Here is a 144,179-nt window from a genome sequence, read left to right as displayed (position 1 = left end):
ACCAAGAACATTCCTCTCCGCTCCGTATCTAATAAACTTGCTCCCAAATTTATCGGCCCGTTCACTGTCACCAAGATCATTAGTCCGGTGACAGTCCGCCTCAAACTCCCTCCGGCGTACAGGAGGATTCATCCCGCCTTCCATGTATCCAAAATCAAACCTGTTTTTCACTCCCACCTTAATCCGCCAGTCCCGGTTCCCCCACCGCCGCGACTCGTAGATGGGGAACCAACTTATTCGGTTAATCGCATTCTGGATTCTAGACGGAGGGGACGCGGTTTCCAGTACTTGGTGGACTGGGAAGGTTACGGTCCGGAGGAGAGAAGTTGGGTTCCTGCTAGGGACATTCTGGATCACTCCCTTATTGATGATTACAATCAACAGGTAAGGTCGGCTGGGAGCGTCAGGGGACGCTCCTAGGGGGAGGGGTACTGTCACGGTTCATGGATTCCCTGTCTCACTCTTGGGTGCGTGTTGAATGTAGGTGAGGGCGGAGCCTGGGATTGGCTCATCACGCACCTGTGGCTGATCACCTGCACCAGCTGCAACTCATCACCTTCACACTATTTAGTCTCTCTGTTTCTCTCTTGTCTTTGTCAGAGCGTTGTTGGATGTTTCCCCTTGTGTCTCCGTGTTGGTTGTCGTTTCCCCCTTCCGTGAAACGCTGGATCCCTTCCCGGAATACCTGTACCGACCTCCCGAGTCACAGCTGCTCACAGCCTGCCCGTGTCGCCAAACAGAGCCTCTCTCACTGCTCCGTCTTATCCGGACTTCTTCAGTGTTCTGAGTTTTGACTTCTGTGACACTATTCTGTCAATAAACTGAGTTACTTGCAATTGAATCCTGCCTCTGTGAATCCGTTACAATAAGCAAATGATCGGATTTGGACTGACCATATAGTCAGTAGAATGTCTTGTCAGGGGCATCAAAATAAACTACACTGCAACAAATGTTCTTACTTAGTATTTTTGTCTTGTTTCTATTCCAAACATCTGAAAAAAGACTTAAAGCAATAAGTATTTACTAGGCAAGCAAAAGTAGTTGTCTTGTTTTGGGAAGAAAAAAAAAGTTTTTGCTTAAAATAAGATAAATAATCTGCCAATGGGGTGAGAGAAATAATCTTAACTCAAACAGAAAACAAGATTATTTTTCTCACCCCATTGGCAGATTATTTTCTTATGTTAAGCAAAAACTCTCTTCATTTAAATTTTTTCAAAAACAAGACAATAGTTTTTACTTGTCTAGTACATGTTTCTTAAAGGTCCTGTTCTTCGCGTGTTTTCGAAGCTTTGATTATGTTTACAGTGTGCAATATAACATGAGTTCATGTTTCGCGTGTAAAAAAACTGTATTTTTGACACAATTGCCTTATCTGTACAGCGCGGTTTCCTCTGTCCTAAAAACGGCCTGATGATTTCCTTGTTCTATGAAGTCCCTCCTTCAGAAACACGTAACGAGTTCTGATTGGGCCAGGGCTTCCCGTGTTGTGATTGGACAGCAGCTTAGCGCACTTTGCACGGAAAGGTCCCGCCTCTTACCATAACGGGGAGATGCAAGCGCTGAATGCGCGCTCTTCTCCAAGTGGGAGAGCAGCGAGACCACGCCCCCTATTTTGCGTGTTCTTGTGGGCGGAGCTTTAGTCAACAAACGGTTCTAGTGACGTCATTACAGCAGGAAGTGCAGGGCTGTAGTCCAAACCGGCCGTTCGCTGTAGGCTTTGAAAGGGAACTTCTGTTAAAAAAAATATCTCGCTTGGCATTGAACTTTGAGCTTTATAATTTTACAGGTATTATTTATGCTCTAACAGCAACATTACACACTAACTAAAGTTTGAAAGATGGAATCGCGAAGAACGGGACCTTTAATGTAAGATATTTTAAATATTTTGACTAGAAGACAAAAATACTAAGAAATGCATTTTTGCAGTGTATTAGCCAATATCAAGCAGACAGTCTACAATCATATTTTTTTTTAATTAAAAAGTGTGAAAGTGAATAACCACCCCCATTCAAAAAGGGTTTTGACTAATAGTGATTAATGATTTGCCCTATTTTGTCATAAAAATACTGATTGAATGCCCCGATATGTTCACATACAGCATATGCAGCATGATGAGAAAAACTGAAATCTGATTGAACAGATTTTACATCTTAAAGTCCCCGGTTTGCTCCTCCTGCAGCCGGTGTGGTAGAGTTTCAGCGATGGGACAGAAGAGCGTCCTGCTGGAATGCTGCTCTTTGATCACAGGATCACGGTTTCATCATGACGGCCGGGACGATCCGCTCGGCCTCTCAGATCATCTCCTCTCGGGCTCATCGCAATCTCACAGGATGTCCTGATCATATCGCTGTCTGTGTTGAGATGTTGGCCAGGCTTTAAACAAACGCGCTCGTGTAACATTACACCTGGTCTAAAGGAATGGCATTAACTGGCTTCCTGGGAGGCCTCTGGAAATCAACAACATGAAAAGTTTATGGGCCACTCGAAGAGAAAGAGAAACTACTTTTCCATGCGGGGGCATTTTATTAAAGGACAAAAACAGTAAACATGTAATCAAATGTGAAGTGAGGCTTCAAAAACAGAGTATACATTTACCAAATCAATTCCTATATGTGACCTGGAGCTCAACACCAGTCCGGCGTCTCTCGGGTATATCAGAGGCAATAGCCAACAATACACTGTGTGGGTCAAAATTATACATTTGTCTTTTATGCCAAATATCATTAGGATATTAAGATCATGTTCCACGAGGATATTCTCTATATTTCCTACCGTAATGCTAAGAAACTAGTTGTGCTAAAAAACTAGTTCCTCTTAGCATTGTTTTGACAAAAATGTCCCCATTGAAACCCATTAAAACTGCAATTTTTAATCCCAGGGCCATTTACCTATAAAATGATGCAAGCTTTGTTAATAGATTCATTCTGTTGGCAAGGCTTCAATATTTTAATCTGTAATTGTTGTAATTTTATAAAGCAAATACTCACTTCATTACTCTTTTCTGTTTATGCATATTATTAAGCCAATTAAGCCAATAAATGATGCATCTATAACTGTGTGAGCGTGTTGGTGTGGTGGTCAAAGCTGTGTAATACAAAAATGCTGTGTGTGCTTCATTCCCGTTTTGGCCGGGAAAGTCCTGTATTTTACCCTTCTTTCCCGCCGTCCCCCCGTATTAGTATTTTCCTGTAAGGCCTTGTCCACACGAACACGGGTATTTTTATAACTGTGACTTTTTTTACACGTTCCGGCCGTTCGTCCACACGGAAACGCAGTATCAGGTCACTGAAACCGAACATTTTTGAAAACCCCTGTCAGGGTGAGGATTTTCAGAAACGCCGGTTGCAGCATTGTCGTGTGGACAGTAAAACCGATGTCAGAGTGTGCGCCGTTATCCGCTGTGTTTGATGTCAGATTGTTTGCCGCTGACTGCTTTGTTGACGACCCTATGGTTGACGATTCTGTGCAATGGCGGACGTAGCCCACATATTGCTGATAGTAACTGTGCTAACAGGGCTGCTTGTAACATGTGCAGAGATATATGCTCAGGTATATTATTACATTGCGGAACAGAGGCGTCAGAATGAAATTCTAGGCTCCTGATTGGCTAACATGACGATTCGGGTGATATCGCCACCTGCTGGTGTGGCATGCTCTTTACAGCGCTTGATAGCGGGTTTTTGCGTTTTCATGTAGACGAAGATTTCTTTAAAACTGAGCATGTTTGGACAGGATTTTTTCACTGAGGAGGAAAAACTGTGGTTATAAAAATACCCGTGTCCGTGTGGACTAGGCCTGAATATCCCGTATTTTAACCTGCGTTATTAAAAAAATAATACTACCGGAGTAAAAAAACCAAAAACATTTCCAATCTGAGCTCTGTAACTAGCCTCGCGATAACTGCCATCTGCAGTAGACTACAGTACTGTCGCAAGGTTAGTGTGTGAGGTCAGATGACGAGTGACATCGCAGGGAAAAAACAAAAAAACAAAACCGAGACGGATGATGGACATAACAATAGAGACGGAAGACACTCTTGGTCAAAAAAAAAAAAAACCCTCGTATAAATACCGCAATCAATGGGACAGCGAATGTAATTTTCTGAAGAGGAGCAGGTGGGGGACAGTCACGCGTTTGGTAAGTTTTGTAACTGCGACTTCAGCATCTCACATCCACATCATGTGTGACAGCGGAAGATTTTTTAAAGGGACAGTAACCACTTATAATGACAATGTAAAAAACAAAAGTAATTGGTCACTAAATATGCTCTGCTCTTGAATATATAACTTCTATATATAATTCATAACTTATGCAGTGTATATATTTATATACATATGTGTTTGTGTGTGTATATATATATCTTTAAAATTTGACCGAACATAAGTCTGAGCTCCCAATATCCAACATTTCGACATGAAAAATTTGTCCTCTATAGACCTCTGTATAACTTTTTTAATTAATGCACAGGGGTTAATATATCATGATGACTGACAAGTTGATTATTTGTGCTAAATCTGTGCAGATTTGGCTTACATGACCTTCCCCAGCAAAGTGAATAAACTAATAAATGACCCTGAATGGCTAGTGATTTGACAGCATTACCCGCCACAGTTGATTTGTACCCGCATTTGGTGGGTGTTCATTTCAAACCCTGGATATGATTATCAAAACTGTGGCGGGAGAATCCAGTCATGGGCCCAGACGTCATTCCAGACGGTATGAATAACAGCAGAACCTGTTTGTACAGTAGTAAACATTGACTTAGTGAGCGGCGGGTTTGACACGGGACTAATTAACCTGACCTCAATGAGACACACATGGCTCCATCAACGGCGGGCCGTCTGAAAAGAGCCCAAACCTCCCATTGGACCAGCTCATTTCCCCCTCAGACTGCGATTGGCTGAGGCAGATGACCTGTTGATCAACAGAAAGGAGCGATAACAGGCTTTATGAGCGGCGCGGTAACATGAAAATGACCTGTCGCAATAATAATCCAGACAGACTGATAATGGGAAACACAGATGCAGCGGACTTCATGAGCTTTTACACGGCTCACTCAGTTGGTGTTGTGTTGTTATGAGCATTTTTCTTTCAGGTTGGGCGGTTAGTTTAGAGGGCTGTACATGAAGTGTGTTTCAGGGCAAAAGCACACACACCGCTCTGCTCTTCACCGCACGTAATCACTCAGATATGGCCACATACCACACATTCCTTGGCAGGGAGAGCTGCGTATAATTATGCTGCCATTTATGTTATTAGATGCACCATCAAAGAGTAGATTAAGTAAAAACCTCAACGTTTTTGGATAATAAAACTGCAAGGGTCCAGGAAGATCATAGCCATCCATTAATGCCCTGAACAAAACCTCTCTCTGTTCAAGCTGATAACTTCATTACTTACAAAACGAAAAGAAAGTGAGCAAGAAAATGCTTGTCTTATTTTGTATTTTTGTCTTGCTTCCAGTCCAAATATCTACAAATTCTTAAATCAAGATGCATTTACTAGATAAAATGACAAGATATTTTGGAAAATCAAACCAAAATGAAGTGAGTTTTTGCTTAAAACAAGCAAAAGTGTCTGCCAATGGGATAAGGAAAATAATCTTCTGTTTGAAATCGTGTTTGTTGTTTCTGACAGAATCAAGATTATTTTTCAAGACCACATTGGCAGATATTTTCGCTATCAATAAAAGCATCTTGATTTAATAATGTTTAGATATTTGGACTGGAAACAAGACAAAGTATTTTTTTTTGCAGTGTGACGGTCAGATTACACGCGGGCGCCAACTTTGATTTTCTTTTGAAATGTTGATATTATCATACTTATTTCTGTTTCTGCCATTTCTTTGCATGACAAACCAGTTAATAGCCCAAAACATCGCATAACCCATCAAATATCACTTCTTTGAGAATGATGTCATTACTTTTGGATATTACATAAGACTAAAACGATGGGATGTGATCATTAGAAACACATGCAAAACCTGTAAAATAATGATTTATCATCATACCCCCCAGTCTTCAGTGTCACATGATCCTTCACAAATCATCCTCATATGAGGATTTGAGCTCAAGAAACATTTATAATTATTATCAGTGTTGAAAACAGCTCTTTATGTAACTGGTCAATTCTGTTGGGATAAGGTGATCACAGCCAACCATTGGCATATCTCAAACTTTACCCCCCAAAAAACACACACACTGCAAGTAACTTTAATGTTTCAAATACAGATTGAGATAGAGACAAGGTTTTTCTAGTGCACATTCTAGAATTAGCAAAATTGGAACAAATATATCAATCCAATTATTCACTCGGAGAAGGAGCTTTATGGCTGGGCCAAAGAGTCTGCAGCCAGAGCTTAAAGACTTAGACACAAAAATAAATGTGCTGGCCTGTACACTAACACTGGGACCAATAGAGAACTCTCTTTAGTAATATTTAGACGCACTCAAAATGGTCTAATTAAGCCCCAAACCACAGGAAAACGTCTAATCGAGCGGGTGGGAGTTTAGCCGTGTGGGTGAACTGTTGAGTCATTGTGTGCTGGTAATAAAAGTGATAAATGTGGGCCAGTTTTTGCACCGTAATTAGACGTAATTCTTCTGTTAATGATAAACTTTTATTGGAATGCTCTGCGTCTGCTTGAACACCATTATCATTCAACCGACGCTACATATCTTCATAACCTTCACGGACACACACCCAAACGCACTACCTTCAGCAAACCTCAAGGTGTAGATGAATTCATGGCTGAGACGGAGAACTCAGAGGCGTTGGCCGTGTTATTTGTGCTTCCTGTCAGATCACTGGAGAAATTCTTCCTCTCTGAGCCAAAACGGTTTGCGCTTTTCCTCTCCGCATAATTTAGGTGTCGCCAAGATGACCATCCCATTAATCACGGCCTTGAAAGAAGCCACTCGAGCAAACACTTCTCAATCACTATTTACTCTCTAATTTGTTGTTGTAAAATATTAATGTCATGGGTAGCAGTTTTTGGATGCTAAAACACCAACTTTTAAGAGTAACACTTGGTAGTATAATGGAGGCAGTGTGTAAGTTTGGATGGCTTCATTGGGTTTGAAGGCAACCAGGAAAGATAAATCTCAAGAGTACTAACTAGATTTTCTGAAGAAACTTTGTCATACTGTTATTCGGGCAAAATAGAGACTTAAAACCAAGCGGTCTCTCTTGAAGCCAACACTGAAGTGACTTAAACTGCAGTTCATCAACCGGCCTCTAGAGAGCGGCTCCAGAAGAGAGTCAGTCCCTTAGACCCCCATGTTCAAATGCCCAACTTTACAGCAGAAAACAACATGTGTACAGCCTGGGACAAAAAGTTTTTTTGATCTATACGTGTCGTTTTCGGTTATCCGCAAGTGAAGCGCTGCCACTTGTGCCTTCAAAAATGAAATGCTCTTCAGAAACTTGTGCAGACACTACGTCCAATGTTTCATACAGTCTACGCTTAAAGCACACAGAATACATGCTACACAAAATACATGCTAACATGCAATATTAATTTATAACACAAAATCATAAACCTAAAACATTTACATAGTCTAACAAAATGGAGATCATTATAAACAATGACAGTCCTTCTGTTTCAATCTCTGCAGTATTGCTGAAGTCAAAGAGTATCTTTTTAACCCTCGCCTGCCCTCAGACGGTAATTGCTCGGTTTTCACATCTCATGTGTTTTACATTTCCTCCATGGATTGGAGTGCAATGGAGCATTCTTCCACAATCCCTCAGTTTACCCAAGTGTGGTTTTCCAGGCCCAGGCTGTATTATCGGGGCTTGTGCCACGCTTGCGATTAGACGGTGGAAAATTCACGAGGAACTGAAGGCTCTTTTCATGATTGTGACGGTCGAGGCGGTCTCTGAAACATCACGCTGACAGTGGGTTGTACTTGCATGGTGCAGACAACCAAATCATAAGTGTTTGGCGTTTGTGTCAAATCCATTTAAGTGTAATTGAGAGGCTGGAGATGACAGAGCAAACGAAAGCCTCCCAGGACTCAAATATTGACTCATGACTCTGGACTGAATTGTTGGCTTTCTGTAAATGTGTATGAGCAAACTACAGAAATTAGCATATAATTCAAATGCCAGTTTTCATTATATGTCAAATGTAAAAAAAAAAAAAGGGTTTTAATGAAAATAAGAGTGGGAATTTGAAGTGTGTATCTGTTTATGCTAATGCAAACCCTTTACTCGCTGCAAAACATAGGACTTTTATTTTGAAGGTTTCTGGGTAGGATAACATTTGTTCAATGTTTGTTCACAAAGGCTTGTGGGTTATCTAGAGATTGAATCTGAAGGGTGTATTCGGAAAGTCTGATGTGCTTTCCTGAAATGAGTGTGGCTGACAAATATTGCATCCTCTGTAGGCTGTAGTGTGCCAAATGTCCTCAAAACTCAGTTAAACAAGAGGGGTTTTGCAGGACATGGGGTGTGAAAAGAAAACAAGAACACGGTACAGTTGATATGCCAACACGTTAACACGTGTGTCACAACGGTTTCTGCCATATTTTCTTTGTACTTTGTATTGGAAATTAACATTACTTACATTCAAACACCACAAGCCCTACCAATCTGAGCACATGATCTGAAGCTCATGGCGCGGGTGCTCTTAGGACGTGTCCGAATCCACTTTTGCTAGTTTAACGACGGATAAAACTGTCTGCGTGCCAGGTGTATGGTCCAAAAGGGTCGTCCCTCATCTCTTAATGAGTCATGGGTCTGTTTTAGGCATAACGAGCAATAAACCAATCAGTCTCATCTCCCTTTCCCTTTAAAAGCCATTTGTGCTCGCACCATGACGGATTCACTATTCACAAGAGGAAAGACTGAACGCTTCTCCAGAGAGGAATCCTTTTATATTTAATATTAAAATGTGTGTGTGTGCTGCTGCGCATCCCTGTGTGTGTAATAAGCACATTACACACATTCCAACAATGCTGAAACTAGCAGAACACACACTCGCTTAACACTGCACTGGTTGTATGATAGGACCCAGATCTCGTTTTCTAATAAATTTAAGGCTACACAAAGGATTGTGCGTTATCTGTACCAGTGAAGATACACCTTCTTCATCCACCAACATCAAATTATAAGGGTGTATTTGGTATTTTCTGAAATAAGGCAGGCTATATGATGCATGTGGCTGACAAATGTGCAGTGTTCATTTTGTTGACGCATAATTGTTTCAATTATTAGAGACGATAACTAAATAAAAATGACTAAAACTATGATGAAAATCTACAAGGAAAGGGAACAGATCCAGGTTATGTTTATAAACTAATGCTGAGGAAAAATGACAATGTTTACTTTACGATGTTTATGTATTAATATGTTTTAGACGGTTGTAACAATGCCTGTATTATCTCCCTCATCTGAACTTGAGCGAGCAAGCACATATATTTCAAAATAAGAGTCCCAGTGTATTTTGAGCTTGTTTATAATTAAAAGCCACACATTATATATAGGTACAACAGGGCAAAAGGCTCCACTGGATAAAAGGCTCCTTTGATTTTATTCTACTCTAAACCACTAGATGGCACAACTACTTGCCTCAGCACTTTCCAAAACAGCCGCTTTTCAAGATGCATGTGGAAATTTGGCTGATCTTTGTGGCGATTACAGGCAGCAGCGCAAAGTTTATTCTGTGCTCATTTGATCTAATATTTGATGTTTTAAAAAAAAAATGTTGTAAATTTAAGTAGCAAATAAGATTTGCTAAAATGACTGAATATATTTTTAAACAAAGGTCTTGATAATGTTTTTCAGTTATGTTAAAGGTAATTAAAGCAACAGTTTTGCAATAACGGAAGAATATGTAAAAGTAGGGAAAAAGATTTTGTTTATATATTTTTCAGATATAAAATATGTTGACATTTTAATTAACATAGACACGTTTTATTATCAAAATAAACAGAAAATAGTTCAAATGTTGCTAAAGAGATTGTTTTGAACAAGTATTAACTTAGACATTATTAAAAACATTATTTTAGCGAAAGTATTTGTATCAATACTGTGTGCCTTTTGCCTCATGTGCCCCATCGACACCCCATAAGATTTTTAAATAAAACAAGCCACATTTATGATTTATTTTCACACAAAATCACTTGCTCCATAAATGTTCAATGTCTGTATATCATACATTATAGGAGTAGTGAAAAGCACATTTTTCTTACGGTATGCCTTACCGAAAGAAAACGGTAAGGCATAGTCAGGAGAAAAGACTAAGAACGGTATTTGACATGTTATTCAATAAAATATCAAGGATATAATATTTCACTAAAACCATTTTAAAAAATCATTACTTATTACTTATACTTATTACTATTAAATATATGTTAAATGAATTAAAAATAAAAACGTATTTGAAGCTTTAGCTTAACCTGACATTCTAACCAAAACAGAAATACAACATTATAAAACTACATAGATCTTAAAAAAAGGAGTGATTTAAGCTCTTTCATGTATTTTTACTCTCGAACAGTCAAATAAAATTGTCAAATTGTCAGTTATGTAATGCTTAAATGCTGATTAGATGACAAATATGACTAAAACTAAATGGCATTTTAAGTCAAAAGTCAATCAAAATTCGCTGTCAAAATGAGTCTTCGAGACACATCGGAGGAGTTTGCAACAGATAAAAGCCCTTACAACAATCATACATTTCAAGGCAATGGATTTAGATGAAACTTAGAAGAAACTGATATTGATGAAGTAGCATTCACAAATCTGCATGCTTCACATTTTCTATAGCACGTCCCAAATCATGTTTGGACCCAAAAGTAGGATGTGAGCAATAGAGGTATGCAAACTGGAAATCAGGCAAGCTTTTTGTTAGATCAGTGGCACCACTGGAAATAGCTACAAATAATCAGCAGTGGAGCTCAGGGTGGGTCTGATGTGTGAAAGTTCATGGGAGTCGTGAGTTTTGGGGCTTCTGGAGTTCCGCTGCTTTGTTTGACACTCTTGGAGGTGTGACCCCGTTTGGCCCCAGCACATGCACTTCCTCCCCAGCCCTGACGCGCACACATAACCCACTCCATTTGACCTGTGACAGCGGAGGCCCCTCGCTATCGCTCAACTCTGAACTTCACTTTGCCTCCATCTAGACAACAATGAATGGGGTTTTGTCCCTCCTCAAGATAAATTACTCTCCCAACAATGTGAGCGCACTCTTACTTTCACTCCATTCATAAAATGGGACACTTATCTTGAGCTGTCCAAGAATCGTCGATTTCCCTTCGTAGCAAAAGGAAATGGAGGTCAACTGCTTTTCTCATGCAGAGCAGCCCAGCTGAGCAGTGCGAGTCACCTCAGGAAATTAAAAGCTTTTGCTCCTGTTCATATCCAACATCTAACACGTCCAGAATGAGACAAAGTGTCATTGTTTGCTTGGGAAAGTAAGTTCAAGGTCCTGCCTGGATACCAGCACCCTCTCAATGCTATTAACATGAACAGTGCAGGGCACATTGTGAAATTTTGCATCTTAATGATTGATTGCTTCCCGGTTAGTGACACTGTCAGTGATCACAAACAAAAAGCAGAGTTTCTTTATAATAAACATTCTCTGAAAGAATCAGTAGCCCATCAGTTTTATCAAAACACTCACCATCATTAGTACAAGAAAAAAACCTTTGCTTTCAGGAGTACACACATGCGCTAAAACAGGCAGGCCACGCTGATACTATTGGATGCTATGGAGACGGTAAGCACGAGGTGTATTCATTCAATGTTTACGGAATATTCTTACAAACACTGCGTAAAATAATGTATTTTGATTCGTTGCAACGTCCATCAATCAAATCTATGCTGGCCATGCATTGGCTAGGCATTGACTGGGTTTATCTAACGAAAACCATAGGCGCGTTTGACTGACAACTTTAGCAGCCAGTAACATGCTCCATTTATATCATGTGTCATCAGAGAGCTGGTGATTGAAGGAGAGAGACCTGGGAGGGTGTAATATGACAGGAACAGTCCACAGTACAGGGGAGATCGTCAGAATAATGATTATAATTGGTATTTCATTGAAAATGGACATGATTGATTTCTCTAACGCAAAACGCTCGTGCAAACAATGGAGGATATTTATTTTTTTCCCTTATTTTTGTTGTTGTTTTGGATTAAAAAGTGGGATGCATTTTGAAGAGTGGACTCTTACACAGACATGTATGGTGTTGTTTCCTTTCCTCTAACGTGTATTTATTGCAAAAAAATTAGTTCAGAACATGAATCTTGAGTGTTTTAGCTTTCAAGTGATGCATAGTTTGTGATATCTGATTGAATAGTTTGTATAAAACAAAAGTAATTATAAGTAGAGACATGCCCACTTGAGTCAACCTCCCTGCCCACAATCCGATGCGGATTACCAGGTTAAGTTCTTCAGATGTACTAGATACTTCTGGGCAAGTGTATTGGAGCTGGTTGAAGTTAAAATCTGCAGGACGTTGGCCCTTCAGGAGCAGGATTGAACTGGTTGGAGTTGTTCAAGCAGGATTGGACTGGTTGAACCTTTACTTTGCAGGACATTGGCCCTCCAGGACTGGTCGGGGACTGGTTGAAGCGGTAGGAGCGGGATTGGACTGGTTTGAGCTGTTGGAGCAGGATTGGATTAGTTGCAGCTATTGGAGCAGGATTGGACTGGTTGGAACTGTTAAAGCAGGATTGGATTGGTTGGAGCTGATGGAGCAGGATTGGACTGGTTAGAGCTGTTGGAGTAGGATTGGACAGGTTGGGGACTGGTTGGAACTATTGGAGCGGAATTGGACTATTGTGTCCAACAACCAGTCCAATTGTGCTCCAACAGCTCTAACTAGTCCAATCCTGCCCCAACAGGTTGGGGCAGGATTGGACAGGTTGGGGACTGGTTGGCGCTATTGGAGCAGAATTGGAGATGTTGAAGCAGGATTGGACTAGTTGGAGCTGTTGGAGCACAATTGGACTGGTTGGGGCTGTTGGAGCAGGATTGGACTGGTTGGAGCTGTTGGAGAAGGATTGGACTGGTTGAACCTTTAGTTTGCAGAACGTTTGCCCTCCAGGACTGGTCGGGGACTGGTTGAAGCGGTAGGAGCGGGATTGGACTGGTTTGAGCTGTTGGAGCAGGATTGGATTGGTTGCAGCTATTGGAGCACGATTGGACTGGTTGGAGCTGTTAAAGCAGGATTGGATTGGATTGGTTGGAGCTGATGGAGCAGGATTGGACTGGTTAGAGCTGTTGGAGTAGGATTGGACAGGTTGGGGACTGGTTCGCACTATTGGAGCGGAATTGGACTATTGTGTCCAACAACCAGTCCAATTGTGCTCCAACAGCTCCAACTAGTCCAATCCTGCCCCAACAGGTTGGGGCTGTTGGGGCAGGATTGGATGAGTTGGGGACTGGTTGGCGCTATTGCCGCAAAAATTAGACTGGTTGGGGCTGTTGGAGCAGGATTGGACAGGTTGGGGACTGATTGGAGCTATTGGAGCAGAATTGGAGATGTTGAAGCAGGATTGGACTAGTTCGAGCTGTTAGAGCACAATTGGGGCTGTTGGAACACAATTGGACTGGTTGGGGCTGTTGGAGCAGGATTGAACTGGTTGGAGCTGTTGGAGAAGGATTGGACTGGTTGGAGCTGTTGGCGCAGAATTGGACTGATTGAGGCAGGATTGGACAGGTTGGGGACTGGTTGGAGCTGTTGGAGCCGGATTGGACAGGTTGGGGACTGGTTTGAGCTATTGGAGCAGAACTGGACTAGTTGGAGCTGTTGGAGCAGGACTGGACAGGTTGGGGACTGGTTGTAGCTATTGGAGCAGAATTGGACTGGTTGGAGCAGAATTGGACTGGTTGGAGCTGTTGCAGAAGGATTGGACTGGTCAGAGCTGTTAGAGCAGGATTGGACTGGTTGGAGCAGTTGGTGCAGAATTGGACTGGTTGGAGCTGTTGGAGAAGGATTGGACTGGTTGGAGCTGTTGGAGAAGGATTGGACTGGTTGGAGCAGAAATGGACTGGTTGGAGCAGGATTGGACAGGTTGGAGCTGTTGGAGCAGAATGGGACTGGTTGGAGCTGTTGGAGCAGAATGGGACTGGTTGGAGCTGTTGGAGCAGAATTGGACTGGTTGGAGCTGTTGGAGCAGAATGGGACTGGTTGGAGCGGATGGAGAAGGATTGGACTGGTTGGAGCAAAAATTGACTGGTTGGAGCAGGATTGGACAGGTTGGAGCTGTTGGAGAAGGATTGGGCTGGTTGGAGCAGAAATTGACTGGTTGGAGCAGGATTGGACAGTTTGGAGCTGTTGGAACACAATTGGACTGGTTTGGGGCTGTTGGAGCAGGATTTGACTGGTTGGAGCTGTTGGCGCAGGATTGGACTGGTTGGAGAAGGATTGGACAGCTTGGGGACTGGTTGGAGCTGTTGGAGCAGAATTGGACTGGTTGAAGCTGTTGGAGCAGAATTAAACACCCTTGGTCCAGGGTGTTTCCCCATCTGTGGCCAGGAGCCTCTGCAATAGACTCTCCAGCATCATGACCCTCCAGTGACAAGCAGATTGGAAAATGGATGGAAAGTTGGATGAATGGAGTCTTATATGGAAAGGTTAACCCAAAAAATTCTGCCAGTATTTACTTAATTTCATGATGTTCCAAACCTGTATTCTCTCTTTAGCTTCTTCACACATCATGCAGATCATTAAGTGGCCATGTTTTCAAACTTTACGGACAGCATACACCATAAATGTATAACAGATGTAACCCTTTATTCACCATGCACCTTAAATCTGAACGTAATCACAAATGAGCTTTGGCGGAAGAGAATACTTTAGGTGAAAGGCTGGTTCACACCAAGGACGTGAATAAAGATAGTGACAAAGATATAGTTCCAAAAATCGTTCTCACTATTAGCACACCACAAAGAAGCATTATTGTTGTTGGTCTGTACGTGCCTTTACAATTTGCATACAACTTTGGACTTGTAATGCAGTCATATATGATGCTTTTTTTGCGTGGTTTAATTATTTATTTTAATTATTGTCTATTTTAATTGGCCACTATAAAGTGTTGTATGGAAATAAGCTATCCCAAGAAAAAATAATAACACGAGCTAGAGGGTGTATACAAAAAAAATCTGTTTGTGGGGTGGGGGCTTAATAATAATCATGTTTTTTTATGTTTTTTTTTTTTTTTTTTTTGCCAGTCAATGCCAGCATTTTTTATAATTTTCAAAAAAACTACAAAAAAACCTTTCACGGCCACCAGAATATTTTTTTGTGTGCAGTTATCTGAACGCACAACATTTCATTCTAACTTCATGCATTCTCTTTTTTACCTGGTGTATTACAATGAAATATGAATTGCCCAAAAATGTCATCTCTCTTCTGTAGGCCAGATCATTGCCAGGATGAATTCAACTCCCCGTGCCAGTATCATCTGAAAAACAGAACATATTCAGCACCTGTTGTGTCTCCCCATTCTCAGTTTCCACTATTGATTTCATTTTTTGTAACCGATGGCCTTGTGCAGCATGCCGTTGAAATAAAGTAACTTTTACTCAGTCAATGAATATAACTTGTATTTTTTCTTTTTTGCCACACTGATGTTGCTAAAACTTATGAAGCACAGCAACACCAAGGCCATGGGTTTGATTCCCACTGCAGAAAAAAACCAAAATCTGTTAAAATATAAACAACTCTCGACTGCAAATACATTTGTTTAAAGGCTTTATTAATTGCAAAAATGAGGTACAATGAGATGACATTATTCTCCCCTTTCACCACTGAACATCAAAATAAAACTTAACAGTGTGCAAGTACTCAATCTGTTTTAGCAGACCACGAATAACTCCACAATATCATTCATTAAATCAGGAGAACAGACCACAAGAGCACAGTCTGATGTGTTTTCATATTATTACAGCTGGTTCTTAAAAAGTCTTAAAGAGCCTTGTATTCAGTTTCATCAAATTTAAGGTCATAAAAGTCTTAAATGGTATAATACAAGTCTTAATTATTATTTCAAAAGGTCTTACATTTGGACACAATTTGGACAAACGAGAATTTTGACATGTCTTAATGTGATTGATCATTAAACCTCAGATGGGTGTGACTTGATGAATGTATTCGTAAATATTTTAAAGCTACACTGTGTGATATTTTCCCCCATCTAGTGGTGAAAAGATATATGACCATCCAGTGAATAATAGTTTCTGCTCCTCTCAATTTCGATTTCGTTTCAACTCCTACGGTGGCCGATTTAGTCATGGCTTCCAGTTCGACCTCTTCGGTGAGTGTTGCTTCAACTCAAGTGATGAGGTAATTTTTGAAAACTATTATAATTTGCAGTTATTTACTTTACCAAATGATCTATGATCAAATTAATCTATGTAAAATGAATAATAGTTTTACGTCTTCGTTATTTTTAACCAGTTCATTGCTAACAGCAGCTATCAGGTTCCCAGACGAATGCATCTTAGTAAAGTAACTTTTATCAGTGCTATCATTATTCTGTATATTGTACGACATCACTAGCGTAAGGCAAACAAATTATAATGCAATTCAAATATTAATCTCATGTTATCCGTCATAGAACACGGATTTATGTTATAAGGTAAACAATACTTTTTCATCATTGACGCGAGGAAAACTATCCTAGACGTCGTTCTAGTGTTATGCACAGCACACCATGATATAATTAGCCAAGCAACAATAAAACTTCCAATATACACAAATAGGCTGAATTAATATTACCTGTCGAGAAGAAAGCAGGCAACGTCGGCGTTCTTTTTAAAATCGTTGCTCCTCATGAGCTCTTTCCATCTTGGAAAGGCCACTCCAATATTTACTTTTGTCTTGTTGATTTGCCTGTCGCGTTGCCGTCTTAATTCTCTTTTCCGCTTCCTTGGCGACTCTCGATACATATCCCGCAATGTTAAGGTCCCCGACCCGGGTCGAATTCGGTAATCAATTTCGGGACGCGGCAATGTTCCGGGAATATTGCGGGTCGGACGTGCAGTGTGAAAGGGGCTTAAGAGTGATCCTCCATCGTCATATAGCAGCCTCAAGCAATCCTCCTCTTCACATTCGACACGGTGCCATCAAGTGTAAAAACGCGAAAAGCGAAGCTTGAATTTACGGGTATGTCCCTCTTTGGCTAATGTACTTTCAAGATGGAGAAGCAACATGGCGACCGCCATCCGAACCCTCAACTCGTATGTATTTTCAATGGTATATTATAAAATTACGAGAATGCATTATTACTTGAAAGAAGTAAATATACATTAATGAGCACATATATTTTTGAAAGAACTAAGTGATTTTAGCTAAGAATAAACTAAAAAAGTTACACAGTGTAGCTTTAAGAAACAAACCCTACTTATTCAATTAATGGTTGCTTTAAAGCACTTCATTAATGACATTTTCCCATGTTCTGTGAGCTAAACTGGTGAGAACTATTTAAGGTTAATAAGTTGTTAACAAAGCATAATGAACATTATATGAGCTATTGAACAATAATAAAGTGTTATTTAAAGTGACAATACATGAATAACTCACTAGTTTTAGACTGTTAATATATTAACAATGTAGATACTATAATATATTTGTCACAGTAATATTCAGTTTGTAACTATTAACTATGAATTAACTATAATATTATTGTATTGTATAATAGTAATGTATTACTGTAAACATGTGAACTCATCGCCTTTCAGATAAATGTGCTGTTCTAATAAGTGCAGCTGAATTTCATTCAGAGGTTACCAATTATATTTCTGCTGTTCCGTCAGAGGGTGAACCACATCATATATTTCAAATTGAATCACAAGAACATAAACATAATCATTTCAACTTTTACTCATAGTTAATAGTTTAAAGGTTCAAATGGGAGGCGTTCATTCTAGGTGTTCAAATATGTATCATTCTATACATATTTTTTAATGATTCGTTGTAATAGTATTATTTGAACTGTAAAGTTTAAATCATGGTTTATGATATTAAAAATTGCCCGACTTTCTGCAGGTCTCAAAAAGCTTTACATTTGTTTAAAAAAAAATTCCCTATTGGAAAAAAACAGCATATGCTGGTTAGGTATGTTTTGAAGCATGGCAGCTCGTTTAAGCTGGTCATGTGCTGGTCCTAAGAAACTAGCTCCAGCTCAGGACCAGGTTAAACTAGCTCAGGACCAGCTAAAGCCAGCTCAGGACTATCTTAAACCAGCTCAAGGCCAGTTTAAACCAGCTCAGGACCAGTTTAAACCAGCTCAGGACCAGTTTAAACCAGCATAGGACCAGTTTAAACCAGCTCAGGACCAGTTTAAACCAGCTCAGGACCAGTTTAAACCAGCATAGGACCAGTTTAAACCAGCTCAGGACCAGTTTAAACCAGCTCAGGACCAGTTTAAACCAGCATAGGACCAGTTTAAACCAGCTCAAGGCCAGTTTAAACCGGCTCAGGACCAGTTTAAACTAGTTTAGGACCAGGTTAAACTAGCTCAGGACCACCCAAAGCCAGCTCAGGACTATCTTAAACCAGCTCAGGGCCAGTTTAAACCAGCTCAGGGCCAGCTTAAACAAGCTGAGGACCGGTTTAAACCAGCTCAGGACCAGCTTAAACCAGCTCAGGACAAGTTTAAACCAGCTCAGGACCATCTTAAACCAGCTCAGGACCAACTAAAACAAGCTCAGGATAATCTTAAACCAGCTCGGGACCAGTTTAAACCAGCTCAGGGCCAGGTTAAACCAGCTCAGTATAAGTTTAAACTAGCTCTGGACCATCTTAAACCAGCTCAGGATCATCTTAAACCAGCTTAGGACCAGTTTAAACCAGCTCAGGACCAGTTTAAACCAGCTCAGGACCATCTTAAACCAGCCCAGGACCAGCCTAAAACAGCTCAGGACCAACTAAAACAAGCTCAGGATCATCTTAAACCAGCTCAGGACCAGTTTAAACCAGCTCAGGGCCAGGTTAAACCAGCTCAGTATAAGTTTAAACTAGCTCTGGACCATCTTAAACCAGCTCATGATCATCTTAAACCAGCTCAAGGCCAGTTTAAACCAGCTCAGGACCAGTTTAAACCAGCTCAAGGCCAGTTTAAACCAGCTCAGGACCAGTTTAAACCAGTTTAGGACCAGGTTAAACTAACTCAGGACCAGCCAAAGCCAGCTCAGGACTATCTTAAACCAGCTCAGGGCCAGTTTAAACCAGCTCAAGGCCAGCTTAAACAAGCTGAGGACCGGTTTAAACCAGCTCAGGACCAGTTTAAACCAGCTCAGGACAAGTTTAAACCAGCTCAGGACCATCTTAAACCAGCTCAGGACCAACTAAAACAAGCTCAGGATCATCTTAAACCAGCTCAGGACCAGTTTAAACCAGCTCAGGGCCAGGTTAAACCAGCTCAGTATAAGTTTAAACTAGCTCTGGACCATCTTAAACCAGCTCAGGATCATCTTAAACCAGCCTAGGACCAGTTTAAACCAGCTCAGGACCAGTTTAAACCAGCTCAGGACCATCTTAAACCAGCCCAGGACCAGCCTAAAACAGCTCAGGACCAACTAAAACAAGCTCAGGATCATCTTAAACCAGCTCAGGACCAGTTTAAACCAGCTCAGGGCCAGGTTAAACCAGCTCAGTATAAGTTTAAACAAGCTCTGGACCATCTTAAACCAGCTCAGGATCATCTTAAACCAGCTTAGGACCAGTTTAAACCAGCTCAGGACCAGTTTAAACCAGCTCAGGACCATCTTAAACCAGCCCAGGACCAGCCTAAAACAGCTCAGGACCAACTAAAACAAGCTCATGATCATCTTAAACCAGCTCAAGGCCAGTTTAAACTAGCTCAGGACCAGTTTAAACAAGCTTAAGGCCAGTTTAAACCAGCTCAGGACCAGTTTAAACCAGTTTAGGACCAGGTTAAACTAGCTAAGGACCAGCCAAAGCCAGCTCAGGACTATCTTAAACCAGCTCAGGGCCAGTTTAAACCAGCTCAAGGCCAGCTTAAACAAGCTGAGGACCGGTTTAAACCAGCTCAGGACCAGTTTAAACCAGCTCAGGACAAGTTTAAACCAGCTCAGGACCATCTTAAACCAGCTCAGGACCAACTAAAACAAGCTCAGGATCATCTTAAACCAGCTCAGGACCAGTTTAAACCAGCTCAGGGCCAGGTTAAACCAGCTCAGTATAAGTTTAAACTAGCTCTGGACCATCTTAAACCAGCTCAGGATCATCTTAAACCAGCTCAGGACCAGTTTAAACCAGCTCTGGACCAGTTTAAACCAGCTCAGGACCAGTTTAAACCAGCTCAGGACCAGCCTAAACCAGCTCAGGACCAACTAAAACAAGCTCAGGATCATCTTAAACCAGCTCAGGACCAGTTTAAACCACCTAAGGACCAGTTTAAACCAGCTCAGGACCAGTTTAAACCAGCTCAGTATAAGTTTAAACTAGCTCTGGACCATCTTAAACCAGCTCAGGATCATCTTAAACCAGCTTAGTACCAGTTTAAACCAGCTCAGGACCAGTTTAAACCAGCTCAGGACCATCTTAAACCAGCCCAGGACCAGCCTAAAACAGCTCAGGACCAACTAAAACAAGCTCAGGATCATCTTAAACCAGCTCAGGACCAGTTTAAACCAGCTCAGGGCCAGGTTAAACCAGCTCAGTATAAGTTTAAACAAGCTCTGGACCATCTTAAACCAGCTCAGGATCATCTTAAACCAGCTTAGGACCAGTTTAAACCAACTCAGGACCAGTTTAAACCAGCTCAGGACCATCTTAAACCAGCCCAGGACCAGCCTAAAACAGCTCAGGACCAACTAAAACAAGCTCATGATCATCTTAAACCAGCTCAAGGCCAGTTTAAACCAGCTCAGGACCAGTTTAAACCAACTCAAGGCCAGTTTAAACCAGCTCAGGACCAGTTTAAACCAGTTTAGGACCAGGTTAAACTAGCTCAGGACCAGCCAAAGCCAGCTCAGGACTATCTTAAACCAGCTCAGGGCCAGTTTAAACCAGCTCAAGGCCAGCTTAAACAAGCTGAGGACTGGTTTAAACCAGCTCAGGACCAGTTTAAACCAGCTCAGGACAAGTTTAAACCAGCTCAGGATCATCTTAAACCAGCTCAGGACTAGTTTAAACCAGCTCAGGGCCAGGTTAAACCAGCTCAGTATAAGTTTAAACTAGCTCTGGACCATCTTAAACCAGCTCAGGATCATCTTAAACCAGCTCAGGACCAGTTTAAACCAGCTAAGGACCAGTTTAAACCAGCTCAGGACCAGTTTAAACCAGGTCAGGACCATCTTAAACCAGCCCAGGACCAGCCTAAAACAGCTCAGGACCAACTAAAACAAGCTCATGATCATCTTAAACCAGCTCAAGGCCAGTTTAAACCAGCTCAGGACCAGTTTAAACCAGCTCAAGGCCAGTTTAAACCAGCTCAGGACCAGTTTAAACCAGTTTAGGACCAGGTTAAACTAGCTCAGGACCAGCCAAAGCCAGCTCAGGACTATCTTAAACCAGCTCAGGGCCAGTTTAAACCAGCTCAAGGCCAGCTTAAACAAGCTGAGGACTGGTTTAAACCAGCTCAGGACCAGTTTAAACCAGCTCAGGACAAGTTTAAACCAGCTCAGGATCATCTTAAACCAGCTCAGGACTAGTTTAAACCAGCTCAGGGCCAGGTTAAACCAGCTCAGTATAAGTTTAAACTAGCTCTGGACCATCTTAAACCAGCTCAGGATCATCTTAAACCAGCTCAGGACCAGTTTAAACCAGCTCAGGACCAGTTGAAACCAGCTAAGGACCAGTTTAAACCAGCTCAGGACCAGTTTAAACCAGCTGCCATGCTTCAAAACCCTGGCTAGCAGACTGAAAAGAGCTTGCGCCCCCGCATATATTCTTGTGATACCAATGACTCATTAAAATAGCATTAATTTCCTGACGGATAAAAATAGAGCATGCCGGAAATATTGAAGCTCAAACAGTCAAACTGAGCGATAAGGATTGTTTGTAGGACAGCCATATTATTTGAAATGATTTGGTCGAGTCGCTATGAGTGGCATTTCTCCAAACTGGAAGTGGCTCTTATATTGTGAAACGCACTGGGCCGTTCAGAAGGCGTGTCAGAGCCGTCACACATTCGGCTGGTGTGGCCATCTTACTTTCTGCCTGAGTCATCAAGTCACAGATAATCAATCACAGCGCAGGGGAAACATTTGAAAAGAAAACCACGCAATGATCCTGGCTTCAGGACAAGAGCAAATAAAGTGTACGTTTCACAAGATCAACAATACATCTTAGAGAATGCTGAAACCGACAGCCAAAGAAACGCTAGTGACGTGACGTCTTGCACATCAGTTCGGTTCACACTCTCAGAGCAGCGCTGCGGTCTGACACACACCGCTCCGTGTGTGTGTGTAATGGGCTGAAATCTAGCCGGAGCTCTGCATACATTGGCTGATTAGCGCTGCATGACGCAGGCCTACAGGAGTTAGAGGTGCCAGCTTTGATATGTTGGAGTTCACAAAGCTTATCCAGATGGACCGTAACATGTTGATTGCAGATGCCGACACAATCAGTCAAGACCAGGACGTGTGCTTTCATACGGAGTGTTGCGATCCATGCATTTTCACCAGCTTCAAACTGAACTTTTAAATTGTATGAATTGAATATACTGAATCAAGATTTGTCCAGTTTTCTGTCCACCAAACCAGCCTTCCTTCCTGCTGTGCCTTGTTCTTTGACTTACCGTCATCCTGTAAAATGAATATTCTCTATGAAAGTGTCTCCTGCTGAATGAAAGCCTTTTCCTCAATGATTTGTCTTTTCAATGCTCTATCCATGTTGCCCTCGATGTTTTGTTTTTTAAGTTCCACGCACAAGCTGTTTCCATCCAAAGTTGTGAGTTTAAAGGATTAGTTCACTTTAAAAATTAACCCATTTAAATAAAATTAACCCATTTAAAATTCACCCTCAAGTCATCTTAGGTGTGTATGATATTCTGCTTTCAGACGAACACCATCAGTGCTCTTCCAAGCTTTATAATGGCAGTGAATGGCAGCCCAGAAAAGTGCATCTATCCATCATAAAAGTACATCTGTCCATCATAATAGTGCATCTGTCCATCATAAAAGTGCATCTGTCCATCATAAAAGTGCATCTATCCATCATAAAAGTACATCTGTCCATCATAATAGTGCATCTGTCCATCATAAAAGTGCATCTGTCCATCATAAAAGTGCATCTATCCATCATAAAAGTGCATATATCCATCATAAAAGTGCATCTGTCCATCATAATAGTGCATCTGTCCATCATAAAAGTGCATCTGTCCATCATAATAGTGCATCTGTCCATCATAATAGTGCATCTGTCCATCATAAAAGTGCATCTGTCCATCATAAAAGTGCATCTGTCCATCATAAAAGTGCATCTATCCATCATAAAAGTGCATATATCCATCATAAAAGTGCATCTGTCCATCATAAAAGTGCATCTGTCCATCATAAAAGTGCATCTATCCATCATAAAAGTGCATCTATCCATCATAAAAGTGCATATATCCATCATAAAAGTGCATCTGTCCATCATAAAAGTGCATCTATCCATCATAATAGTGCATCTGTCCATCATAAAAGTGCATCTGTCCATCATAATAGTGCATCTATCCATCATAAAAGTGCATCTGTCCATCATAATAGTGCATCTATCCATCATAAAAGTGCATCTGTCCATCATAAAAGTGCATCTGTCCATCGTGCATCTGTCCATCATAAAAGTGCATCTATCCATCATAAAAGTGCATCTGTCCATCATAAAAGTGCATCTGTCCATCGTGCATCTGTCCATCATAATAGTGCATCTGTCCATCATAAAAGTGCATCTGTCCATCGTGCATCTGTCCATCATAAAAGTGCATCTGTCCATCATAAAAGTACATCTGTCCATCATAATAGTGCGTGCATCTGTCCATCATAAAAGTGCATCTGTCCATCATAAAAGTACATCTATCCATCATAAAAGTGCATCTGTCCATCATAAAAGTGCATCTGTCCATCATAAAAGTGCATCTGTCCATCATAAAAGTGCATCTATCCATCATAAAAGTGCATCTGTCATCATAAAAGTGCATCTGTCCATCATAAAAGTGCATCTGTCCATCATAAAAGTGCATCTATCCATCATAAAAGTGCATCTGTCCATCATAAAAGTGCATCTGTCCATCATAAAAGTGCATCTATCCATCATAAAAGTGCATCTGTCCATCATAAAAGTGCATCTATCCATCATAAAAGTGCATCTGTCCATCATAAAAGTGCATCTATCCATCATAAAAGTGCATCTGTCCATCATAAAAGTGCATCTGTCCATCATAAAAGTGCATCTGTCCATCATAAAAGTGCATCTGTCCATCATAAAAGTGCATCTATCCATCATAAAAGTGCATCTGTCCATCATAAAAGTGCATCTGTCCATCATAAAAGTGCATCTGTCCATCATAAAAGTGCATCTGTCCATCATAAAAGTGCATCTGTCCATCATAAAGGTGCATCTGTCCATCATAAAAGTGCATCTGTCCATCATAAAAGTGCATCTGTCCATCATAAAGGTGCATCTATTCATTATACACTGCTTGGGACAGAAACAAGAAACAAGATTCCAATCAGAAACATGATTTTTATGCCTTCCATGTTGCTGCTTTTTATTAAAAAAAAACTTTACGCTGTGTATATTTATTTATAGTATATACTACCTATACTATCATGCAGCAGTATTTCAGGAATCTTTATCAAGAGTAGCTCCCAGGAGTGAAGGATAAATGCATGGTGACATAGAGAGCACTTCTGTTATAGTTCTTCATTATTTGTATTTGCTCTGTGTAAACTCCAGACTCTATGAGCGTATCAGCTTTCAGCCGGCCTGCAATTTCGCCGTGCGACCTGCACGCTTGAGCTCCACTGCTCTAAACAAACGGTTTCTGGCCTTCATAAAACCATTCAGACCTCAATCTTTATTGAGTAGCCCATCTGAGTCGTTTCAGTTGAGACAGGGCCACAAAGTCTTGTGTGCTTACACAATTTATCTAAATTTCTAGCAGTTACCCAGATGAAACACAAATAAATCATGCATTTTAGTTATATTTTAGTAAAGCTAAAAATAAAATGTTTAATTGTGTACCTAAGCCCACTTTGTCTTCTGGGCTTTTAAAAGAAAAAAAGTGGATGTTACATATGTAAGTAAAAGGTACAAAATCAATTCAATGGAAAGTAATGACTTTGTATTTTGTGAAACACAATCCCTATGCACTCACCATGCAGCCTTCTCCTTCACTTAGAAGAGAAAAACATGGAGGTACATTTCAGCAGAACCCTCAAAACACACTTGAACTGAAAGCATATCCCAGCAATGACATCAGTAATTAGTCAGCCCATGTTTTTGTGCTATGCCCAATACGTTATGTCAAACGGCCTGAAACGGCCATGCGTAATGTATGAGGCACCACGAGGACTGGCCGCTGCTTCACTGTTAGGGGTCCTGTCCAGAAAACCTCCATTTACTAAACGCAAGGCATTAACATGATTTCCAAAAAATGTTACGGAAATATCAATAATGGCATAACGTGTTTCTCATAAAATGACTGGCATATATACGTCAGTGTTTAAAAAAAAAAGAAAATACTAGTCCTGATATCTGCCACTCAAACACGTTCCTCTTTTTATGTTACAAACTTGCATAATTAAAAAATAAAATAAAATAAAAATAGAAAACAAAGCTTGAAATCTAATGTTATCTTGCTTCTCTAGTAAATGTATTCACTATATTACCGAAAGTGTTGTGACGCCTGCCTTTACATGCACATGAGCTTTAATGCCGTCCCATTGTTAATCCGTAGGGTTTAATATGGAGTCGGCCCACCCTTTGCAGCTCTAACAGCTTCAGCTCTTCTGAAGGCTTTCCTCAAGGTTTAGGAGTGTGTTTATGGGATATTTTCTTCTAGAAGCGCATTCGGGAGGTCAGGCACTGATGTTGGGCGAGAAGGCCTGGCTCTCAGTCTCCGCTCGAATTCATCCCAAAGCTGATCTATCGGGTTGAGCTCAGGACTCTGTGCAGGCCAGTCAAGTTCCTCCACACTCATCCATGTCTTTATAGACTGACGCGTTGTGCTCTGGAGCGCATCATGATGGGACAGGAAGGGGCCCTCCCCAAACTGTTCTCACAAAGTTGATGGCATGAAATTGTCCAAAATGTCTTGGTATGCTGAAGCATTAAGATTTACTTTCACTGGAACTAAGAAGCCAAGCCCAACCTCTGAAAAACAACCCCATACCATAACCCCCCCTCCACCAAACTTTACACATGGCAAGCCCGTTCCCATGGCAACCGCCATATCCAGACAAATTGCCAGCCAGAGAAGTGTGAATTGGTCACTCAGAGAACACGTCTCACTGCTCTAGAGTCCAGTGGCGGCTGCCTTACTCCACTGCATCCCACGCTTTGCATTGCACTTGGTGATGTAAGGCTTGGATGAGCTGCTCGGCCATAGAAACCCATTCCATGAAGCTCTCTACACACTGATCTTGAGCTCATCTGAAGGACACATGAAGTTTGGAGGTCTGTAGATATTGACTCTACAGAAAGTTGGTGACTTCTGCGCACTGTGACCCTCAGCATGTGCTGACCCCGCTCTGTTTTTTTATGTGGCCCAGTTGCTGTTGTACCCAATTGCTTCCACTTTGTTATAATCCCACTAACAGTTGAGCATGGCATATTTAGTAGTGAGGAAATGTCAGGAATGGACCTATCATGACACCACGCTTGAGTTCACTGAGCTCCTGAGAGCGACCCATTCTTTCACTAATGTGTGTAGACGCGTCTGCAGGCCTAGAGCTTGATTTATACACCTGTGGCCATGAAGGGATTGAACACCTGCACTCAGGGATTTGGAGGGGTGTCCCAATACTTTTGGCAAATCGGTTATTGTGTGAATCTTTATTATTGATGTGAGCAGCCAGTTCATTTGTGATAATAATAGTGTAAAGAAAATACAGGATGGCTTGGGAAAATATTTGATTAAATGGGATCAGTCAAGTCAACAATTGAGCCTATAATGACTTTATAAAACACACGCCTGGTTTCACTATGCACAATTCATCAGCAGCACATTATAGCAAAAATAAAAAAATAAAGTCTTCTTAATCTTTCATCAAAATCAAATAACTCTGACATGACCTTTCGGCTGATGTCACCAAACCCTCTTGTTTTTTAACCGCCTGTCTTGTGGATATAATCAAGAACCTTTTTTTTTCTTGTTTAATGTCCTGCTCCACTCTGAAATACTTCAGGTTATGGAAGTAAAATGCTGTTTTATCTGGACTTTGAGTTGTTATTGTAAACGTGACTGTGCCATGTTTAAGCTGATATGGTATGATGGGGTGGTTTATAATCGTCACGCTAAATGAAGAGGGTGTGTGGGGTCTAAAACACTTGGAAACTACTGTATTATATAAAATACCACAGGTTAGATCTTACAGCGGTTCATCAAACCAGACGCATGATCTTTGCTCTACTGAATCTGTCGCATTAGGCTCTCGGTTAGACATGGCTCACTCTATAGACTGATTTCTCTGGTAAAGCAGAGTGGGTTTACTGGTGCTCATGGACACACTGCTGGTGGGGAACATAGATTCACCAAACATGTCTGAAGTGGAGTTATTACAGCCTGCTGAAACGCTGCTTTTGTATTCGCTCACTATCACTGTTCTGAAGAGACTGGAGGGCTTTCCCTCTTCAGCTCACAGTGAAACTGGAAAACACAGCCCCTGAAGAGTGCTCACGTTTCACCTATCAGAAACAAACTTCGATCCCACTCTCAGGACGATGTTTCTGTGTAAACGCAGCAGACGTCATGAACTACAGCTAGCGTTAGTAAGAGAGACGGCTGACCTCGAGGTGCAGCCGTGGAGATAAGTTGTTATTAAAACACCAGCCATGTTTGTGAAAGGCCGTCTGCGTTTCAGCCACCTGACTTTCAACACTGTTCTGCTGATCAAAAACAGCAACAGTCACTAATAACAATGAAACTCAAGGAGCTGAAGTTTCCAAAATGGTTTTGATAAAGTCCGTAAATACAGATGGTGAAATGTGTTTAAGATAATTTAAGCACTGTTGGAAATACACAGGACTGCTTCTGAAATGGTCAAAGTTAAGTCACCCTCATTCAAGATTGTTTCAAAGTAGCTTTACAGTGATAACAGGAAATTAGTAGAAGAGAGATTGTTTTGGCTAAATTTTGGCTATATTTATTAAAATTATTAAATGGATGGCCTTAATTGGACAATAAAAGCCCTCCCTACATCGACCCCTAACCCTACCCCATAAGTGAAGTTAATAAACATAATTTCGGGAGGAGTACGCCCATCTAATCTTTCAATTAATACCAAGGTATAAAACCAGCAGCTTACCTCTTCCCCTTTTTAGTTCCTGAAGCATCCCTCCTCCTCCCCTGCTCCTCCTTTTGTACACCACACTGGTGGTGGTTGAGGAGAGATCCCTGACACGAGTGTAAAGCGCTTTGGGTGTACAGTAGTATATGAAAGCGCTATTGTGGTGTGACAGGCAGCGGGGCGAGGGACCGCGAGAGCGGGCCGGTGATTAAGGTTCACGAGTGCCAGCTGCGTGGCACACCGGTCTCGTCTCGCGGCCATGTGACGGGAGCATATAAGGAGGAGCAAGGGCTGCGGAAGACGAGAGAGGACCAGGCCTGGAATTTATGTTTAGTTTTGTTTATGTGTTTGTGGGCAGTCGTCCGTGAGGGGCTGCCCACGTTTTATTTTGTGTGTTTGTGGGCAGTCGTCCGTGAGGGGCTGCCCACGTTTTATTTTGTGTGTTTGCGGGCAGTCGTCCGTGAGGGGCTGCCCGCGGTTTTACTTTCGTTTTGTTTATTTATTTTGAATTAATAAATGTTGTTGAACGTTCGCCGGTTCCCGCCTCCTTCCTTCCCATCTACGAACTTCATTACATTGGTGCCGAAGCCCGGGAGGAAGGAGGGACGCGCTGTCGAAGAGCCCTCGCTGCTGAGGGGGATCGCGGTGCTGAGGAGGTCGGGCAGCGCGGATGAATGAGGACCGCGAGGGCTGCCCGAGGCGATGGTGCTGGAGCGAGGAAGGTGGGACAGAGATCTCGCTGCTGAGGGGGATCGCGGTGCTGAGGAGTTCGGGCAGTGCGGATGATGAAAGACCGCGAGGGCTGCCCGAGGCGATGGTGCTGGAGCGAGGAAGGTGGGACAGAGCCCTCGCTGCTGAGGGGGATCGCGGTGCTGAGGAGTTCGGGCAGTGCGGATGATGAAAGACCGCGAGGGCTGCCCGAGGCGATGGTGCTGGAGCGAGGAAGGTGGGACAGAGACCTCGCTGCCGTGCCCCTGGGTCGAGGTGGGGTGGCTGCCGTCCGAGAGGGAGCGGAGGAGTCGCCGCGCTTGCCGTGAGCCGGAGCCTGCTGCAGTCCACCTGATAGGAGAGGAGCAGGGAGCGCGGGGCTCGCTGCCGGGTCCCTCAGAAGGAGGAGTCACCGCCGGCCGCCAGGGGGCGGAGGAGGCTCGAGCTGCCCACCAGGCGTCCAGTGCCATCGCACAGCATCGCGAGGAAGAGCCTCTCAGCGGGCTGAGGGCCGAACGGCAGTGTGTCTGGGAACCGGACCAGATATTTTTTTTTTCCTCTTTCTTTCTTTTCCCTCTCTCCCCTCTCTCGTCCGCGGGCTCCTCGTGCTCCCGTCTACATTTCTCTCGCCTCTCTGTCCTTACCCCTAGGTGCCGCAGCCGCCGGCCGGTGATTAATGTTCACGAGTGCCAGCTGCGTGGCACGAGACAGGTCTAACTGCAGAACCGCAGAACCCATATACGTCACTCACAACAGTCTGAGGGCGACAACAGCGCCACGCCAGTCTCATGCCGGAAGTGGGCGGAGCTGATTTATCTTCGCATACATTGCTCTATTTGGAGCGTTTCAAGCCCAAAGTTTAAACGATGTTAATAATGTCAAGTATTTAATTATTAAGTTCTAATTGAAGATAGATAGAGAGATGATAGATAGGCTAGATAGATATACTCACTCATAGTTAAATCATAAAAATATGTTTTAAAATAAACAATACTGGATATTAATACAAAATCAAATAATTTACGTTAAAAAATGTATTTATAAAAAAACATTAACGTTTTTAAAGTAAAAAGTTGCTATTATTTTTTATTTATTTATATTATGTCTTAAATATTATATTAGATAAACTGAACACAAATCTTAACACACAAAAAAATGAAAACAAAGATTGAGCATTTGAACATTTATTTTTATGACACAACATATTTGTTTTTTACTCAAGCATCTCAGAATAAACCTTTTTTTCATAGTACATAATATATATTACACAATTCTACACTGTTATGCATGATTCAGATCAATCAAACAAACCCCAAAACACACAGAAATTGTTTAATTTTATAAAATGTTCCTTAAAAATCCCCTTAAGTAGCAAAAGGCATCATATACTAGCTTGGGTTTGCTTTAAAAAAATACACAATCAGACCAAGGGGAATAAATTGAACTAAGTTGAAAGTTATTGCACAGCAGGTACATGACAAATTAAATCTAAAATAAATGTAACCTCTATAAACAACTGTCTCTTTGGCCAGTTGTCGGTCAACTATTCAGCCTGTGAAAGTTGAAGGGCTTTTTCCTAGTCTTCCACTTTCAAATTTCAGAAATCAGGGCTCTTCCACTAAACTGTTGAAAACGTTTGGTTGTTCCACAGTCTTTACACTGCAGTGCAGAGGTCTTCTGTGATCCGTGGCTCCTTCATGAGACAAGGGTACAAAAAAATAGGATGAAATGTTGGAAGTGTTTTAACAATATCGTGTGTTGAAGTTAGGATGTAGCATGTATAATAAAGTTGTGAAATTCAGTTTCTCATATCTAAATTTCTGACATAAATGATACCCTGTCACAATCAAATTAATTAACCATTTTCAGTTCAAAATGTATACAGAAATTAAAGGCAAGCACTTCATAGGGCTTCTCACACTGAGCTTATCGTCATTCTAAACACACTTTTAACCTCGGGTAAAGTAACATTTCACACTTTTATATTTACGTGCTTTGGACAGTCACTGAACCACTGTGCACTCTATATAAATAATAAAGTCAGCATTGAAGAGGAAAAACATCAAATGCAAACAGAAAACGCAATTGCAGCGAAGAAGAGACCATTTAAATTATTGTATAGTCTGAAATGTCCATTCAGGATAAACTTGTAATACAAGGACATGCAAAGCTTGAGCATTTATGAAAACATATTGTGTGCAGTGCAGTGTCTGTCAGTGACCCTGATACTGCACATATGTTATCCCATGGTTTATTAAAGTACAGTGTGGAACGGCAGTGTATGAATACCCAGGATTAATTGTTCATCTCAGGTAAATGATGATCAGTGTGAAACATAAAGCAAGATAACCCAAGATTCTGTATACCCGGAGTTTACTATTTCAAGTGTGAAAAGCCCTCATGTTTTTTATCCTAATGAAGGGAAGCTTGTATTTAATTTTTTTTTACCTTTTCCTTCTTTTTCTTACCATTAACATGAAGATACTGTCAATAGACAGTACATACTGTCAATAGAGCCATCCAACTGTTGTGGAACAGTCTAAAACAATTGAACATTATAGAATAGAAGAACATTCCTGGAAAATGTGACATATAACAACACACTATCTGTATAAGTAGCCTATGTCTTAATTAGAGCCTTTTAAAACTAACCTTGTTTTTGATCAGCTTCCATTATCCTGGGTGACATTCTGATTGTCAATTTACTGCAACAAAATCAAACAGATATATATAATGCTTGGTTGTGTACTTAATTTAATTTTAATGGGACACATTCAAACACATGAAATAGTGTTTGCATTTTGTTAGCTTAAGCACTATATATATATATATATATATATATATATATACACTTGAAACTTTATAACCAACTAATTCAAAAGGGACAACAAATAAATACTATTTCTTGCTACTGTGTATAAACAAATAACTCAAAACCTTCACACCTCCATGGACAGCTGCTTTTTGAAGTGAATTTGAAGGTGTATTGTGCCATCTGGTCAGTTTAAAACACTGGGCAGTAGAAACTGTTGCAGAATGTCTTGCATTGATGTCCATGAAGTAAAGCTGATCCTCTCCAAATCGTAATGCCTCAATAAATTAGTGGGAAAAACACATAAAACACTGGTCAGTATCAGATAAAAGCAAATAAAAAATATAGCTGCAAGCAGCCATTATCGGGGCCAAGCGCAAAGAAGAAGACAAGACATGCCAGCATGGCTGGAAGTCTCAAGCCAACTGCAACAATGAGCCATTAAGGACCTATTAAGTTGATTTTAGGCAAAATAGCAGTCAAATTTTAAATACAGTCAATAATAATGGTTTAATGGTTTATCACTTTCGACCAATAGGTGTCACTGTTACGAAACTGATGTGGTTTAGTCAGATTGAGATGACAATGACACATGCAAAGTTTGGTGTCAATATGTCAAAGCATTGCAGAGATACAGCCTCAAGAGTAATTTTTGCATCATGGCTCAACTCTGTTGCAGTGGTATATGAAAACTGTTTTGTCTATCAATCCGAAATCCATAAGTATTTGTCAGCATGGTCTGAAGACGATACGGATCAATTTTGGTGAAAATCGGACAAACGGTCTAGGATGAGTTTGAAAAAGTAGATTTTTAACAAATAACAAGATGGAGCACAGATATGTTTGCAAAATATGGCAAAATTGGTATCTATCTTCTCGGCATGAGCCAATGAATGTATTATGACCAGTCTCATTACAATAGGCTAATTTAATCAAAAGTTATTAGCATTTTTGTACATTTTATTACAACTTTTGACCACAAGGTGGCGCTGCCCCGAAACTTTTTGAATATCTTCGGGACATAGAGCGGAAGACACATACCGAGTTTTGTAACGATACACTAGTGCATTCTTAAATTATAGCATTAGCATTTTAAACCGTAATACTGCATTGAAGTCAATGGGAATTTCATGTTTTGTTTTATTATAGCGCCACCAAGAGGCACAATCCCACCAATTTTTTTATGTGTCCTCGTAGTGAGCCCATACATATGTGTGTCAAGTTTGGTGAAAATATTTCATTTTGTTTTGGAGTTATAGACATTTATATGAAAAAACACGTAAAAAATGACTGACACCTGACTTTGATTGGATTTTACTACCCCTTACTATCAATATTTTGAGATTTGGGCATTAGCGTATAGCTATCGACCTATGTTTCCGAACTTCTGAGGCTGGTTTCGTCTCGATCGGACTAGCGGTTTCGAAGATATCAGCAAATGTTTTTTAAGCACTAAATTACAACTCTGCGCAAACCATATGCCGAAACCTGGCAAGTCTGGTATCGTTGGAGTCGGCAAGGATTCAGGAGACCAAAAAACACACTCCCATCAAAATATGTCAACCACACCCAAAGTTATAAGCGTTTGAAAAAAAAATTTCTCCACTAGGTGGCGCTGTTTCGAAACTTCTCAGGCTACTTCAGGGCATCGTGGTGATGACCCATACCAAGTTTCATAACAATCTGTTCATGCGTTCATAAAATACAGCATTTTTGCACATAATTCAAAATGGCCGACATCCAAAATGGCCGACATGGTAAAATTGGATATCAGTCGACTCGGCATGACGCCCTGAATCTAATGAGACCAATTTTATGATTTTTGGATAAACGGTTCAGAAGTTATAAGCCAAAATAGGCATTTTTCGTATCTCCGGACAGGTAGGTGGCGCTGCGCCGAAACGCTGCATGTTGCTTCAAGTCATGCTTGTGATGACATGTACCAAGGTTGGTTTGAATACGATAAAGCGTTGCGGAGATATAGCCTTTAGTGTGTTTTTGCAACCTCCACGTAAAATTTGTTTGTGCGTTTATTGAAAACGATTGGACGAATCAACTTGAATTCCATAACTTTTTGTCAACATGCTCTGAAGATGATCTGTTTCAATTTTCGTGAAAATCGGAGCAACGGCCTAGGAGGAGTTCGAAAAAGTAGGTTTTTCAGAAAATTCAAAATGGCGGGAAAATTTGCATACCGGAAAATGACATCATAGGGTGAAATCGAATCGGCTTGAGCCAAGGAATCCGATGAAAAAAGAATTTTGTTTCTAGCCCTTAGGGGTCAAAAGTTATAAGCATAAATATGAGTGAAACTTTGGACAGGTGGTGGCGCTAGAGGGATTGAGTTAGAGGCACCAAATTTGCTATAGTGACAGCTCAGACTGGCCTCTATGAGTGTGCCAAATTTCACAACTTTTTACCATACGGTTCTATGGGCTGCCAGAGACTCCTATGGCGGAAGAAGAAGAAGAAGAAGAAGAAGAAGAAGAAGAAGAAGCAGAATAATAAATATAGCTGCAAGCAGCCATTATCGGGGCCAAGCGCAAAGAAGAAGACAAGACATGCCAGCATGGCTGGAAGTCTCAAGCCAACTGCAACAATGAGCCATTAAGGACCTATTAAGTTGATTTTAGGCAAAATAGCAGTCAAATTTTAAATACAGTCAATAATAATGGTTTAATGGTTTATCACTTTCGACCAATAGGTGTCACTGTTACGAAACTGATGTGGTTTAGTCAGATTGAGATGACAATGACACATGCAAAGTTTGGTGTCAATATGTCAAAGCATTGCAGAGATACAGCCTCAAGAGTAATTTTTGCATCATGGCTCAACTCTGTTGCAGTGGTATATGAAAACTGTTTTGTCTATCAATCCGAAATCCATAACTATTTGTCAGCATGGTCTGAAGACGATACGGATCAATTTTGGTGAAAATCGGACAAACGGTCTAGGATGAGTTTGAAAAAGTAGGTTTTTAACAAATAACAAGACGGAGGACAGATAGGTTTGCAAAATATGGCACAATTGGTATCCATGTTCTCGGCATGAGCCATTGACTGTATTATGACCAGTTTCATTACAATGGGTTAATTTAATCAAAAGTTATTCGCATTTCTGTACATTTTATTACAACTTTTGACCACAAGGTGGCGCTACCCCGAAACTTTTTGAGTATCTTCAGGACATGGAGCGGAAGACACATACCGAGTTTTGTAACGATACGCTAATGCATTCTTAAATTATAGCATTAGCATTTTAAACCATAATACTGCATTGAAGTCAATGGGAATTTCATGTTTTGTTTTATTATAGCGCCACCAAGAGCCACAATCCCACCAATTTTTTTATGTGTCCTCATAGTGAGCCCATACATATGTGTGTCAAGTTTGGTGAAAATATCTCATTTTGTTTTGGAGTTATAGACATTTATATGAAAAAACACGTAAAAAAGGACTGACACCTGACTTTGATTGGATTTTACTACCCCTTACTATCAATATTTTGAGATTTGGGCATTAGCGTATAGCTATCGACCTATGTTTCCGAACTTCTGAGGCTGGTTTCGTCTCGATCGGACTAGCGGTTTCGAAGATATCAGCAAATGTTTTTTAAGCACTAAATTACAACTCTGCGCAAACCATATGCCGAAACCTGGCAAGTCTGGTATCGTTGGAGTCGGCAAGGATTCAGGAGACCAAAAAACACACTCCCATCAAAATATGTCAACCACACCCAAAGTTATAAGCGTTTGAAAAAAAAAATTCTCCACTAGGTGGCGCTGTTTCGAAACTTCTCAGGCTACTTCAGGGCATCGTGGTGATGACCCATACCAAGTTTCATAACAATCTGTTCATGCGTTCATAAAATACAGCATTTTTGCACATAATTCAAAATGGCCGACATCCAAAATGGCCGACATGGTAAAATTGGATATCAGTCGACTCGGCATGACGCCCTGAATCTAATGAGACCAATTTTATGATTTTTGGATAAACGGTTCAGAAGTTATAAGCCAAAATAGGCATTTTTCGTATCTCCGGACAGGTAGGTGGCGCTGCGCCGAAACGCTGCATGTTGCTTCAAGTCATGCTTGTGATGACATGTACCAAGGTTGGTTTGAATACGATAAAGCGTTGCGGAGATATAGCCTTTAGTGTGTTTTTGCAACCTCCACGTAAAATTTGTTTGTGCGTTTATTGAAAACGATTGGACGAATCAACTTGAATTCCATAACTTTTTGTCAACATGCTCTGAAGATGATCTGTTTCAATTTTCGTGAAAATCGGAGCAACGGCCTAGGAGGAGTTCGAAAAAGTAGGTTTTTCAGAAAATTCAAAATGGCGGGAAAATTTGCATACCGGAAAATGACATCATAGGGTGAAATCGAATCGGCTTGAGCCAAGGAATCCGATGAAAAAAGAATTTTGTTTCTAGCCCTTAGGGGTCAAAAGTTATAAGCATAAATATGAGTGAAACTTTGGACAGGTGGTGGCGCTAGAGGGATTGAGTTAGAGGCACCAAATTTGCTATAGTGACAGCTCAGACTGGCCTCTATGAGTGTGCCAAATTTCACAACTTTTTACCATACGGTTCTATGGGCTGCCAGAGACTCCTATGGCGGAAGAAGAAGAAGAAGAAGAAGAAGAAGCAGAAATATAGCTGCAAGCAGCCATTATCGGGGCCAAGCGCAAAGAAGAAGACAAGACATGCCAGCATGGCTGGAAGTCTCAAGCCAACTGCAACAATGAGCCATTAAGGACCTATTAAGTTGATTTTAGGCAAAATAGCAGTCAAATTTTAAATACAGTCAATAATAATGGTTTAATGGTTTATCACTTTCGACCAATAGGTGTCACTGTTACGAAACTGATGTGGTTTAGTCAGATTGAGATGACAATGACACATGCAAAGTTTGGTGTCAATATGTCAAAGCATTGCAGAGATACAGCCTCAAGAGTAATTTTTGCATCATGGCTCAACTCTGTTGCAGTGGTATATGAAAACTGTTTTGTCTATCAATCCGAAATCCATAAGTATTTGTCAGCATGGTCTGAAGACGATACGGATCAATTTTGGTGAAAATCGGACAAACGGTCTAGGATGAGTTTGAAAAAGTAGATTTTTAACAAATAACAAGATGGAGCACAGATATGTTTGCAAAATATGGCAAAATTGGTATCTATCTTCTCGGCATGAGCCAATGAATGTATTATGACCAGTCTCATTACAATAGGCTAATTTAATCAAAAGTTATTAGCATTTTTGTACATTTTATTACAACTTTTGACCACAAGGTGGCGCTGCCCCGAAACTTTTTGAATATCTTCGGGACATAGAGCGGAAGACACATACCGAGTTTTGTAATGATACACTAGTGCATTCTTAAATTATAGCATTAGCATTTTAAACCGTAATACTGCATTGAAGTCAATGGGAATTTCATGTTTTGTTTTATTATAGCGCCACCAAGAGGCACAATCCCACCAATTTTTTTATGTGTCCTCGTAGTGAGCCCATACATATGTGTGTCAAGTTTGGTGAAAATATTTCATTTTGTTTTGGAGTTATAGACATTTATATGAAAAAACACGTAAAAAATGACTGACACCTGACTTTGATTGGATTTTACTACCCCTTACTATCAATATTTTGAGATTTGGGCATTAGCGTATAGCTATCGACCTATGTTTCCGAACTTCTGAGGCTGGTTTCGTCTCGATCGGACTAGCGGTTTCGAAGATATCAGCAAATGTTTTTTAAGCACTAAATTACAACTCTGCGCAAACCATATGCCGAAACCTGGCAAGTCTGGTATCGTTGGAGTCGGCAAGGATTCAGGAGACCAAAAAACACACTCCCATCAAAATATGTCAACCACACCCAAAGTTATAAGCGTTTGAAAAAAAAAATTCTCCACTAGGTGGCGCTGTTTCGAAACTTCTCAGGCTACTTCAGGGCATCGTGGTGATGACCCATACCAAGTTTCATAACAATCCGTTCATGCGTTCATAAAATACAGCATTTTTGCACATAATTCAAAATGGCCGACATCCAAAATGGCCGACATGGTAAAATTGGATATCAGTCGACTCGGCATGACGCCCTGAATCTAATGAGACCAATTTTATGATTTTTGGATAAACGGTTCAGAAGTTATAAGCCAAAATAGGCATTTTTCGTATCTCCGGACAGGTAGGTGGCGCTGCGCCGAAACGCTGCATGTTGCTTCAAGTCATGCTTGTGATGACATGTACCAAGGTTGGTTTGAATACGATAAAGCGTTGCGGAGATATAGCCTTTAGTGTGTTTTTGCAACCTCCACGTAAAATTTGTTTGTGCGTTTATTGAAAACGATTGGACGAATCAACTTGAATTCCATAACTTTTTGTCAACATGCTCTGAAGATGATCTGTTTCAATTTTCGTGAAAATCGGAGCAACGGCCTAGGAGGAGTTCGAAAAAGTAGGTTTTTCAGAAAATTCAAAATGGCGGGAAAATTTGCATACCGGAAAATGACATCATAGGGTGAAATCGAATCGGCTTGAGCCAAGGAATCCGATGAAAAAAGAATTTTGTTTCTAGCCCTTAGGGGTCAAAAGTTATAAGCATAAATATGAGTGAAACTTTGGACAGGTGGTGGCGCTAGAGGGATTGAGTTAGAGGCACCAAATTTGCTATAGTGACAGCTCAGACTGGCCTCTATGAGTGTGCCAAATTTCACAACTTTTTACCATACGGTTCTATGGGCTGCCAGAGACTCCTATGGCGGAAGAAAAAGAAAAAGAAGAAGAAGAAGAAGAAGAAGAAGAAGAAGAAGCAGAATAATAATAATAGGAACACTAACAATTTCAATAGGTGCCTCCGCACCTTCGGTGCTTGGCCCCTAATAATAAATATAGCTGCAAGCAGCCATTATCGGGGCCAAGCGCAAAGAAGAAGACAAGACATGCCAGCATGGCTGGAAGTCTCAAGCCAACTGCAACAATGAGCCATTAAGGACCTATTAAGTTGATTTTAGGCAAAATAGCAGTCAAATTTTAAATACAGTCAATAATAATGGTTTAATGGTTTATCACTTTCGACCAATAGGTGTCACTGTTACGAAACTGATGTGGTTTAGTCAGATTGAGATGACAATGACACATGCAAAGTTTGGTGTCAATATGTCAAAGCATTACAGAGATACAGCCTCAAGAGTCATTTTTGCATCATGGCTCAACTCTGTTGCAGTGGTATATGAAAACTGTTTTGTCTATCAATCCGAAATCCATAAGTATTTGTCAGCATGGTCTGAAGACGATACGGATCAATTTTGGTGAAAATCGGACAAACGGTCTAGGATGAGTTTGAAAAAGTAGATTTTTAACAAATAACAAGATGGAGCACAGATATGTTTGCAAAATATGGCAAAATTGGTATCTATCTTCTCGGCATGAGCCAATGAATGTATTATGACCAGTCTCATTACAATAGGCTAATTTAATCAAAAGTTATTAGCATTTTTGTACATTTTATTACAACTTTTGACCACAAGGTGGCGCTGCCCCGAAACTTTTTGAATATCTTCGGGACATAGAGCGGAAGACACATACCGAGTTTTGTAACGATACACTAGTGCATTCTTAAATTATAGCATTAGCATTTTAAACCGTAATACTGCATTGAAGTCAATGGGAATTTCATGTTTTGTTTTATTATAGCGCCACCAAGAGGCACAATCCCACCAATTTTTTTATGTGTCCTCGTAGTGAGCCCATACATATGTGTGTCAAGTTTGGTGAAAATATTTCATTTTGTTTTGGAGTTATAGACATTTATATGAAAAAACACGTAAAAAATGACTGACACCTGACTTTGATTGGATTTTACTACCCCTTACTATCAATATTTTGAGATTTGGGCATTAGCGTATAGCTATCGACCTATGTTTCCGAACTTCTGAGGCTGGTTTCGTCTCGATCGGACTAGCGGTTTCGAAGATATCAGCAAATGTTTTTTAAGCACTAAATTACAACTCTGCGCAAACCATATGCCGAAACCTGGCAAGTCTGGTATCGTTGGAGTCGGCAAGGATTCAGGAGACCAAAAAACACACTCCCATCAAAATATGTCAACCACACCCAAAGTTATAAGCGTTTGAAAAAAAAAATTCTCCACTAGGTGGCGCTGTTTCGAAACTTCTCAGGCTACTTCAGGGCATCGTGGTGATGACCCATACCAAGTTTCATAACAATCTGTTCATGCGTTCATAAAATACAGCATTTTTGCACATAATTCAAAATGGCCGACATCCAAAATGGCCGACATGGTAAAATTGGATATCAGTCGACTCGGCATGACGCCCTGAATCTAATGAGACCAATTTTATGATTTTTGGATAAACGGTTCAGAAGTTATAAGCCAAAATAGGCATTTTTCGTATCTCCGGACAGGTAGGTGGCGCTGCGCCGAAACGCTGCATGTTGCTTCAAGTCATGCTTGTGATGACATGTACCAAGGTTGGTTTGAATACGATAAAGCGTTGCGGAGATATAGCCTTTAGTGTGTTTTTGCAACCTCCACGTAAAATTTGTTTGTGCGTTTATTGAAAACGATTGGACGAATCAACTTGAATTCCATAACTTTTTGTCAACATGCTCTGAAGATGATCTGTTTCAATTTTCGTGAAAATCGGAGCAACGGCCTAGGAGGAGTTCGAAAAAGTAGGTTTTTCAGAAAATTCAAAATGGCGGGAAAATTTGCATACCGGAAAATGACATCATAGGGTGAAATCGAATCGGCTTGAGCCAAGGAATCCGATGAAAAAAGAATTTTGTTTCTAGCCCTTAGGGGTCAAAAGTTATAAGCATAAATATGAGTGAAACTTTGGACAGGTGGTGGCGCTAGAGGGATTGAGTTAGAGGCACCAAATTTGCTATAGTGACAGCTCAGACTGGCCTCTATGAGTGTGCCAAATTTCACAACTTTTTACCATACGGTTCTATGGGCTGCCAGAGACTCCTATGGCGGAAAAAGAAGAAGAAGAAGCAGAATAAATATAGCTGCAAGCAGCCATTATCGGGGCCAAGCGCAAAGAAGAAGACAAGACATGCCAGCATGGCTGGAAGTCTCAAGCCAACTGCAACAATGAGCCATTAAGGACCTATTAAGTTGATTTTAGGCAAAATAGCAGTCAAATTTTAAATACAGTCAATAATAATGGTTTAATGGTTTATCACTTTCGACCAATAGGTGTCACTGTTACGAAACTGATGTGGTTTAGTCAGATTGAGATGACAATGACACATGCAAAGTTTGGTGTCAATATGTCAAAGCATTGCAGAGATACAGCCTCAAGAGTAATTTTTGCATCATGGCTCAACTCTGTTGCAGTGGTATATGAAAACTGTTTTGTCTATCAATCCGAAATCCATAAGTATTTGTCAGCATGGTCTGAAGACGATACGGATCCATTTTGGTGAAAATCGGACAAACGGTCTAGGATGAGTTTGAAAAAGTAGATTTTTAACAAATAACAAGATGGAGCACAGATATGTTTGCAAAATATGGCAAAATTGGTATCTATCTTCTCGGCATGAGCCAATGAATGTATTATGACCAGTCTCATTACAATAGGCTAATTTAATCAAAAGTTATTAGCATTTTTGTACATTTTATTACAACTTTTGACCACAAGGTGGCGCTGCCCCGAAACTTTTTGAATATCTTCGGGACATAGAGCGGAAGACACATACCGAGTTTTGTAATGATACACTAGTGCATTCTTAAATTATAGCATTAGCATTTTAAACCGTAATACTGCATTGAAGTCAATGGGAATTTCATGTTTTGTTTTATTATAGCGCCACCAAGAGGCACAATCCCACCAATTTTTTTATGTGTCCTCGTAGTGAGCCCATACATATGTGTGTCAAGTTTGGTGAAAATATTTCATTTTGTTTTGGAGTTATAGACATTTATATGAAAAAACACGTAAAAAATGACTGACACCTGACTTTGATTGGATTTTACTACCCCTTACTATCAATATTTTGAGATTTGGGCATTAGTGTATAGCTATCGACCTATGTTTCCGAACTTCTGAGGCTGGTTTCGTCTCGATCGGACTAGCGGTTTCGAAGATATCAGCAAATGTTTTTTAAGCACTAAATTACAACTCTGCGCAAACCATATGCCGAAACCTGGCAAGTCTGGTATCGTTGGAGTCGGCAAGGATTCAGGAGACCAAAAAACACACTCCCATCAAAATATGTCAACCACACCCAAAGTTATAAGCGTTTGAAAAAAAAAATTCTCCACTAGGTGGCGCTGTTTCGAAACTTCTCAGGCTACTTCAGGGCATCGTGGTGATGACCCATACCAAGTTTCATAACAATCTGTTCATGCGTTCATAAAATACAGCATTTTTGCACATAATTCAAAATGGCCGACATCCAAAATGGCCGACATGGTAAAATTGGATATCAGTCGACTCGGCATGACGCCCTGAATCTAATGAGACCAATTTTATGATTTTTGGATAAACGGTTCAGAAGTTATAAGCCAAAATAGGCATTTTTCGTATCTCCGGACAGGTAGGTGGCGCTGCGCCGAAACGCTGCATGTTGCTTCAAGTCATGCTTGTGATGACATGTACCAAGGTTGGTTTGAATACGATAAAGCGTTGCGGAGATATAGCCTTTAGTGTGTTTTTGCAACCTCCACGTAAAATTTGTTTGTGCGTTTATTGAAAACGATTGGACGAATCAACTTGAATTCCATAACTTTTTGTCAACATGCTCTGAAGATGATCTGTTTCAATTTTCGTGAAAATCGGAGCAACGGCCTAGGAGGAGTTCGAAAAAGTAGGTTTTTCAGAAAATTCAAAATGGCGGGAAAATTTGCATACCGGAAAATGACATCATAGGGTGAAATCGAATCGGCTTGAGCCAAGGAATCCGATGAAAAAAGAATTTTGTTTCTAGCCCTTAGGGGTCAAAAGTTATAAGCATAAATATGAGTGAAACTTTGGACAGGTGGTGGCGCTAGAGGGATTGAGTTAGAGGCACCAAATTTGCTATAGTGACAGCTCAGACTGGCCTCTATGAGTGTGCCAAATTTCACAACTTTTTACCATACGGTTCTATGGGCTGCCAGAGACTCCTATGGCGGAAGAAGAAGAAGAAGAAGAAGAAGAAGAAGAAGAAGCAGAATAATAATAATAGGAACACTAACGATTTCAATAGGTGCCTCCGCACCTTCGGTGCTTGGCCCCTAATAATAGGAACACTAACGATTTCAATAGGTGCCTCCGCACCTTCGGTGCTTGGCCCCTAATAATAGGAACACTAACGATTTCAATAGGTGCCTCCGCACCTTCGGTGCTTGGCCCCTAAATATAGCTGCAAGCAGCCATTATCGGGGCCAAGCGCAAAGAAGAAGACAAGACATGCCAGCATGGCTGGAAGTCTCAAGCCAACTGCAACAATGAGCCATTAAGGACCTATTAAGTTGATTTTAGGCAAAATAGCAGTCAAATTTTAAATACAGTCAATAATAATGGTTTAATGGTTTATCACTTTCGACCAATAGGTGTCACTGTTACGAAACTAATGTGGTTTAGTCAGATTGAGATGACAATGACACATGCAAAGTTTGGTGTCAATATGTCAAAGCATTGCAGAGATACAGCCTCAAGAGTCATTTTTGCATCATGGCTCAAATCTGTTGCAGTGGTATATGAAAACTGTTTTGTCTATCAATCCGAAATCCATAACTATTTGTCAGCATGGTCTGAAGACGATACGGATCAATTTTGGTGAAAATCGGACAAACGGTCTAGGATGAGTTTGAAAAAGTAGATTTTTAACAAATAACAAGATGGAGCACAGATATGTTTGCAAAATATGGCAAAATGGGTATCTATCTTCTCGGCATGAGCCAATGAATGTATTATGACCAGTCTCATTACAATAGGCTAATTTAATCAAAAGTTATTAGCATTTTTGTACATTTTATTACAACTTTTGACCACAAGGTGGCGCTGCCCCGAAACTTTTTGAATATCTTCGGGACATAGAGCGGAAGACACATACCGAGTTTTGTAATGATACACTAGTGCATTCTTAAATTATAGCATTAGCATTTTAAACCGTAATACTGCATTGAAGTCAATGGGAATTTCATGTTTTGTTTTATTATAGCGCCACCAAGAGGCACAATCCCACCAATTTTTTTATGTGTCCTCGTAGTGAGCCCATACATATGTGTGTCAAGTTTGGTGAAAATATTTCATTTTGTTTTGGAGTTATAGACATTTATATGAAAAAACACGTAAAAAATGACTGACACCTGACTTTGATTGGATTTTACTACCCCTTACTATCAATATTTTGAGATTTGGGCATTAGCGTATAGCTATCGACCTATGTTTCCGAACTTCTGAGGCTGGTTTCGTCTCGATCGGACTAGCGGTTTCGAAGATATCAGCAAATGTTTTTTAAGCACTAAATTACAACTCTGCGCAAACCATATGCCGAAACCTGGCAAGTCTGGTATCGTTGGAGTCGGCAAGGATTCAGGAGACCAAAAAACACACTCCCATCAAAATATGTCAACCACACCCAAAGTTATAAGCGTTTGAAAAAAAAAATTCTCCACTAGGTGGCGCTGTTTCGAAACTTCTCAGGCTACTTCAGGGCATCGTGGTGATGACCCATACCAAGTTTCATAACAATCTGTTCATGCGTTCATAAAATACAGCATTTTTGCACATAATTCAAAATGGCCGACATCCAAAATGGCCGACATGGTAAAATTGGATATCAGTCGACTCGGCATGACGCCCTGAATCTAATGAGACCAATTTTATGATTTTTGGATAAACGGTTCAGAAGTTATAAGCCAAAATAGGCATTTTTCGTATCTCCGGACAGGTAGGTGGCGCTGCGCCGAAACGCTGCATGTTGCTTCAAGTCATGCTTGTGATGACATGTACCAAGGTTGGTTTGAATACGATAAAGCGTTGCGGAGATATAGCCTTTAGTGTGTTTTTGCAACCTCCACGTAAAATTTGTTTGTGCGTTTATTGAAAACGATTGGACGAATCAACTTGAATTCCATAACTTTTTGTCAACATGCTCTGAAGATGATCTGTTTCAATTTTCGTGAAAATCGGAGCAACGGCCTAGGAGGAGTTCGAAAAAGTAGGTTTTTCAGAAAATTCAAAATGGCGGGAAAATTTGCATACCGGAAAATGACATCATAGGGTGAAATCGAATCGGCTTGAGCCAAGGAATCCGATGAAAAAAGAATTTTGTTTCTAGCCCTTAGGGGTCAAAAGTTATAAGCATAAATATGAGTGAAACTTTGGACAGGTGGTGGCGCTAGAGGGATTGAGTTAGAGGCACCAAATTTGCTATAGTGACAGCTCAGACTGGCCTCTATGAGTGTGCCAAATTTCACAACTTTTTACCATACGGTTCTATGGGCTGCCAGAGACTCCTATGGCGGAAAAAGAAGAAGAAGAAGCAGAAATATAGCTGCAAGCAGCCATTATCGGGGCCAAGCGCAAAGAAGAAGACAAGACATGCCAGCATGGCTGGAAGTCTCAAGCCAACTGCAACAATGAGCCATTAAGGACCTATTAAGTTGATTTTAGGCAAAATAGCAGTCAAATTTTAAATACAGTCAATAATAATGGTTTAATGGTTTATCACTTTCGACCAATAGGTGTCACTGTTACGAAACTGATGTGGTTTAGTCAGATTGAGATGACAATGACACATGCAAAGTTTGGTGTCAATATGTCAAAGCATTGCAGAGATACAGCCTCAAGAGTAATTTTTGCATCATGGCTCAACTCTGTTGCAGTGGTATATGAAAACTGTTTTGTCTATCAATCCGAAATCCATAACTATTTGTCAGCATGGTCTGAAGACGATACGGATCAATTTTGGTGAAAATCGGACAAACGGTCTAGGATGAGTTTGAAAAAGTAGGTTTTTAACAAATAACAAGACGGAGGACAGATAGGTTTGCAAAATATGGCACAATTGGTATCCATGTTCTCGGCATGAGCCATTGACTGTATTATGACCAGTTTCATTACAATGGGTTAATTTAATCAAAAGTTATTCGCATTTCTGTACATTTTATTACAACTTTTGACCACAAGGTGGCGCTACCCCGAAACTTTTTGAGTATCTTCAGGACATGGAGCGGAAGACACATACCGAGTTTTGTAACGATACGCTAATGCATTCTTAAATTATAGCATTAGCATTTTAAACCATAATACTGCATTGAAGTCAATGGGAATTTCATGTTTTGTTTTATTATAGCGCCACCAAGAGGCACAATCCCACCAATTTTTTTATGTGTCCTCATAGTGAGCCCATACATATGTGTGTCAAGTTTGGTGAAAATATCTCATTTTGTTTTGGAGTTATAGACATTTATATGAAAAAACACGTAAAAAAGGACTGACACCTGACTTTGATTGGATTTTACTACCCCTTACTATCAATATTTTGAGATTTGGGCATTAGCGTATAGCTATCGACCTATGTTTCCGAACTTCTGAGGCTGGTTTCGTCTCGATCGGACTAGCGGTTTCGAAGATATCAGCAAATGTTTTTTAAGCACTAAATTACAACTCTGCGCAAACCATATGCCGAAACCTGGCAAGTCTGGTATCGTTGGAGTCGGCAAGGATTCAGGAGACCAAAAAACACACTCCCATCAAAATATGTCAACCACACCCAAAGTTATAAGCGTTTGAAAAAAAAAATTCTCCACTAGGTGGCGCTGTTTCGAAACTTCTCAGGCTACTTCAGGGCATCGTGGTGATGACCCATACCAAGTTTCATAACAATCTGTTCATGCGTTCATAAAATACAGCATTTTTGCACATAATTCAAAATGGCCGACATCCAAAATGGCCGACATGGTAAAATTGGATATCAGTCGACTCGGCATGACGCCCTGAATCTAATGAGACCAATTTTATGATTTTTGGATAAACGGTTCAGAAGTTATAAGCCAAAATAGGCATTTTTCGTATCTCCGGACAGGTAGGTGGCGCTGCGCCGAAACGCTGCATGTTGCTTCAAGTCATGCTTGTGATGACATGTACCAAGGTTGGTTTGAATACGATAAAGCGTTGCGGAGATATAGCCTTTAGTGTGTTTTTGCAACCTCCACGTAAAATTTGTTTGTGCGTTTATTGAAAACGATTGGACGAATCAACTTGAATTCCATAACTTTTTGTCAACATGCTCTGAAGATGATCTGTTTCAATTTTCGTGAAAATCGGAGCAACGGCCTAGGAGGAGTTCGAAAAAGTAGGTTTTTCAGAAAATTCAAAATGGCGGGAAAATTTGCATACCGGAAAATGACATCATAGGGTGAAATCGAATCGGCTTGAGCCAAGGAATCCGATGAAAAAAGAATTTTGTTTCTAGCCCTTAGGGGTCAAAAGTTATAAGCATAAATATGAGTGAAACTTTGGACAGGTGGTGGCGCTAGAGGGATTGAGTTAGAGGCACCAAATTTGCTATAGTGACAGCTCAGACTGGCCTCTATGAGTGTGCCAAATTTCACAACTTTTTACCATACGGTTCTATGGGCTGCCAGAGACTCCTATGGCGGAAAAAGAAGAAGAATAATAATAATAGGAACACTAACGATTTCAATAGGTGCCTCCGCACCTTCGGTGCTTGGCCCCTAATAATAATAGGAACACTAACGATTTCAATAGGTGCCTCCGCACCTTCGGTGCTTGGCCCCTAAATATAGCTGCAAGCAGCCATTATCGGGGCCAAGCGCAAAGAAGAAGACAAGACATGCCAGCATGGCTGGAAGTCTCAAGCCAACTGCAACAATGAGCCATTAAGGACCTATTAAGTTGATTTTAGGCAAAATAGCAGTCAAATTTTAAATACAGTCAATAATAATGGTTTAATGGTTTATCACTTTCGACCAATAGGTGTCACTGTTACGAAACTGATGTGGTTTAGTCAGATTGAGATGACAATGACACATGCAAAGTTTGGTGTCAATATGTCAAAGCATTGCAGAGATACAGCCTCAAGAGTAATTTTTGCATCATGGCTCAACTCTGTTGCAGTGGTATATGAAAACTGTTTTGTCTATCAATCCGAAATCCATAAGTATTTGTCAGCATGGTCTGAAGACGATACGGATCAATTTTGGTGAAAATCGGACAAACGGTCTAGGATGAGTTTGAAAAAGTAGGTTTTTAACAAATAACAAGACGGAGGACAGATAGGTTTGCAAAATATGGCACAATTGGTATCCATGTTCTCGGCATGAGCCATTGACTGTATTATGACCAGTTTCATTACAATGGGTTAATTTAATCAAAAGTTATTCGCATTTCTGTACATTTTATTACAACTTTTGACCACAAGGTGGCGCTACCCCGAAACTTTTTGAGTATCTTCAGGACATGGAGCGGAAGACACATACCGAGTTTTGTAACGATACGCTAATGCATTCTTAAATTATAGCATTAGCATTTTAAACCATAATACTGCATTGAAGTCAATGGGAATTTCATGTTTTGTTTTATTATAGCGCCACCAAGAGGCACAATCCCACCAATTTTTTTATGTGTCCTCATAGTGAGCCCATACATATGTGTGTCAAGTTTGGTGAAAATATCTCATTTTGTTTTGGAGTTATAGACATTTATATGAAAAAACACGTAAAAAAGGACTGACACCTGACTTTGATTGGATTTTACTACCCCTTACTATCAATATTTTGAGATTTGGGCATTAGCATATAGCTATCGACCTATGTTTCCGAACTTCTGAGGCTGGTTTCGTCTCGATCGGACTAGCGGTTTCGAAGATATCAGCAAATGTTTTTTAAGCACTAAATTACAACTCTGCGCAAACCATATGCCGAAACCTGGCAAGTCTGGTATCGTTGGAGTCGGCAAGGATTCAGGAGACCAAAAAACACACTCCCATCAAAATATGTCAACCACACCCAAAGTTATAAGCGTTTGAAAAAAAAAATTCTCCACTAGGTGGCGCTGTTTCGAAACTTCTCAGGCTACTTCAGGGCATCGTGGTGATGACCCATACCAAGTTTCATAACAATCTGTTCATGCGTTCATAAAATACAGCATTTTTGCACATAATTCAAAATGGCCGACATCCAAAATGGCCGACATGGTAAAATTGGATATCAGTCGACTCGGCATGACGCCCTGAATCTAATGAGACCAATTTTATGATTTTTGGATAAACGGTTCAGAAGTTATAAGCCAAAATAGGCATTTTTCGTATCTCCGGACAGGTAGGTGGCGCTGCGCCGAAACGCTGCATGTTGCTTCAAGTCATGCTTGTGATGACATGTACCAAGGTTGGTTTGAATACGATAAAGCGTTGCGGAGATATAGCCTTTAGTGTGTTTTTGCAACCTCCACGTAAAATTTGTTTGTGCGTTTATTGAAAACGATTGGACGAATCAACTTGAATTCCATAACTTTTTGTCAACATGCTCTGAAGATGATCTGTTTCAATTTTCGTGAAAATCGGAGCAACGGCCTAGGAGGAGTTCGAAAAAGTAGGTTTTTCAGAAAATTCAAAATGGCGGGAAAATTTGCATACCGGAAAATGACATCATAGGGTGAAATCGAATCGGCTTGAGCCAAGGAATCCGATGAAAAAAGAATTTTGTTTCTAGCCCTTAGGGGTCAAAAGTTATAAGCATAAATATGAGTGAAACTTTGGACAGGTGGTGGCGCTAGAGGGATTGAGTTAGAGGCACCAAATTTGCTATAGTGACAGCTCAGACTGGCCTCTATGAGTGTGCCAAATTTCACAACTTTTTACCATACGGTTCTATGGGCTGCCAGAGACTCCTATGGCGGAAGAAGAAGAAGAAGAAGCAGAATAATAATAGGAACACTAACGATTTCAATAGGTGCCTCCGCACCTTCGGTGCTTGGCCCCTAATAATAGGAACACTAACGATTTCAATAGGTGCCTCCGCACCTTCGGTGCTTGGCCCCTAAATATAGCTGCAAGCAGCCATTATCGGGGCCAAGCGCAAAGAAGAAGACAAGACATGCCAGCATGGCTGGAAGTCTCAAGCCAACTGCAACAATGAGCCATTAAGGACCTATTAAGTTGATTTTAGGCAAAATAGCAGTAAAATTTTAAATACAGTCAATAATAATGGTTTAATGGTTTATCACTTTCGACCAATAGGTGTCACTGTTACGAAACTGATGTGGTTTAGTCAGATTGAGATGACAATGACACATGCAAAGTTTGGTGTCAATATGTCAAAGCATTGCAGAGATACAGCCTCAAGAGTCATTTTTGCATCATGGCTCAACTCTGTTGCAGTGGTATATGAAAACTGTTTTGTCTATCAATCCGAAATCCATAACTATTTGTCAGCATGGTCTGAAGACGATACGGATCAATTTTGGTGAAAATCGGACAAACGGTCTAGGATGAGTTTGAAAAAGTAGATTTTTAACAAATAACAAGATGGAGCACAGATATGTTTGCAAAATATGGCAAAATTGGTATCTATCTTCTCGGCATGAGCCAATGAATGTATTATGACCAGTCTCATTACAATAGGCTAATTTAATCAAAAGTTATTAGCATTTTTGTACATTTTATTACAACTTTTGACCACAAGGTGGCGCTACCCCGAAACTTTTTGAGTATCTTCAGGACATGGAGCGGAAGACACATACCGAGTTTTGTAACGATACGCTAATGCATTCGTAAATTATAGCATTAGCATTTTAAACCATAATACTGCATTGAAGTCAATGGGAATTTCATGTTTTGTTTTATTATAGCGCCACCAAGAGGCACAATCCCACCAATTTTTTTATGTGTCCTCATAGTGAGCCCATACATATGTGTGTCAAGTTTGGTGAAAATATCTCATTTTGTTTTGGAGTTATAGACATTTATATGAAAAAACACGTAAAAAAGGACTGACACCTGACTTTGATTGGATTTTACTACCCCTTACTATCAATATTTTGAGATTTGGGCATTAGCGTATAGCTATCGACCTATGTTTTCGAACTTCTGAGGCTGGTTTCGTCTCGATCGGACTAGCGGTTTCGAAGATATCAGCAAATGTTTTTTAAGCACTAAATTACAACTCTGCGCAAACCATATGCCGAAACCTGGCAAGTCTGGTATCCTTGGAGTCGGCAAGGATTCAGGAGACCAAAAAACACACTCCCATCAAAATATGTCAACCACACCCAAAGTTATAAGCGTTTGAAAAAAAAAATTCTCCACTAGGTGGCGCTGTTTCGAAACTTCTCAGGCTACTCCAGGGCATCGTGGTGATGACCCATACCAAGTTTCATAACAATCTGTTCATGCGTTCATAAAATACAGCATTTTTGCACATAATTCAAAATGGCCGACATCCAAAATGGCCGACATGGTAAAATTGGATATCAGTCGACTCGGCATGACGCCCTGAATCTAATGAGACCAATTTTATGATTTTTGGATAAACGGTTCAGAAGTTATAAGCCAAAATAGGCATTTTTCGTATCTCCGGACAGTTAGGTGGCGCTGCGCCGAAACGCTGCATGTTGCTTCAAGTCATGCTTGTGATGACATGTACCAAGGTTGGTTTGAATACGATAAAGCGTTGCGGAGATATAGCCTTTAGTGTGTTTTTGCAACCTCCACGTAAAATTTGTTTGTGCGTTTATTGAAAACGATTGGACGAATCAACTTGAATTCCATAACTTTTTGTCAACATGCTCTGAAGATGATCTGTTTCAATTTTCGTGAAAATCGGAGCAACGGCCTAGGAGGAGTTCGAAAAAGTAGGTTTTTCAGAAAATTCAAAATGGCGGGAAAATTTGCATACCGGAAAATGACATCATAGGGTGAAATCGAATCGGCTTGAGCCAAGGAATCCGATGAAAAAAGAATTTTGTTTCTAGCCCTTAGGGGTCAAAAGTTATAAGCATAAATATGAGTGAAACTTTGGACAGGTGGTGGCGCTAGAGGGATTGAGTTAGAGGCACCAAATTTGCTATAGTGACAGCTCAGACTGGCCTCTATGAGTGTGCCAAATTTCACAACTTTTTACCATACGGTTCTATGGGCTGCCAGAGACTCCTATGGCGGAAGAAGAAGAAGAAGAAGAAGAAGAAGAAGAAGAAGAAGCAGAATAATAATAATAGGAACACTAACGATTTCAATAGGTGCCTCCGCACCTTCGGTGCTTGGCCCCTAATAATAATAATAGGAACACTAACAATTTCAATAGGTGCCTCCGCACCTTCGGTGCTTGGCCCCTAATAATAGGAACACTAACGATTTCAATAGGTGCCTCCGCACCTTCGGTGCTTGGCCCCTAAATATAGCTGCAAGCAGCCATTATCGGGGCCAAGCGCAAAGAAGAAGACAAGACATGCCAGCATGGCTGGAAGTCTCAAGCCAACTGCAACAATGAGCCATTAAGGACCTATTAAGTTGATTTTAGGCAAAATAGCAGTCAAATTTTAAATACAGTCAATAATAATGGTTTAATGGTTTATCACTTTCGACCAATAGGTGTCACTGTTACGAAACTGATGTGGTTTAGTCAGATTGAGATGACAATGACACATGCAAAGTTTGGTGTCAATATGTCAAAGCATTGCAGAGATACAGCCTCAAGAGTCATTTTTGCATCATGGCTCAACTCTGTTGCAGTGGTATATGAAAACTGTTTTGTCTATCAACATGAAATCCATAACTATTTGTCGGCATGGTCTGAAGACGATACGGTTCAATTTTGGTGAAAATCGGACAAACGGTCTAGGATGAGTTTGAAAAAGTAGGTTTTTAACAAATAACAAGATGGAGCACAGATATGTTTGCAAAATATGGCAAAATTGGTATCTATCTTCTCGGCATGAGCCAATGAATGTATTATGACCAGTCTCATTACAATAGGCTAATTTAATCAAAAGTTATTAGCATTTTTGTACATTTTATTACAACTTTTGACCACAAGGTGGCGCTGCCCCGAAACTTTTTGAATATGTTCGGGACATAGAGCGGAAGACACATACCGAGTTTTGTAATGATACACTAGTGCATTCTTAAATTATAGCATTAGCATTTTAAACCGTAATACTGCATTGAAGTCAATGGGAATTTCATGTTTTGTTTTATTATAGCGCCACCAAGAGGCACAATCCCACCAATTTTTTTATGTGTCCTCGTAGTGAGCCCATACATATGTGTGTCAAGTTTGGTGAAAATATTTCATTTTGTTTTGGAGTTATAGACATTTATATGAAAAAACACGTAAAAAATGACTGACACCTGACTTTGATTGGATTTTACTACCCCTTACTATCAATATTTTGAGATTTGGGCATTAGCGTATAGCTATCGACCTATGTTTCCGAACTTCTGAGGCTGGTTTCGTCTCGATCGGACTAGCGGTTTCGAAGATATCAGCAAATGTTTTTTAAGCACTAAATTACAACTCTGCGCAAACCATATGCCGAAACCTGGCAAGTCTGGTATCGTTGGAGTCGGCAAGGATTCAGGAGACCAAAAAACACACTCCCATCAAAATATGTCAACCACACCCAAAGTTATAAGCGTTTGAAAAAAAAAATTCTCCACTAGGTGGCGCTGTTTCGAAACTTCTCAGGCTACTTCAGGGCATCGTGGTGATGACCCATACCAAGTTTCATAACAATCTGTTCATGCGTTCATAAAATACAGCATTTTTGCACATAATTCAAAATGGCCGACATCCAAAATGGCCGACATGGTAAAATTGGATATCAGTCGACTCGGCATGACGCCCTGAATCTAATGAGACCAATTTTATGATTTTTGGATAAACGGTTCAGAAGTTATAAGCCAAAATAGGCATTTTTCGTATCTCCGGACAGGTAGGTGGCGCTGCGCCGAAACGCTGCATGTTGCTTCAAGTCATGCTTGTGATGACATGTACCAAGGTTGGTTTGAATACGATAAAGCGTTGCGGAGATATAGCCTTTAGTGTGTTTTTGCAACCTCCACGTAAAATTTGTTTGTGCGTTTATTGAAAACGATTGGACGAATCAACTTGAATTCCATAACTTTTTGTCAACATGCTCTGAAGATGATCTGTTTCAATTTTCGTGAAAATCGGAGCAACGGCCTAGGAGGAGTTCGAAAAAGTAGGTTTTTCAGAAAATTCAAAATGGCGGGAAAATTTGCATACCGGAAAATGACATCATAGGGTGAAATCGAATCGGCTTGAGCCAAGGAATCCGATGAAAAAAGAATTTTGTTTCTAGCCCTTAGGGGTCAAAAGTTATAAGCATAAATATGAGTGAAACTTTGGACAGGTGGTGGCGCTAGAGGGATTGAGTTAGAGGCACCAAATTTGCTATAGTGACAGCTCAGACTGGCCTCTATGAGTGTGCCAAATTTCACAACTTTTTACCATACGGTTCTATGGGCTGCCAGAGACTCCTATGGCGGAAGAAAAAGAAGAAGAAGAAGAAGAAGAAGAAGCAGAATAATAAATATAGCTGCAAGCAGCCATTATCGGGGCCAAGCGCAAAGAAGAAGACAAGACATGCCAGCATGGCTGGAAGTCTCAAGCCAACTGCAACAATGAGCCATTAAGGACCTATTAAGTTGATTTTAGGCAAAATAGCAGTCAAATTTTAAATACAGTCAATAATAATGGTTTAATGGTTTATCACTTTCGACCAATAGGTGTCACTGTTACGAAACTGATGTGGTTTAGTCAGATTGAGATGACAATGACACATGCAAAGTTTGGTGTCAATATGTCAAAGCATTGCAGAGATACAGCCTCAAGAGTAATTTTTGCATCATGGCTCAACTCTGTTGCAGTGGTATATGAAAACTGTTTTGTCTATCAATCCGAAATCCATAAGTATTTGTCAGCATGGTCTGAAGACGATACGGATCAATTTTGGTGAAAATCGGACAAACGGTCTAGGATGAGTTTGAAAAAGTAGATTTTTAACAAATAACAAGATGGAGCACAGATATGTTTGCAAAATATGGCAAAATTGGTATCTATCTTCTCGGCATGAGCCAATGAATGTATTATGACCAGTCTCATTACAATAGGCTAATTTAATCAAAAGTTATTAGCATTTTTGTACATTTTATTACAACTTTTGACCACAAGGTGGCGCTGCCCCGAAACTTTTTGAATATGTTCGGGACATAGAGCGGAAGACACATACCGAGTTTTGTAATGATACACTAGTGCATTCTTAAATTATAGCATTAGCATTTTAAACCGTAATACTGCATTGAAGTCAATGGGAATTTCATGTTTTGTTTTATTATAGCGCCACCAAGAGGCACAATCCCACCAATTTTTTTATGTGTCCTCGTAGTGAGCCCATACATATGTGTGTCAAGTTTGGTGAAAATATTTCATTTTGTTTTGGAGTTATAGACATTTATATGAAAAAACACGTAAAAAATGACTGACACCTGACTTTGATTGGATTTTACTACCCCTTACTATCAATATTTTGAGATTTGGGCATTAGCGTATAGCTATCGACCTATGTTTCCGAACTTCTGAGGCTGGTTTCGTCTCGATCGGACTAGCGGTTTCGAAGATATCAGCAAATGTTTTTTAAGCACTAAATTACAACTCTGCGCAAACCATATGCCGAAACCTGGCAAGTCTGGTATCGTTGGAGTCGGCAAGGATTCAGGAGACCAAAAAACACACTCCCATCAAAATATGTCAACCACACCCAAAGTTATAAGCGTTTGAAAAAAAAAATTCTCCACTAGGTGGCGCTGTTTCGAAACTTCTCAGGCTACTTCAGGGCATCGTGGTGATGACCCATACCAAGTTTCATAACAATCTGTTCATGCGTTCATAAAATACAGCATTTTTGCACATAATTCAAAATGGCCGACATCCAAAATGGCCGACATGGTAAAATTGGATATCAGTCGACTCGGCATGACGCCCTGAATCTAATGAGACCAATTTTATGATTTTTGGATAAACGGTTCAGAAGTTATAAGCAAAAATAGGCATTTTTCGTATCTCCGGACAGGTAGGTGGCGCTGCGCCGAAACGCTGCATGTTGCTTCAAGTCATGCTTGTGATGACATGTACCAAGGTTGGTTTGAATACGATAAAGCGTTGCGGAGATATAGCCTTTAGTGTGTTTTTGCAACCTCCACGTAAAATTTGTTTGTGCGTTTATTGAAAACGATTGGACGAATCAACTTGAATTCCATAACTTTTTGTCAACATGCTCTGAAGATGATCTGTTTCAATTTTCGTGAAAATCGGAGCAACGGCCTAGGAGGAGTTCGAAAAAGTAGGTTTTTCAGAAAATTCAAAATGGCGGGAAAATTTGCATACCGGAAAATGACATCATAGGGTGAAATCGAATCGGCTTGAGCCAAGGAATCCGATGAAAAAAGAATTTTGTTTCTAGCCCTTAGGGGTCAAAAGTTATAAGCATAAATATGAGTGAAACTTTGGACAGGTGGTGGCGCTAGAGGGATTGAGTTAGAGGCACCAAATTTGCTATAGTGACAGCTCAGACTGGCCTCTATGAGTGTGCCAAATTTCACAACTTTTTACCATACGGTTCTATGGGCTGCCAGAGACTCCTATGGCGGAAGAAAAAGAAGAAGAAGAAGAAGAAGAAGAAGCAGAATAATAAATATAGCTGCAAGCAGCCATTATCGGGGCCAAGCGCAAAGAAGAAGACAAGACATGCCAGCATGGCTGGAAGTCTCAAGCCAACTGCAACAATGAGCCATTAAGGACCTATTAAGTTGATTTTAGGCAAAATAGCAGTCAAATTTTAAATACAGTCAATAATAATGGTTTAATGGTTTATCACTTTCGACCAATAGGTGTCACTGTTACGAAACTGATGTGGTTTAGTCAGATTGAGATGACAATGACACATGCAAAGTTTGGTGTCAATATGTCAAAGCATTGCAGAGATACAGCCTCAAGAGTCATTTTTGCATCATGGCTCAACTCTGTTGCAGTGGTATATGAAAACTGTTTTGTCTATCAATCCGAAATCCATAAGTATTTGTCAGCATGGTCTGAAGACGATACGGATCAATTTTGGTGAAAATCGGACAAACGGTCTAGGATGAGTTTGAAAAAGTAGATTTTTAACAAATAACAAGATGGAGCACAGATATGTTTGCAAAATATGGCAAAATTGGTATCTATCTTCTCGGCATGAGCCAATGAATGTATTATGACCAGTCTCATTACAATAGGCTAATTTAATCAAAAGTTATTAGCATTTTTGTACATTTTATTACAACTTTTGACCACAAGGTGGCGCTGCCCCGAAACTTTTTGAATATCTTCGGGACATAGAGCGGAAGACACATACCGAGTTTTGTAATGATACACTAGTGCATTCTTAAATTATAGCATTAGCATTTTAAACCGTAATACTGCATTGAAGTCAATGGGAATTTCATGTTTTGTTTTATTATAGCGCCACCAAGAGGCACAATCCCACCAATTTTTTTATGTGTCCTCGTAGTGAGCCCATACATATGTGTGTCAAGTTTGGTGAAAATATTTCATTTTGTTTTGGAGTTATAGACATTTATATGAAAAAACACGTAAAAAATGACTGACACCTGACTTTGATTGGATTTTACTACCCCTTACTATCAATATTTTGAGATTTGGGCATTAGCGTATAGCTATCGACCTATGTTTCCGAACTTCTGAGGCTGGTTTCGTCTCGATCGGACTAGCGGTTTCGAAGATATCAGCAAATGTTTTTTAAGCACTAAATTACAACTCTGCGCAAACCATATGCCGAAACCTGGCAAGTCTGGTATCGTTGGAGTCGGCAAGGATTCAGGAGACCAAAAAACACACTCCCATCAAAATATGTCAACCACACCCAAAGTTATAAGCGTTTGAAAAAAAAAATTCTCCACTAGGTGGCGCTGTTTCGAAACTTCTCAGGCTACTTCAGGGCATCGTGGTGATGACCCATACCAAGTTTCATAACAATCTGTTCATGCGTTCATAAAATACAGCATTTTTGCACATAATTCAAAATGGCCGACATCCAAAATGGCCGACATGGTAAAATTGGATATCAGTCGACTCGGCATGACGCCCTGAATCTAATGAGACCAATTTTATGATTTTTGGATAAACGGTTCAGAAGTTATAAGCCAAAATAGGCATTTTTCGTATCTCCGGACAGGTAGGTGGCGCTGCGCCGAAACGCTGCATGTTGCTTCAAGTCATGCTTGTGAGGACATGTACCAAGGTTGGTTTGAATACGATAAAGCGTTGCGGAGATATAGCCTTTAGTGTGTTTTTGCAACCTCCACGTAAAATTTGTTTGTGCGTTTATTGAAAACGATTGGACGAATCAACTTGAATTCCATAACTTTTTGTCAACATGCTCTGAAGATGATCTGTTTCAATTTTCGTGAAAATCGGAGCAACGGCCTAGGAGGAGTTCGAAAAAGTAGGTTTTTCAGAAAATTCAAAATGGCGGGAAAATTTGCATACCGGAAAATGACATCATAGGGTGAAATCGAATCGGCTTGAGCCAAGGAATCCGATGAAAAAAGAATTTTGTTTCTAGCCCTTAGGGGTCAAAAGTTATAAGCATAAATATGAGTGAAACTTTGGACAGGTGGTGGCGCTAGAGGGATTGAGTTAGAGGCACCAAATTTGCTATAGTGACAGCTCAGACTGGCCTCTATGAGTGTGCCAAATTTCACAACTTTTTACCATACGGTTCTATGGGCTGCCAGAGACTCCTATGGCGGAAGAAGAAGAAGAAGAAGAAGAAGCAGAATAATAAATATAGCTGCAAGCAGCCATTATCGGGGCCAAGCGCAAAGAAGAAGACAAGACATGCCAGCATGGCTGGAAGTCTCAAGCCAACTGCAACAATGAGCCATTAAGGACCTATTAAGTTGATTTTAGGCAAAATAGCAGTCAAATTTTAAATACAGTCAATAATAATGGTTTAATGGTTTATCACTTTCGACCAATAGGTGTCACTGTTACGAAACTGATGTGGTTTAGTCAGATTGAGATGACAATGACACATGCAAAGTTTGGTGTCAATATGTCAAAGCATTGCAGAGATACAGCCTCAAGAGTAATTTTTGCATCATGGCTCAACTCTGTTGCAGTGGTATATGAAAACTGTTTTGTCTATCAATCCGAAATCCATAAGTATTTGTCAGCATGGTCTGAAGACGATACGGATCAATTTTGGTGAAAATCGGACAAACGGTCTAGGATGAGTTTGAAAAAGTAGATTTTTAACAAATAACAAGATGGAGCACAGATATGTTTGCAAAATATGGCAAAATTGGTATCTATCTTCTCGGCATGAGCCAATGAATGTATTATGACCAGTGTCATTACAATAGGCTAATTTAATCAAAAGTTATTAGCATTTTTGTACATTTTATTACAACTTTTGACCACAAGGTGGCGCTGCCCCGAAACTTTTTGAATATCTTCGGGACATAGAGCGGAAGACACATACCGAGTTTTGTAACGATACACTAGTGCATTCTTAAATCATAGCATTAGCATTTTAAACCGTAATACTGCATTGAAGTCAATGGGAATTTCATGTTTTGTTTTATTATAGCGCCACCAAGAGGCACAATCCCACCAATTTTTTTATGTGTCCTCGTAGTGAGCCCATACATATGTGTGTCAAGTTTGGTGAAAATATTTCATTTTGTTTTGGAGTTATAGACATTTATATGAAAAAACACGTAAAAAATGACTGACACCTGACTTTGATTGGATTTTACTACCCCTTACTATCAATATTTTGAGATTTGGGCATTAGCGTGTAGCTATCGACCTATGTTTCCGAACTTCTGAGGCTGGTTTCGTCTCGATCGGACTAGCGGTTTCGAAGATATCAGCAAATGTTTTTTAAGCACTAAATTACAACTCTGCGCAAACCATATGCCGAAACCTGGCAAGTCTGGTATCGTTGGAGTCGGCAAGGATTCAGGAGACCAAAAAACACACTCCCATCAAAATATGTCAACCACACCCAAAGTTATAAGCGTTTGAAAAAAAAAATTCTCCACTAGGTGGCGCTGTTTCGAAACTTCTCAGGCTACTTCAGGGCATCGTGGTGATGACCCATACCAAGTTTCATAACAATCTGTTCATGCGTTCATAAAATACAGCATTTTTGCACATAATTCAAAATGGCCGACATCCAAAATGGCCGACATGGTAAAATTGGATATCAGTCGACTCGGCATGACGCCCTGAATCTAATGAGACCAATTTTATGATTTTTGGATAAACGGTTCAGAAGTTATAAGCCAAAATAGGCATTTTTCGTATCTCCGGACAGGTAGGTGGCGCTGCGCCGAAACGCTGCATGTTGCTTCAAGTCATGCTTGTGATGACATGTACCAAGGTTGGTTTGAATACGATAAAGCGTTGCGGAGATATAGCCTTTAGTGTGTTTTTGCAACCTCCACGTAAAATTTGTTTGTGCGTTTATTGAAAACGATTGGACGAATCAACTTGAATTCCATAACTTTTTGTCAACATGCTCTGAAGATGATCTGTTTCAATTTTCGTGAAAATCGGAGCAACGGCCTAGGAGGAGTTCGAAAAAGTAGGTTTTTCAGAAAATTCAAAATGGCGGGAAAATTTGCATACCGGAAAATGACATCATAGGGTGAAATCGAATCGGCTTGAGCCAAGGAATCCGATGAAAAAAGAATTTTGTTTCTAGCCCTTAGGGGTCAAAAGTTATAAGCATAAATATGAGTGAAACTTTGGACAGGTGGTGGCGCTAGAGGGATTGAGTTAGAGGCACCAAATTTGCTATAGTGACAGCTCAGACTGGCCTCTATGAGTGTGCCAAATTTCACAACTTTTTACCATACGGTTCTATGGGCTGCCAGAGACTCCTATGGCGGAAGAAGAAGAAGAAGAAGAAGAAGAAGAAGAAGCAGAATAATAATAATAGGAACACTAACGATTTCAATAGGTGCCTCCGCACCTTCGGTGCTTGGCCCCTAAATAGCTGCAAGCAGCCATTATCGGGGCCAAGCGCAAAGAAGAAGACAAGACATGCCAGCATGGCTGGAAGTCTCAAGCCAACTGCAACAATGAGCCATTAAGGACCTATTAAGTTGATTTTAGGCAAAATAGCAGTAAAATTTTAAATACAGTCAATAATAATGGTTTAATGGTTTATCACTTTCGACCAATAGGTGTCACTGTTACGAAACTGATGTGGTTTAGTCAGATTGAGATGACAATGACACATGCAAAGTTTGGTGTCAATATGTCAAAGCATTGCAGAGATACAGCCTCAAGAGTAATTTTTGCATCATGGCTCAACTCTGTTGCAGTGGTATATGAAAACTGTTTTGTCTATCAATCCGAAATCCATAACTATTTGTCAGCATGGTCTGAAGACGATACGGATCAATTTTGGTGAAAATCGGACAAACGGTCTAGGATGAGTTTGAAAAAGTAGGTTTTTAACAAATAACAAGACGGAGGACAGATAGGTTTGCAAAATATGGCACAATTGGTATCCATGTTCTCGGCATGAGCCAATGAATGTATTATGACCAGTTTCATTACAATGGGTTAATTTAATCAAAAGTTATTCGCATTTCTGTACATTTTATTACAACTTTTGACCACAAGGTGGCGCTACCCCGAAACTTTTTGAGTATCTTCGGGACATGGAGCGGAAGACACATACCGAGTTTTGTAACGATACGCTAATGCATTCTTAAATTATAGCATTAGCATTTTAAACCATAATACTGCATTGAAGTCAATGGGAATTTCATGTTTTGTTTTATTATAGCGCCACCAAGAGGCACAATCCCACCAATTTTTTTATGTGTCCTCATAGTGAGCCCATACATATGTGTGTCAAGTTTGGTGAAAATATCTCATTTTGTTTTGGAGTTATAGACATTTATATGAAAAAACACGTAAAAAAGGACTGACACCTGACTTTGATTGGATTTTACTACCCCTTACTATCAATATTTTGAGATTTGGGCATTAGCGTATAGCTATCGACCTATGTTTCCGAACTTCTGAGGCTGGTTTCGTCTCGATCGGACAAGCGGTTTCGAAGATATCAGCAAATGTTTTTTAAGCACTAAATTACAACTCTGCGCAAACCATATGCCGAAACCTGGCAAGTCTGGTATCGTTGGAGTCGGCAAGGATTCAGGAGACCAAAAAACACACTCCCATCAAAATATGTCAACCACACCCAAAGTTATAAGCGTTTGAAAAAAAAAATTCTCCACTAGGTGGCGCTGTTTCGAAACTTCTCAGGCTACTTCAGGGCATCGTGGTGATGACCCATACCAAGTTTCATAACAATCTGTTCATGCGTTCATAAAATACAGCATTTTTGCACATAATTCAAAATGGCCGACATCCAAAATGGCCGACATGGTAAAATTGGATATCAGTCGACTCGGCATGACGCCCTGAATCTAATGAGACCAATTTTATGATTTTTGGATAAACGGTTCAGAAGTTATAAGCCAAAATAGGCATTTTTCGTATCTCCGGACAGGTAGGTGGCGCTGCGCCGAAACGCTGCATGTTGCTTCAAGTCATGCTTGTGATGACATGTACCAAGGTTGGTTTGAATACGATAAAGCGTTGCGGAGATATAGCCTTTAGTGTGTTTTTGCAACCTCCACGTAAAATTTGTTTGTGCGTTTATTGAAAACGATTGGACGAATCAACTTGAATTCCATAACTTTTTGTCAACATGCTCTGAAGATGATCTGTTTCAATTTTCGTGAAAATCGGAGCAACGGCCTAGGAGGAGTTCGAAAAAGTAGGTTTTTCAGAAAATTCAAAATGGCGGGAAAATTTGCATACCGGAAAATGACATCATAGGGTGAAATCGAATCGGCTTGAGCCAAGGAATCCGATGAAAAAAGAATTTTGTTTCTAGCCCTTAGGGGTCAAAAGTTATAAGCATAAATATGAGTGAAACTTTGGACAGGTGGTGGCGCTAGAGGGATTGAGTTAGAGGCACCAAATTTGCTATAGTGACAGCTCAGACTGGCCTCTATGAGTGTGCCAAATTTCACAACTTTTTACCATACGGTTCTATGGGCTGCCAGAGACTCCTATGGCGGAAGAAGAAGAAGAAGAAGAAGAAGAAGAAGAAGCAGAATAATAATAATAGGAACACTAACGATTTCAATAGGTGCCTCCGCACCTTCGGTGCTTGGCCCCTAAATAGCTGCAAGCAGCCATTATCGGGGCCAAGCGCAAAGAAGAAGACAAGACATGCCAGCATGGCTGGAAGTCTCAAGCCAACTGCAACAATGAGCCATTAAGGACCTATTAAGTTGATTTTAGGCAAAATAGCAGTAAAATTTTAAATACAGTCAATAATAATGGTTTAATGGTTTATCACTTTCGACCAATAGGTGTCACTGTTACGAAACTGATGTGGTTTAGTCAGATTGAGATGACAATGACACATGCAAAGTTTGGTGTCAATATGTCAAAGCATTGCAGAGATACAGCCTCAAGAGTAATTTTTGCATCATGGCTCAACTCTGTTGCAGTGGTATATGAAAACTGTTTTGTCTATCAATCCGAAATCCATAACTATTTGTCAGCATGGTCTGAAGACGATACGGATCAATTTTGGTGAAAATCGGACAAACGGTCTAGGATGAGTTTGAAAAAGTAGGTTTTTAACAAATAACAAGACGGAGGACAGATAGGTTTGCAAAATATGGCACAATTGGTATCCATGTTCTCGGCATGAGCCAATGAATGTATTATGACCAGTTTCATTACAATGGGTTAATTTAATCAAAAGTTATTCGCATTTCTGTACATTTTATTACAACTTTTGACCACAAGGTGGCGCTACCCCGAAACTTTTTGAGTATCTTCGGGACATGGAGCGGAAGACACATACCGAGTTTTGTAACGATACGCTAATGCATTCTTAAATTATAGCATTAGCATTTTAAACCATAATACTGCATTGAAGTCAATGGGAATTTCATGTTTTGTTTTATTATAGCGCCACCAAGAGGCACAATCCCACCAATTTTTTTATGTGTCCTCATAGTGAGCCCATACATATGTGTGTCAAGTTTGGTGAAAATATCTCATTTTGTTTTGGAGTTATAGACATTTATATGAAAAAACACGTAAAAAAGGACTGACACCTGACTTTGATTGGATTTTACTACCCCTTACTATCAATATTTTGAGATTTGGGCATTAGCGTATAGCTATCGACCTATGTTTCCGAACTTCTGAGGCTGGTTTCGTCTCGATCGGACAAGCGGTTTCGAAGATATCAGCAAATGTTTTTTAAGCACTAAATTACAACTCTGCGCAAACCATATGCCGAAACCTGGCAAGTCTGGTATCGTTGGAGTCGGCAAGGATTCAGGAGACCAAAAAACACACTCCCATCAAAATATGTCAACCACACCCAAAGTTATAAGCGTTTGAAAAAAAAAATTCTCCACTAGGTGGCGCTGTTTCGAAACTTCTCAGGCTACTTCAGGGCATCGTGGTGATGACCCATACCAAGTTTCATAACAATCTGTTCATGCGTTCATAAAATACAGCATTTTTGCACATAATTCAAAATGGCCGACATCCAAAATGGCCGACATGGTAAAATTGGATATCAGTCGACTCGGCATGACGCCCTGAATCTAATGAGACCAATTTTATGATTTTTGGATAAACGGTTCAGAAGTTATAAGCCAAAATAGGCATTTTTCGTATCTCCGGACAGGTAGGTGGCGCTGCGCCGAAACGCTGCATGTTGCTTCAAGTCATGCTTGTGATGACATGTACCAAGGTTGGTTTGAATACGATAAAGCGTTGCGGAGATATAGCCTTTAGTGTGTTTTTGCAACCTCCACGTAAAATTTGTTTGTGCGTTTATTGAAAACGATTGGACGAATCAACTTGAATTCCATAACTTTTTGTCAACATGCTCTGAAGATGATCTGTTTCAATTTTCGTGAAAATCGGAGCAACGGCCTAGGAGGAGTTCGAAAAAGTAGGTTTTTCAGAAAATTCAAAATGGCGGGAAAATTTGCATACCGGAAAATGACATCATAGGGTGAAATCGAATCGGCTTGAGCCAAGGAATCCGATGAAAAAAGAATTTTGTTTCTAGCCCTTAGGGGTCAAAAGTTATAAGCATAAATATGAGTGAAACTTTGGACAGGTGGTGGCGCTAGAGGGATTGAGTTAGAGGCACCAAATTTGCTATAGTGACAGCTCAGACTGGCCTCTATGAGTGTGCCAAATTTCACAACTTTTTACCATACGGTTCTATGGGCTGCCAGAGACTCCTATGGCGGAAGAAGAAGAAGAAGAAGAAGAAGAAGAAGAAGCAGAATAATAATAATAGGAACACTAACGATTTCAATAGGTGCCTCCGCACCTTCGGTGCTTGGCCCCTAAATAGCTGCAAGCAGCCATTATCGGGGCCAAGCGCAAAGAAGAAGACAAGACATGCCAGCATGGCTGGAAGTCTCAAGCCAACTGCAACAATGAGCCATTAAGGACCTATTAAGTTGATTTTAGGCAAAATAGCAGTAAAATTTTAAATACAGTCAATAATAATGGTTTAATGGTTTATCACTTTCGACCAATAGGTGTCACTGTTACGAAACTGATGTGGTTTAGTCAGATTGAGATGACAATGACACATGCAAAGTTTGGTGTCAATATGTCAAAGCATTGCAGAGATACAGCCTCAAGAGTAATTTTTGCATCATGGCTCAACTCTGTTGCAGTGGTATATGAAAACTGTTTTGTCTATCAATCCGAAATCCATAACTATTTGTCAGCATGGTCTGAAGACGATACGGATCAATTTTGGTGAAAATCGGACAAACGGTCTAGGATGAGTTTGAAAAAGTAGGTTTTTAACAAATAACAAGACGGAGGACAGATAGGTTTGCAAAATATGGCACAATTGGTATCCATGTTCTCGGCATGAGCCAATGAATGTATTATGACCAGTTTCATTACAATGGGTTAATTTAATCAAAAGTTATTCGCATTTCTGTACATTTTATTACAACTTTTGACCACAAGGTGGCGCTACCCCGAAACTTTTTGAGTATCTTCGGGACATGGAGCGGAAGACACATACCGAGTTTTGTAACGATACGCTAATGCATTCTTAAATTATAGCATTAGCATTTTAAACCATAATACTGCATTGAAGTCAATGGGAATTTCATGTTTTGTTTTATTATAGCGCCACCAAGAGGCACAATCCCACCAATTTTTTTATGTGTCCTCATAGTGAGCCCATACATATGTGTGTCAAGTTTGGTGAAAATATCTCATTTTGTTTTGGAGTTATAGACATTTATATGAAAAAACACGTAAAAAAGGACTGACACCTGACTTTGATTGGATTTTACTACCCCTTACTATCAATATTTTGAGATTTGGGCATTAGCGTATAGCTATCGACCTATGTTTCCGAACTTCTGAGGCTGGTTTCGTCTCGATCGGACAAGCGGTTTCGAAGATATCAGCAAATGTTTTTTAAGCACTAAATTACAACTCTGCGCAAACCATATGCCGAAACCTGGCAAGTCTGGTATCGTTGGAGTCGGCAAGGATTCAGGAGACCAAAAAACACACTCCCATCAAAATATGTCAACCACACCCAAAGTTATAAGCGTTTGAAAAAAAAAATTCTCCACTAGGTGGCGCTGTTTCGAAACTTCTCAGGCTACTTCAGGGCATCGTGGTGATGACCCATACCAAGTTTCATAACAATCTGTTCATGCGTTCATAAAATACAGCATTTTTGCACATAATTCAAAATGGCCGACATCCAAAATGGCCGACATGGTAAAATTGGATATCAGTCGACTCGGCATGACGCCCTGAATCTAATGAGACCAATTTTATGATTTTTGGATAAACGGTTCAGAAGTTATAAGCCAAAATAGGCATTTTTCGTATCTCCGGACAGGTAGGTGGCGCTGCGCCGAAACGCTGCATGTTGCTTCAAGTCATGCTTGTGATGACATGTACCAAGGTTGGTTTGAATACGATAAAGCGTTGCGGAGATATAGCCTTTAGTGTGTTTTTGCAACCTCCACGTAAAATTTGTTTGTGCGTTTATTGAAAACGATTGGACGAATCAACTTGAATTCCATAACTTTTTGTCAACATGCTCTGAAGATGATCTGTTTCAATTTTCGTGAAAATCGGAGCAACGGCCTAGGAGGAGTTCGAAAAAGTAGGTTTTTCAGAAAATTCAAAATGGCGGGAAAATTTGCATACCGGAAAATGACATCATAGGGTGAAATCGAATCGGCTTGAGCCAAGGAATCCGATGAAAAAAGAATTTTGTTTCTAGCCCTTAGGGGTCAAAAGTTATAAGCATAAATATGAGTGAAACTTTGGACAGGTGGTGGCGCTAGAGGGATTGAGTTAGAGGCACCAAATTTGCTATAGTGACAGCTCAGACTGGCCTCTATGAGTGTGCCAAATTTCACAACTTTTTACCATACGGTTCTATGGGCTGCCAGAGACTCCTATGGCGGAAGAAGAAGAAGAAGAAGCAGAATAATAATAGGAACACTAACGATTTCAATAGGTGCCTCCGCACCTTCGGTGCTTGGCCCCTAATAATAGGAACACTAACGATTTCAATAGGTGCCTCCGCACCTTCGGTGCTTGGCCCCTAAATATAGCTGCAAGCAGCCATTATCGGGGCCAAGCGCAAAGAAGAAGACAAGACATGCCAGCATGGCTGGAAGTCTCAAGCCAACTGCAACAATGAGCCATTAAGGACCTATTAAGTTGATTTTAGGCAAAATAGCAGTCAAATTTTAAATACAGTCAATAATAATGGTTTAATGGTTTATCACTTTCGACCAATAGGTGTCACTGTTACGAAACTGATGTGGTTTAGTCAGATTGAGATGACAATGACACATGCAAAGTTTGGTGTCAATATGTCAAAGCATTGCAGAGATACAGCCTCAAGAGTAATTTTTGCATCATGGCTCAACTCTGTTGCAGTGGTATATGAAAACTGTTTTGTCTATCAATCCGAAATCCATAAGTATTTGTCAGCATGGTCTGAAGACGATACGGATCAATTTTGGTGAAAATCGGACAAACGGTCTAGGATGAGTTTGAAAAAGTAGATTTTTAACAAATAACAAGATGGAGCACAGATATGTTTGCAAAATATGGCAAAATTGGTATCTATCTTCTCGGCATGAGCCAATGAATGTATTATGACCAGTCTCATTACAATAGGCTAATTTAATCAAAAGTTATTAGCATTTTTGTACATTTTATTACAACTTTTGACCACAAGGTGGCGCTGCCCCGAAACTTTTTGAATATCTTCGGGACATAGAGCGGAAGACACATACCGAGTTTTGTAACGATACACTAGTGCATTCTTAAATTATAGCATTAGCATTTTAAACCGTAATACTGCATTGAAGTCAATGGGAATTTCATGTTTTGTTTTATTATAGCGCCACCAAGAGGCACAATCCCACCAATTTTTTTATGTGTCCTCGTAGTGAGCCCATACATATGTGTGTCAAGTTTGGTGAAAATATTTCATTTTGTTTTGGAGTTATAGACATTTATATGAAAAAACACGTAAAAAATGACTGACACCTGACTTTGATTGGATTTTACTACCCCTTACTATCAATATTTTGAGATTTGGGCATTAGCGTATAGCTATCGACCTATGTTTCCGAACTTCTGAGGCTGGTTTCGTCTCGATCGGACTAGCGGTTTCGAAGATATCAGCAAATGTTTTTTAAGCACTAAATTACAACTCTGCGCAAACCATATGCCGAAACCTGGCAAGTCTGGTATCGTTGGAGTCGGCAAGGATTCAGGAGACCAAAAAACACACTCCCATCAAAATATGTCAACCACACCCAAAGTTATAAGCGTTTGAAAAAAAAAATTCTCCACTAGGTGGCGCTGTTTCGAAACTTCTCAGGCTACTTCAGGGCATCGTGGTGATGACCCATACCAAGTTTCATAACAATCTGTTCATGCGTTCATAAAATACAGCATTTTTGCACATAATTCAAAATGGCCGACATCCAAAATGGCCGACATGGTAAAATTGGATATCAGTCGACTCGGCATGACGCCCTGAATCTAATGAGACCAATTTTATGATTTTTGGATAAACGGTTCAGAAGTTATAAGCAAAAATAGGCATTTTTCGTATCTCCGGACAGGTAGGTGGCGCTGCGCCGAAACGCTGCATGTTGCTTCAAGTCATGCTTGTGATGACATGTACCAAGGTTGGTTTGAATACGATAAAGCGTTGCGGAGATATAGCCTTTAGTGTGTTTTTGCAACCTCCACGTAAAATTTGTTTGTGCGTTTATTGAAAACGATTGGACGAATCAACTTGAATTCCATAACTTTTTGTCAACATGCTCTGAAGATGATCTGTTTCAATTTTCGTGAAAATCGGAGCAACGGCCTAGGAGGAGTTCGAAAAAGTAGGTTTTTCAGAAAATTCAAAATGGCGGGAAAATTTGCATACCGGAAAATGACATCATAGGGTGAAATCGAATCGGCTTGAGCCAAGGAATCCGATGAAAAAAGAATTTTGTTTCTAGCCCTTAGGGGTCAAAAGTTATAAGCATAAATATGAGTGAAACTTTGGACAGGTGGTGGCGCTAGAGGGATTGAGTTAGAGGCACCAAATTTGCTATAGTGACAGCTCAGACTGGCCTCTATGAGTGTGCCAAATTTCACAACTTTTTACCATACGGTTCTATGGGCTGCCAGAGACTCCTATGGCGGAAGAAGAAGAAGAAGAAGAAGAAGAAGAAGAAGAAGAAGAAGAAGAAGAAGAAGCAGAATAATAATAATAGGAACACTAACGATTTCAATAGGTGCCTCCGCACCTTCGGTGCTTGGCCCCTAATAATAGGAACACTAACGATTTCAATAGGTGCCTCCGCACCTTCGGTGCTTGGCCCCTAATAATAGGAACACTAACGATTTCAATAGGTGCCTCCGCACCTTCGGTGCTTGGCCCCTAACAAGCAGCCATTATCGGGGCCAAGCGCAAAGAAGAAGACAAGACATGCCAGCATGGCTGGAAGTCTCAAGCCAACTGCAACAATGAGCCATTAAGGACCTATTAAGTTGATTTTAGGCAAAATAGCAGTCAAATTTTAAATACAGTCAATAATAATGGTTTAATGGTTTATCACTTTCGACCAATAGGTGTCACTGTTACGAAACTGATGTGGTTTAGTCAGATTGAGATGACAATGACACATGCAAAGTTTGGTGTCAATATGTCAAAGCATTGCAGAGATACAGCCTCAAGAGTAATTTTTGCATCATGGCTCAACTCTGTTGCAGTGGTATATGAAAACTGTTTTGTCTATCAATCCGAAATCCATAAGTATTTGTCAGCATGGTCTGAAGACGATACGGATCAATTTTGGTGAAAATCGGACAAACGGTCTAGGATGAGTTTGAAAAAGTAGATTTTTAACAAATAACAAGATGGAGCACAGATATGTTTGCAAAATATGGCAAAATTGGTATCTATCTTCTCGGCATGAGCCAATGAATGTATTATGACCAGTCTCATTACAATAGGCTAATTTAATCAAAAGTTATTAGCATTTTTGTACATTTTATTACAACTTTTGACCACAAGGTGGCGCTGCCCCGAAACTTTTTGAATATCTTCGGGACATAGAGCGGAAGACACATTTGTAATGATACACTAGTGCATTCTTAAATTATAGCATTAGCATTTTAAACCGTAATACTGCATTGAAGTCAATGGGAATTTCATGTTTTGTTTTATTATAGCGCCACCAAGAGGCACAATCCCACCAATTTTTTTATGTGTCCTCGTAGTGAGCCCATACATATGTGTGTCAAGTTTGGTGAAAATATTTCATTTTGTTTTGGAGTTATAGACATTTATATGAAAAAACACGTAAAAAATGACTGACACCTGACTTTGATTGGATTTTACTACCCCTTACTATCAATATTTTGAGATTTGGGCATTAGCGTATAGCTATCGACCTATGTTTCCGAACTTCTGAGGCTGGTTTCGTCTCGATCGGACTAGCGGTTTCGAAGATATCAGCAAATGTTTTTTAAGCACTAAATTACAACTCTGCGCAAACCATATGCCGAAACCTGGCAAGTCTGGTATCGTTGGAGTCGGCAAGGATTCAGGAGACCAAAAAACACACTCCCATCAAAATATGTCAACCACACCCAAAGTTATAAGCGTTTGAAAAAAAAAATTCTCCACTAGGTGGCGCTGTTTCGAAACTTCTCAGGCTACTTCAGGGCATCGTGGTGATGACCCATACCAAGTTTCATAACAATCTGTTCATGCGTTCATAAAATACAGCATTTTTGCACATAATTCAAAATGGCCGACATCCAAAATGGCCGACATGGTAAAATTGGATATCAGTCGACTCGGCATGACGCCCTGAATCTAATGAGACCAATTTTATGATTTTTGGATAAACGGTTCAGAAGTTATAAGCCAAAATAGGCATTTTTCGTATCTCCGGACAGGTAGGTGGCGCTGCGCCGAAACGCTGCATGTTGCTTCAAGTCATGCTTGTGATGACATGTACCAAGGTTGGTTTGAATACGATAAAGCGTTGCGGAGATATAGCCTTTAGTGTGTTTTTGCAACCTCCACGTAAAATTTGTTTGTGCGTTTATTGAAAACGATTGGACGAATCAACTTGAATTCCATAACTTTTTGTCAACATGCTCTGAAGATGATCTGTTTCAATTTTCGTGAAAATCGGAGCAACGGCCTAGGAGGAGTTCGAAAAAGTAGGTTTTTCAGAAAATTCAAAATGGCGGGAAAATTTGCATACCGGAAAATGACATCATAGGGTGAAATCGAATCGGCTTGAGCCAAGGAATCCGATGAAAAAAGAATTTTGTTTCTAGCCCTTAGGGGTCAAAAGTTATAAGCATAAATATGAGTGAAACTTTGGACAGGTGGTGGCGCTAGAGGGATTGAGTTAGAGGCACCAAATTTGCTATAGTGACAGCTCAGACTGGCCTCTATGAGTGTGCCAAATTTCACAACTTTTTACCATACGGTTCTATGGGCTGCCAGAGACTCCTATGGCGGAAGAAGAAGCAGAATAATAAATATAGCTGCAAGCAGCCATTATCGGGGCCAAGCGCAAAGAAGAAGACAAGACATGCCAGCATGGCTGGAAGTCTCAAGCCAACTGCAACAATGAGCCATTAAGGACCTATTAAGTTGATTTTAGGCAAAATAGCAGTCAAATTTTAAATACAGTCAATAATAATGGTTTAATGGTTTATCACTTTCGACCAATAGGTGTCACTGTTACGAAACTGATGTGGTTTAGTCAGATTGAGATGACAATGACACATGCAAAGTTTGGTGTCAATATGTCAAAGCATTGCAGAGATACAGCCTCAAGAGTAATTTTTGCATCATGGCTCAACTCTGTTGCAGTGGTATATGAAAACTGTTTTGTCTATCAATCCGAAATCCATAAGTATTTGTCAGCATGGTCTGAAGACGATACGGATCAATTTTGGTGAAAATCGGACAAACGGTCTAGGATGAGTTTGAAAAAGTAGATTTTTAACAAATAACAAGATGGAGCACAGATATGTTTGCAAAATATGGCAAAATTGGTATCTATCTTCTCGGCATGAGCCAATGAATGTATTATGAGCAGTCTCATTACAATAGGCTAATTTAATCAAAAGTTATTAGCATTTTTGTACATTTTATTACAACTTTTGACCACAAGGTGGCGCTGGCCCGAAACTTTTTGAATATCTTCGGGACATAGAGCGGAAGACACATACCGAGTTTTGTAACGATACACTAGTGCATTCTTAAATTATAGCATTAGCATTTTAAACCGTAATACTGCATTGAAGTCAATGGGAATTTCATGTTTTGTTTTATTATAGCGCCACCAAGAGGCACAATCCCACCAATTTTTTTATGTGTCCTCGTAGTGAGCCCATACATATGTGTGTCAAGTTTGGTGAAAATATTTCATTTTGTTTTGGAGTTATAGACATTTATATGAAAAAACACGTAAAAAATGACTGACACCTGACTTTGATTGGATTTTACTACCCCTTACTATCAATATTTTGAGATTTGGGCATTAGCGTATAGCTATCGACCTATGTTTCCGAACTTCTGAGGCTGGTTTCGTCTCGATCGGACTAGCGGTTTCGAAGATATCAGCAAATGTTTTTTAAGCACTAAATTACAACTCTGCGCAAACCATATGCCGAAACCTGGCAAGTCTGGTATCGTTGGAGTCGGCAAGGATTCAGGAGACCAAAAAACACACTCCCATCAAAATATGTCAACCACACCCAAAGTTATAAGCGTTTGAAAAAAAAAATTCTCCACTAGGTGGCGCTGTTTCGAAACTTGTCAGGCTACTTCAGGGCATCGTGGTGATGACCCATACCAAGTTTCATAACAATCTGTTCATGCGTTCATAAAATACAGCATTTTTGCACATAATTCAAAATGGCCGACATCCAAAATGGCCGACATGGTAAAATTGGATATCAGTCGACTCGGCATGACGCCCTGAATCTAATGAGACCAATTTTATGATTTTTGGATAAACGGTTCAGAAGTTATAAGCCAAAATAGGCATTTTTCGTATCTCCGGACAGGTAGGTGGCGCTGCGCCGAAACGCTGCATGTTGCTTCAAGTCATGCTTGTGATGACATGTACCAAGGCTGGTTTGAATACGATAAAGCGTTGCGGAGATATAGCCTTTAGTGTGTTTTTGCAACCTCCACGTAAAATTTGTTTGTGCGTTTATTGAAAACGATTGGACGAATCAACTTGAATTCCATAACTTTTTGTCAACATGCTCTGAAGATGATCTGTTTCAATTTTCGTGAAAATCGGAGCAACGGCCTAGGAGGAGTTCGAAAAAGTAGGTTTTTCAGAAAATTCAAAATGGCGGGAAAATTTGCATACCGGAAAATGACATCATAGGGTGAAATCGAATCGGCTTGAGCCAAGGAATCCGATGAAAAAAGAATTTTGTTTCTAGCCCTTAGGGGTCAAAAGTTATAAGCATAAATATGAGTGAAACTTTGGACAGGTGGTGGCGCTAGAGGGATTGAGTTAGAGGCACCAAATTTGCTATAGTGACAGCTCAGACTGGCCTCTATGAGTGTGCCAAATTTCACAACTTTTTACCATACGGTTCTATGGGCTGCCAGAGACTCCTATGGCGGAAGAAGAAGAAGAAGAAGAAGAAGAAGAAGAAGCAGAATAATAATAATAGGAACACTAACGATTTCAATAGGTGCCTCCGCACCTTCGGTGCTTGGCCCCTAAATATAGCTGCAAGCAGCCATTATCGGGGCCAAGCGCAAAGAAGAAGACAAGACATGCCAGCATGGCTGGAAGTCTCAAGCCAACTGCAACAATGAGCCATTAAGGACCTATTAAGTTGATTTTAGGCAAAATAGCAGTCAAATTTTAAATACAGTCAATAATAATGGTTTAATGGTTTATCACTTTCGACCAATAGGTGTCACTGTTACGAAACTGATGTGGTTTAGTCAGATTGAGATGACAATGACACATGCAAAGTTTGGTGTCAATATGTCAAAGCATTGCAGAGATACAGCCTCAAGAGTAATTTTTGCATCATGGCTCAACTCTGTTGCAGTGGTATATGAAAACTGTTTTGTCTATCAATCCGAAATCCATAAGTATTTGTCAGCATGGTCTGAAGACGATACGGATCAATTTTGGTGAAAATCGGACAAACGGTCTAGGATGAGTTTGAAAAAGTAGATTTTTAACAAATAACAAGATGGAGCACAGATATGTTTGCAAAATATGGCAAAATTGGTATCCATCTTCTCGGCATGAGCCAATGAATGTATTATGACCAGTCTCATTACAATAGGCTAATTTAATCAAAAGTTATTCGCATTTTTGTACATTTTATTACAACTTTTGACCACAAGGTGGCGCTGCCCCGAAACTTTTTGAATATCTTCGGGACATAGAGCGGAAGACACATACCGAGTTTTGTAACGATACACTAGTGCATTCTTAAATTATAGCATTAGCATTTTAAACCGTAATACTGCATTGAAGTCAATGGGAATTTCATGTTTTGTTTTATTATAGCGCCACCAAGAGGCACAATCCCACCAATTTTTTTATGTGTCCTCGTAGTGAGCCCATACATATGTGTGTCAAGTTTGGTGAAAATATTTCATTTTGTTTTGGAGTTATAGACATTTATATGAAAAAACACGTAAAAAATGACTGACACCTGACTTTGATTGGATTTTACTACCCCTTACTATCAATATTTTGAGATTTGGGCATTAGCGTATAGCTATCGACCTATGTTTCCGAACTTCTGAGGCTGGTTTCGTCTCGATCGGACTAGCGGTTTCGAAGATATCAGCAAATGTTTTTTAAGCACTAAATTACAACTCTGCGCAAACCATATGCCGAAACCTGGCAAGTCTGGTATCGTTGGAGTCGGCAAGGATTCAGGAGACCAAAAAACACACTCCCATCAAAATATGTCAACCACACCCAAAGTTATAAGCGTTTGAAAAAAAAAATTCTCCACTAGGTGGCGCTGTTTCGAAACTTCTCAGGCTACTTCAGGGCATCGTGGTGATGACCCATACCAAGTTTCATAACAATCTGTTCATGCGTTCATAAAATACAGCATTTTTGCACATAATTCAAAATGGCCGACATCCAAAATGGCCGACATGGTAAAATTGGATATCAGTCGACTCGGCATGACGCCCTGAATCTAATGAGACCAATTTTATGATTTTTGGATAAACGGTTCAGAAGTTATAAGCCAAAATAGGCATTTTTCGTATCTCCGGACAGGTAGGTGGCGCTGCGCCGAAACGCTGCATGTTGCTTCAAGTCATGCTTGTGATGACATGTACCAAGGTTGGTTTGAATACGATAAAGCGTTGCGGAGATATAGCCTTTAGTGTGTTTTTGCAACCTCCACGTAAAATTTGTTTGTGCGTTTATTGAAAACGATTGGACGAATCAACTTGAATTCCATAACTTTTTGTCAACATGCTCTGAAGATGATCTGTTTCAATTTTCGTGAAAATCGGAGCAACGGCCTAGGAGGAGTTCGAAAAAGTAGGTTTTTCAGAAAATTCAAAATGGCGGGAAAATTTGCATACCGGAAAATGACATCATAGGGTGAAATCGAATCGGCTTGAGCCAAGGAATCCGATGAAAAAAGAATTTTGTTTCTAGCCCTTAGGGGTCAAAAGTTATAAGCATAAATATGAGTGAAACTTTGGACAGGTGGTGGCGCTAGAGGGATTGAGTTAGAGGCACCAAATTTGCTATAGTGACAGCTCAGACTGGCCTCTATGAGTGTGCCAAATTTCACAACTTTTTACCATACGGTTCTATGGGCTGCCAGAGACTCCTATGGCGGAAGAAGAAGAAGCAGAATAATAACAAGCAGCCATTATCGGGGCCAAGCGCAAAGAAGAAGACAAGACATGCCAGCATGGCTGGAAGTCTCAAGCCAACTGCAACAATGAGCCATTAAGGACCTATTAAGTTGATTTTAGGCAAAATAGCAGTCAAATTTTAAATACAGTCAATAATAATGGTTTAATGGTTTATCACTTTCGACCAATAGGTGTCACTGTTACGAAACTGATGTGGTTTAGTCAGATTGAGATGACAATGACACATGCAAAGTTTGGTGTCAATATGTCAAAGCATTGCAGAGATACAGCCTCAAGAGTAATTTTTGCATCATGGCTCAACTCTGTTGCAGTGGTATATGAAAACTGTTTTGTCTATCAATCCGAAATCCATAAGTATTTGTCAGCATGGTCTGAAGACGATACGGATCAATTTTGGTGAAAATCGGACAAACGGTCTAGGATGAGTTTGAAAAAGTAGATTTTTAACAAATAACAAGATGGAGCACAGATATGTTTGCAAAATATGGCAAAATTGGTATCTATCTTCTCGGCATGAGCCAATGAATGTATTATGACCAGTCTCATTACAATAGGCTAATTTAATCAAAAGTTATTAGCATTTTTGTACATTTTATTACAACTTTTGACCACAAGGTGGCGCTGCCCCGAAACTTTTTGAATATCTTCGGGACATAGAGCGGAAGACACATACCGAGTTTTGTAACGATACACTAGTGCATTCTTAAATTATAGCATTAGCATTTTAAACCGTAATACTGCATTGAAGTCAATGGGAATTTCATGTTTTGTTTTATTATAGCGCCACCAAGAGGCACAATCCCACCAATTTTTTTATGTGTCCTCGTAGTGAGCCCATACATATGTGTGTCAAGTTTGGTGAAAATATTTCATTTTGTTTTGGAGTTATAGACATTTATATGAAAAAACACGTAAAAAATGACTGACACCTGACTTTGATTGGATTTTACTACCCCTTACTATCAATATTTTGAGATTTGGGCATTAGCGTATAGCTATCGACCTATGTTTCCGAACTTCTGAGGCTGGTTTCGTCTCGATCGGACTAGCGGTTTCGAAGATATCAGCAAATGTTTTTTAAGCGCTAAATTACAACTCTGCGCAAACCATATGCCGAAACCTGGCAAGTCTGGTATCGTTGGAGTCGGCAAGGATTCAGGAGACCAAAAAACACACTCCCATCAAAATATGTCAACCACACCCAAAGTTATAAGCGTTTGAAAAAAAAAATTCTCCACTAGGTGGCGCTGTTTCGAAACTTCTCAGGCTACTTCAGGGCATCGTGGTGATGACCCATACCAAGTTTCATAACAATCTGTTCATGCGTTCATAAAATACAGCATTTTTGCACATAATTCAAAATGGCCGACATCCAAAATGGCCGACATGGTAAAATTGGATATCAGTCGACTCGGCATGACGCCCTGAATCTAATGAGACCAATTTTATGATTTTTGGATAAACGGTTCAGAAGTTATAAGCCAAAATAGGCATTTTTCGTATCTCCGGACAGGTAGGTGGCGCTGCGCCGAAACGCTGCATGTTGCTTCAAGTCATGCTTGTGATGACATGTACCAAGGTTGGTTTGAATACGATAAAGCGTTGCGGAGATATAGCCTTTAGTGTGTTTTTGCAACCTCCACGTAAAATTTGTTTGTGCGTTTATTGAAAACGATTGGACGAATCAACTTGAATTCCATAACTTTTTGTCAACATGCTCTGAAGATGATCTGTTTCAATTTTCGTGAAAATCGGAGCAACGGCCTAGGAGGAGTTCGAAAAAGTAGGTTTTTCAGAAAATTCAAAATGGCGGGAAAATTTGCATACCGGAAAATGACATCATAGGGTGAAATCGAATCGGCTTGAGCCAAGGAATCCGATGAAAAAAGAATTTTGTTTCTAGCCCTTAGGGGTCAAAAGTTATAAGCATAAATATGAGTGAAACTTTGGACAGGTGGTGGCGCTAGAGGGATTGAGTTAGAGGCACCAAATTTGCTATAGTGACAGCTCAGACTGGCCTCTATGAGTGTGCCAAATTTCACAACTTCTTACCATACGGTTCTATGGGCTGCCAGAGACTCCTATGGCGGAAGAAGAAGCAGAATAATAACAAGCAGCCATTATCGGGGCCAAGCGCAAAGAAGAAGACAAGACATGCCAGCATGGCTGGAAGTCTCAAGCCAACTGCAACAATGAGCCATTAAGGACCTATTAAGTTGATTTTAGGCAAAATAGCAGTCAAATTTTAAATACAGTCAATAATAATGGTTTAATGGTTTATCACTTTCGACCAATAGGTGTCACTGTTACGAAACTGATGTGGTTTAGTCAGATTGAGATGACAATGACACATGCAAAGTTTGGTGTCAATATGTCAAAGCATTGCAGAGATACAGCCTCAAGAGTCATTTTTGCATCATGGCTCAACTCTGTTGCAGTGGTATATGAAAACTGTTTTGTCTATCAATCCGAAATCCATAACTATTTGTCAGCATGGTCTGAAGACGATACGGATCAATTTTGGTGAAAATCGGACAAACGGTCTAGGATGAGTTTGAAAAAGTAGGTTTTTAACAAATAACAAGACGGAGGACAGATAGGTTTGCAAAATATGGCACAATTGGTATCCATGTTCTCGGCATGAGCCATTGACTGTATTATGACCAGTTTCATTACAATGGGTTAATTTAATCAAAAGTTATTCGCATTTCTGTACATTTTATTACAACTTTTGACCACAAGGTGGCGCTGCCCCGAAACTTTTTGAGTATCTTCGGGACATGGAGCGGAAGACACATACCGAGTTTTGTAACGATACGCTAATGCATTCTTAAATTATAGCATTAGCATTTTAAACCGTAATACTGCATTGAAGTCAATGGGAATTTCATGTTTTGTTTTATTATAGCGCCACCAAGAGGCACAATCCCACCAATTTTTTTATGTGTCCTCATAGTGAGCCCATACATATGTGTGTCAAGTTTGGTGAAAATATCTCATTTTGTTTTGGAGTTATAGACATTTATATGAAAAAACACGTAAAAAAGGACTGACACCTGACTTTGATTGGATTTTACTACCCCTTACTATCAATATTTTGAGATTTTGGCATTAGCGTATAGCTATCGACCTATGTTTCCGAACTTCTGAGGCTGGTTTCGTCTCGATCGGACTAGCGGTTTCGAAGATATCAGCAAATGTTTTTTAAGCACTAAATTACAACTCTGCGCAAACCATATGCCGAAACCTGGCAAGTCTGGTATCGTTGGAGTCGGCAAGGATTCAGGAGACCAAAAAACACACTCCCATCAAAATATGTCAACCACACCCAAAGTTATAAGCGTTTGAAAAAAAAAATTCTCCACTAGGTGGCGCTGTTTCGAAACTTCTCAGGCTACTTCAGGGCATCGTGGTGATGACCCATACCAAGTTTCATAACAATCTGTTCATGCGTTCATAAAATACAGCATTTTTGCACATAATTCAAAATGGCCGACATCCAAAATGGCCGACATGGTAAAATTGGATATCAGTCGACTCGGCATGACGCCCTGAATCTAATGAGACCAATTTTATGATTTTTGGATAAACGGTTCAGAAGTTATAAGCCAAAATAGGCATTTTTCATATCTCCGGACAGGTAGGTGGCGCTGCGCCGAAACGCTGCATGTTGCTTCAAGTCATGCTTGTGATGACATGTACCAAGGTTGGTTTGAATACGATAAAGCGTTGCGGAGATATAGCCTTTAGTGTGTTTTTGCAACCTCCACGTAAAATTTGTTTGTGCGTTTATTGAAAACGATTGGACGAATCAACTTGAATTCCATAACTTTTTGTCAACATGCTCTGAAGATGATCTGTTTCAATTTTCGTGAAAATCGGAGCAACGGCCTAGGAGGAGTTCGAAAAAGTAGGTTTTTCAGAAAATTCAAAATGGCGGGAAAATTTGCATACCGGAAAATGACATCATAGGGTGAAATCGAATCGGCTTGAGCCAAGGAATCCGATGAAAAAAGAATTTTGTTTCTAGCCCTTAGGGGTCAAAAGTTATAAGCATAAATATGAGTGAAACTTTGGACAGGTGGTGGCGCTAGAGGGATTGAGTTAGAGGCACCAAATTTGCTATAGTGACAGCTCAGACTGGCCTCTATGAGTGTGCCAAATTTCACAACTTTTTACCATACGGTTCTATGGGCTGCCAGAGACTCCTATGGCGGAAAAAGAAGAAGAAGAAGCAGAATAATAATAGGAACACTAACAATTTCAATAGGTGCCTCCGCACCTTCGGTGCTTGGCCCCTAAATATAGCTGCAAGCAGCCATTATCGGGGCCAAGCGCAAAGAAGAAGACAAGACATGCCAGCATGGCTGGAAGTCTCAAGCCAACTGCAACAATGAGCCATTAAGGACCTATTAAGTTGATTTTAGGCAAAATAGCAGTCAAATTTTAAATACAGTCAATAATAATGGTTTAATGGTTTATCACTTTCGACCAATAGGTGTCACTGTTACGAAACTGATGTGGTTTAGTCAGATTGAGATGACAATGACACATGCAAAGTTTGGTGTCAATATGTCAAAGCATTGCAGAGATACAGCCTCAAGAGTAATTTTTGCATCATGGCTCAACTCTGTTGCAGTGGTATATGAAAACTGTTTTGTCTATCAATCCGAAATCCATAAGTATTTGTCAGCATGGTCTGAAGACGATACGGATCAATTTTGGTGAAAATCGGACAAACGGTCTAGGATGAGTTTGAAAAAGTAGATTTTTAACAAATAACAAGATGGAGCACAGATATGTTTGCAAAATATGGCAAAATTGGTATCTATCTTCTCGGCATGAGCCAATGAATGTATTATGACCAGTCTCATTACAATAGGCTAATTTAATCAAAAGTTATTAGCATTTTTGTACATTTTATTACAACTTTTGACCACAAGGTGGCGCTGCCCCGAAACTTTTTGAATATCTTCGGGACATAGAGCGGAAGACACATACCGAGTTTTGTAACGATACACTAGTGCATTCTTAAATTATAGCATTAGCATTTTAAACCGTAATACTGCATTGAAGTCAATGGGAATTTCATGTTTTTTTTTATTATAGCGCCACCAAGAGGCACAATCCCACCAATTTTTTTATGTGTCCTCGTAGTGAGCCCATACATATGTGTGTCAAGTTTGGTGAAAATATTTCATTTTGTTTTGGAGTTATAGACATTTATATGAAAAAACACGTAAAAAATGACTGACACCTGACTTTGATTGGATTTTACTACCCCTTACTATCAATATTTTGAGATTTGGGCATTAGCGTATAGCTATCGACCTATGTTTCCGAACTTCTGAGGCTGGTTTCGTCTCGATCGGACTAGCGGTTTCGAAGATATCAGCAAATGTTTTTTAAGCACTAAATTACAACTCTGCGCAAACCATATGCCGAAACCTGGCAAGTCTGGTATCGTTGGAGTCGGCAAGGATTCAGGAGACCAAAAAACACACTCCCATCAAAATATGTCAACCACACCCAAAGTTATAAGCGTTTGAAAAAAAAAATTCTCCACTAGGTGGCGCTGTTTCGAAACTTCTCAGCCTACTTCAGGGCATCGTGGTGATGACCCATACCAAGTTTCATAACAATCTGTTCATGCGTTCATAAAATACAGCATTTTTGCACATAATTCAAAATGGCCGACATTCAAAATGGCCGACATGGTAAAATTGGATATCAGTCGACTCGGCATGACGCCCTGAATCTAATGAGACCAATTTTATGATTTTTGGATAAACGGTTCAGAAGTTATAAGCCAAAATAGGCATTTTTCGTATCTCCGGACAGGTAGGTGGCGCTGCGCCGAAACGCTGCATGTTGCTTCAAGTCATGCTTGTGATGACATGTACCAAGGTTGGTTTGAATACGATAAAGCGTTGCGGAGATATAGCCTTTAGTGTGTTTTTGCAACCTCCACGTAAAATTTGTTTGTGCGTTTATTGAAAACGATTGGACGAATCAACTTGAATTCCATAACTTTTTGTCAACATGCTCTGAAGATGATCTGTTTCAATTTTCGTGAAAATCGGAGCAACGGCCTAGGAGGAGTTCGAAAAAGTAGGTTTTTCAGAAAATTCAAAATGGCGGGAAAATTTGCATACCGGAAAATGACATCATAGGGTGAAATCGAATCGGCTTGAGCCAAGGAATCCGATGAAAAAAGAATTTTGTTTCTAGCCCTTAGGGGTCAAAAGTTATAAGCATAAATATGAGTGAAACTTTGGACAGGTGGTGGCGCTAGAGGGATTGAGTTAGAGGCACCAAATTTGCTATAGTGACAGCTCAGACTGGCCTCTATGAGTGTGCCAAATTTCACAACTTTTTACCATACGGTTCTATGGGCTGCCAGAGACTCCTATGGCGGAAGAAGAAGAAGAAGAAGAAGAAGCAGAAATATAGCTGCAAGCAGCCATTATCGGGGCCAAGCGCAAAGAAGAAGACAAGACATGCCAGCATGGCTGGAAGTCTCAAGCCAACTGCAACAATGAGCCATTAAGGACCTATTAAGTTGATTTTAGGCAAAATAGCAGTCAAATTTTAAATACAGTCAATAATAATGGTTTAATGGTTTATCACTTTCGACCAATAGGTGTCACTGTTACGAAACTGATGTGGTTTAGTCAGATTGAGATGACAATGACACATGCAAAGTTTGGTGTCAATATGTCAAAGCATTGCAGAGATACAGCCTCAAGAGTAATTTTTGCATCATGGCTCAACTCTGTTGCAGTGGTATATGAAAACTGTTTTGTCTATCAATCCGAAATCCATAACTATTTGTCAGCATGGTCTGAAGACGATACGGATCAATTTTGGTGAAAATCGGACAAACGGTCTAGGATGAGTTTGAAAAAGTAGATTTTTAACAAATAACAAGATGGAGCACAGATATGTTTGCAAAATATGGCAAAATTGGTATCTATCTTCTCGGCATGAGCCAATGAATGTATTATGACCAGTCTCATTACAATAGGCTAATTTAATCAAAAGTTATTAGCATTTTTGTACATTTTATTACAACTTTTGACCACAAGGTGGCGCTGCCCCGAAACTTTTTGAATATGTTCGGGACATAGAGCGGAAGACACATACCGAGTTTTGTAATGATACACTAGTGCATTCTTAAATTATAGCATTAGCATTTTAAACCGTAATACTGCATTGAAGTCAATGGGAATTTCATGTTTTGTTTTATTATAGCGCCACCAAGAGGCACAATCCCACCAATTTTTTTATGTGTCCTCGTAGTGAGCCCATACATATGTGTGTCAAGTTTGGTGAAAATATTTCATTTTGTTTTGGAGTTATAGACATTTATATGAAAAAACACGTAAAAAATGACTGACACCTGACTTTGATTGGATTTTACTACCCCTTACTATCAATATTTTGAGATTTGGGCATTAGCGTATAGCTATCGACCTATGTTTCCGAACTTCTGAGGCTGGTTTCGTCTCGATCGGACTAGCGGTTTCGAAGATATCAGCAAATGTTTTTTAAGCACTAAATTACAACTCTGCGCAAACCATATGCCGAAACCTGGCAAGTCTGGTATCGTTGGAGTCGGCAAGGATTCAGGAGACCAAAAAACACACTCCCATCAAAATATGTCAACCACACCCAAAGTTATAAGCGTTTGAAAAAAAAAATTCTCCACTAGGTGGCGCTGTTTCGAAACTTCTCAGGCTACTTCAGGGCATCGTGGTGATGACCCATACCAAGTTTCATAACAATCTGTTCATGCGTTCATAAAATACAGCATTTTTGCACATAATTCAAAATGGCCGACATCCAAAATGGCCGACATGGTAAAATTGGATATCAGTCGACTCGGCATGACGCCCTGAATCTAATGAGACCAATTTTATGATTTTTGGATAAACGGTTCAGAAGTTATAAGCCAAAATAGGCATTTTTCGTATCTCCGGACAGGTAGGTGGCGCTGCGCCGAAACGCTGCATGTTGCTTCAAGTCATGCTTGTGATGACATGTACCAAGGTTGGTTTGAATACGATAAAGCGTTGCGGAGATATAGCCTTTAGTGTGTTTTTGCAACCTCCACGTAAAATTTGTTTGTGCGTTTATTGAAAACGATTGGACGAATCAACTTGAATTCCATAACTTTTTGTCAACATGCTCTGAAGATGATCTGTTTCAATTTTCGTGAAAATCGGAGCAACGGCCTAGGAGGAGTTCGAAAAAGTAGGTTTTTCAGAAAATTCAAAATGGCGGGAAAATTTGCATACCGGAAAATGACATCATAGGGTGAAATCGAATCGGCTTGAGCCAAGGAATCCGATGAAAAAAGAATTTTGTTTCTAGCCCTTAGGGGTCAAAAGTTATAAGCATAAATATGAGTGAAACTTTGGACAGGTGGTGGCGCTAGAGGGATTGAGTTAGAGGCACCAAATTTGCTATAGTGACAGCTCAGACTGGCCTCTATGAGTGTGCCAAATTTCACAACTTTTTACCATACGGTTCTATGGGCTGCCAGAGACTCCTATGGCGGAAGAAGAAGAAGAAGAAGCAGAATAATAATAGGAACACTAACGATTTCAATAGGTGCCTCCGCACCTTCGGTGCTTGGCCCCTAATAATAATAATAGGAACACTAACGATTTCAATAGGTGCCTCCGCACCTTCGGTGCTTGGCCCCTAAATATAGCTGCAAGCAGCCATTATCGGGGCCAAGCGCAAAGAAGAAGACAAGACATGCCAGCATGGCTGGAAGTCTCAAGCCAACTGCAACAATGAGCCATTAAGGACCTATTAAGTTGATTTTAGGCAAAATAGCAGTCAAATTTTAAATACAGTCAATAATAATGGTTTAATGGTTTATCACTTTCGACCAATAGGTGTCACTGTTACGAAACTGATGTGGTTTAGTCAGATTGAGATGACAATGACACATGCAAAGTTTGGTGTCAATATGTCAAAGCATTGCAGAGATACAGCCTCAAGAGTAATTTTTGCATCATGGCTCAACTCTGTTGCAGTGGTATATGAAAACTGTTTTGTCTATCAATCCGAAATCCATAAGTATTTGTCAGCATGGTCTGAAGACGATACGGATCAATTTTGGTGAAAATCGGACAAACGGTCTAGGATGAGTTTGAAAAAGTAGATTTTTAACAAATAACAAGATGGAGCACAGATATGTTTGCAAAATATGGCAAAATTGGTATCTATCTTCTCGGCATGAGCCAATGAATGTATTATGACCAGTCTCATTACAATAGGCTAATTTAATCAAAAGTTATTAGCATTTTTGTACATTTTATTACAACTTTTGACCACAAGGTGGTGCTGCCCCGAAACTTTTTGAATATTTTCGGGACATAGAGCGGAAGACACATACCGAGTTTTGTAATGATACACTAGTGCATTCTTAAATTATAGCATTAGCATTTTAAACCGTAATACTGCATTGAAGTCAATGGGAATTTCATGTTTTGTTTTATTATAGCGCCACCAAGAGGCACAATCCCACCAATTTTTTTATGTGTCCTCGTAGTGAGCCCATACATATGTGTGTCAAGTTTGGTGAAAATATTTCATTTTGTTTTGGAGTTATAGACATTTATATGAAAAAACACGTAAAAAATGACTGACACCTGACTTTGATTGGATTTTACTACCCCTTACTATCAATATTTTGAGATTTGGGCATTAGCGTATAGCTATCGACCTATGTTTCCGAACTTCTGAGGCTGGTTTCGTCTCGATCGGACTAGCGGTTTCGAAGATATCAGCAAATGTTTTTTAAGCACTAAATTACAACTCTGCGCAAACTATATGCCGAAACCTGGCAAGTCTGGTATCGTTGGAGTCGGCAAGGATTCAGGAGACCAAAAAACACACTCCCATCAAAATATGTCAACCACACCCAAAGTTATAAGCGTTTGAAAAAAAAATTCTCCACTAGGTGGCGCTGTTTCGAAACTTCTCAGGCTACTTCAGGGCATCGTGGTGATGACCCATACCAAGTTTCATAACAATCTGTTCATGCGTTCATAAAATACAGCATTTTTGCACATAATTCAAAATGGCCGACATCCAAAATGGCCGACATGGTAAAATTGGATATCAGTCGACTCGGCATGACGCCCTGAATCTAATGAGACCAATTTTATGATTTTTGGATAAACGGTTCAGAAGTTATAAGCCAAAATAGGCATTTTTCGTATCTCCGGACAGGTAGGTGGCGCTGCGCCGAAACGCTGCATGTTGCTTCAAGTCATGCTTGTGATGACATGTACCAAGGTTGGTTTGAATACGATAAAGCGTTGCGGAGATATAGCCTTTAGTGTGTTTTTGCAACCTCCACGTAAAATTTGTTTGTGCGTTTATTGAAAACGATTGGACGAATCAACTTGAATTCCATAACTTTTTGTCAACATGCTCTGAAGATGATCTGTTTCAATTTTCGTGAAAATCGGAGCAACGGCCTAGGAGGAGTTCGAAAAAGTAGGTTTTTCAGAAAATTCAAAATGGCGGGAAAATTTGCATACCGGAAAATGACATCATAGGGTGAAATCGAATCGGCTTGAGCCAAGGAATCCGATGAAAAAAGAATTTTGTTTCTAGCCCTTAGGGGTCAAAAGTTATAAGCATAAATATGAGTGAAACTTTGGACAGGTGGTGGCGCTAGAGGGATTGAGTTAGAGGCACCAAATTTGCTATAGTGACAGCTCAGACTGGCCTCTATGAGTGTGCCAAATTTCACAACTTTTTACCATACGGTTCTATGGGCTGCCAGAGACTCCTATGGCGGAAGAAGAAGAAGCAGAATAATAAATAGCTGCAAGCAGCCATTATCGGGGCCAAGCGCAAAGAAGAAGACAAGACATGCCAGCATGGCTGGAAGTCTCAAGCCAACTGCAACAATGAGCCATTAAGGACCTATTAAGTTGATTTTAGGCAAAATAGCAGTCAAATTTTAAATACAGTCAATAATAATGGTTTAATGGTTTATCACTTTCGACCAATAGGTGTCACTGTTACGAAACTGATGTGGTTTAGTCAGATTGAGATGACAATGACACATGCAAAGTTTGGTGTCAATATGTCAAAGCATTGCAGAGATACAGCCTCAAGAGTAATTTTTGCATCATGGCTCAACTCTGTTGCAGTGGTATATGAAAACTGTTTTGTCTATCAATCCGAAATCCATAAGTATTTGTCAGCATGGTCTGAAGACGATACGGATCAATTTTGGTGAAAATCGGACAAACGGTCTAGGATGAGTTTGAAAAAGTAGATTTTTAACAAATAACAAGATGGAGCACAGATATGTTTGCAAAATATGGCAAAATTGGTATCTATCTTCTCGGCATGAGCCAATGAATGTATTATGACCAGTCTCATTACAATAGGCTAATTTAATCAAAAGTTATTAGCATTTTTGTACATTTTATTACAACTTTTGACCACAAGGTGGCGCTGCCCCGAAACTTTTTGAATATGTTCGGGACATAGAGCGGAAGACACATACCGAGTTTTGTAATGATACACTAGTGCATTCTTAAATTATAGCATTAGCATTTTAAACCGTAATACTGCATTGAAGTCAATGGGAATTTCATGTTTTGTTTTATTATAGCGCCACCAAGAGGCACAATCCCACCAATTTTTTTATGTGTCCTCGTAGTGAGCCCATACATATGTGTGTCAAGTTTGGTGAAAATATTTCATTTTGTTTTGGAGTTATAGACATTTATATGAAAAAACACGTAAAAAATGACTGACACCTGACTTTGATTGGATTTTACTACCCCTTACTATCAATATTTTGAGATTTGGGCATTAGCGTATAGCTATCGACCTATGTTTCCGAACTTCTGAGGCTGGTTTCGTCTCGATCGGACTAGCGGTTTCGAAGATATCAGCAAATGTTTTTTAAGCACTAAATTACAACTCTGCGCAAACCATATGCCGAAACCTGGCAAGTCTGGTATCGTTGGAGTCGGCAAGGATTCAGGAGACCAAAAAACACACTCCCATCAAAATATGTCAACCACACCCAAAGTTATAAGCGTTTGAAAAAAAAAATTCTCCACTAGGTGGCGCTGTTTCGAAACTTCTCAGGCTACTTCAGGGCATCGTGGTGATGACCCATACCAAGTTTCATAACAATCTGTTCATGCGTTCATAAAATACAGCATTTTTGCACATAATTCAAAATGGCCGACATCCAAAATGGCCGACATGGTAAAATTGGATATCAGTCGACTCGGCATGACGCCCTGAATCTAATGAGACCAATTTTATGATTTTTGGATAAACGGTTCAGAAGTTATAAGCCAAAATAGGCATTTTTCGTATCTCCGGACAGGTAGGTGGCGCTGCGCCGAAACGCTGCATGTTGCTTCAAGTCATGCTTGTGATGACATGTACCAAGGTTGGTTTGAATACGATAAAGCGTTGCGGAGATATAGCCTTTAGTGTGTTTTTGCAACCTCCACGTAAAATTTGTTTGTGTGTTTATTGAAAACGATTGGACGAATCAACTTGAATTCCATAACTTTTTGTCAACATGCTCTGAAGATGATCTGTTTCAATTTTCGTGAAAATCGGAGCAACGGCCTAGGAGGAGTTTGAAAAAGTAGGTTTTTCAGAAAATTCAAAATGGCGGGAAAATTTGCATACCGGAAAATGACATCATAGGGTGAAATCGAATCGGCTTGAGCCAAGGAATCCGATGAAAAAAGAATTTTGTTTCTAGCCCTTAGGGGTCAAAAGTTATAAGCATAAATATGAGTGAAACTTTGGACAGGTGGTGGCGCTAGAGGGATTGAGTTAGAGGCACCAAATTTGCTATAGTGACAGCTCAGACTGGCCTCTATGAGTGTGCCAAATTTCACAACTTTTTACCATACGGTTCTATGGGCTGCCAGAGACTCCTATGGCGGAAAAAGAAGAAGAAGAAGCAGAATAATAATAGGAACACTAACGATTTCAATAGGTGCCTCCGCACCTTCGGTGCTTGGCCCCTAAATATAGCTGCAAGCAGCCATTATCGGGGCCAAGCGCAAAGAAGAAGACAAGACATGCCAGCATGGCTGGAAGTCTCAAGCCAACTGCAACAATGAGCCATTAAGGACCTATTAAGTTGATTTTAGGCAAAATAGCAGTCAAATTTTAAATACAGTCAATAATAATGGTTTAATGGTTTATCACTTTCGACCAATAGGTGTCACTGTTACGAAACTGATGTGGTTTAGTCAGATTGAGATGACAATGACACATGCAAAGTTTGGTGTCAATATGTCAAAGCATTGCAGAGATACAGCCTCAAGAGTAATTTTTGCATCATGGCTCAACTCTGTTGCAGTGGTATATGAAAACTGTTTTGTCTATCAATCCGAAATCCATAAGTATTTGTCAGCATGGTCTGAAGACGATACGGATCAATTTTGGTGAAAATCGGACAAACGGTCTAGGATGAGTTTGAAAAAGTAGATTTTTAACAAATAACAAGATGGAGCACAGATATGTTTGCAAAATATGGCAAAATTGGTATCTATCTTCTCGGCATGAGCCAATGAATGTATTATGACCAGTGTCATTACAATAGGCTAATTTAATCAAAAGTTATTAGCATTTTTGTACATTTTATTACAACTTTTGACCACAAGGTGGCGCTGCCCCGAAACTTTTTGAATATCTTCGGGACATAGAGCGGAAGACACATACCGAGTTTTGTAACGATACACTAGTGCATTCTTAAATCATAGCATTAGCATTTTAAACCGTAATACTGCATTGAAGTCAATGGGAATTTCATGTTTTGTTTTATTATAGCGCCACCAAGAGGCACAATCCCACCAATTTTTTTATGTGTCCTCGTAGTGAGCCCATACATATGTGTGTCAAGTTTGGTGAAAATATTTCATTTTGTTTTGGAGTTATAGACATTTATATGAAAAAACACGTAAAAAATGACTGACACCTGACTTTGATTGGATTTTACTACCCCTTACTATCAATATTTTGAGATTTGGGCATTAGCGAGTAGCTATCGACCTATGTTTCCGAACTTCTGAGGCTGGTTTCGTCTCGATCGGACTAGCGGTTTCGAAGATATCAGCAAATGTTTTTTAAGCACTAAATTACAACTCTGCGCAAACCATATGCCGAAACCTGGCAAGTCTGGTATCGTTGGAGTCGGCAAGGATTCAGGAGACCAAAAAACACACTCCCATCAAAATATGTCAACCACACCCAAAGTTATAAGCGTTTGAAAAAAAAAATTCTCCACTAGGTGGCGCTGTTTCGAAACTTCTCAGGCTACTTCAGGGCATCGTGGTGATGACCCATACCAAGTTTCATAACAATCTGTTCATGCGTTCATAAAATACAGCATTTTTGCACATAATTCAAAATGGCCGACATCCAAAATGGCCGACATGGTAAAATTGGATATCAGTCGACTCGGCATGACGCCCTGAATCTAATGAGACCAATTTTATGATTTTTGGATAAACGGTTCAGAAGTTATAAGCCAAAATAGGCATTTTTCGTATCTCCGGACAGGTAGGTGGCGCTGCGCCGAAACGCTGCATGTTGCTTCAAGTCATGCTTGTGATGACATGTACCAAGGTTGGTTTGAATACGATAAAGCGTTGCGGAGATATAGCCTTTAGTGTGTTTTTGCAACCTCCACGTAAAATTTGTTTGTGCGTTTATTGAAAACGATTGGACGAATCAACTTGAATTCCATAACTTTTTGTCAACATGCTCTGAAGATGATCTGTTTCAATTTTCGTGAAAATCGGAGCAACGGCCTAGGAGGAGTTCGAAAAAGTAGGTTTTTCAGAAAATTCAAAATGGCGGGAAAATTTGCATACCGGAAAATGACATCATAGGGTGAAATCGAATCGGCTTGAGCCAAGGAATCCGATGAAAAAAGAATTTTGTTTCTAGCCCTTAGGGGTCAAAAGTTATAAGCATAAATATGAGTGAAACTTTGGACAGGTGGTGGCGCTAGAGGGATTGAGTTAGAGGCACCAAATTTGCTATAGTGACAGCTCAGACTGGCCTCTATGAGTGTGCCAAATTTCACAACTTTTTACCATACGGTTCTATGGGCTGCCAGAGACTCCTATGGCGGAAGAAGAAGAAGAAGAAGCAGAATAATAATAGGAACACTAACGATTTCAATAGGTGCCTCCGCACCTTCGGTGCTTGGCCCCTAACAAGCAGCCATTATCGGGGCCAAGCGCAAAGAAGAAGACAAGACATGCCAGCATGGCTGGAAGTCTCAAGCCAACTGCAACAATGAGCCATTAAGGACCTATTAAGTTGATTTTAGGCAAAATAGCAGTCAAATTTTAAATACAGTCAATAATAATGGTTTAATGGTTTATCACTTTCGACCAATAGGTGTCACTGTTACGAAACTGATGTGGTTTAGTCAGATTGAGATGACAATGACACATGCAAAGTTTGGTGTCAATATGTCAAAGCATTGCAGAGATACAGCCTCAAGAGTAATTTTTGCATCATGGCTCAACTCTGTTGCAGTGGTATATGAAAACTGTTTTGTCTATCAATCCGAAATCCATAAGTATTTGTCAGCATGGTCTGAAGACGATACGGATCAATTTTGGTGAAAATCGGACAAACGGTCTAGGATGAGTTTGAAAAAGTAGGTTTTTAACAAATAACAAGACGGAGGACAGATAGGTTTGCAAAATATGGCACAATTGGTATCCATGTTCTCGGCATGAGCCATTGACTGTATTATGACCAGTTTCATTACAATGGGTTAATTTAATCAAAAGTTATTCGCATTTCTGTACATTTTATTACAACTTTTGACCACAAGGTGGCGCTACCCCGAAACTTTTTGAGTATCTTCAGGACATGGAGCGGAAGACACATACCGAGTTTTGTAACGATACGCTAATGCATTCGTAAATTATAGCATTAGCATTTTAAACCATAATACTGCATTGAAGTCAATGGGAATTTCATGTTTTGTTTTATTATAGCGCCACCAAGAGGCACAATCCCACCAATTTTTTTATGTGTCCTCATAGTGAGCCCATACATATGTGTGTCAAGTTTGGTGAAAATATCTCATTTTGTTTTGGAGTTATAGACATTTATATGAAAAAACACGTAAAAAAGGACTGACACCTGACTTTGATTGGAGTTTACTACCCCTTACTATCAATATTTTGAGATTTGGGCATTAGCGTATAGCTATCGACCTATGTTTCCGAACTTCTGAGGCTGGTTTCGTCTCGATCGGACTAGCGGTTTCGAAGATATCAGCAAATGTTTTTTAAGCACTAAATTACAACTCTGCGCAAACCATATGCCGAAACCTGGCAAGTCTGGTATCGTTGGAGTCGGCAAGGATTCAGGAGACCAAAAAACACACTCCCATCAAAATATGTCAACCACACCCAAAGTTATAAGCGTTTGAAAAAAAAAATTCTCCACTAGGTGGCGCTGTTTCGAAACTTCTCAGGCTACTTCAGGGCATCGTGGTGATGACCCATACCAAGTTTCATAACAATCTGTTCATGCGTTCATAAAATACAGCATTTTTGCACATAATTCAAAATGGCCGACATCCAAAATGGCCGACATGGTAAAATTGGATATCAGTCGACTCGGCATGACGCCCTGAATCTAATGAGACCAATTTTATGATTTTTGGATAAACGGTTCAGAAGTTATAAGCCAAAATAGGCATTTTTCGTATCTCCGGACAGGTAGGTGGCGCTGCGCCGAAACGCTGCATGTTGCTTCAAGTCATGCTTGTGATGACATGTACCAAGGTTGGTTTGAATACGATAAAGCGTTGCGGAGATATAGCCTTTAGTGTGTTTTTGCAACCTCCACGTAAAATTTGTTTGTGCGTTTATTGAAAACGATTGGACGAATCAACTTGAATTCCATAACTTTTTGTCAACATGCTCTGAAGATGATCTGTTTCAATTTTCGTGAAAATCGGAGCAACGGCCTAGGAGGAGTTCGAAAAAGTAGGTTTTTCAGAAAATTCAAAATGGCGGGAAAATTTGCATACCGGAAAATGACATCATAGGGTGAAATCGAATCGGCTTGAGCCAAGGAATCCGATGAAAAAAGAATTTTGTTTCTAGCCCTTAGGGGTCAAAAGTTATAAGCATAAATATGAGTGAAACTTTGGACAGGTGGTGGCGCTAGAGGGATTGAGTTAGAGGCACCAAATTTGCTATAGTGACAGCTCAGACTGGCCTCTATGAGTGTGCCAAATTTCACAACTTTTTACCATACGGTTCTATGGGCTGCCAGAGACTCCTATGGCGGAAGAAGAAGAAGAAGAAGCAGAATAATAATAGGAACACTAACGATTTCAATAGGTGCCTCCGCACCTTCGGTGCTTGGCCCCTAAATATAGCTGCAAGCAGCCATTATCGGGGCCAAGCGCAAAGAAGAAGACAAGACATGCCAGCATGGCTGGAAGTCTCAAGCCAACTGCAACAATGAGCCATTAAGGACCTATTAAGTTGATTTTAGGCAAAATAGCAGTCAAATTTTAAATACAGTCAATAATAATGGTTTAATGGTTTATCACTTTCGACCAATAGGTGTCACTGTTACGAAACTGATGTGGTTTAGTCAGATTGAGATGACAATGACACATGCAAAGTTTGGTGTCAATATGTCAAAGCATTGCAGAGATACAGCCTCAAAAGTAATTTTTGCATCATGGCTCAACTCTGTTGCAGTGGTATATGAAAACTGTTTTGTCTATCAATCCGAAATCCATAAGTATTTGTCAGCATGGTCTGAAGACGATACGGATTAATTTTGGTGAAAATCGGACAAACGGTCTAGGATGAGTTTGAAAAAGTAGATTTTTAACAAATAACAAGATGGAGCACAGATATGTTTGCAAAATATGGCAAAATTGGTATCTATCTTCTCGGCATGAGCCAATGAATGTATTATGACCAGTCTCATTACAATAGGCTAATTTAATCAAAAGTTATTAGCATTTTTGTACATTTTATTACAACTTTTGACCACAAGGTGGCGCTGCCCCGAAACTTTTTGAATATCTTCGGGACATAGAGCGGAAGACACATACCGAGTTTTGTAATGATACACTAGTGCATTCTTAAATTATAGCATTAGCATTTTAAACCGTAATACTGCATTGAAGTCAATGGGAATTTCATGTTTTGTTTTATTATAGCGCCACCAAGAGGCACAATCCCACCAATTTTTTTATGTGTCCTCGTAGTGAGCCCATACATATGTGTGTCAAGTTTGGTGAAAATATTTCATTTTGTTTTGGAGTTATAGACATTTATATGAAAAAACACGTAAAAAATGACTGACACCTGACTTTGATTGGATTTTACTACCCCTTACTATCAATATTTTGAGATTTGGGCATTAGCGTATAGCTATCGACCTATGTTTCCGAACTTCTGAGGCTGGTTTCGTCTCGATCGGACTAGCGGTTTCGAAGATATCAGCAAATGTTTTTTAAGCACTAAATTACAACTCTGCGCAAACCATATGCCGAAACCTGGCAAGTCTGGTATCGTTGGAGTCGGCAAGGATTCAGGAGACCAAAAAACACACTCCCATCAAAATATGTCAACCACACCCAAAGTTATAAGCGTTTGAAAAAAAAAATTCTCCACTAGGTGGCGCTGTTTCGAAACTTCTCAGGCTACTTCAGGGCATCGTGGTGATGACCCATACCAAGTTTCATAACAATCTGTTCATGCGTTCATAAAATACAGCATTTTTGCACATAATTCAAAATGGCCGACATCCAAAATGGCCGACATGGTAAAATTGGATATCAGTCGACTCGGCATGACGCCCTGAATCTAATGAGACCAATTTTATGATTTTTGGATAAACGGTTCAGAAGTTATAAGCCAAAATATGCATTTTTCGTATCTCCGGACCAGTAGGTGGCGCTGCGCCGAAACGCTGCATGTTGCTTCAGGTCATGCTTGTGATGACATGTACCAAGTTTGGTTTGAATACGATAAAGCGTTGCGGAGATATAGCCTTTAGTGTGTTTTTGCAACCTCCACGTAAAATTTGTTTGTGCGTTTATTGAAAACGATTGGACGAATCAACTTGAATTCCATAACTTTTTGTCAACATGCTCTGAAGATGATCTGTTTCAATTTTCGTGAAAATCGGAGCAACGGCCTAGGAGGAGTTCGAAAAAGTAGGTTTTTCAGAAAATTCAAAATGGCGGGAAAATTTGCATACCGGAAAATGACATCATAGGGTGAAATCGAATCGGCTTGAGCCAAGGAATCCGATGAAAAAAGAATTTTGTTTCTAGCCCTTAGGGGTCAAAAGTTATAAGCATAAATATGAGTGAAACTTTGGACAGGTGGTGGCGCTAGAGGGATTGAGTTAGAGGCACCAAATTTGCTATAGTGACAGCTCAGACTGGCCTCTATGAGTGTGCCAAATTTCACAACTTTTTACCATACGGTTCTATGGGCTGCCAGAGACTCCTATGGCGGAAGAAGAAGAAGAAGAAGAAGAAGAAGAAGAAGAAGAAGAAGCAGAATAATAATAATAGGAACACTAACGATTTCAATAGGTGCCTCCGCACCTTCGGTGCTTGGCCCCTAATAATAATAATAGGAACACTAACAATTTCAATAGGTGCCTCCGCACCTTCGGTGCTTGGCCCCTAATAATAGGAACACTAACGATTTCAATAGGTGCCTCCGCACCTTCGGTGCTTGGCCCCTAAATATAGCTGCAAGCAGCCATTATCGGGGCCAAGCGCAAAGAAGAAGACAAGACATGCCAGCATGGCTGGAAGTCTCAAGCCAACTGCAACAATGAGCCATTAAGGACCTATTAAGTTGATTTTAGGCAAAATAGCAGTCAAATTTTAAATACAGTCAATAATAATGGTTTAATGGTTTATCACTTTCGACCAATAGGTGTCACTGTTACGAAACTGATGTGGTTTAGTCAGATTGAGATGACAATGACACATGCAAAGTTTGGTGTCAATATGTCAAAGCATTGCAGAGATACAGCCTCAAGAGTCATTTTTGCATCATGGCTCAACTCTGTTGCAGTGGTATATGAAAACTGTTTTGTCTATCAACATGAAATCCATAACTATTTGTCGGCATGGTCTGAAGACGATACGGTTCAATTTTGGTGAAAATCGGACAAACGGTCTAGGATGAGTTTGAAAAAGTAGGTTTTTAACAAATAACAAGATGGAGCACAGATATGTTTGCAAAATATGGCAAAATTGGTATCTATCTTCTCGGCATGAGCCAATGAATGTATTATGACCAGTCTCATTACAATAGGCTAATTTAATCAAAAGTTATTAGCATTTTTGTACATTTTATTACAACTTTTGACCACAAGGTGGCGCTGCCCCGAAACTTTTTGAATATGTTCGGGACATAGAGCGGAAGACACATACCGAGTTTTGTAATGATACACTAGTGCATTCTTAAATTATAGCATTAGCATTTTAAACCGTAATACTGCATTGAAGTCAATGGGAATTTCATGTTTTGTTTTATTATAGCGCCACCAAGAGGCACAATCCCACCAATTTTTTTATGTGTCCTCGTAGTGAGCCCATACATATGTGTGTCAAGTTTGGTGAAAATATTTCATTTTGTTTTGGAGTTATAGACATTTATATGAAAAAACACGTAAAAAATGACTGACACCTGACTTTGATTGGATTTTACTACCCCTTACTATCAATATTTTGAGATTTGGGCATTAGCGTGTAGCTATCGACCTATGTTTCCGAACTTCTGAGGCTGGTTTCGTCTCGATCGGACTAGCGGTTTCGAAGATATCAGCAAATGTTTTTTAAGCACTAAATTACAACTCTGCGCAAACCATATGCCGAAACCTGGCAAGTCTGGTATCGTTGGAGTCGGCAAGGATTCAGGAGACCAAAAAACACACTCCCATCAAAATATGTCAACCACACCCAAAGTTATAAGCGTTTGAAAAAAAAAATTCTCCACTAGGTGGCGCTGTTTCGAAACTTCTCAGGCTACTTCAGGGCATCGTGGTGATGACCCATACCAAGTTTCATAACAATCTGTTCATGCGTTCATAAAATACAGCATTTTTGCACATAATTCAAAATGGCCGACATCCAAAATGGCCGACATGGTAAAATTGGATATCAGTCGACTCGGCATGACGCCCTGAATCTAATGAGACCAATTTTATGATTTTTGGATAAACGGTTCAGAAGTTATAAGCCAAAATAGGCATTTTTCGTATCTCCGGACAGGTAGGTGGCGCTGCGCCGAAACGCTGCATGTTGCTTCAAGTCATGCTTGTGATGACATGTACCAAGGTTGGTTTGAATACGATAAAGCGTTGCGGAGATATAGCCTTTAGTGTGTTTTTGCAACCTCCACGTAAAATTTGTTTGTGCGTTTATTGAAAACGATTGGACGAATCAACTTGAATTCCATAACTTTTTGTCAACATGCTCTGAAGATGATCTGTTTCAATTTTCGTGAAAATCGGAGCAACGGCCTAGGAGGAGTTCGAAAAAGTAGGTTTTTCAGAAAATTCAAAATGGCGGGAAAATTTGCATACCGGAAAATGACATCATAGGGTGAAATCGAATCGGCTTGAGCCAAGGAATCCGATGAAAAAAGAATTTTGTTTCTAGCCCTTAGGGGTCAAAAGTTATAAGCATAAATATGAGTGAAACTTTGGACAGGTGGTGGCGCTAGAGGGATTGAGTTAGAGGCACCAAATTTGCTATAGTGACAGCTCAGACTGGCCTCTATGAGTGTGCCAAATTTCACAACTTTTTACCATACGGTTCTATGGGCTGCCAGAGACTCCTATGGCGGAAGAAGAAGAAGCAGAATAATAAATAGCTGCAAGCAGCCATTATCGGGGCCAAGCGCAAAGAAGAAGACAAGACATGCCAGCATGGCTGGAAGTCTCAAGCCAACTGCAACAATGAGCCATTAAGGACCTATTAAGTTGATTTTAGGCAAAATAGCAGTCAAATTTTAAATACAGTCAATAATAATGGTTTAATGGTTTATCACTTTCGACCAATAGGTGTCACTGTTACGAAACTGATGTGGTTTAGTCAGATTGAGATGACAATGACACATGCAAAGTTTGGTGTCAATATGTCAAAGCATTGCAGAGATACAGCCTCAAGAGTAATTTTTGCATCATGGCTCAACTCTGTTGCAGTGGTATATGAAAACTGTTTTGTCTATCAATCCGAAATCCATAAGTATTTGTCAGCATGGTCTGAAGACGATACGGATCAATTTTGGTGAAAATCGGACAAACGGTCTAGGATGAGTTTGAAAAAGTAGATTTTTAACAAATAACAAGATGGAGCACAGATATGTTTGCAAAATATGGCAAAATTGGTATCTATCTTCTCGGCATGAGCCAATGAATGTATTATGACCAGTCTCATTACAATAGGCTAATTTAATCAAAAGTTATTAGCATTTTTGTACATTTTATTACAACTTTTGACCACAAGGTGGCGCTGCCCCGAAACTTTTTGAATATGTTCGGGACATAGAGCGGAAGACACATACCGAGTTTTGTAATGATACACTAGTGCATTCTTAAATTATAGCATTAGCATTTTAAACCGTAATACTGCATTGAAGTCAATGGGAATTTCATGTTTTGTTTTATTATAGCGCCACCAAGAGGCACAATCCCACCAATTTTTTTATGTGTCCTCGTAGTGAGCCCATACATATGTGTGTCAAGTTTGGTGAAAATATTTCATTTTGTTTTGGAGTTATAGACATTTATATGAAAAAACACGTAAAAAATGACTGACACCTGACTTTGATTGGATTTTACTACCCCTTACTATCAATATTTTGAGATTTGGGCATTAGCGTATAGCTATCGACCTATGTTTCCGAACTTCTGAGGCTGGTTTCGTCTCGATCGGACTAGCGGTTTCGAAGATATCAGCAAATGTTTTTTAAGCACTAAATTACAACTCTGCGCAAACCATATGCCGAAACCTGGCAAGTCTGGTATCGTTGGAGTCGGCAAGGATTCAGGAGACCAAAAAACACACTCCCATCAAAATATGTCAACCACACCCAAAGTTATAAGCGTTTGAAAAAAAAAATTCTCCACTAGGTGGCGCTGTTTCGAAACTTCTCAGGCTACTTCAGGGCATCGTGGTGATGACCCATACCAAGTTTCATAACAATCTGTTCATGCGTTCATAAAATACAGCATTTTTGCACATAATTCAAAATGGCCGACATCCAAAATGGCCGACATGGTAAAATTGGATATCAGTCGACTCGGCATGACGCCCTGAATCTAATGAGACCAATTTTATGATTTTTGGATAAACGGTTCAGAAGTTATAAGCCAAAATAGGCATTTTTCGTATCTCCGGACAGGTAGGTGGCGCTGCGCCGAAACGCTGCATGTTGCTTCAAGTCATGCTTGTGATGACATGTACCAAGGTTGGTTTGAATACGATAAAGCGTTGCGGAGATATAGCCTTTAGTGTGTTTTTGCAACCTCCACGTAAAATTTGTTTGTGCGTTTATTGAAAACGATTGGACGAATCAACTTGAATTCCATAACTTTTTGTCAACATGCTCTGAAGATGATCTGTTTCAATTTTCGTGAAAATCGGAGCAACGGCCTAGGAGGAGTTCGAAAAAGTAGGTTTTTCAGAAAATTCAAAATGGCGGGAAAATTTGCATACCGGAAAATGACATCATAGGGTGAAATCGAATCGGCTTGAGCCAAGGAATCCGATGAAAAAAGAATTTTGTTTCTAGCCCTTAGGGGTCAAAAGTTATAAGCATAAATATGAGTGAAACTTTGGACAGGTGGTGGCGCTAGAGGGATTGAGTTAGAGGCACCAAATTTGCTATAGTGACAGCTCAGACTGGCCTCTATGAGTGTGCCAAATTTCACAACTTTTTACCATACGGTTCTATGGGCTGCCAGAGACTCCTATGGCGGAAGAAGAAGAAGAAGAAGCAGAAATATAGCTGCAAGCAGCCATTATCGGGGCCAAGCGCAAAGAAGAAGACAAGACATGCCAGCATGGCTGGAAGTCTCAAGCCAACTGCAACAATGAGCCATTAAGGACCTATTAAGTTGATTTTAGGCAAAATAGCAGTCAAATTTTAAATACAGTCAATAATAATGGTTTAATGGTTTATCACTTTCGACCAATAGGTGTCACTGTTACGAAACTGATGTGGTTTAGTCAGATTGAGATGACAATGACACATGCAAAGTTTGGTGTCAATATGTCAAAGCATTGCAGAGATACAGCCTCAAGAGTAATTTTTGCATCATGGCTCAACTCTGTTGCAGTGGTATATGAAAACTGTTTTGTCTATCAATCCGAAATCCATAAGTATTTGTCAGCATGGTCTGAAGACGATACGGATCAATTTTGGTGAAAATCGGACAAACGGTCTAGGATGAGTTTGAAAAAGTAGATTTTTAACAAATAACAAGATGGAGCACAGATATGTTTGCAAAATATGGCAAAATTGGTATCTATCTTCTCGGCATGAGCCAATGAATGTATTATGACCAGTCTCATTACAATAGGCTAATTTAATCAAAAGTTATTAGCATTTTTGTACATTTTATTACAACTTTTGACCACAAGGTGGCGCTGCCCCGAAACTTTTTGAATATCTTCGGGACATAGAGCGGAAGACACATACCGAGTTTTGTAACGATACACTAGTGCATTCTTAAATTATAGCATTAGCATTTTAAACCGTAATACTGCATTGAAGTCAATGGGAATTTCATGTTTTGTTTTATTATAGCGCCACCAAGAGGCACAATCCCACCAATTTTTTTATGTGTCCTCGTAGTGAGCCCATACATATGTGTGTCAAGTTTGGTGAAAATATTTCATTTTGTTTTGGAGTTATAGACATTTATATGAAAAAACACGTAAAAAATGACTGACACCTGACTTTGATTGGATTTTACTACCCCTTACTATCAATATTTTGAGATTTGGGCATTAGCGTATAGCTATCGACCTATGTTTCCGAACTTCTGAGGCTGGTTTCGTCTCGATCGGACTAGCGGTTTCGAAGATATCAGCAAATGTTTTTTAAGCACTAAATTACAACTCTGCGCAAACCATATGCCGAAACCTGGCAAGTCTGGTATCGTTGGAGTCGGCAAGGATTCAGGAGACCAAAAAACACACTCCCATCAAAATATGTCAACCACACCCAAAGTTATAAGCGTTTGAAAAAAAAAATTCTCCACTAGGTGGCGCTGTTTCGAAACTTCTCAGGCTACTTCAGGGCATCGTGGTGATGACCCATACCAAGTTTCATAACAATCTGTTCATGCGTTCATAAAATACAGCATTTTTGCACATAATTCAAAATGGCCGACATCCAAAATGGCCGACATGGTAAAATTGGATATCAGTCGACTCGGCATGACGCCCTGAATCTAATGAGACCAATTTTATGATTTTTGGATAAACGGTTCAGAAGTTATAAGCCAAAATAGGCATTTTTCGTATCTCCGGACAGGTAGGTGGCGCTGCGCCGAAACGCTGCATGTTGCTTCAAGTCATGCTTGTGATGACATGTACCAAGGTTGGTTTGAATACGATAAAGCGTTGCGGAGATATAGCCTTTAGTGTGTTTTTGCAACCTCCACGTAAAATTTGTTTGTGCGTTTATTGAAAACGATTGGACGAATCAACTTGAATTCCATAACTTTTTGTCAACATGCTCTGAAGATGATCTGTTTCAATTTTCGTGAAAATCGGAGCAACGGCCTAGGAGGAGTTCGAAAAAGTAGGTTTTTCAGAAAATTCAAAATGGCGGGAAAATTTGCATACCGGAAAATGACATCATAGGGTGAAATCGAATCGGCTTGAGCCAAGGAATCCGATGAAAAAAGAATTTTGTTTCTAGCCCTTAGGGGTCAAAAGTTATAAGCGTAAATATGAGTGAAACTTTGGACAGGTGGTGGCGCTAGAGGGATTGAGTTAGAGGCACCAAATTTGCTATAGTGACAGCTCAGACTGGCCTCTATGAGTGTGCCAAATTTCACAACTTTTTACCATACGGTTCTATGGGCTGCCAGAGACTCCTATGGCGGAAGAAGCAGAATAATAAATATAGCTGCAAGCAGCCATTATCGGGGCCAAGCGCAAAGAAGAAGACAAGACATGCCAGCATGGCTGGAAGTCTCAAGCCAACTGCAACAATGAGCCATTAAGGACCTATTAAGTTGATTTTAGGCAAAATAGCAGTCACATTTTAAATACAGTCAATAATAATGGTTTAATGGTTTATCACTTTCGACCAATAGGTGTCACTGTTACGAAACTGATGTGGTTTAGTCAGATTGAGATGACAATGACACATGCAAAGTTTGGTGTCAATATGTCAAAGCATTGCAGAGATACAGCCTCAAGAGTCATTTTTGCATCATGGCTCAACTCTGTTGCAGTGGTATATGAAAACTGTTTTGTCTATCAATCCGAAATCCATAACTTTTTGTCAGCATGGTCTGAAGACGATACGGATCAATTTTGGTGAAAATCGGACAAACGGTCTAGGATGAGTTTGAAAAAGTAGATTTTTAACAAATAACAAGATGGAGCACAGATATGTTTGCAAAATATGGCAAAATTGGTATCTATCTTCTCGGCATGAGCCAATGAATGTATTATGACCAGTCTCATTACAATAGGCTAATTTAATCAAAAGTTATTAGCATTTTTGTACATTTTATTACAACTTTTGACCACAAGGTGGCGCTGCCCCGAAACTTTTTGAATATCTTCGGGACATAGAGCGGAAGACACATACCGAGTTTTGTAATGATACACTAGTGCATTCTTAAATCATAGCATTAGCATTTTAAACCGTAATACTGCATTGAAGTCAATGGGAATTTCATGTTTTGTTTTATTATAGCGCCACCAAGAGGCACAATCCCACCAATTTTTTTATGTGTCCTCGTAGTGAGCCCATACATATGTGTGTCAAGTTTGGTGAAAATATTTCATTTTGTTTTGGAGTTATAGACATTTATATGAAAAAACACGTAAAAAATGACTGACACCTGACTTTGATTGGATTTTACTACCCCTTACTATCAATATTTTGAGATTTGGGCATTAGCGTATAGCTATCGACCTATGTTTCCGAACTTCTGAGGCTGGTTTCGTCTCGATCGGACTAGCGGTTTCGAAGATATCAGCAAATGTTTTTTAAGCACTAAATTACAACTCTGCGCAAACCATATGCCGAAACCTGGCAAGTCTGGTATCGTTGGAGTCGGCAAGGATTCAGGAGACCAAAAAACACACTCCCATCAAAATATGTCAACCACACCCAAAGTTATAAGCGTTTGAAAAAAAAAATTCTCCACTAGGTGGCGCTGTTTCGAAACTTCTCAGGCTACTTCAGGGCATCGTGGTGATGACCCATACCAAGTTTCATAACAATCTGTTCATGCGTTCATAAAATACAGCATTTTTGCACATAATTCAAAATGGCCGACATCCAAAATGGCCGACATGGTAAAATTGGATATCAGTCGACTCGGCATGACGCCCTGAATCTAATGAGACCAATTTTATGATTTTTGGATAAACGGTTCAGAAGTTATAAGCCAAAATAGGCATTTTTCGTATCTCCGGACAGGTAGGTGGCGCTGCGCCGAAACGCTGCATGTTGCTTCAAGTCATGCTTGTGATGACATGTACCAAGGTTGGTTTGAATACGATAAAGCGTTGCGGAGATATAGCCTTTAGTGTGTTTTTGCAACCTCCACGTAAAATTTGTTTGTGCGTTTATTGAAAACGATTGGACGAATCAACTTGAATTCCATAACTTTTTGTCAACATGCTCTGAAGATGATCTGTTTCAATTTTCGTGAAAATCGGAGCAACGGCCTAGGAGGAGTTCGAAAAAGTAGGTTTTTCAGAAAATTCAAAATGGCGGGAAAATTTGCATACCGGAAAATGACATCATAGGGTGAAATCGAATCGGCTTGAGCCAAGGAATCCGATGAAAAAAGAATTTTGTTTCTAGCCCTTAGGGGTCAAAAGTTATAAGCATAAATATGAGTGAAACTTTGGACAGGTGGTGGCGCTAGAGGGATTGAGTTAGAGGCACCAAATTTGCTATAGTGACAGCTCAGACTGGCCTCTATGAGTGTGCCAAATTTCACAACTTTTTACCATACGGTTCTATGGGCTGCCAGAGACTCCTATGGCGGAAGAAGAAGAAGAAGAAGCAGAATAATAATAGGAACACTAACGATTTCAATAGGTGCCTCCGCACCTTCGGTGCTTGGCCCCTAACAAGCAGCCATTATCGGGGCCAAGCGCAAAGAAGAAGACAAGACATGCCAGCATGGCTGGAAGTCTCAAGCCAACTGCAACAATGAGCCATTAAGGACCTATTAAGTTGATTTTAGGCAAAATAGCAGTCAAATTTTAAATACAGTCAATAATAATGGTTTAATGGTTTATCACTTTCGACCAATAGGTGTCACTGTTACGAAACTGATGTGGTTTAGTCAGATTGAGATGACAATGACACATGCAAAGTTTGGTGTCAATATGTCAAAGCATTGCAGAGATACAGCCTCAAGAGTAATTTTTGCATCATGGCTCAACTCTGTTGCAGTGGTATATGAAAACTGTTTTGTCTATCAATCCGAAATCCATAACTATTTGTCAGCATGGTCTGAAGACGATACGGATCAATTTTGGTGAAAATCGGACAAACGGTCTAGGATGAGTTTGAAAAAGTAGATTTTTAACAAATAACAAGATGGAGCACAGATATGTTTGCAAAATATGGCAAAATTGGTATCTATCTTCTCGGCATGAGCCAATGAATGTATTATGACCAGTCTCATTACAATAGGCTAATTTAATCAAAAGTTATTAGCATTTTTGTACATTTTATTACAACTTTTGACCACAAGGTGGCGCTGCCCCGAAACTTTTTGAATATGTTCGGGACATAGAGCGGAAGACACATACCGAGTTTTGTAATGATACACTAGTGCATTCTTAAATTATAGCATTAGCATTTTAAACCGTAATACTGCATTGAAGTCAATGGGAATTTCATGTTTTGTTTTATTATAGCGCCACCAAGAGGCACAATCCCACCAATTTTTTTATGTGTCCTCGTAGTGAGCCCATACATATGTGTGTCAAGTTTGGTGAAAATATTTCATTTTGTTTTGGAGTTATAGACATTTATATGAAAAAACACGTAAAAAATGACTGACACCTGACTTTGATTGGATTTTACTACCCCTTACTATCAATATTTTGAGATTTGGGCATTAGCGTATAGCTATCGACCTATGTTTCCGAACTTCTGAGGCTGGTTTCGTCTCGATCGGACTAGCGGTTTCGAAGATATCAGCAAATGTTTTTTAAGCACTAAATTACAACTCTGCGCAAACCATATGCCGAAACCTGGCAAGTCTGGTATCGTTGGAGTCGGCAAGGATTCAGGAGACCAAAAAACACACTCCCATCAAAATATGTCAACCACACCCAAAGTTATAAGCGTTTGAAAAAAAAAATTCTCCACTAGGTGGCGCTGTTTCGAAACTTCTCAGGCTACTTCAGGGCATCGTGGTGATGACCCATACCAAGTTTCATAACAATCTGTTCATGCGTTCATAAAATACAGCATTTTTGCACATAATTCAAAATGGCCGACATCCAAAATGGCCGACATGGTAAAATTGGATATCAGTCGACTCGGCATGACGCCCTGAATCTAATGAGACCAATTTTATGATTTTTGGATAAACGGTTCAGAAGTTATAAGCCAAAATAGGCATTTTTCGTATCTCCGGACAGGTAGGTGGCGCTGCGCCGAAACGCTGCATGTTGCTTCAAGTCATGCTTGTGATGACATGTACCAAGGTTGGTTTGAATACAATAAAGCGTTGCGGAGATATAGCCTTTAGTGTGTTTTTGCAACCTCCACGTAAAATTTGTTTGTGCGTTTATTGAAAACGATTGGACGAATCAACTTGAATTCCATAACTTTTTGTCAACATGCTCTGAAGATGATCTGTTTCAATTTTCGTGAAAATCGGAGCAACGGCCTAGGAGGAGTTCGAAAAAGTAGGTTTTTCAGAAAATTCAAAATGGCGGGAAAATTTGCATACCGGAAAATGACATCATAGGGTGAAATCGAATCGGCTTGAGCCAAGGAATCCGATGAAAAAAGAATTTTGTTTCTAGCCCTTAGGGGTCAAAAGTTATAAGCATAAATATGAGTGAAACTTTGGACAGGTGGTGGCGCTAGAGGGATTGAGTTAGAGGCACCAAATTTGCTATAGTGACAGCTCAGACTGGCCTCTATGAGTGTGCCAAATTTCACAACTTTTTACCATACGGTTCTATGGGCTGCCAGAGACTCCTATGGCGGAAAAAGAAGAAGAAGAAGCAGAATAATAATAGGAACACTAACGATTTCAATAGGTGCCTCCGCACCTTCGGTGCTTGGCCCCTAAATATAGCTGCAAGCAGCCATTATCGGGGCCAAGCGCAAAGAAGAAGACAAGACATGCCAGCATGGCTGGAAGTCTCAAGCCAACTGCAACAATGAGCCATTAAGGACCTATTAAGTTGATTTTAGGCAAAATAGCAGTCAAATTTTAAATACAGTCAATAATAATGGTTTAATGGTTTATCACTTTCGACCAATAGGTGTCACTGTTACGAAACTGATGTGGTTTAGTCAGATTGAGATGACAATGACACATGCAAAGTTTGGTGTCAATATGTCAAAGCATTGCAGAGATACAGCCTCAAGAGTAATTTTTGCATCATGGCTCAACTCTGTTGCAGTGGTATATGAAAACTGTTTTGTCTATCAATCCGAAATCCATAACTATTTGTCAGCATGGTCTGAAGACGATACGGATCAATTTTGGTGAAAATCGGACAAACGGTCTAGGATGAGTTTGAAAAAGTAGATTTTTAACAAATAACAAGATGGAGCACAGATATGTTTGCAAAATATGGCAAAATTGGTATCTATCTTCTCGGCATGAGCCAATGAATGTATTATGACCAGTCTCATTACAATAGGCTAATTTAATCAAAAGTTATTAGCATTTTTGTACATTTTATTACAACTTTTGACCACAAGGTGGCGCTGCCCCGAAACTTTTTGAATATGTTCGGGACATAGAGCGGAAGACACATACCGAGTTTTGTAATGATACACTAGTGCATTCTTAAATTATAGCATTAGCATTTTAAACCGTAATACTGCATTGAAGTCAATGGGAATTTCATGTTTTGTTTTATTATAGCGCCACCAAGAGGCACAATCCCACCAATTTTTTTATGTGTCCTCGTAGTGAGCCCATACATATGTGTGTCAAGTTTGGTGAAAATATTTCATTTTGTTTTGGAGTTATAGACATTTATATGAAAAAACACGTAAAAAATGACTGACACCTGACTTTGATTGGATTTTACTACCCCTTACTATCAATATTTTGAGATTTGGGCATTAGCGTATAGCTATCGACCTATGTTTCCGAACTTCTGAGGCTGGTTTCGTCTCGATCGGACTAGCGGTTTCGAAGATATCAGCAAATGTTTTTTAAGCACTAAATTACAACTCTGCGCAAACCATATGCCGAAACCTGGCAAGTCTGGTATCGTTGGAGTCGGCAAGGATTCAGGAGACCAAAAAACACACTCCCATCAAAATATGTCAACCACACCCAAAGTTATAAGCGTTTGAAAAAAAAAATTCTCCACTAGGTGGCGCTGTTTCGAAACTTCTCAGGCTACTTCAGGGCATTGTGGTGATGACCCATACCAAGTTTCATAACAATCTGTTCATGCGTTCATAAAATACAGCATTTTTGCACATAATTCAAAATGGCCGACATCCAAAATGGCCGACATGGTAAAATTGGATATCAGTCGACTCGGCATGACGCCCTGAATCTAATGAGACCAATTTTATGATTTTTGGATAAACGGTTCAGAAGTTATAAGCCAAAATAGGCATTTTTCGTATCTCCGGACAGGTAGGTGGCGCTGCGCCGAAACGCTGCATGTTGCTTCAAGTCATGCTTGTGATGACATGTACCAAGGTTGGTTTGAATACGATAAAGCGTTGCGGAGATATAGCCTTTAGTGTGTTTTTGCAACCTCCACGTAAAATTTGTTTGTGCGTTTATTGAAAACGATTGGACGAATCAACTTGAATTCCATAACTTTTTGTCAACATGCTCTGAAGATGATCTGTTTCAATTTTCGTGAAAATCGGAGCAACGGCCTAGGAGGAGTTCGAAAAAGTAGGTTTTTCAGAAAATTCAAAATGGCGGGAAAATTTGCATACCGGAAAATGACATCATAGGGTGAAATCGAATCGGCTTGAGCCAAGGAATCCGATGAAAAAAGAATTTTGTTTCTAGCCCTTAGGGGTCAAAAGTTATAAGCATAAATATGAGTGAAACTTTGGACAGGTGGTGGCGCTAGAGGGATTGAGTTAGAGGCACCAAATTTGCTATAGTGACAGCTCAGACTGGCCTCTATGAGTGTGCCAAATTTCACAACTTTTTACCATACGGTTCTATGGGCTGCCAGAGACTCCTATGGCGGAAAAAGAAGAAGAAGCAGAATAATAATAGGAACACTAACGATTTCAATAGGTGCCTCCGCACCTTCGGTGCTTGGCCCCTAATAATAGGAACACTAACGATTTCAATAGGTGCCTCCGCACCTTCGGTGCTTGGCCCCTAATAATAATAGGAACACTAACGATTTCAATAGGTGCCTCCGCACCTTCGGTGCTTGGCCCCTAACAAGCAGCCATTATCGGGGCCAAGCGCAAAGAAGAAGACAAGACATGCCAGCATGGCTGGAAGTCTCAAGCCAACTGCAACAATGAGCCATTAAGGACCTATTAAGTTGATTTTAGGCAAAATAGCAGTCAAATTTTAAATACAGTCAATAATAATGGTTTAATGGTTTATCACTTTCGACCAATAGGTGTCACTGTTACGAAACTGATGTGGTTTAGTCAGATTGAGATGACAATGACACATGCAAAGTTTGGTGTCAATATGTCAAAGCATTGCAGAGATACAGCCTCAAGAGTAATTTTTGCATCATGGCTCAACTCTGTTGCAGTGGTATATGAAAACTGTTTTGTCTATCAATCCGAAATCCATAAGTATTTGTCAGCATGGTCTGAAGACGATACGGATCAATTTTGGTGAAAATCGGACAAACGGTCTAGGATGAGTTTGAAAAAGTAGGTTTTTAACAAATAACAAGACGGAGGACAGATAGGTTTGCAAAATATGGCACAATTGGTATCCATGTTCTCGGCATGAGCCATTGACTGTATTATGACCAGTTTCATTACAATGGGTTAATTTAATCAAAAGTTATTCGCATTTCTGTACATTTTATTACAACTTTTGACCACAAGGTGGCGCTACCCCGAAACTTTTTGAGTATCTTCAGGACATGGAGCGGAAGACACATACCGAGTTTTGTAACGATACGCTAATGCATTCGTAAATTATAGCATTAGCATTTTAAACCATAATACTGCATTGAAGTCAATGGGAATTTCATGTTTTGTTTTATTATAGCGCCACCAAGAGGCACAATCCCACCAATTTTTTTATGTGTCCTCATAGTGAGCCCATACATATGTGTGTCAAGTTTGGTGAAAATATCTCATTTTGTTTTGGAGTTATAGACATTTATATGAAAAAACACGTAAAAAAGGACTGACACCTGACTTTGATTGGATTTTACTACCCCTTACTATCAATATTTTGAGATTTGGGCATTAGCGTATAGCTATCGACCTATGTTTCCGAACTTCTGAGGCTGGTTTCGTCTCGATCGGACTAGCGGTTTCGAAGATATCAGCAAATGTTTTTTAAGCACTAAATTACAACTCTGCGCAAACCATATGCCGAAACCTGGCAAGTCTGGTATCGTTGGAGTCGGCAAGGATTCAGGAGACCAAAAAACACACTCCCATCAAAATATGTCAACCACACCCAAAGTTATAAGCGTTTGAAAAAAAAAATTCTCCACTAGGTGGCGCTGTTTCGAAACTTCTCAGGCTACTTCAGGGCATCGTGGTGATGACCCATACCAAGTTTCATAACAATCTGTTCATGCGTTCATAAAATACAGCATTTTTGCACATAATTCAAAATGGCCGACATCCAAAATGGCCGACATGGTAAAATTGGATATCAGTCGACTCGGCATGACGCCCTGAATCTAATGAGACCAATTTTATGATTTTTGGATAAACGGTTCAGAAGTTATAAGCCAAAATAGGCATTTTTCGTATCTCCGGACAGGTAGGTGGCGCTGCGCCGAAACGCTGCATGTTGCTTCAAGTCATGCTTGTGATGACATGTACCAAGGTTGGTTTGAATACGATAAAGCGTTGCGGAGATATAGCCTTTAGTGTGTTTTTGCAACCTCCACGTAAAATTTGTTTGTGCGTTTATTGAAAACGATTGGACGAATCAACTTGAATTCCATAACTTTTTGTCAACATGCTCTGAAGATGATCTGTTTCAATTTTCGTGAAAATCGGAGCAACGGCCTAGGAGGAGTTCGAAAAAGTAGGTTTTTCAGAAAATTCAAAATGGCGGGAAAATTTGCATACCGGAAAATGACATCATAGGGTGAAATCGAATCGGCTTGAGCCAAGGAATCCGATGAAAAAAGAATTTTGTTTCTAGCCCTTAGGGGTCAAAAGTTATAAGCATAAATATGAGTGAAACTTTGGACAGGTGGTGGCGCTAGAGGGATTGAGTTAGAGGCACCAAATTTGCTATAGTGACAGCTCAGACTGGCCTCTATGAGTGTGCCAAATTTCACAACTTTTTACCATACGGTTCTATGGGCTGCCAGAGACTCCTATGGCGGAAGAAGAAGAAGAAGAAGCAGAATAATAATAGGAACACTAACGATTTCAATAGGTGCCTCCGCACCTTCGGTGCTTGGCCCCTAAATATAGCTGCAAGCAGCCATTATCGGGGCCAAGCGCAAAGAAGAAGACAAGACATGCCAGCATGGCTGGAAGTCTCAAGCCAACTGCAACAATGAGCCATTAAGGACCTATTAAGTTGATTTTAGGCAAAATAGCAGTCAAATTTTAAATACAGTCAATAATAATGGTTTAATGGTTTATCACTTTCGACCAATAGGTGTCACTGTTACGAAACTGATGTGGTTTAGTCAGATTGAGATGACAATGACACATGCAAAGTTTGGTGTCAATATGTCAAAGCATTGCAGAGATACAGCCTCAAAAGTAATTTTTGCATCATGGCTCAACTCTGTTGCAGTGGTATATGAAAACTGTTTTGTCTATCAATCCGAAATCCATAAGTATTTGTCAGCATGGTCTGAAGACGATACGGATTAATTTTGGTGAAAATCGGACAAACGGTCTAGGATGAGTTTGAAAAAGTAGATTTTTAACAAATAACAAGATGGAGCACAGATATGTTTGCAAAATATGGCAAAATTGGTATCTATCTTCTCGGCATGAGCCAATGAATGTATTATGACCAGTCTCATTACAATAGGCTAATTTAATCAAAAGTTATTAGCATTTTTGTACATTTTATTACAACTTTTGACCACAAGGTGGCGCTGCCCCGAAACTTTTTGAATATCTTCGGGACATAGAGCGGAAGACACATACCGAGTTTTGTAATGATACACTAGTGCATTCTTAAATTATAGCATTAGCATTTTAAACCGTAATACTGCATTGAAGTCAATGGGAATTTCATGTTTTGTTTTATTATAGCGCCACCAAGAGGCACAATCCCACCAATTTTTTTATGTGTCCTCGTAGTGAGCCCATACATATGTGTGTCAAGTTTGGTGAAAATATTTCATTTTGTTTTGGAGTTATAGACATTTATATGAAAAAACACGTAAAAAATGACTGACACCTGACTTTGATTGGATTTTACTACCCCTTACTATCAATATTTTGAGATTTGGGCATTAGCGTATAGCTATCGACCTATGTTTCCGAACTTCTGAGGCTGGTTTCGTCTCGATCGGACTAGCGGTTTCGAAGATATCAGCAAATGTTTTTTAAGCACTAAATTACAACTCTGCGCAAACCATATGCCGAAACCTGGCAAGTCTGGTATCGTTGGAGTCGGCAAGGATTCAGGAGACCAAAAAACACACTCCCATCAAAATATGTCAACCACACCCAAAGTTATAAGCGTTTGAAAAAAAAAATTCTCCACTAGGTGGCGCTGTTTCGAAACTTCTCAGGCTACTTCAGGGCATCGTGGTGATGACCCATACCAAGTTTCATAACAATCTGTTCATGCGTTCATAAAATACAGCATTTTTGCACATAATTCAAAATGGCCGACATCCAAAATGGCCGACATGGTAAAATTGGATATCAGTCGACTCGGCATGACGCCCTGAATCTAATGAGACCAATTTTATGATTTTTGGATAAACGGTTCAGAAGTTATAAGCCAAAATAGGCATTTTTCGTATCTCCGGACAGGTAGGTGGCGCTGCGCCGAAACGCTGCATGTTGCTTCAAGTCATGCTTGTGATGACATGTACCAAGGTTGGTTTGAATACGATAAAGCGTTGCGGAGATATAGCCTTTAGTGTGTTTTTGCAACCTCCACGTAAAATTTGTTTGTGCGTTTATTGAAAACGATTGGACGAATCAACTTGAATTCCATAACTTTTTGTCAACATGCTCTGAAGATGATCTGTTTCAATTTTCGTGAAAATCGGAGCAACGGCCTAGGAGGAGTTCGAAAAAGTAGGTTTTTCAGAAAATTCAAAATGGCGGGAAAATTTGCATACCGGAAAATGACATCATAGGGTGAAATCGAATCGGCTTGAGCCAAGGAATCCGATGAAAAAAGAATTTTGTTTCTAGCCCTTAGGGGTCAAAAGTTATAAGCATAAATATGAGTGAAACTTTGGACAGGTGGTGGCGCTAGAGGGATTGAGTTAGAGGCACCAAATTTGCTATAGTGACAGCTCAGACTGGCCTCTATGAGTGTGCCAAATTTCACAACTTTTTACCATACGGTTCTATGGGCTGCCAGAGACTCCTATGGCGGAAGAAGAAGAAGAAGAAGCAGAAATATAGCTGCAAGCAGCCATTATCGGGGCCAAGCGCAAAGAAGAAGACAAGACATGCCAGCATGGCTGGAAGTCTCAAGCCAACTGCAACAATGAGCCATTAAGGACCTATTAAGTTGATTTTAGGCAAAATAGCAGTCAAATTTTAAATACAGTCAATAATAATGGTTTAATGGTTTATCACTTTCGACCAATAGGTGTCACTGTTACGAAACTGATGTGGTTTAGTCAGATTGAGATGACAATGACACATGCAAAGTTTGGTGTCAATATGTCAAAGCATTGCAGAGATACAGCCTCAAGAGTAATTTTTGCATCATGGCTCAACTCTGTTGCAGTGGTATATGAAAACTGTTTTGTCTATCAATCCGAAATCCATAAGTATTTGTCAGCATGGTCTGAAGACGATACGGATCAATTTTGGTGAAAATCGGACAAACGGTCTAGGATGAGTTTGAAAAAGTAGATTTTTAACAAATAACAAGATGGAGCACAGATATGTTTGCAAAATATGGCAAAATTGGTATCTATCTTCTCGGCATGAGCCAATGAATGTATTATGACCAGTCTCATTACAATAGGCTAATTTAATCAAAAGTTATTAGCATTTTTGTACATTTTATTACAACTTTTGACCACAAGGTGGCGCTGCCCCGAAACTTTTTGAATATCTTCGGGACATAGAGCGGAAGACACATACCGAGTTTTGTAACGATACACTAGTGCATTCTTAAATTATAGCATTAGCATTTTAAACCGTAATACTGCATTGAAGTCAATGGGAATTTCATGTTTTGTTTTATTATAGCGCCACCAAGAGGCACAATCCCACCAATTTTTTTATGTGTCCTCGTAGTGAGCCCATACATATGTGTGTCAAGTTTGGTGAAAATATTTCATTTTGTTTTGGAGTTATAGACATTTATATGAAAAAACACGTAAAAAATGACTGACACCTGACTTTGATTGGATTTTACTACCCCTTACTATCAATATTTTGAGATTTGGGCATTAGCGTATAGCTATCGACCTATGTTTCCGAACTTCTGAGGCTGGTTTCGTCTCGATCGGACTAGCGGTTTCGAAGATATCAGCAAATGTTTTTTAAGCACTAAATTACAACTCTGCGCAAACCATATGCCGAAACCTGGCAAGTCTGGTATCGTTGGAGTCGGCAAGGATTCAGGAGACCAAAAAACACACTCCCATCAAAATATGTCAACCACACCCAAAGTTATAAGCGTTTGAAAAAAAAAATTCTCCACTAGGTGGCGCTGTTTCGAAACTTCTCAGGCTACTTCAGGGCATCGTGGTGATGACCCATACCAAGTTTCATAACAATCTGTTCATGCGTTCATAAAATACAGCATTTTTGCACATAATTCAAAATGGCCGACATCCAAAATGGCCGACATGGTAAAATTGGATATCAGTCGACTCGGCATGACGCCCTGAATCTAATGAGACCAATTTTATGATTTTTGGATAAACGGTTCAGAAGTTATAAGCCAAAATAGGCATTTTTCGTATCTCCGGACAGGTAGGTGGCGCTGCGCCGAAACGCTGCATGTTGCTTCAAGTCATGCTTGTGATGACATGTACCAAGGTTGGTTTGAATACGATAAAGCGTTGCGGAGATATAGCCTTTAGTGTGTTTTTGCAACCTCCACGTAAAATTTGTTTGTGCGTTTATTGAAAACGATTGGACGAATCAACTTGAATTCCATAACTTTTTGTCAACATGCTCTGAAGATGATCTGTTTCAATTTTCGTGAAAATCGGAGCAACGGCCTAGGAGGAGTTCGAAAAAGTAGGTTTTTCAGAAAATTCAAAATGGCGGGAAAATTTGCATACCGGAAAATGACATCATAGGGTGAAATCGAATCGGCTTGAGCCAAGGAATCCGATGAAAAAAGAATTTTGTTTCTAGCCCTTAGGGGTCAAAAGTTATAAGCGTAAATATGAGTGAAACTTTGGACAGGTGGTGGCGCTAGAGGGATTGAGTTAGAGGCACCAAATTTGCTATAGTGACAGCTCAGACTGGCCTCTATGAGTGTGCCAAATTTCACAACTTTTTACCATACGGTTCTATGGGCTGCCAGAGACTCCTATGGCGGAAGAAGCAGAATAATAATAATAGGAACACTAACGATTTCAATAGGTGCCTCCGCACCTTCGGTGCTTGGCCCCTAATAATAATAGGAACACTAACGATTTCAATAGGTGCCTCCGCACCTTCGGTGCTTGGCCCCTAACAAGCAGCCATTATCGGGGCCAAGCGCAAAGAAGAAGACAAGACATGCCAGCATGGCTGGAAGTCTCAAGCCAACTGCAACAATGAGCCATTAAGGACCTATTAAGTTGATTTTAGGCAAAATAGCAGTCAAATTTTAAATACAGTCAATAATAATGGTTTAATGGTTTATCACTTTCGACCAATAGGTGTCACTGTTACGAAACTGATGTGGTTTAGTCAGATTGAGATGACAATGACACATGCAAAGTTTGGTGTCAATATGTCAAAGCATTGCAGAGATACAGCCTCAAGAGTAATTTTTGCATCATGGCTCAACTCTGTTGCAGTGGTATATGAAAACTGTTTTGTCTATCAATCCGAAATCCATAAGTATTTGTCAGCATGGTCTGAAGACGATACGGATCAATTTTGGTGAAAATCGGACAAACGGTCTAGGATGAGTTTGAAAAAGTAGGTTTTTAACAAATAACAAGACGGAGGACAGATAGGTTTGCAAAATATGGCACAATTGGTATCCATGTTCTCGGCATGAGCCATTGACTGTATTATGACCAGTTTCATTACAATGGGTTAATTTAATCAAAAGTTATTCGCATTTCTGTACATTTTATTACAACTTTTGACCACAAGGTGGCGCTACCCCGAAACTTTTTGAGTATCTTCAGGACATGGAGCGGAAGACACATACCGAGTTTTGTAACGATACGCTAATGCATTCGTAAATTATAGCATTAGCATTTTAAACCATAATACTGCATTGAAGTCAATGGGAATTTCATGTTTTGTTTTATTATAGCGCCACCAAGAGGCACAATCCCACCAATTTTTTTATGTGTCCTCATAGTGAGCCCATACATATGTGTGTCAAGTTTGGTGAAAATATCTCATTTTGTTTTGGAGTTATAGACATTTATATGAAAAAACACGTAAAAAAGGACTGACACCTGACTTTGATTGGATTTTACTACCCCTTACTATCAATATTTTGAGATTTGGGCATTAGCGTATAGCTATCGACCTATGTTTCCGAACTTCTGAGGCTGGTTTCGTCTCGATCGGACTAGCGGTTTCGAAGATATCAGCAAATGTTTTTTAAGCACTAAATTACAACTCTGCGCAAACCATATGCCGAAACCTGGCAAGTCTGGTATCGTTGGAGTCGGCAAGGATTCAGGAGACCAAAAAACACACTCCCATCAAAATATGTCAACCACACCCAAAGTTATAAGCGTTTGAAAAAAAAAATTCTCCACTAGGTGGCGCTGTTTCGAAACTTCTCAGGCTACTTCAGGGCATCGTGGTGATGACCCATACCAAGTTTCATAACAATCTGTTCATGCGTTCATAAAATACAGCATTTTTGCACATAATTCAAAATGGCCGACATCCAAAATGGCCGACATGGTAAAATTGGATATCAGTCGACTCGGCATGACGCCCTGAATCTAATGAGACCAATTTTATGATTTTTGGATAAACGGTTCAGAAGTTATAAGCCAAAATAGGCATTTTTCGTATCTCCGGACAGGTAGGTGGCGCTGCGCCGAAACGCTGCATGTTGCTTCAAGTCATGCTTGTGATGACATGTACCAAGGTTGGTTTGAATACGATAAAGCGTTGCGGAGATATAGCCTTTAGTGTGTTTTTGCAACCTCCACGTAAAATTTGTTTGTGCGTTTATTGAAAACGATTGGACGAATCAACTTGAATTCCATAACTTTTTGTCAACATGCTCTGAAGATGATCTGTTTCAATTTTCGTGAAAATCGGAGCAACGGCCTAGGAGGAGTTCGAAAAAGTAGGTTTTTCAGAAAATTCAAAATGGCGGGAAAATTTGCATACCGGAAAATGACATCATAGGGTGAAATCGAATCGGCTTGAGCCAAGGAATCCGATGAAAAAAGAATTTTGTTTCTAGCCCTTAGGGGTCAAAAGTTATAAGCATAAATATGAGTGAAACTTTGGACAGGTGGTGGCGCTAGAGGGATTGAGTTAGAGGCACCAAATTTGCTATAGTGACAGCTCAGACTGGCCTCTATGAGTGTGCCAAATTTCACAACTTTTTACCATACGGTTCTATGGGCTGCCAGAGACTCCTATGGCGGAAGAAGAAGAAGAAGAAGCAGAATAATAATAGGAACACTAACGATTTCAATAGGTGCCTCCGCACCTTCGGTGCTTGGCCCCTAAATATAGCTGCAAGCAGCCATTATCGGGGCCAAGCGCAAAGAAGAAGACAAGACATGCCAGCATGGCTGGAAGTCTCAAGCCAACTGCAACAATGAGCCATTAAGGACCTATTAAGTTGATTTTAGGCAAAATAGCAGTCAAATTTTAAATACAGTCAATAATAATGGTTTAATGGTTTATCACTTTCGACCAATAGGTGTCACTGTTACGAAACTGATGTGGTTTAGTCAGATTGAGATGACAATGACACATGCAAAGTTTGGTGTCAATATGTCAAAGCATTGCAGAGATACAGCCTCAAAAGTAATTTTTGCATCATGGCTCAACTCTGTTGCAGTGGTATATGAAAACTGTTTTGTCTATCAATCCGAAATCCATAAGTATTTGTCAGCATGGTCTGAAGACGATACGGATTAATTTTGGTGAAAATCGGACAAACGGTCTAGGATGAGTTTGAAAAAGTAGATTTTTAACAAATAACAAGATGGAGCACAGATATGTTTGCAAAATATGGCAAAATTGGTATCTATCTTCTCGGCATGAGCCAATGAATGTATTATGACCAGTCTCATTACAATAGGCTAATTTAATCAAAAGTTATTAGCATTTTTGTACATTTTATTACAACTTTTGACCACAAGGTGGCGCTGCCCCGAAACTTTTTGAATATCTTCGGGACATAGAGCGGAAGACACATACCGAGTTTTGTAATGATACACTAGTGCATTCTTAAATTATAGCATTAGCATTTTAAACCGTAATACTGCATTGAAGTCAATGGGAATTTCATGTTTTGTTTTATTATAGCGCCACCAAGAGGCACAATCCCACCAATTTTTTTATGTGTCCTCGTAGTGAGCCCATACATATGTGTGTCAAGTTTGGTGAAAATATTTCATTTTGTTTTGGAGTTATAGACATTTATATGAAAAAACACGTAAAAAATGACTGACACCTGACTTTGATTGGATTTTACTACCCCTTACTATCAATATTTTGAGATTTGGGCATTAGCGTATAGCTATCGACCTATGTTTCCGAACTTCTGAGGCTGGTTTCGTCTCGATCGGACTAGCGGTTTCGAAGATATCAGCAAATGTTTTTTAAGCACTAAATTACAACTCTGCGCAAACCATATGCCGAAACCTGGCAAGTCTGGTATCGTTGGAGTCGGCAAGGATTCAGGAGACCAAAAAACACACTCCCATCAAAATATGTCAACCACACCCAAAGTTATAAGCGTTTGAAAAAAAAAATTCTCCACTAGGTGGCGCTGTTTCGAAACTTCTCAGGCTACTTCAGGGCATCGTGGTGATGACCCATACCAAGTTTCATAACAATCTGTTCATGCGTTCATAAAATACAGCATTTTTGCACATAATTCAAAATGGCCGACATCCAAAATGGCCGACATGGTAAAATTGGATATCAGTCGACTCGGCATGACGCCCTGAATCTAATGAGACCAATTTTATGATTTTTGGATAAACGGTTCAGAAGTTATAAGCCAAAATATGCATTTTTCGTATCTCCGGACCAGTAGGTGGCGCTGCGCCGAAACGCTGCATGTTGCTTCAGGTCATGCTTGTGATGACATGTACCAAGTTTGGTTTGAATACGATAAAGCGTTGCGGAGATATAGCCTTTAGTGTGTTTTTGCAACCTCCACGTAAAATTTGTTTGTGCGTTTATTGAAAACGATTGGACGAATCAACTTGAATTCCATAACTTTTTGTCAACATGCTCTGAAGATGATCTGTTTCAATTTTCGTGAAAATCGGAGCAACGGCCTAGGAGGAGTTCGAAAAAGTAGGTTTTTCAGAAAATTCAAAATGGCGGGAAAATTTGCATACCGGAAAATGACATCATAGGGTGAAATCGAATCGGCTTGAGCCAAGGAATCCGATGAAAAAAGAATTTTGTTTCTAGCCCTTAGGGGTCAAAAGTTATAAGCATAAATATGAGTGAAACTTTGGACAGGTGGTGGCGCTAGAGGGATTGAGTTAGAGGCACCAAATTTGCTATAGTGACAGCTCAGACTGGCCTCTATGAGTGTGCCATATTTCACAACTTTTTACCATACGGTTCTATGGGCTGCCAGAGACTCCTATGGCGGAAGAAGCAGAATAATAACAAGACATGCCAGCATGGCTGGAAGTCTCAAGCCAACTGCAACAATGAGCCATTAAGGACCTATTAAGTTGATTTTAGGCAAAATAGCAGTCAAATTTTAAATACAGTCAATAATAATGGTTTAATGGTTTATCACTTTCGACCAATAGGTGTCACTGTTACGAAACTGATGTGGTTTAGTCAGATTGAGATGACAATGACACATGCAAAGTTTGGTGTCAATATGTCAAAGCATTGCAGAGATACAGCCTCAAGAGTAATTTTTGCATCATGGCTCAACTCTGTTGCAGTGGTATATGAAAACTGTTTTGTCTATCAATCCGAAATCCATAAGTATTTGTCAGCATGGTCTGAAGACGATACGGATCAATTTTGGTGAAAATCGGACAAACGGTCTAGGATGAGTTTGAAAAAGTAGATTTTTAACAAATAACAAGATGGAGCACAGATATGTTTGCAAAATATGGCAAAATTGGTATCTATCTTCTCGGCATGAGCCAATGAATGTATTATGACCAGTCTCATTACAATAGGCTAATTTAATCAAAAGTTATTAGCATTTTTGTACATTTTATTACAACTTTTGACCACAAGGTGGCGCTGCCCCGAAACTTTTTGAATATCTTCGGGACATAGAGCGGAAGACACATACCGAGTTTTGTAACGATAGACTAGTGCATTCTTAAATTATAGCATTAGCATTTTAAACCGTAATACTGCATTGAAGTCAATGGGAATTTCATGTTTTGTTTTATTATAGCGCCACCAAGAGGCACAATCCCACCAATTTTTTTATGTGTCCTCGTAGTGAGCCCATACATATGTGTGTCAAGTTTGGTGAAAATATTTCATTTTGTTTTGGAGTTATAGACATTTATATGAAAAAACACGTAAAAAATGACTGACACCTGACTTTGATTGGATTTTACTACCCCTTACTATCAATATTTTGAGATTTGGGCATTAGCGTATAGCTATCGACCTATGTTTCCGAACTTCTGAGGCTGGTTTCGTCTCGATCGGACTAGCGGTTTCGAAGATATCAGCAAATGTTTTTTAAGCACTAAATTACAACTCTGCGCAAACCATATGCCGAAACCTGGCAAGTCTGGTATCGTTGGAGTCGGCAAGGATTCAGGAGACCAAAAAACACACTCCCATCAAAATATGTCAACCACACCCAAAGTTATAAGCGTTTGAAAAAAAAAATTCTCCACTAGGTGGCGCTGTTTCGAAACTTCTCAGGCTACTTCAGGGCATCGTGGTGATGACCCATACCAAGTTTCATAACAATCTGTTCATGCGTTCATAAAATACAGCATTTTTGCACATAATTCAAAATGGCCGACATCCAAAATGGCCGACATGGTAAAATTGGATATCAGTCGACTCGGCATGACGCCCTGAATCTAATGAGACCAATTTTATGATTTTTGGATAAACGGTTCAGAAGTTATAAGCCAAAATAGGCATTTTTCGTATCTCCGGACAGGTAGGTGGCGCTGCGCCGAAACGCTGCATGTTGCTTCAAGTCATGCTTGTGATGACATGTACCAAGGTTGGTTTGAATACGATAAAGCGTTGCGGAGATATAGCCTTTAGTGTGTTTTTGCAACCTCCACGTAAAATTTGTTTGTGCGTTTATTGAAAACGATTGGACGAATCAACTTGAATTCCATAACTTTTTGTCAACATGCTCTGAAGATGATCTGTTTCAATTTTCGTGAAAATCGGAGCAACGGCCTAGGAGGAGTTCGAAAAAGTAGGTTTTTCAGAAAATTCAAAATGGCGGGAAAATTTGCATACCGGAAAATGACATCATAGGGTGAAATCGAATCGGCTTGAGCCAAGGAATCCGATGAAAAAAGAATTTTGTTTCTAGCCCTTAGGGGTCAAAAGTTATAAGCATAAATATGAGTGAAACTTTGGACAGGTGGTGGCGCTAGAGGGATTGAGTTAGAGGCACCAAATTTGCTACAGTGACAGCTCAGACTGGCCTCTATGAGTGTGCCAAATTTCACAACTTTTTACCATACGGTTCTATGGGCTGCCAGAGACTCCTATGGCGGAAGAAGAAGAAGAAGAAGCAGAAATATAGCTGCAAGCAGCCATTATCGGGGCCAAGCGCAAAGAAGAAGACAAGACATGCCAGCATGGCTGGAAGTCTCAAGCCAACTGCAACAATGAGCCATTAAGGACCTATTAAGTTGATTTTAGGCAAAATAGCAGTCAAATTTTAAATACAGTCAATAATAATGGTTTAATGGTTTATCACTTTCGACCAATAGGTGTCACTGTTACGAAACTGATGTGGTTTAGTCAGATTGAGATGACAATGACACATGCAAAGTTTGGTGTCAATATGTCAAAGCATTGCAGAGATACAGCCTCAAGAGTCATTTTTGCATCATGGCTCAACTCTGTTGCAGTGGTATATGAAAACTGTTTTGTCTATCAACATGAAATCCATAACTATTTGTCGGCATGGTCTGAAGACGATACGGTTCAATTTTGGTGAAAATCGGACAAACGGTCTAGGATGAGTTTGAAAAAGTAGGTTTTTAACAAATAACAAGACGGAGCACAGATATGTTTGCAAAATATGGCACAATTGGTATCCATGTTCTCGGCATGAGCCATTGACTGTATTATGACCAGTTTCATTACAATGGGTTAATTTAATCAAAAGTTATTCGCATTTCTGTACATTTTATTACAACTTTTGACCACAAGGTGGCGCTACCCCGAAAGTTTTTGAGTATCTTCGGGACATGGAGCGGAAGACACATACCGAGTTTTGTAACGATACGCTAATGCATTCGTAAATTATAGCATTAGCATTTTAAACCATAATACTGCATTGAAGTCAATGGGAATTTCATGTTTTGTTTTATTATAGCGCCACCAAGAGGCACAATCCCACCAATTTTTTTATGTGTCCTCATAGTGAGCCCATACATATGTGTGTCAAGTTTGGTGAAAATATCTCATTTTGTTTTGGAGTTATAGACATTTATATGAAAAAACACGTAAAAAAGGACTGACACCTGACTTTGATTGGATTTTACTACCCCTTACTATCAATATTTTGAGATTTGGGCATTAGCGTATAGCTATCGACCTATGTTTCCGAACTTCTGAGGCTGGTTTCGTCTCGATCGGACTAGCGGTTTCGAAGATATCAGCAAATGTTTTTTAAGCGCTAAATTACAACTCTGCGCAAACCATATGCCGAAACCTGGCAAGTCTGGTATCGTTGGAGTCGGCAAGGATTCAGGAGACCAAAAAACACACTCCCATCAAAATATGTCAACCACACCCAAAGTTATAAGCGTTTGAAAAAAAAAATTCTCCACTAGGTGGCGCTGTTTCGAAACTTCTCAGGCTACTTCAGGGCATCGTGGTGATGACCCATACCAAGTTTCATAACAATCTGTTCATGCGTTCATAAAATACAGCATTTTTGCACATAATTCAAAATGGCCGACATCCAAAATGGCCGACATGGTAAAATTGGATATCAGTCGACTCGGCATGACGCCCTGAATCTAATGAGACCAATTTTATGATTTTTGGATAAACGGTTCAGAAGTTATAAGCCAAAATATGCATTTTTCGTATCTCCGGACCGGTAGGTGGCGCTGCGCCGAAACGCTGCATGTTGCTTCAGGTCATGCTTGTGATGACATGTACCAAGTTTGGTTTGAATACGATAAAGCGTTGCGGAGATATAGCCTTTAGTGTGTTTTTGCAACCTCTACGTAAAATTTGTTTGTGCGTTTATTGAAAACGATTGGACGAATCAACTTAAATTCCATAACTTTTTGTCAGCATGCTATGAAGATGATCTGTTTCAATTTTCATGAAAATCGGAGCAACGGCCTAGGAGGAGTTAGAAAAAGTAGGTTTTTCAGAAAATTCAAAATGGCGGGAAAATTTGCATACCGGAAAATGACATCATAGGGTGAAATCGAATCGGCTTGAGCCAAGGAATCCGATGAAAAAAGAATTTTGTTTCTAGCCCTTAGGGGTTAAAAGTTATAAGCATAAATATGAGTGAAACTTTGGACAGGTGGTGGCGCTAGAGAGATTGAGTTAGAGGCACCAAATTTGCTATAGTGACAGCTCAGACTGGCCTCTATGAGTGTGCCAAATTTCACAATTTTTTACCATACGGTTCTATGGGCTGCCAGAGACTCCTATGGCGGAAGAAGAAGAAGCAGAATAATAATAATAGGAACACTAACGATTTCAATAGGTGCCTCCGCACCTTCGGTGCTTGGCCCCTAATAATAATAGGAACACTAACGATTTCAATAGGTGCCTCCGCACCTTCGGTGCTTGGCCCCTAAATATAGCTGCAAGCAGCCATTATCGGGGCCAAGCGCAAAGAAGAAGACAAGACATGCCAGCATGGCTGGAAGTCTCAAGCCAACTGCAACAATGAGCCATTAAGGACCTATTAAGTTGATTTTAGGCAAAATAGCAGTCAAATTTTAAATACAGTCAATAATAATGGTTTAATGGTTTATCACTTTCGACCAATAGGTGTCACTGTTACGAAACTGATGTGGTTTAGTCAGATTGAGATGACAATGACACATGCAAAGTTTGGTGTCAATATGTCAAAGCATTGCAGAGATACAGCCTCAAGAGTAATTTTTGCATCATGGCTCAACTCTGTTGCAGTGGTATATGAAAACTGTTTTGTCTATCAATCCGAAATCCATAAGTATTTGTCAGCATGGTCTGAAGACGATACGGATCCATTTTGGTGAAAATCGGACAAACGGTCTAGGATGAGTTTGAAAAAGTAGATTTTTAACAAATAACAAGATGGAGCACAGATATGTTTGCAAAATATGGCAAAATTGGTATCTATCTTCTCGGCATGAGCCAATGAATGTATTATGACCAGTCTCATTACAATAGGCTAATTTAATCAAAAGTTATTAGCATTTTTGTACATTTTATTACAACTTTTGACCACAAGGTGGCGCTGCCCCGAAACTTTTTGAATATCTTCGGGACATAGAGCGGAAGACACATACCGAGTTTTGTAATGATACACTAGTGCATTCTTAAATTATAGCATTAGCATTTTAAACCGTAATACTGCATTGAAGTCAATGGGAATTTCATGTTTTGTTTTATTATAGCGCCACCAAGAGGCACAATCCCACCAATTTTTTTATGTGTCCTCGTAGTGAGCCCATACATATGTGTGTCAAGTTTGGTGAAAATATTTCATTTTGTTTTGGAGTTATAGACATTTATATGAAAAAACACGTAAAAAATGACTGACACCTGACTTTGATTGGATTTTACTACCCCTTACTATCAATATTTTGAGATTTGGGCATTAGCGTATAGCTATCGACCTATGTTTCCGAACTTCTGAGGCTGGTTTCGTCTCGATCGGACTAGCGGTTTCGAAGATATCAGCAAATGTTTTTTAAGCACTAAATTACAACTCTGCGCAAACCATATGCCGAAACCTGGCAAGTCTGGTATCGTTGGAGTCGGCAAGGATTCAGGAGACCAAAAAACACACTCCCATCAAAATATGTCAACCACACCCAAAGTTATAAGCGTTTGAAAAAAAAAATTCTCCACTAGGTGGCGCTGTTTCGAAACTTCTCAGGCTACTTCAGGGCATCGTGGTGATGACCCATACCAAGTTTCATAACAATCTGTTCATGCGTTCATAAAATACAGCATTTTTGCACATAATTCAAAATGGCCGACATCCAAAATGGCCGACATGGTAAAATTGGATATCAGTCGACTCGGCATGACGCCCTGAATCTAATGAGACCAATTTTATGATTTTTGGATAAACGGTTCAGAAGTTATAAGCCAAAATAGGCATTTTTCGTATCTCCGGACAGGTAGGTGGCGCTGCGCCGAAACGCTGCATGTTGCTTCAAGTCATGCTTGTGATGACATGTACCAAGGTTGGTTTGAATACGATAAAGCGTTGCGGAGATATAGCCTTTAGTGTGTTTTTGCAACCTCCACGTAAAATTTGTTTGTGCGTTTATTGAAAACGATTGGACGAATCAACTTGAATTCCATAACTTTTTGTCAACATGCTCTGAAGATGATCTGTTTCAATTTTCGTGAAAATCGGAGCAACGGCCTAGGAGGAGTTCGAAAAAGTAGGTTTTTCAGAAAATTCAAAATGGCGGGAAAATTTGCATACCGGAAAATGACATCATAGGGTGAAATCGAATCGGCTTGAGCCAAGGAATCCGATGAAAAAAGAATTTTGTTTCTAGCCCTTAGGGGTCAAAAGTTATAAGCATAAATATGAGTGAAACTTTGGACAGGTGGTGGCGCTAGAGGGATTGAGTTAGAGGCACCAAATTTGCTATAGTGACAGCTCAGACTGGCCTCTATGAGTGTGCCAAATTTCACAACTTTTTACCATACGGTTCTATGGGCTGCCAGAGACTCCTATGGCGGAAGAAAAAGAAGAAGAAGAAGAAGAAGAAGCAGAATAATAAATATAGCTGCAAGCAGCCATTATCGGGGCCAAGCGCAAAGAAGAAGACAAGACATGCCAGCATGGCTGGAAGTCTCAAGCCAACTGCAACAATGAGCCATTAAGGACCTATTAAGTTGATTTTAGGCAAAATAGCAGTCAAATTTTAAATACAGTCAATAATAATGGTTTAATGGTTTATCACTTTCGACCAATAGGTGTCACTGTTACGAAACTGATGTGGTTTAGTCAGATTGAGATGACAATGACACATGCAAAGTTTGGTGTCAATATGTCAAAGCATTGCAGAGATACAGCCTCAAGAGTAATTTTTGCATCATGGCTCAACTCTGTTGCAGTGGTATATGAAAACTGTTTTGTCTATCAATCCGAAATCCATAAGTATTTGTCAGCATGGTCTGAAGACGATACGGATCAATTTTGGTGAAAATCGGACAAACGGTCTAGGATGAGTTTGAAAAAGTAGATTTTTAACAAATAACAAGATGGAGCACAGATATGTTTGCAAAATATGGCAAAATTGGTATCTATCTTCTCGGCATGAGCCAATGAATGTGTTATGACCAGTCTCATTACAATAGGCTAATTTAATCAAAAGTTATTAGCATTTTTGTACATTTTATTACAACTTTTGACCACAAGGTGGCGCTGCCCCGAAACTTTTTGAATATCTTCGGGACATAGAGCGGAAGACACATACCGAGTTTTGTAACGATACACTAGTGCATTCTTAAATTATAGCATTAGCATTTTAAACCGTAATACTGCATTGAAGTCAATGGGAATTTCATGTTTTGTTTTATTATAGCGCCACCAAGAGGCACAATCCCACCAATTTTTTTATGTGTCCTCGTAGTGAGCCCATACATATGTGTGTCAAGTTTGGTGAAAATATTTCATTTTGTTTTGGAGTTATAGACATTTATATGAAAAAACACGTAAAAAATGACTGACACCTGACTTTGATTGGATTTTACTACCCCTTACTATCAATATTTTGAGATTTGGGCATTAGCGTATAGCTATCGACCTATGTTTCCGAACTTCTGAGGCTGGTTTCGTCTCGATCGGACTAGCGGTTTCGAAGATATCAGCAAATGTTTTTTAAGCACTAAATTACAACTCTGCGCAAACCATATGCCGAAACCTGGCAAGTCTGGTATCGTTGGAGTCGGCAAGGATTCAGGAGACCAAAAAACACACTCCCATCAAAATATGTCAACCACACCCAAAGTTATAAGCGTTTGAAAAAAAAAATTCTCCACTAGGTGGCGCTGTTTCGAAACTTCTCAGGCTACTTCAGGGCATCGTGGTGATGACCCATACCAAGTTTCATAACAATCTGTTCATGCGTTCATAAAATACAGCATTTTTGCACATAATTCAAAATGGCCGACATCCAAAATGGCCGACATGGTAAAATTGGATATCAGTCGACTCGGCATGACGCCCTGAATCTAATGAGACCAATTTTATGATTTTTGGATAAACGGTTCAGAAGTTATAAGCCAAAATAGGCATTTTTCGTATCTCCGGACAGGTAGGTGGCGCTGCGCCGAAACGCTGCATGTTGCTTCAAGTCATGCTTGTGATGACATGTACCAAGGTTGGTTTGAATACGATAAAGCGTTGCGGAGATATAGCCTTTAGTGTGTTTTTGCAACCTCCACGTAAAATTTGTTTGTGCGTTTATTGAAAACGATTGGACGAATCAACTTGAATTCCATAACTTTTTGTCAACATGCTCTGAAGATGATCTGTTTCAATTTTCGTGAAAATCGGAGCAACGGCCTAGGAGGAGTTCGAAAAAGTAGGTTTTTCAGAAAATTCAAAATGGCGGGAAAATTTGCATACCGGAAAATGACATCATAGGGTGAAATCGAATCGGCTTGAGCCAAGGAATCCGATGAAAAAAGAATTTTGTTTCTAGCCCTTAGGGGTCAAAAGTTATAAGCATAAATATGAGTGAAACTTTGGACAGGTGGTGGCGCTAGAGGGATTGAGTTAGAGGCACCAAATTTGCTATAGTGACAGCTCAGACTGGCCTCTATGAGTGTGCCAAATTTCACAACTTTTTACCATACGGTTCTATGGGCTGCCAGAGACTCCTATGGCGGAAGAAGAAGAAGAAGAAGCAGAATAATAAATATAGCTGCAAGCAGCCATTATCGGGGCCAAGCGCAAAGAAGAAGACAAGACATGCCAGCATGGCTGGAAGTCTCAAGCCAACTGCAACAATGAGCCATTAAGGACCTATTAAGTTGATTTTAGGCAAAATAGCAGTCAAATTTTAAATACAGTCAATAATAATGGTTTAATGGTTTATCACTTTCGACCAATAGGTGTCACTGTTACGAAACTGATGTGGTTTAGTCAGATTGAGATGACAATGACACATGCAAAGTTTGGTGTCAATATGTCAAAGCATTGCAGAGATACAGCCTCAAGAGTAATTTTTGCATCATGGCTCAACTCTGTTGCAGTGGTATATGAAAACTGTTTTGTCTATCAATCCGAAATCCATAAGTATTTGTCAGCATGGTCTGAAGACGATACGGATCAATTTTGGTGAAAATCGGACAAACGGTCTAGGATGAGTTTGAAAAAGTAGATTTTTAACAAATAACAAGATGGAGCACAGATATGTTTGCAAAATATGGCAAAATTGGTATCTATCTTCTCGGCATGAGCCAATGAATGTATTATGACCAGTCTCATTACAATAGGCTAATTTAATCAAAAGTTATTAGCATTTTTGTACATTTTATTACAACTTTTGACCACAAGGTGGCGCTGCCCCGAAACTTTTTGAATATCTTCGGGACATAGAGCGGAAGACACATACCGAGTTTTGTAATGATACACTAGTGCATTCTTAAATTATAGCATTAGCATTTTAAACCGTAATACTGCATTGAAGTCAATGGGAATTTCATGTTTTGTTTTATTATAGCGCCACCAAGAGGCACAATCCCACCAATTTTTTTATGTGTCCTCGTAGTGAGCCCATACATATGTGTGTCAAGTTTGGTGAAAATATTTCATTTTGTTTTGGAGTTATAGACATTTATATGAAAAAACACGTAAAAAATGACTGACACCTGACTTTGATTGGATTTTACTACCCCTTACTATCAATATTTTGAGATTTGGGCATTAGCGTCTAGCTATCGACCTATGTTTCCGAACTTCTGAGGCTGGTTTCGTCTCGATCGGACTAGCGGTTTCGAAGATATCAGCAAATGTTTTTTAAGCACTAAATTACAACTCTGCGCAAACCATATGCCGAAACCTGGCAAGTCTGGTATCGTTGGAGTCGGCAAGGATTCAGGAGACCAAAAAACACACTCCCATCAAAATATGTCAACCACACCCAAAGTTATAAGCGTTTGAAAAAAAAAATTCTCCACTAGGTGGCGCTGTTTCGAAACTTCTCAGGCTACTTCAGGGCATCGTGGTGATTACCCATACCAAGTTTCATAACAATCTGTTCATGCGTTCATAAAATACAGCATTTTTGCACATAATTCAAAATGGCCGACATCCAAAATGGCCGACATGGTAAAATTGGATATCAGTCGACTCGGCATGACGCCCTGAATCTAATGAGACCAATTTTATGATTTTTGGATAAACGGTTCAGAAGTTATAAGCCAAAATAGGCATTTTTCGTATCTCCGGACAGGTAGGTGGCGCTGCGCCGAAACGCTGCATGTTGCTTCAAGTCATGCTTGTGATGACATGTACCAAGGTTGGTTTGAATACGATAAAGCGTTGCGGAGATATAGCCTTTAGTGTGTTTTTGCAACCTCCACGTAAAATTTGTTTGTGCGTTTATTGAAAACGATTGGACGAATCAACTTGAATTCCATAACTTTTTGTCAACATGCTCTGAAGATGATCTGTTTCAATTTTCGTGAAAATCGGAGCAACGGCCTAGGAGGAGTTCGAAAAAGTAGGTTTTTCAGAAAATTCAAAATGGCGGGAAAATTTGCATACCGGAAAATGACATCATAGGGTGAAATCGAATCGGCTTGAGCCAAGGAATCCGATGAAAAAAGAATTTTGTTTCTAGCCCTTAGGGGTCAAAAGTTATAAGCATAAATATGAGTGAAACTTTGGACAGGTGGTGGCGCTAGAGGGATTGAGTTAGAGGCACCAAATTTGCTATAGTGACAGCTCAGACTGGCCTCTATAAGTGTGCCAAATTTCACAACTTTTTACCATACGGTTCTATGGGCTGCCAGAGACTCCTATGGCGGAAGAAGAAGAAGAAGAAGAAGAAGAAGAAGAAGAAGCAGAATAATAATAATAGGAACACTAACGATTTCAATAGGTGCCTCCGCACCTTCGGTGCTTGGCCCCTAAATATAGCTGCAAGCAGCCATTATCGGGGCCAAGCGCAAAGAAGAAGACAAGACATGCCAGCATGGCTGGAAGTCTCAAGCCAACTGCAACAATGAGCCATTAAGGACCTATTAAGTTGATTTTAGGCAAAATAGCAGTCAAATTTTAAATACAGTCAATAATAATGGTTTAATGGTTTATCACTTTCGACCAATAGGTGTCACTGTTACGAAACTGATGTGGTTTAGTCAGATTGAGATGACAATGACACATGCAAAGTTTGGTGTCAATATGTCAAAGCATTGCAGAGATACAGCCTCAAGAGTAATTTTTGCATCATGGCTCAACTCTGTTGCAGTGGTATATGAAAACTGTTTTGTCTATCAATCCGAAATCCATAACTATTTGTCAGCATGGTCTGAAGACGATACGGATCAATTTTGGTGAAAATCGGACAAACGGTCTAGGATGAGTTTGAAAAAGTAGGTTTTTAACAAATAACAAGACGGAGGACAGATAGGTTTGCAAAATATGGCACAATTGGTATCCATGTTCTCGGCATGAGCCATTGACTGTATTATGACCAGTTTCATTACAATGGGTTAATTTAATCAAAAGTTATTCGCATTTCTGTACATTTTATTACAACTTTTGACCACAAGGTGGCGCTACCCCGAAACTTTTTGAGTATCTTCAGGACATGGAGCGGAAGACACATACCGAGTTTTGTAACGATACGCTAATGCATTCTTAAATTATAGCATTAGCATTTTAAACCATAATACTGCATTGAAGTCAATGGGAATTTCATGTTTTGTTTTATTATAGCGCCACCAAGAGGCACAATCCCACCAATTTTTTTATGTGTCCTCATAGTGAGCCCATACATATGTGTGTCAAGTTTGGTGAAAATATCTCATTTTGTTTTGGAGTTATAGACATTTATATGAAAAAACACGTAAAAAAGGACTGACACCTGACTTTGATTGGATTTTACTACCCCTTACTATCAATATTTTGAGATTTGGGCATTAGCGTATAGCTATCGACCTATGTTTCCGAACTTCTGAGGCTGGTTTCGTCTCGATCGGACTAGCGGTTTCGAAGATATCAGCAAATGTTTTTTAAGCACTAAATTACAACTCTGCGCAAACCATATGCCGAAACCTGGCAAGTCTGGTATCGTTGGAGTCGGCAAGGATTCAGGAGACCAAAAAACACACTCCCATCAAAATATGTCAACCACACCCAAAGTTATAAGCGTTTGAAAAAAAAAATTCTCCACTAGGTGGCGCTGTTTCGAAACTTCTCAGGCTACTTCAGGGCATCGTGGTGATGACCCATACCAAGTTTCGTAACAATCCGTTCATGCGTTCATAAAATACAGCATTTTTGCACATAATTCAAAATGGCCGACATCCAAAATGGCCGACATGGTAAAATTGGATATCAGTCGACTCGGCATGACGCCCTGAATCTAATGAGACCAATTTTATGATTTTTGGATAAACGGTTCAGAAGTTATAAGCCAAAATATGCATTTTTCGTATCTCCGGACCAGTAGGTGGCGCTGCGCCGAAACGCTGCATGTTGCTTCAGGTCATGCTTGTGATGACATGTACCAAGTTTGGTTTGAATACGATAAAGCGTTGCGGAGATATAGCCTTTAGTGTGTTTTTGCAACCTCCACGTAAAATTTGTTTGTGCGTTTATTGAAAACGATTGGACGAATCAACTTGAATTCCATAACTTTTTGTCAACATGCTCTGAAGATGATCTGTTTCAATTTTCGTGAAAATCGGAGCAACGGCCTAGGAGGAGTTCGAAAAAGTAGGTTTTTCAGAAAATTCAAAATGGCGGGAAAATTTGCATACCGGAAAATGACATCATAGGGTGAAATCGAATCGTCTTGAGCAAAGGAATCCGATGAAAAAAGAATTTTGTTTCTAGCCCTTAGGGGTCAAAAGTTATAAGCATAAATATGAGTGAAACTTTGGACAGGTGGTGGCGCTAGAGGGATTGAGTTAGAGGCACCAAATTTGCTATAGTGACAGCTCAGACTGGCCTCTATGAGTGTGCCAAATTTCACAACTTTTTACCATACGGTTCTATGGGCTGCCAGAGACTCCTATGGCGGAAGAAAAAGAAGAAGAAGAAGAAGCAGAATAATAATAATAGGAACACTAACGATTTCAATAGGTGCCTCCGCACCTTCGGTGCTTGGCCCCTAATAATAGGAACACTAACGATTTCAATAGGTGCCTCCGCACCTTCGGTGCTTGGCCCCTAATAATAGGAACACTAACAATTTCAATAGGTGCCTCCGCACCTTCGGTGCTTGGCCCCTAAATATAGCTGCAAGCAGCCATTATCGGGGCCAAGCGCAAAGAAGAAGACAAGACATGCCAGCATGGCTGGAAGTCTCAAGCCAACTGCAACAATGAGCCATTAAGGACCTATTAAGTTGATTTTAGGCAAAATAGCAGTCACATTTTAAATACAGTCAATAATAATGGTTTAATGGTTTATCACTTTCGACCAATAGGTGTCACTGTTACGAAACTGATGTGGTTTAGTCAGATTGAGATGACAATGACACATGCAAAGTTTGGTGTCAATATGTCAAAGCATTGCAGAGATACAGCCTCAAGAGTCATTTTTGCATCATGGCTCAACTCTGTTGCAGTGGTATATGAAAACTGTTTTGTCTATCAATCCGAAATCCATAACTTTTTGTCAGCATGGTCTGAAGACGATACGGATCAATTTTGGTGAAAATCGGACAAACGGTCTAGGATGAGTTTGAAAAAGTAGATTTTTAACAAATAACAAGATGGAGCACAGATATGTTTGCAAAATATGGCAAAATTGGTATCTATCTTCTCGGCATGAGCCAATGAATGTATTATGACCAGTCTCATTACAATAGGCTAATTTAATCAAAAGTTATTAGCATTTTTGTACATTTTATTACAACTTTTGACCACAAGGTGGCGCTGCCCCGAAACTTTTTGAATATCTTCGGGACATAGAGCGGAAGACACATACCGAGTTTTGTAATGATACACTAGTGCATTCTTAAATCATAGCATTAGCATTTTAAACCGTAATACTGCATTGAAGTCAATGGGAATTTCATGTTTTGTTTTATTATAGCGCCACCAAGAGGCACAATCCCACCAATTTTTTTATGTGTCCTCGTAGTGAGCCCATACATATGTGTGTCAAGTTTGGTGAAAATATTTCATTTTGTTTTGGAGTTATAGACATTTATATGAAAAAACACGTAAAAAATGACTGACACCTGACTTTGATTGGATTTTACTACCCCTTACTATCAATATTTTGAGATTTGGGCATTAGCGTATAGCTATCGACCTATGTTTCCGAACTTCTGAGGCTGGTTTCGTCTCGATCGGACTAGCGGTTTCGAAGATATCAGCAAATGTTTTTTAAGCACTAAATTACAACTCTGCGCAAACCATATGCCGAAACCTGGCAAGTCTGGTATCGTTGGAGTCGGCAAGGATTCAGGAGACCAAAAAACACACTCCCATCAAAATATGTCAACCACACCCAAAGTTATAAGCGTTTGAAAAAAAAAATTCTCCACTAGGTGGCGCTGTTTCGAAACTTCTCAGGCTACTTCAGGGCATCGTGGTGATGACCCATACCAAGTTTCATAACAATCTGTTCATGCGTTCATAAAATACAGCATTTTTGCACATAATTCAAAATGGCCGACATCCAAAATGGCCGACATGGTAAAATTGGATATCAGTCGACTCGGCATGACGCCCTGAATCTAATGAGACCAATTTTATGATTTTTGGATAAACGGTTCAGAAGTTATAAGCCAAAATAGGCATTTTTCGTATCTCCGGACAGGTAGGTGGCGCTGCGCCGAAACGCTGCATGTTGCTTCAAGTCATGCTTGTGATGACATGTACCAAGGTTGGTTTGAATACGATAAAGCGTTGCGGAGATATAGCCTTTAGTGTGTTTTTGCAACCTCCACGTAAAATTTGTTTGTGCGTTTATTGAAAACGATTGGACGAATCAACTTGAATTCCATAACTTTTTGTCAACATGCTCTGAAGATGATCTGTTTCAATTTTCGTGAAAATCGGAGCAACGGCCTAGGAGGAGTTCGAAAAAGTAGGTTTTTCAGAAAATTCAAAATGGCGGGAAAATTTGCATACCGGAAAATGACATCATAGGGTGAAATCGAATCGGCTTGAGCCAAGGAATCCGATGAAAAAAGAATTTTGTTTCTAGCCCTTAGGGGTCAAAAGTTATAAGCATAAATATGAGTGAAACTTTGGACAGGTGGTGGCGCTAGAGGGATTGAGTTAGAGGCACCAAATTTGCTATAGTGACAGCTCAGACTGGCCTCTATGAGTGTGCCAAATTTCACAACTTTTTACCATACGGTTCTATGGGCTGCCAGAGACTCCTATGGCGGAAGAAGAAGAAGAAGAAGCAGAATAATAATAGGAACACTAACGATTTCAATAGGTGCCTCCGCACCTTCGGTGCTTGGCCCCTAACAAGCAGCCATTATCGGGGCCAAGCGCAAAGAAGAAGACAAGACATGCCAGCATGGCTGGAAGTCTCAAGCCAACTGCAACAATGAGCCATTAAGGACCTATTAAGTTGATTTTAGGCAAAATAGCAGTCAAATTTTAAATACAGTCAATAATAATGGTTTAATGGTTTATCACTTTCGACCAATAGGTGTCACTGTTACGAAACTGATGTGGTTTAGTCAGATTGAGATGACAATGACACATGCAAAGTTTGGTGTCAATATGTCAAAGCATTGCAGAGATACAGCCTCAAGAGTAATTTTTGCATCATGGCTCAACTCTGTTGCAGTGGTATATGAAAACTGTTTTGTCTATCAATCCGAAATCCATAACTATTTGTCAGCATGGTCTGAAGACGATACGGATCAATTTTGGTGAAAATCGGACAAACGGTCTAGGATGAGTTTGAAAAAGTAGATTTTTAACAAATAACAAGATGGAGCACAGATATGTTTGCAAAATATGGCAAAATTGGTATCTATCTTCTCGGCATGAGCCAATGAATGTATTATGACCAGTCTCATTACAATAGGCTAATTTAATCAAAAGTTATTAGCATTTTTGTACATTTTATTACAACTTTTGACCACAAGGTGGCGCTGCCCCGAAACTTTTTGAATATGTTCGGGACATAGAGCGGAAGACACATACCGAGTTTTGTAATGATACACTAGTGCATTCTTAAATTATAGCATTAGCATTTTAAACCGTAATACTGCATTGAAGTCAATGGGAATTTCATGTTTTGTTTTATTATAGCGCCACCAAGAGGCACAATCCCACCAATTTTTTTATGTGTCCTCGTAGTGAGCCCATACATATGTGTGTCAAGTTTGGTGAAAATATTTCATTTTGTTTTGGAGTTATAGACATTTATATGAAAAAACACGTAAAAAATGACTGACACCTGACTTTGATTGGATTTTACTACCCCTTACTATCAATATTTTGAGATTTGGGCATTAGCGTATAGCTATCGACCTATGTTTCCGAACTTCTGAGGCTGGTTTCGTCTCGATCGGACTAGCGGTTTCGAAGATATCAGCAAATGTTTTTTAAGCACTAAATTACAACTCTGCGCAAACCATATGCCGAAACCTGGCAAGTCTGGTATCGTTGGAGTCGGCAAGGATTCAGGAGACCAAAAAACACACTCCCATCAAAATATGTCAACCACACCCAAAGTTATAAGCGTTTGAAAAAAAAAATTCTCCACTAGGTGGCGCTGTTTCGAAACTTCTCAGGCTACTTCAGGGCATCGTGGTGATGACCCATACCAAGTTTCATAACAATCTGTTCATGCGTTCATAAAATACAGCATTTTTGCACATAATTCAAAATGGCCGACATCCAAAATGGCCGACATGGTAAAATTGGATATCAGTCGACTCGGCATGACGCCCTGAATCTAATGAGACCAATTTTATGATTTTTGGATAAACGGTTCAGAAGTTATAAGCCAAAATAGGCATTTTTCGTATCTCCGGACAGGTAGGTGGCGCTGCGCCGAAACGCTGCATGTTGCTTCAAGTCATGCTTGTGATGACATGTACCAAGGTTGGTTTGAATACAATAAAGCGTTGCGGAGATATAGCCTTTAGTGTGTTTTTGCAACCTCCACGTAAAATTTGTTTGTGCGTTTATTGAAAACGATTGGACGAATCAACTTGAATTCCATAACTTTTTGTCAACATGCTCTGAAGATGATCTGTTTCAATTTTCGTGAAAATCGGAGCAACGGCCTAGGAGGAGTTCGAAAAAGTAGGTTTTTCAGAAAATTCAAAATGGCGGGAAAATTTGCATACCGGAAAATGACATCATAGGGTGAAATCGAATCGGCTTGAGCCAAGGAATCCGATGAAAAAAGAATTTTGTTTCTAGCCCTTAGGGGTCAAAAGTTATAAGCATAAATATGAGTGAAACTTTGGACAGGTGGTGGCGCTAGAGGGATTGAGTTAGAGGCACCAAATTTGCTATAGTGACAGCTCAGACTGGCCTCTATGAGTGTGCCAAATTTCACAACTTTTTACCATACGGTTCTATGGGCTGCCAGAGACTCCTATGGCGGAAAAAGAAGAAGAAGAAGCAGAATAATAATAGGAACACTAACGATTTCAATAGGTGCCTCCGCACCTTCGGTGCTTGGCCCCTAATAATAGGAACACTAACGATTTCAATAGGTGCCTCCGCACCTTCGGTGCTTGGCCCCTAATAATAGGAACACTAACGATTTCAATAGGTGCCTCCGCACCTTCGGTGCTTGGCCCCTAAATACGGCGCCAGCAACAAAATAAAATCACAAACAATTATGTTACTTAAACCAAGACCATATCAACAGACGCGATAGACATCGTAAAGCAGAGCACATAAAAAAATAGAGCCACGTTCTATAAAGTGTTAATACAACAACGATGGATCAAATACACATCACAAATATACTTGATAGATTAAAACCACAACACAAAACAGCTGTTTACCGTGTTCTCTTCTTCCGCCGTGCCGATTGTTGTTTTCGTGAACTCCGCCCACTTCCGGCATGAGACTGTGGCATTGGCGCTGTTGTCCTCAGACCGTTGTGAGTGACGTATATGGGTTCTGCGGTTCTGCAGTTGGTTATTATTGCGTGGCACACCGGTCTCGTCTCGCGGCCATGTGACGGGAGCATATAAGGAGGAGCAAGGGCTGCAGAAGACGAGAGAGGACCAGGCCTGGATTTTATGTAATGTTTTGTTTGTGTGTTTGTGGGCAGTCGTCCGTGAGGGGCTGCCCACGTTTTATTTTGTGTGTTTGCGGGCAGTCGTCCGTGAGGGGCTGCCCGCGGTTTTACTTTCGTTTTGTTTATTTATTTTGAATTAATAAATGTTGTTGAACGTTCGCCGGTTCCCGCCTCCTTCCTTCCCATCTACGAACTTCATTACAGCTATATAAATGACTCATTCATTCATCCTATTATTCATTCAATTTACCTGTTGTAGGGCAATCGGAGCTCGGGTAGACTATCCTCTCCGAGCCCCTCTATAGCAGATAGCACGCCTTTTATAAAGATTATATGGGCACACAAACTCGTGAAATGCTTTTATTAATATTAACCATTCTGTTAGGCACTTTATTTCCACATTTAGAACATTTGAACCATTGTATTTGAAGGAAATGCCTTTCTGATGTGATATGTACGGTGGCCCAGAAGTGACCAACACAACGAAATCAAGCCACAACACAACGAAATCAAGCCACAACACAACGAAATCAAGCTACAACACAATGAAAACAAGCCACAACACAACGAAATCAAGCCACAACACAACGAAAACACCACAGCACAACGAAATCAAGCCACAACACAACGAAAACACAACAACACAATGAAATCAAGCCACAACACAACGAAATCAAGCCACAACACAACGAAATCAAGCCACAACACAACGAAATCAAGCCACAACACAACGAAAACACCACAGCACAACGAAATCAAGCCACAACACAACGAAATCAAGCCACAACACAACGAAAACACCACAGCACAACGAAATCAAGCCACAACACAACGAAATCATCACAACACAACGAAATCAAGCCACAACACAACGAAATCAAGCCACAACACAACGAAAACACCACAACACAACGAAATCAAGCTATAACACAATGAAAACAAGCCACAACACAACGAAATCAAGCCACAACACAACGAAAACACCACAACACAACGAAATCAAGCCACAACACAACGAAATCAAGCCACAACACAACGAAATCAAGCCACAACACAACGAAATCATCACAACACAACGAAATCAAGCCACAACACAACGAAATCAAGCCACAACACAACGAAATCATCACAACACAACGAAATCAAGCTATAACACAATGAAAACAAGCCACAACACAACGAAATCAAGCCACAACACAACGAAAACACCACAACACAACGAAATCAAGCTACAACACAATGAAAACAAGCCACAACACAACGAAATCAAGCCACAACACAACGAAATCATCACAACACAACGAAATCAAGCCACAACACAACAAAATCATCACAACACAACGAAATCAAGCTATAACACAATGAAAACAAGCCACAACACAACGAAATCAAGCCACAACACAACGAAATCAAGCCACAACACAACGAAAACACCACAACACAACGAAATCAAGCTACAACACAATGAAAACAAGCCACAACACAACGAAATCAAGCCACAACACAACGAAATCAAGCCACAACACAACAAAATCAAGCCACAACACAACGAAATCATCACAACACAACGAAATCAAGCCACAACACAACGAAATCATCACAACACAACGAAATCAAGCCACAACACAACGAAATCAAGCCACAACACAATGAAATCAAGCCACAACACAACGAAATCAAGCCACAACACAACGAAATCAAGCCACAACACAACAAAAACAAGCCACAACACAATGAAATCAAGCCACAACACAACAAAATCAAGCCACAACACAACGAAATCAAGCCACAACACAACAAAAACAAGCCACAACACAACGAAATCAAGCCACAACACAATGAAAACAAGCCACAACACAACGAAATCAAGCTACAACACAATGAAAACAAGCCACAACACAACGAAATCAAGCCACAACACAACGAAAACACCACAGCACAACGAAATCAAGCCACAACACAACGAAAACACCACAGCACAATGAAATCAAGCCACAACACAACGAAATCAAGCCACAACACAACAAAAACACCACAGCACAACGAAATCAAGCCACAACACAACGAAAACACCACAACACAACGAAATCAAGCTACAACACAACGAAATCAAGCCACAACACAACGAAAACACCACAGCACAATGAAATCAAGCCACAACACAACAAAAACACCACAACACAACGAAATCAAGCTACAACACAATGAAAACAAGCCACAACACAACGAAATCAAGCCACAACACAACGAAATCAAGCCACAACACAACGAAAACACCACAGCACAACAAAATCAAGCCACAACACAACGAAAACACCACAACACAACGAAATCAAGCTACAACACAACGAAATCAAGCCACAACACAACGAAAACACCACAGCACAACGAAATCAAGCCACAACACAACGAAAACACCACAGCACAATGAAATCAAGCCACAACACAACGAAATCAAGCCACAACACAACGAAAACACCACAGCACAATGAAATCAAGCCACAACACAACGAAATCAAGCCACAACACAACGAAAACACCACAGCACAACGAAATCAAGCCACAACACAACGAAAACACCACAACACAACGAAATCAAGCTACAACACAACGAAATCAAGCCACAACACAACGAAAACACCACAGCACAACGAAATCAAGCCACAACACAACGAAAACACCACAACACAACGAAATCAAGCTACAACACAATGAAAACAAGCCACAACACAACGAAATCAAGCCACAACACAACGAAATCAAGCCACAACACAACGAAAACACCACAACACAACGAAAACAAGCCACAACACAACGAAAACACCACAGCACAACGAAATCAAGCCACAACACAACGAAAACACCACAACACAACGAAATCAAGCTACAACACAATGAAAACAAGCCACAACACAACGAAATCAAGCCACAACACAACGAAAACACCACAACACAACGAAATCAAGCCACAACACAACGAAATCATCACAACACAACGAAATCAAGCCACAACACAACGAAATCAAGCCACAACACAACAAAAATAAGCCACAACACAACGAAATCAAGCTACAACACAATGAAAACAAGCCACAACACAACGAAATCAAGCCACAACACCATGAAATCAAGCCACAACACAACGAAATCAAGCCACAACACAACGAAAACACCACAGCACAACGAAATCAAGCCACAACACAACGAAAACACCACAACACAACGAAATCAAGCCACAACACAATGAAAACATCACAGCACAACGAAAACACCAGAGCACAACGAAATCAAGCCACAACACAACGAAATCATCACAACACAACGAAATCAAGCCACAACACAACAAAATCATCACAACACAACGAAATCAAGCCACAACACAACGAAATCAAGCCACAACACAACAAAAACAAGCCACAACACAACGAAATCAAGCTACAACACAATGAAAACAAGCCACAACACAACGAAATCAAGCCACAACACAACGAAAACACCACAACACAACGAAATCATCACAACACTAGGGCTGAAACGATTCATCGAGTAACTCGAGTTAATCGAATCAAAAAAATCCTTGAGGCAAAATCATCTGCCTCGATGCTTCGCTTAGTCCATTTAACTACACACAGATATTACAGAAAGACATTTTTTGTGTAAGGACCCGGAGCATGAGCGGATTGCGGTTATATCCGCGGTTCAGGTGCGTAAACATCCCAAAAATTGCAGGTGGATGAGAGAAATCATTAATATGTTGATTTTAATAAAGACACGGAACTCTCATTTCACGCTAAAATGCAATGAATGCGTGTCGTTCTTTAACTTTCGTTTTCAGCTCATGTCGAGATCAAAGACCGCAATGCGAGAGAGAGAGAGAGAGAGAGAGAGAGAGAGAGAGAGAGAGAGAGAGAGAGAGAGAGAGAGAGAGAGAGAGCGGGCGGGCATCAGCACTGGTAATATCATTTAATATCGCTGTTTTTAAATGAAGACAACTGTGTGTTGAGCTTCAGGATGCGACGCTGAACATTTAAGTTTCATTTTATGTACACGCGTCAGCTGAGGAGATACGAGCAACTCCAAACACATGAACTCGATGGAGTTTGCAGCTTTGCACATGGATCACCGTCATTGTGATGTGTGTGAAATCTTTAATGAGACTTTATATATCCTACTTGATAATATCTTCGAAATGCACCATTAATGTTCTCAATACTAGGCGCATTAAACATCAGAACAAGCTGTAACGCGCGCGCGTTTGTGATGAGCAGCGCTCGTGCTTTCAGAGCTCAGAGCTGCGTGCTTTCATTGATTTGTGTAATTTAAATATCACACTTTAATCATATTTATAGCTACTAACTTAAAACAAGCTGTGTTACAATGATGAACGATTAGCTCAAAAGACCAGCATGTGTGATGTACTTGAACTGAATTAAACATATCTCGCGTTTGATCACGTTCTAGCGGTTATTCCTCCGTGTGATGTATAGGTTGTCGACCCTGGTTTATGTAAATGTAGTTTTGCCAAATAAGTTTTTTGTTTTGTTAAGCAACCTACTTCAGTGTAGCTAATATGTGACGATAGCATCGCGCTTAACACTGAGGATTTGAAGTTGTGAATACCGGGTGCGGGAGGGTGAATGGTTTGCTTCTAACAGCTGATTCGGTGAAGTTAGAGCTGATCCGCGCATCTCTTGTTCCAAGTTAACCTGTCCAATATGTTGCTTCAGTAAAGGAGGCAATAAGACAGTAAATGCTTATGTCATGCCTGAGCTGAAGCTGAAACATGAAAGTTAAGTTGCACAACATAAATACAATGTTTAGTTATTTTTATTATTTATAGAATATTTATAGAATATTAGAATATTTAAATTATATAGAATTTATAGAATATTTATTATTTATATTGGCATTATTGTTATTTATATTGCTGCTATTTAGATTTATTGGTTGTAGGTTTAGTTTTAGATTGAGCTATGTTTACCTTTTTAAAGTAATTTGAAATAGATTTTTATTTAATATAATATGGCAATAAAATTATGCATTAAAATTGTTTAGTTTCACAGTTATTAATGTATGCAATTTCAGCAATAAAACTTAATTTTTCTAAAAAGAAAACAAATTAGATGTTAATTTTAAGATACCCGTCTAATTGTCTCTTATTGCTCTTTAATAAAGAAAAAGTAATTATTATCCGATTAATCGATTAATCGATCGATTAAGTGGTAGATTAATCGATTACAAAAAGAATCGATAGCTGCAGCCCTACACAACACAATGAAATCAAGCCACAACACAACGAAATCAAGCCACAACACAACAAAAATAAGCCACAACACGACGAAATCAAGCCACAACACAACAAAAATAAGCCACAACACAACGAAATTAAGCTACAACACAATGAAAACAAGCCACAACATAACGAAATCAAGCCACAACACAACAAAAATAAGCCACAACACAACGAAATCAAGCTACAACACAATGAAAACAAGCCACAACACAACGAAATCAAGCCACAACACAACGAAATCAAGCCACAACACAACGAAAACACCACAGCACAACGAAATCAAGCCACAACACAACGAAATCACCACAACACAACGAAAACAAGCCACAACACCATGAAATCA

The 144,179-nt window shown here is 39.9% G+C and overlaps 1 long non-coding RNA gene across 2 annotated transcripts; it reads right to left on the bottom strand.

Annotated features, from left to right (window-relative positions):
- Positions 1-30,296: 30,296 nt before the first annotated feature.
- Positions 30,297-138,443, bottom strand: LOC137055558 (uncharacterized). 2 transcript variants are annotated; one of them, XR_010900026.1, is made up of 5 exons: positions 138,305-138,443; positions 32,074-32,218; positions 31,781-31,833; positions 31,597-31,667; positions 30,297-30,821 (listed from the first exon to the last, which is right to left on the bottom strand). It is a non-coding gene; the product is annotated as an uncharacterized lncRNA (long non-coding RNA). The 2 variants fall into 2 exon arrangements; XR_010900024.1 differs by lacking the exon at positions 31,597-31,667.
- Between the last annotated feature and the right edge of the window lie 5,736 nt (positions 138,444-144,179).

The sequence above is a fragment of the Pseudorasbora parva genome, chromosome 2 (genome assembly GCF_024679245.1).
Source record: "Pseudorasbora parva isolate DD20220531a chromosome 2, ASM2467924v1, whole genome shotgun sequence".
Taxonomy (NCBI): Eukaryota; Metazoa; Chordata; class Actinopteri; order Cypriniformes; family Gobionidae; genus Pseudorasbora; species Pseudorasbora parva.
The sequence above is the reverse complement of the archived record's forward strand: the minus strand, read 5'-3'. Positions and strand labels throughout refer to the sequence as shown.